At 40.2% G+C, this 144,179-nt stretch overlaps 3 protein-coding genes across 8 annotated transcripts in view; 2 read left to right on the top strand and 1 right to left on the bottom strand.

Moving 5' to 3' along the window:
- Positions 1-6,533, top strand: part of LOC120731621 (CD2-associated protein-like) — a 13,082-nt gene extending 6,549 nt beyond the window's left edge. For both annotated transcript variants that reach the window (XM_040028734.1, XM_040028726.1), the window contains exons 5-6: positions 408-471; positions 2,776-6,533. In XM_040028734.1, coding sequence (XP_039884668.1) covers positions 408-471; positions 2,776-2,817 — 106 coding nt within the window. In that variant the 3' untranslated portion in view covers positions 2,818-6,533. The remainder of the gene's footprint in view (positions 1-407; positions 472-2,775) is intronic.
- A 24,514-nt stretch (positions 6,534-31,047) lies between these two features.
- On the bottom strand, positions 31,048-34,958 carry LOC120731566. Its single transcript, XM_040028646.1, has 4 exons — positions 34,812-34,958; positions 33,152-34,604; positions 31,942-32,160; positions 31,048-31,334 (listed from the first exon to the last, which is right to left on the bottom strand). Exons 2-4 carry the CDS (start codon positions 33,589-33,591, stop codon positions 31,124-31,126), a joined length of 870 nt encoding a protein of 289 aa, XP_039884580.1. The 5' UTR covers positions 33,592-34,604; positions 34,812-34,958; the 3' UTR covers positions 31,048-31,123.
- A 20,132-nt stretch (positions 34,959-55,090) lies between these two features.
- On the top strand, positions 55,091-137,253 carry opn5 (opsin 5). 5 transcript variants are annotated; one of them, XM_040028617.1, is made up of 10 exons: positions 55,091-55,286; positions 55,650-55,667; positions 75,789-75,927; positions 76,011-76,108; positions 79,813-79,959; positions 99,872-99,991; positions 123,970-124,140; positions 126,238-126,572; positions 126,673-126,908; positions 136,533-137,253. In XM_040028617.1, the coding sequence occupies exons 5-10, from the start codon at positions 79,827-79,829 to the stop codon at positions 136,597-136,599; spliced, it is 1,062 nt and encodes a 353-aa protein (XP_039884551.1). In that variant the 5' UTR covers positions 55,091-55,286; positions 55,650-55,667; positions 75,789-75,927; positions 76,011-76,108; positions 79,813-79,826; the 3' UTR covers positions 136,600-137,253. The 5 variants fall into 5 exon arrangements, with proteins under 5 accessions (XP_039884551.1, XP_039884542.1, XP_039884568.1 ...); XM_040028608.1 differs by lacking the exons at positions 55,650-55,667; positions 76,011-76,108; XM_040028634.1 differs by lacking the exons at positions 75,789-75,927; positions 76,011-76,108.
- Positions 137,254-144,179: the final 6,926 nt, after the last annotated feature.

Raw genomic sequence — 144,179 nt, 5'->3', positions numbered from 1 at the left:
CAAGGTTCTGACCTTATAAAATAATAAAACATTATTATTATAAATAAAACATACATAAATATATGATTTACATCAAATTATTACGCCACTGCCAAACCCAATACCACTGAAATGGTAATGCGTACTCCTGTCTCTTTGAATTAGCAATAGCTACCGTTTCTGTCGAGCTGATTTATCGCCTCAAGCATTTTCCAACCATCATTCTCTTTAAAACCATCCTGGCTTTTTATAATAAGTATTATAATATGTGTCTTTTGGATTCTGACGACATTAACTCAAAGTTCATTTGAGGCACTGAAACTGGTTCTGAGGTGTGTTTAAAGGAAGAAAGTGTTTAGATATTTATGATATTCGCTGCTAAGGTAGCCACATGCTAAGGTTGCACATCTCTGTTCGTTTATTTCCAGGAAAGAGATCACTGAGCTTCGAGGAGAGCTGGATGACGAAAGGCAAAAGCGTGTGTCCCTGCAGGTAGTATGGCTCGCAACTGAAACACAGGCTGAGCTGTCCACATTCATTAGACCCATTAGTTTAGACAAATATTGATGCTTTTTGTGCACACGTGAACAGCATCCAGCTCCGTACACTAGTGACTTTCTACTGACTCAGTAATAGAAGTTCTATGTGATCACAGCTGGGACCGTCTAAATGTAACTTATTACATCCACTAAATAATGAGTGAACACATGAATGCATGCAATAATTAGTCATTGTTCATTAATGTCAAGTCCTGCTGACGGCAAAACACCAAAGCACTCCAGTCCGTGCGTCTTCATTAAACTCTCCTCATCTGCTGACATCAGTACCAATTGAATATTTTTGCTCAAAGCACATAATGCTGTTTTTGCACTTTCAACCCTGAGGCAGTGTTTCATTTCGCAGTCTATGCGTTGGCATGTGTTGAGTGTCCTTAGTTTATTACCAGTAGCAGATTATTTCCTCTTCCTTCCTGGTCAACACTCACACATTAATGAAAATCAAAATAATAATAAAAAAAAAAACTGGCTGCATTTACGAGTTTTGAAGATTTCACCCCCACAGCATCATGCACACATGAAGCCTTCTGTTTTTTCCCTTTACACGTGTAAAGAAATGTAACTGTTTAATAACACATTAAGCCCTTAAGGGACACACTGCACCAGCTATACACATAACGGTTACTGTCTGTCCTGAGTTGTCCCATCAGCTCATAAAAGCATGAGTGTTGTGTAATGTGTTTGCTAACTCTAAGCTCAGATTATTCAGAGTTGTGTTTATGATTCTTCTCGGCTCCAGTTTGAGCTTCAGATAATGAAAGTAAAGGAGTTTGGGATGGATCAGCATTATTTGGGCCTTTTTTTTTCTGTGCTAATGACAAAAAGCACCTACAATGGACAATGTTTATCGTTAAAACAGGTCGGTTATTCAGCGAACATGTTTAAGTTGCATCGTAGGAACTGTGGGATCCAGGGTTTTGGAGGTGAAAAGAGAACTGTAGTATAACATCTGTGGTGTTTAATCCCACATATTGTGGAATTAAACACCACAGGAATTCTGGGTTTTTCCCTGATCCTGTCAGGAATTCTGCCTTAAACAGACAGGCTCTCTGAGCATGATGTCTGTGAGAGAGACATTAGTAGAGAGGGTTTTTCTGTTAGCTGGTTTCATTATAAATTTCAGGCTGATGTTTCACCAGGTGAGCAGCTACCTGATGGATCCTTTTTTTTTCTTTCTTAAAAATCAAGTTCCGTGCAGAACGTCAAGAATGAATATTTAAATCATTCACTTAAAATTAAAGAAAGAAAACTGATGACCGAGGATGCGCCTCTAGGCTAACTACACTCCCTGACTGTTGAGAACACATTCAGCGTCCATGTGCTGCTCATGTTAAACTGGGAGATTGAAGGTTGGTCCAGTCTGCCCGGCCGACCTTTCTGTCTTCAACAGGGCACCAATATAAATTGCATCACAGGAGGAGGGGTCCCCCGCAGAGAGCCCCACGCAGGGTCAGACTCGCATACAGAGAAACATAACTGCAGATTAGTTTAAGCTCCCCTGCAGTTAACTTCAGCTTCCACCTCAGTTTCCTCATCCTCGTCAAAGACGTTGGCCGTGCCGCTCAGGTTGTCCTCCGGCTCATGCTTTCATTGTCATTCAATTCTCCTAATCCCCACCAGTGGAAAAGCCCCACAGCAGGATGCCACTGTACCTCACAGCAGGGATAATGACAATGACTGACTCACAAGCTCAATCTACTCTGGCAAATCGAATATGGCTGCAGCGCCTTTTCAGTGTGATACGGGGCAAAACATTATGACCAATCACTTAATTTGAAGTTATTTTGAATACCTGCACTCTGCGTGACCTCTGGAGGTCTCTGGCATCGGCTCATTCGCGGCATGTCATGTAAAGTCCTGCAGAGCATGAGCCATAAAATGGGAGAAATCATTGTGAAAGTTACTCCTTACTGTTAGAGCAGATTTGTGTTCCTGGTAAACGGCTGTGGAATTGAACCATTTTGAAATCAGATGACCCTGCATATAAATCTCTGTGTTTTATAATTTACACTTTCTTTTGAGGATTTTTTTTTTACTGCCTCTTTCTCCAACGGTACAAACATTGTGCTACATTTGTAGCCTTGATAACATGTTTTTGGCCTCCTTGGAGAGCTGTGCACAGTGTTGTTCCATAGTTCCTCTCTCTGCATAGCCAAACAGCTACTTCATTGGACACAGTGTAGCTCCATGCATCCCCACCCTACACCCCAACTGTAAGAAGTTTATTTTTTCTTCACAGATGGAGATCGAGAAGCTAAAGCGAACCATCCACTCGACGTGAAACTCCTTGATCTAATCAACGGCAGTCCTCGGGGTCAGCTGCTGGCCTGCCTGTCGATCAACAGGAGAGCAGGAGGGCAGCGACGTATGGATGGTCAAATGGAGGGAGAGAGGGTGGAGAAATCCACCCACCTCAAGCACAATCCTTGTTCAGTGATCTACAAAAACAAACAAACTCACTCTCCATAGTTGTAAGATTTACATTTTGCACATAAGATTTTTTTCAAGCTAGGTGTAAGTTACAGATGTATATGTTCCTCTCTCTCTCTTTTCTTTCTTTTTTTTTTTTTTAAACTTTTGCCAATACAAAAAGAAAAAAAAAACCCGAGGCCTTACTTCAAGCTACTGCGCTGGACTCACAACTCTGCTGCTCTGGCTCTTTTCCAATCACTCTGGCGTTCCTTGAACTCCTCAGGGATGCTCCCAGTACTACTGACTTTGTGTAAAGCAGAGGGTGCTCGTTTTCCTTGCCTAATTTCTTTTTGTTTTTTATAATGCACAAAAATTTATTTTAAACAGATTTGATTATTTGAGTTTTCATCTTCAGATTAAAATGCGTTTTTCTTTCTTGCATGGCGCCTGTCAGCACAGCACCACCACATGGCTGCAGCACGTCAGAGCAAGCTCTCGCGTTTCTTTTTTTGTTGTCTTTTGATGTTTTCTAGCATTCCTACCCAGAATAACACTACTGTGCCTGTTTCAGAAAAAAACAAACAAAAAACAATCTATTAAATGTTTGTAATGGGATCTGGAATATTTGCAGCATGATATTGTATATCTATATTTTTAAATCTACTGACACGCTTAGTCAAATATTATATAGAGGGCCTCTTCTATGCTGGCTCTTCTATTTTTGTGAGAAAAACACAACAAACTTAGCCAGAGTCATAAAATGCAAGAGAGGCGCGAGGAAGGAGGGACTACAGTCTTCTGAAAAGGCAGCCTCATTACGATCATCTCTGCTACTCGCTTGTCTATTCATAGCTCTCTCCCATCCCTATCATTTCTACCTCCGCCTTCCTTACTCTCATCCATCTTTGTTTCCTGCTAAATCGTCTGGTGTCTTTTTGCTCAGCCGACTACCCCTTCCCTCTTATGTTTAGTCTACAATTCCACATTCCAGACACATGGGTTAAACTAACTGGAAGAACGTGATGAAGCGGCGAAATTCACTCACATCCTTTTTTTTTTTCTTCCCCCTTTTTAATCGTCTGATGATAAAACACCGCTGAAGAATGAGATTATCCTGGTGGAAACTGGTGCGATATGGGTCAGCTAGTGTGTTTTTAGCCATGTTAGCATGGATGATGGGTATAAGTGTCATGCAGCTTGATCCGTAATGTTTCAGCAGACTTAAAGTTACATGCATACATACATCCGCCAGATTTGCACTACCATGATTTGAACTAGTAGTTGGTTTGTCATGTTTGTCAGTGTATAGTTACAGCACACTGCGCTGCCACACCCTAGGCTAAATTTTGTGTTTCCACATTTCCACTTCAAATGCCTGCACAACTTGCCACAGCCATGTTTATCATGCACCAATCAACCATAACATTAAAACCATTTTCCCAATATTGTGTCACTTCTGCCTGTGCCACCAAAGTGACACAGAAGAGCTCAGGAGGAGCTCCAGGAAAGACCTGTGGCATCTGGGAGTTGGCGGTGTTCAACGGGTTTCAGATTGGAGAAGTACTTTGAGCACCTCTCATGTGTTTGGTCTATTACAGTAATGATGCCAGAAATCCAACATTTCTTCATAACATGATGGTCAGTGTCGTTCACTTCACCCAGTAGTGGTTTCAATGCAGTGGCTGATTGCTGTATGAGGCATCAAATGAATCAGTCAATTAACTGACTGATGATTAAATTAAGCTTTATAAAGTGAGCAGGGCTGACCACTAGGAGTCTACAATCTGAAAAATTACACATTAGGGGTTTTAAGATGGAGTTAAATAAAAATTAGAAGTTACTGCTTTTTACTGGACATTGAGCAAACAACTGTCGTTAAATCTCAGGCAGTTTCTATAGCTGGAAGTACTGCTACAGTTAAGAAAGGTAACTGGATTTTTCTCACTTGTCATGATGTTTAGGGGTACAGAAATGTAGAGCATGGTATCACTAACGTAGAAGGCCAAACTCAGTCAGTTCTAACTGGAAGCTGAATATATTTGTTCATAGGAGTATATTTCTGCCATAATTTGGGTCCACTTGTCCCTGTAGGGATCATTATAACAAAACATTTTTGTGGAGTTGGGAGGTGCACCATCCATAGTTTCTATGATTCACTGTATGTTTGAGTACACAAATCATCTGAAACCTTTGCACACAGTGTGAAATGGAAATTAAAAACAAAATGTAGAAGAGCGCAAAAACAGCATCAAATGTTGAAACTGAGAACCTTTTTTAAAAGCACTTTATGTCCATGAGTACTTCTTGTAGTTTTGCCTCTGTACACTATCACAGTGGATTTTAAATCAAACAATGATTTTTTTTAACAAGAGTTTTGGATTATTTGGAATTTCTATGAAGTAAAATTTACATATACAGCTACTAGCAATGCCAGTTCCCATACACTGTGCACTGATCAAAGAAGAAGAGGTAATGCAACCTAGTAACAAACATGGCCCTTTCTCAGCTTATTTAAAATTCATTGCTGGTATCAAATTTAAAAGGAGCTTGTAATTTAAAAAACAAAACAAAAAACAGATTTCTCAGTTTTAACATTTCATGTATTATATTGTTTGAACAGTTTGCAGCTGATTGCAAATTGGCTGGGATAAATATTGGCACCTTCAAAGATGGATGCAATGGTTCTCAGCTGGAAAAGGTGGAGGATGTCCAGCTCCAGTTTGGGAATGAATGTGCCTCTGTAATGTATTCATGAATGGAGATTAATAAATTAGAGTTAGGATGAGGAGCTCAATCATTTGAGAGGGCGCACTGCTCCAAGTAGAAAGGAGGCAGTTGAGGTGTTTTGAGCAGTCGGGCTGATGTCTGTCTTCATACTGCTTACGCTCTAGCTCCATTCTGTAGCCCTGACTTTCACAATGTTCAACAGCTTATCTGAGAAACAGAGAGCAGCACAGTACCAAGTGCATCCACCTCTGGCTTCACTGCAAGTTACAGGGATGTTTAAATTCTGACACTCATAAGTTTTGTTTCCAGGTTAGATGTTCCACATTGTGCTACCACAAGGACAAAAACCTGTTACTGTTGTTTGTATCTTTGTCTTAATGTTGTTGTACATATCTCACAAATGTCTTAAAAAAAAAAACATCTCTTTGTACTTTGAAGTCTTTGCCGGGCCTGATTCTGTGTGCATATGCTCGACTGTAACTGTCCATGATTGTGTTGGAGAAGAATCTAAGCCCCACAGTGGCCACTTTGATGCTTTGTGATCTGACCTGAGTGGTCATGCACTCACACAATACATGAATGCCTGGCTTTGAACAAGTGTGGCTCTTAATGCAGTGTGGCCAGGCAATAGGCTAATGTGGGAAACAAGAGAGGGGACGTTTTAGGTGATGGCTCTTTACGGAACATCTGTAATATGACTTTTGCATATTTTACATTCCAGATTTTGACACCAAGAAAATAAGAAATGTGTGCACATTTATAACATATTTTCAAGTGATTTTGTTTACAAGAGCTGTATCCTTGCATGAGCTGAGATTCTTTGCAAAAATGAATAAACATCATCTTTATTTACTGTCACAGATGCTTCCTTTTTCTTTTTTTGTCTCTGCTTTTGAAATTGTATTTCACTTAAAGGTTTGCATGGACCCACAACAATCCTGAGACCTTTTCATGCTTGAGTTCTTTAAAACATTCAGGGAAATATTGAGTGGAAAATATTGACCGCTCACTGAGAGAGTCAGTGAGTTTTCTGAGGAAATGCAGCTTCCAGTGAACTTATCCTCAGCTGACAGATTCTGTCTATAATAGTACGTCTGCTCGTGAGTATGTGCATTTAAATATGCAGGTGTGAACCTGGTGGGTTTAAATAATAGGATATTGTAGACACAAGTGTGGAGTTTGGAGACACAGGATAAAAATTTACATTTCTAATGTTGCCTCAAGACATAGACATGAACTTGTGCCGGAGTTCAGAGTCTATGTTAGTTTACGGCTGCTGTCCTTTTGCTGTTGCGAAAATCTAGAAATCCAGGTGCACACAAACTGACTGTCTTTAATTTATTAAGGCCAGCTTGATTCAGAAAAGTACCAGAAGCTCAAACATTTCCATTACATTTCTTATCCATCCAATCTGACACCAGTATATCACATTTATCACACAATCATCAGACCAAAAAAACAAAAAGGTTTAATTCAGGCCTAGTTTGGTTTGCATTCTTCACACTTCTCCTATATCAGGGCTTATTTGGCCATATTATCTGAGTGGTGATATCTATCATACAGGAGAACACTGCAGTGGCTTCCTGCACCTTAATGACGGCTATACATACAAGTAACTCTGACAAGGTTGCAGTGGTGAGCAAAGCAACCATTATGGCTGGTATACTGGCACCTTTAGTTCATCGCACCTTACTGCAGTATTGCCCTAGAGGTGTCTAGTGGCTGGAACTTGGAGTATGAGCACTCAGTCAGCACTCCTTTCTGGGTTAATAGAGCAGGTCACCTCCTAATCAGAAGGTTAGTGGTTCAATCCCAGTTTGCATGCAAAATATCTTTGGCCAAGATAATAGCCCGAAGTTGCTCTCTGATGTATCTATTTGAGTATTAAGGTGTGTGAATATTAGATAGAAAGCACTTAGAGCATAGATGAAAGTGGTTATGTTAATTGGAAAATGAGGCAAGTTATGTAAAGCGCTATATAAGAACCAGTCCATTTACCATTCACCGCTGAAACAAGGCTGATGTGAGATTTTCCTCCAAAACCTGGTGTTTAGTGGAGCAAAGCGATTTTACTTCATCCACCCTTGCTAATGGAATACATTGACAACAACTTGCATGCACCCAAGTTTCCCTTTTTGCACTGTCACCACTGTGTGTGCCATTAGAGACACCTGGAATAGGCCGCTCCATTGTTTGGATCTCCCAATGCTTCCTCAGCAGGTTGCTAACCACCAGGCAGTCTCCTGGTTTGAAGTCGTGCAGTGCGTGGTCAGCTGGAGCAGCATGTGCATCCTTCACTTGAACCTTTTGAAAGTGCCCAAAACAGTCAGACTCAATAAGCATTTACATCAAAGCCTCAGCCAAGTTGTGACAAGAAATTTTATAAAACTCAAACTCAGATTCACTGTTTTATTTATTTCTCAAAATAACTTTTTTATATCTATTTTTTGAAAGTAAGGAGTTGGAAATAACCCACCCTTTTGTCAACAAGAAAGGTGATTTTCTGGCCATGCACTGTTAGGTCACATTCAACCATTTTCCAAATGGCATCAGCATGATACGTACCCGCAGTGTATGAATTTATCTTCAAAATAGAAAATCACTATGTGAGCGTAGGCTGTGCACTATTATGTGTACTGTAGGTGTGATACCTTCAACCTCAGCAGTCAGAAGGACCTCTCCTGCAAGGTATTACCCATCACCCAGTTATGTTGTCCTTGTTGGGGTGCTCTCTAGTCCAGCACCCCCTTTGATTGCATGGACTACAAATGTTTGAATTATATTGTCATATTCTGGAGCTACCTCTCCCTCTGCCTGTGTGATTGCATCCTCCGGTGTTTGGGCATCTTCTTCCTGCAGCAAGAACTTGATACATGGTTGCCAGGTGGAATCTATTTGTTGATTTCATTGTTCAGATTCACAGGGCAGTTGGTGCCACTGATTAGTGTTGGGAAGGTTACTTTTAAAATGTATTCCATTACAGAATACAGAATACATGCCCCAAAATGTATTCTGTAACGTATTCCGTTACGTTACTCAATGACAGTAACGTATTCTGAATACTTTGGATTACTTAATATATTATCATGATTTTTACAACAATGTGAATGTACTATTGCTGTGTGATTACTATTACTGAAGGTCCGCGACTCCGAACTGTAGTAAAGGGACCTCTGACTAATACAGCGGGGTCCCTGTCGGCTCGTAGCCGAAAAATAGCTTTACTTTGTTGTGTGGGTCAACTTTTATTGACAGAGAGAGGCGTTGAAAGGCTGCTCCAACGGAACTTATTGTTTTCGGAGGAAAACACGAACACGGTGTACAGTCGAGTCTTAATAGCTTACTTACAGCTGGGCTCGTCAGGCACTCTTCTTGGCTGAAGTGGTTATTATTATATTTAGATGCTTCCAGCTCCCGTTTTTCCTCGATGACAACTCGTACCTTTCCACTCCCCTTTTTCTCCCTCCTCGCGCTCACAGACCCATAACGTGTATGGCAGTCCATTCTCCCTGCAACACGGACTACACTGCCCATGATGCTACATTCTTTAGAGCTATGCTTGTAGCATTCTGCCTGTTAGCTTAGCACAACAACAACAACGAAAAGGCGCTCTCTCACCCAGGAAACACACAGTCGCAGAGAGAGAGAGAGCGTCGCCCTGTAACCATGGCAACCATAACGCTGCCGCCTGGAACAAAAGAACGTAGCTGTCAAACAAAACCCAAACAGTCCTGACCCGCGACAATATGAAACAGGAAAGTACCGCAGTGTAATCCATTTATTTCAACAAAGTAACTGTATTCTGAATACCACCTTTTTAAACGGTAACTGTAACGGAATACAGTTACTCATATTTTGTATTTTAAATACGTAACGGCGGTACATGTATTCCGTTACTCCCCAACACTGCCACTGATGAATATGCCAGTCAAACATTCATAATGTATTTCTGGTTAGACGTATCATCCATGCAGCGTCACTATGTGGAAGAAAAGCCTCCAACTCATTAGGGCCATTATGGTTTCCTTGTATATCTGACTGTTAACATCCTGATCATAATTTTTTTATGAACCTCTGTAGGATATTTCCCAGTAACTTTTGCCATGCTGGTGCTAAAGTTTTACCCCTAATTTTAGCACCAGGCACCCTATTTTTGCCATGACTCTGTGTGGTTCGTTGGAATCCAAAAGCCTTAGAAATGGCTTTGACTGATAGATGTCAGTGACTTTGTTTCTCATCTATTCTTGAATTTCTTTATATTGTAAAGAATATAACAATATAACGTTTGTTATATTCTTAACAAACAATATAACGCTAGAGCGTTATATTGTTACTTTTTTTTGCCAACTGATGTTGTCAGAAGTTTTTATACATTTAATGTATATATTGAAAATATATATATTGTGGTAATTTTTTACACTTTTAATGATTTCTCTGAACATACATATACATATAGTCTCAAACATATACATATATATATACTCCCCCACTAACATTTAGTTAAATGTCCCTAAGCAAATTGCACATCAGCGAGTCGCTTTTGGTAGCTATCATTAAAATTATATTATAATTCTCGCTGCATAGTTGACCTGTTAAATTGGCAGAATTGTTAGAGTTTATTTAAACTGGTTTCCTGGTGTAGAGTCAGTTTAGTCCTAAAATTTTCAATTGGGTTGAAGACAGGGGTTTGGGAAGACTATTCTAGAAGCTTAATGTTAGCCTGCTTTATCTATTCCAGAACAAGTTGTGATTAGGAATCACGGTCCTGTTGGGTCTTGTGTATAACTGTACACAACAATTGTGTATAAGTTGTGTATAATAATCTAGCTGTTGCTTTGAGATTAAATGGAAGAATCTGAAGATTGTCGTCCTGTTTTATTATTCACCACATTTTGTGCAAAGTACCAGCACCCTGGTAGCAAAACAGCCTAGAACATGATGCTACCGCATCCGTGCGTGACAGCTGGACGGTGTTGGGAAGGTTACTTTTGAAATGTATTACACTACAGATTAAAAAATACATGCCCCAAAATATATTTTGTAACGCATTCCGTTATGTTACTCAATGAGAGTAACGTATTTTGAATACTTTGGATTACTTAATATATTGTCATGCTTTTTACAACAACCTGAATGTACTATTGCTGTGTGATTTATTTCTATTACTGAAGGCTATTCGCCATAGCAATACCAACTAGATTTTTAAATCTTAATATAAAATGAGTAACAGTAGGGTGGACATTGAGTAAGGATGCACTTTTTGCAGTGATCTCGTTTAGAAAACTATTCTGCGCGTATATAAAACAGGTCAGTGCCTCCGAACTATAGTAAAGGGACTTACTAGCAACTTTGGTAGTGAGAGACAGAGAAAGGTGTTGAAAGGCTGCTCCAATGGAACTTATTGTTTCGGAGGAAAACGTGAACACAGTGTACAGTCGAGTCTTAATAGCTTACTTACAACTGGGCTCGTCAGGCACTCTTTTCGGCTGCAGTGGTTATTATTATATTTACATGCTTCCATCTCCCGCTTCAGGTCGGTCATGTTTTGAAAAATGATTTTTAAGAAATATTTCTTTACGTCATTATGCGGCTGCAAGTAGAGGTGACATGGGCTGTGAGATTGAGAAACAGGCATTAGGGTGTGTGAATGTGTTGATTTAGGAGTGGGGGCTTAGAAAACCTTCTTAGTTGGCACCTTCTCAGTCCATAGTGATGTAAACCTAACTTCACTGTGGACAGTGAGGCAGGTTACTGCTTAAGTCTTTAGAGGGGATGATAGTGGCAGATTTAAAGCATGATGGTACCTTAGCTTTGATGTTGTAAATGTCTTGGTTTGCTTCCTATGTAACCCACGCATGTGAGTGCGTGCACGACCTTCAAGATAACAACGAACACCCTGGGAGGGCTAAATGGACTGGTTCTTATATAACGGTTTTCTACTCAATCCAAGCACTCAAAAGCGCTTTGTTCATTCACCCAATCACTTTTCTAGGCTTTCAGTTTTACCTAACAAACATTCATGCACATTCACACTCTGATGGATGCATCAGAAAGCAACCTGGGGTTAGTATCTTGCCCAAGGATATTTGGCATGCAGACTAGAGCAGACTGGGATTGAAACAACAACCTTCCGGTTAGTAGGTGACCCGGTTTACTAGCTGAGCTACAGACACCCCGCTCCATGTTTTGTAACCATTTATAGTAATCTGCCTTAGCTAACATAACAACAAATGTTATGAATATTCGTGAGTGTAAACAATAAAAGCAGCTTGCAAAAGGAAGGAACTTGAAGTGGGTTGGAGGCAACTGCTTCCCTTTCGTGAGAGAAAACTTGAGCTCTTAGTGATCTCATTCCTGAGTGAGTTTTTGTTTATCCAGCAGTATCAGAGGTGAAACTCTGACATTGTCCAAGCCTGTGACCTGGTGGGGCATCACTGTCATAAGGGACCTTCTGACATACTTTTATAAGCTTCTCACCTAGTGGTTGGCTGAGTGTGATCCCCAAGAAGTGCCGAAGGCTTCAAAAGGTGTTAAGAGTTAACAGCTGGGCCTTTGGGGAATTTGGTTACCTCTTCTGCTGTGATGGTCTTAATGGCCGCCCGCATGCTCTGAAGTTCAGTGATGGAGAAGTGGCCATTGCCTTTTTTGAGTATAGACAGATTTGTCTTTTTTTTTTTGCTTGCAATGATTTTCTTCTTGTGCCACTGCATCACCAGACCTGGACACATAGACCTGGACTCACAGAAAAGATCTGACCTCTACATTCAACCAAGTCCATGCCCACACTAATACTTTTTCGTTTGAAAATGCATCTTTTTCTCTCTGTTTTGGCCTTCCATCCACATTGGGACAGCATTTTCAGTCAAGGAAAACGCAGCGTTTTGAAAATGCTCTCCAAAGCAGATACATTTGAAAACGCGGTCTTCGCTTCGCAGCGTGGACAGCAAACCCGGAGCCTTTTCGAAAACTATGACACATTTTAGTCATGTGATGCAGTCATGTGACCAATTAAACTAAGATAGCGGAGGGCATTATACAGCAGTCGTTTTGTTTGCTCTCAATTTTGTCAGCCCTATTAAAGATTAATATCAGTTTGTACATGCTTCCAATAGCTTTTCTTCATATTCTTTAATTCTCACTTGCTTATGCAACTTTGTACTTTTGTGTACTCACAACAACTCCACCTCATTATTTGTCCATTTAAAAAACTCAACATTTTGTTGTGACGTTTCAAAGAGCCGGAAAGTAAATGAATGGCAGACAGAAATGAGGTAGGTCAAATCGTCTGGCGTTTCATGCATGCACAGTACTGGAACATAAGCATTTTCAGCCGTTTCAATGTGGATGCACAACTCTGTGAAAACGAGTGAAAACAACAGTGTGGACATGGAGTGTTTTCATACAAAAGCGCTGTTTTCAAATTTATCCGGGCTAGTGTGGACGTAGCCCAAGGTTTACGTCGGGTTTGGACATTGGCTGTTCTGGGAATATCATCCACACACTTAAACTGATAATTTGCTTTCTACATCCACAAATCCACTAGGGTCTGATTTCATCATAACTGGGCATCTGTGTGGCTGTCCAAGGTAGGAAGGGGTATAGCCTTGTAGGTTTTGTGTCTGTTTCAGTACATGTTGTTGAGAACATTTCTAACCTTTGCACGATCATTGCATTTGTCTGCTTCTGTCACTGTTGGCATCCATTCAACCTCTGTCTGCTTTGACCCCCTATGACCTTTGCTCACTCGTAGTCATGTTCCATTTTTTTATTTTATGTAATTTCAAAATAAGTAATGCATTTTGGGTTTTTCCAGTTTAAACCTATAAACAACTTTAGATTATCAAGAACAGTGGAATACCAGGAGTAGTACACTGTGTTTGTTCATAAAAATCTGGACACTTTGTTGACATAAGGTGGCTTTGTCAGGGTTAGTCTTGAGCCAACCGTCATTCCTTTTTATGCTATATTTATAGTTTTCAGGAATCATTCTCCAAGCTCCTTGAATTACCTTCCAAAGCTCTTCTTTGGATGTTGGCTGCCTTTTGTTCTTCTCATTGTAAAGACAATCCCACACCATGACTCAAAGTGTTCCACTGTGTGTAGTTTTATTCAGGTGGGCTTTTACCACAATGGTAGTGTGTTGAGATTATTGACAGCTGATTGACAGATGGCATTGCATGGTGGATCAAATATGATGGTTATCTTTTGATAATAATACCACTGGCTGAAATGCAGCCTCAGAACCTTGACAGATTTTACTGATGGCTGTAGAGTAGACACAACTGTAAATCTCTTCTCACCTTCTCTGTAAATAGTGAAAAAAATACTATTTTGTGCCTGTGAAAGTGTGTTATCTTTGTCATTTTCAGAGACTTAACCAAAAAAAGAAAAAAAAAAAGAAACCCAGGATGAATGATTTCTTTTTGCAACAGCCTCCTACTAACAAAGTAATAATTCAAATTTTGTATAGAGAATTTCAATAAGCATAGGGAGGCTTTACAAAAAAACAAGCAAAAAAGAAAAAAGACAGTCCAGTGATGGGGCTGAGGATCTAGCCACTGTGTACAGAAAGTGCTGCAACAGGTTTTAGCTGTAAGAGGTCTTTTAGCTCAGAAAGTTATATTCATTGCTGTTTTAAAAAGTACTGCACATGATCTGTCTTCATCAATATAGTCTAAGTAATCCTGCAGGGCTAAGTACATTAATCTAAATTCATTCCTTTAGTGGCTATGCCTTCTGCAAATCATAGGTTTTGAGAGGTTTTCAGCTCTGTTGTTATGAGCCACAGAACGGTTAACTCTTCACTGTGAAATTAAGATGTTCCAGTGTCTGTGGATATAAACTAAGGGATTTGTTTATTTTGCTAGATAAATCTATTGTAATGAAATCTATTGTATGATTCTAAAACTAAACAGCAAAGATTATGGTTGAAGTTCAACATCCAAGAGGGGAATAAAAGAGTTTTAACTTTAATGTGGGGTATGTAAATTTATTTTTAGGAGGGTTATTATGTCTTAGTGACCAGTGATTATTATCATTATTATTACATTTTAAATAATTCATCTTCTTGTTTTTTTTGGTGATGTTTAGGTTCCCTGATGTCCCTTTTACTTCCTGTCGATTTTTAGTTTTCCTTAATAATTGTAATAATCTGCTCTACCTTCTTTAGTATAACTCATGGGTTCTTAAGCTTTTTACCTCAGGGTACAACACTTCCACTATAAAGTGACCTGACTAAATGACTAAAACCTTGTCAAATAAACATGATGATGACACGATCCAATTACAAAGATATTAATTTATTATGTGTATGTGAAACTGCACATAAAACAAATGCCAAACAGGTTAACAATTCATGGAACAAATCAAATGGCAAGTAGAAACTTAGGTTAGGCTTAGGCTTAGGTCAGGATTAATAACACAACAGCAATGCACCATTCGTGACATCAGTGGACTCTATTGTTTAGACTCTAGCTGCAAAGAGAAAACTGGACTACTTTTTATTCTTTTCAGAAGCTGATGCTGTATGTCTAAGGCCATGTCCATGATACTTTGGCTCACTGTGTCGTTTGAAAGTGGGATGGTCAGTATCTTCTTTGCAGCAGCCTCTCCGATCATCTCACAGCACATATGTACAACGGCAGGCAAAATCAACTCCTCCACTATAGTGAAAGACTTTTTACTCTTTGCCACAAATCTAGACATGGGGCTTTTAAGTGATGTAACCATCCATTCTAAAATGTCAACTATTGCTGGAAAGAAACCAAGTTCCTTTTTTGTTTTCTTTTAAACATGCTTTTTTGTAACTTCAAAATAACATTTAAAAGTACCCGTCTTCACTCAGCATCTCTCAATCGTTTAGCCACTGAAGTCCCCAAAAATGCTTTTCTATAAAAAGGGGGTTGTCAACTTCATTCCCAACTGTTTGATGTTTAAACCATCTCCCTGAAAAATGCTTGCTGGCAAGCAGAAGAACTGCTGAAAGATGCCTGCCAGAAAAAATGGCATCTGAACCTGCTGGGTTTCCTGGAAGTATCAGCAGGTGATGAGAGGGTACTCAGTGGGAATCTGACCACTGGTCGAAACCAATGTGTTGTTCCCTGGAAAGCTTCTGACATCAGGGTCAGGTGTTTTAATTCTGTGAGGTGAAGTTCGATTCTGTCTGACACACCTGAACAGAGATAGGCTGTAATGGCTTACAAGCTGTGTTACTGCATTACTAAACTATTGAGATTTTGTTTGTGAGAGTTTCTAATGACAATGACGTAACCACTTGCGACGCCCGTGGCAGCAACAGACGTGTGTAGATCAACAATGGATAATATGGAGTGCGGGAGAGTACAACCATGCAGCGTTTCAAGTGTGGACGTACTTACTTTACTTTAAGTTTTAGTCTGTAAAAAGTGACAAAAATATTAGCGTTCGCTGTACAGTACAGTGAAAAATGAAACTGTACTCTAAAGGCACCATGGAAATATCACATTCCTGTGGCGGCTTGCTAGGTGGCTTGATCTCTCCACTGAGATGACCGCTACGGCACCGGGCAAACCTCCACCTGCCCTACTCCTGCTAAACAGGTGACAATAGATTTAAGAGCAACACTACTTAGTGCCTCTGAATCTTTGATTTTATTTATTTTTTGCTGTGTTTTATTTGAATCTATTGGAAAGAGTGAGTGTAAACACAAAACATTATTTTATTATGAATGCTGGAATATGCAGAAAAAAGGTTTAAATATTAAACAATTTTTTTCAAGTCAAAGATAGTTGCATAAAATTAGATTTTTGATTATTGCAATGTGCATAAAATTAAAAGATTAAAACTCATAAAACAATTTATAAAGAGGCTATTCATTTGATTCAATTTTATATGATGGATTATGGATAAAAATAGAATTTTGGTGAAAGGTCTATTGCTTTATTACGCATTCAGGTTGTGTATCATGTTTTTAAAAAGTAACTAAGTAAGTAAGTAACTAATTACTTTTTAAATGTGTAATCAGTAAACTAACAGGATTACTTTTTGGAGAAGTAATCAGTAAATAGTTACTAATTACTTTTTTCAAGTAACTTGACCAACACTGCTCAATAATAGAATAGACTACAATAGAAACAGATGGAAATGAGATGCAAATACAGAGGAGACTGCTGGAGAATAGATGTGGCAGCATGAACACAAGTTATACCAGTGATTCTTTTTTTTTTTTTTTTTTTTTTGTGTCCCGTTTGGATCTTTAGCCATCAGAATTGTTGTCTTAAGGCCAAGAAAGATGCCAAGAGGATTTATTTTACCAAGTGGATCATCATGGCCTTGCCATATTGGTCCATTTGCTTGACCTTTATTATAATTATGAATTTATTTTATTTTCAGTTGCTACAAATGGGACAGACATGACTGGGGTATAGGACAGGGAGAAAGAATGAAAGAAAGAGAGGGAGAGAAAGAAAACCAAAGGGGAGAAGAGACGGTGAGAAGGGGGGGGGGGAGAAGAAAGAAAAAAAAAAAGAAAGAAAGAAAAACAAACAAAACACCTGGATCACCTGTATGGAGAAAAAAAAACAGAAGAGAAAGCAAACAACAAAGAGCAACATAATAAAAAACAAAAAACAAAAAAAAAAACAGCACCATCACAATAAACTAGCTAGCAGTAGATAACAGTAGATACTAAATAATAAACAATATTGTGCCACACGCAAGATAGACAGTATACCAGTGATTCTTAACAATGGGGCCAAGTGGGCCACGGGCCACACCTTGAGGGCTGCAAAAAAAAAAATTTAGTTTTACAACTGTGGGTCGTGAGGGCTGTAGGACATCATAAGTTATTAATTGAAGACACCAGGGACTACTGTTATCCATGAAAATCTACAATACAGCTTCCCACCACTTGGTGGGAGTTGTCAATCAGCCTCAATAAGCAAGCAGAAGAAGATACTCTGCCCACCATTTGCAGTTAGCAAAAGATATAGAGAAGTTCTTAAACTGCCAAAAGGCAACAAAGTATGGGTTTGTGAATGGGTTTGTGAACGGAGGAAACGAGGCGTACTGTTAAGAGATATATTCTAAAACACTTCTTCAGTAGAGAATCAAAGAAGAGAAACACGCAGATTTTCTTGCTAGCAAGGGCAGCCTCCAGAGCTCTCACACACAGAGTGAGGCTCCAAGATTCGCACTGAGGACTGCCCTGGTCTTTATTTATATACTTAGTGGGTGTGGTGTGTGTGTGTGTGTGTGTGTGTGTGTGTGTGTGTGTGTGTGTGTGTGTGTGTGTGTGTGTGTGTGTGTGTGTCAGAGTGTGACCCCATAAACGACTTCCCTTAACCTGCTGGTCTGGAAAGTCCACCAGTTCATCTATATGTAAAAAGGCACTTAGACTAAAACTGACACAGCTACGTTAATCCTACTGTAAAACAATAAGACAAGGTACGACCTTTCCCATGCTCCTAGGATGTGGGGGTGAACGCCAGAACACCCTGGAATGTTACAGACTTCCTAGGATGAGACATTCTTTCAATATGCCACCAACTATATACTTCTAAACACAAATGATTACATGCAGTATTCTACCATATGCAAACTTATATAATTAAAAGATTATACTGACTACTAAGTACAATTTTCCATTGACACGTACCCAAGAGTCCATTGTGTTTAGTGTGGACCAATGCTATAATGCTATCCAACTAAGCACTGAAGCCTTTGATATTAAAATGGCATCTTGAAATCAAAGATCCCGCACTCGCAGGAAAGCCAGTGGAATATTTCAAGAGGAAAGTATAGTTCAACTGAGAAGTTATTGTGAATCCCTACATAAATTGTCAGTCTCTCCACAAAATAATAATGGGAACAGTTTAAACCTGTGTGTTGGTGCTAGTGTAAATGTGTGTGGAAGCAGAGTGGACATTAGAATTAAATGTAGGGACTATGACTGGTAAAGGGAGAGAGCTGGCTGATATGATGGAGAAGAAGGAAGGTAGATGTAGTGTGTGTGCTTAAGACCAGGGCCATCAAGCTATTCTACCGTGGTGCAGATAGGTAGAGAAATGGAGCAGGTGTAATCTAGAAGGAAGAGTTTGTGTATAGTGTTGTGAAGGTGAAAAGAGTGTCAGACAGGATCATGAGTTTGAAGCTGCAAAAGAAATTGGGTGAGTATGTCACACAGGTTTGGAGGTCAGTTGGAGTAAGTGAAATGGAAGTTGAATGTCGTGATAGAGTGTCCTCAGAGGAGATAAAGTGGTGACTGAAGCAGGTTTTTAATGAGTATGTAGATGATGAGGAGGTGGTGGGTGAGTTTGGTGCTAAGGAGAGAAATGCTGATGACGGGATGGGTCCACACAGATGGACTACATCTTACACAGTCAGTGCTATCTGAAAGAGACTGTGTTTAGTGCTCATTGGTACATACACACTGCATGCAGAAAAAAGTGAAAACATTATTAGCAGCTCACTTTATCACAGTGCTGTCTTGGGGTCAGCATTTACTCAGCTTTAATATCACTCTGGGCTATTGGCTAGCTTAGCGTTAGCATGCTGTTTTTGTCCCGAAGCAGTCTCCACTTTACCATTACGCTCTCATCCTTTTGTTCAATAAAAATAAAAGTCATGTCCATGTTTTTTTTACTCAAAGTTAAATGGTGCATGTGGCGGAGGTGTGGTTCCGGGCGCGGCTGCAGGAGAGGAGTGGTGCAGTGAGCTCAACGGGGCGGTGCTGGAGACGCAGGTGAGAACAGCTGATGGCGTTTGGACTGATGATGGTTTCCTTCCCTTTTATAGTGAGACGGAGAGGAGCGGAGAGGGGGCTGGAAATCAGCTGAGACCGGAGCTGTCAGACTGTGGTCGGTCATAACATCTGTAAACTATAAATAAACGTGGCATCTGGCGACAAAACAACTGTGCGTGTGTGTACGTGTGTGAAGTGCATTTCACAAGTGGTGCCCAAACCCAGGATGCCGTGGGGATGTCTGACCCACAGGCTGGGCCGCCCGCCCAGCCTTTGCAGTTTCTGGCGCAAATGCTGGTGGAGATGGCGAAGATGAGCCAAGACCAGGCGGCGGCCCAGCTAGCTCACCTGGCTAAGCTGCAGGAGCAGGCGGACCGGCAGACCCAGGTTCTGGAGCGACTGGTTGGAGCCGCTGCTCCGTCGAAGCCCCCCCCCCCGCTGTTGGTGGCGATGCCCCAGATGGGTGACGGGGACGACCCCCAGGTTTTCCTGGAGACTTTTCGTGCCACGGCAGAGGCCTGCCAGTGGCCGCGGGTGGAGTGGGCTCCGCGTTTACTTCCTCTGCTGTCGGGAGAGGCTCAGGCGGCGGCCCTGAGCCTGCCGCCGACCTCGAGGAGCAGCTTCCAGGACGTGAGCCGGGCGGTGGTGGACAGGATGGGACTCACCCCTGAGGATCATCGCCGGCGGTTCCGGGCCTGTCGGCTGGCCGCGGAGGATCGGCCGTTTGCTTGGGCCCGGAAGCTGCACGATGCGGCGGTGCGCTGGCTGCAGCCGGGATCATCAGAGGGAGAGACGCTGCTGGTGGAGAAGGTGGTGCTGGAGCAGTTCGTGGAGGGGCTGCCTGCGGAGACGGCGAGATGGGTCCGGTGAGTCTGGAGGTCGCGGTAACGTTGGCGGAGGACCACCTTGCCGCTAGAGCGGGGGAGCCCGGGGACGTCGGCCGGAGACCGAGCAAACAAGCCCCAGTGCTGGCACCGAGGCACCGGGTACCTGCGCCAGGGCAGGCGGAGCGGGCGCCGGCGCTGAGCCCCACTAATCCTTTTGCTTCGTTTGTGCCTTCCCAGGGATCAGAAATGAGCAGTGCCGCCCTTGAGCCACGGAGAGCAGCACAGACACTGGGGCAGGAGTGCTGGAAGTGCGGGCAACCGGGACACCTGAGGAGGGACTGTCCTCTGATGGAAGTGGGGCAGGTGTTCCGCGTCGCCGGTGCCCCAGCACCCTCTCCCGGTCCAGGAGGGACATACAGCATTCCGGTAAGGACTCGAGGGGGTATACGCCATGCTTTGGTGGACACGAGCTGTACGCAGACCCTCGTGCACCAAAGCTTGGTTCGCCCCGGGGCATTGCTGGAGGCAGAATGGGTGGAGGTGAAGTGTGTTCATGGTGATGTTCACAGGTATCCCATAGTGCTGCTGTTATTAAAGTATAAGGGCAAAACGCATAGAGTAACGGCTGTGGTTAGCCCACGCCTGTCGCATCCTCTAATTCTGGGTACGAGTTGGCCGGGGTTTCATCATCTGTTAGGGCAGTATTCGGGGATGTGATCACGACCGTTAGTAGCGTGTAGTGTCTGTGCGGCGCTCAGCGGTGACGCGGGGTCGTCCAACACTGACTCCGGGGAGGGGGAGACAGCGGGTCCTTCATGGGAGGCCCCGCCGGCTCCGGAAATTTCCCCCATGGGTGATTTCCCACTGGAGCAGTCTCGTGATGACACCCTACGCTCAGCCTTTGACCAGGTGATTGAGATTGATGGTCACGTGGTGCGCCCTGAAGCTGTGCGGACCTACCCGCGCTTCATTTTATTAAAAGATAGGTTATATCGAGTGAGTCGTGACACTCGCACGGAGGAGACACACACCCAGTTGTTGGTGCCGCAGGGCTGCCGGGAAATAATTTTCCAGGCGGCTCATTATAACCCCATGGCAGGACATATGGGATACGAAAAAACTCTGGAACGAATAACGGCCCGATTTTATTGGCCGGGCATCCGAGCGGATGTGCGCCGCTGGTGCGCGTCCTGCCCGGACTGCCAGCTTGTTAATCAGCCGGCCATACCAAAAGCGCCTTAGAGGTCCCGTTTGAGCGCATTGGCATGGACCTCATCGGGCCGTTTCATCGGCGTGCACGCGGCTACCGCTTTGTATTAGTCCTGGTGGATTATGCAACGCGGTACCCGGAAGCTGTCCCACTGCGCAACATCTCTGCAAAGAGTGTGGCGCAGGCACTGTTTCAGGTCATCTCCCGAGTCGGAATCCCGAAAGAGATACTGACTGACCAGGGCACGTCGTTCATGTCTCGCACACTGCGGGAACTGTACGAATTACTGGGCATTAAATCTATTCGGACCAGCGTCTACCACCCTCAGACGGATGGGCTGGTGGAGCAGCTGAATAAGACTTTAAAGTCCATGATTCGTAAGTTCATTACCGAAGATGAACACAATTGGGATCGCTGGCTAGATCCTCTGTTATTTGCAGTGCGGGAGGTGCCCCAGGCCTCCACGGGATTTTCTCCCTTTGAACTGCTGTTCGGAAGGAAGCCGCGTGGAGTGCTCGACCTGATTAAAGAAAGCTGGGAGGAAGGTCCGAGCCCCGCCAAGAATGAGATTCAGTACGTGTTGGACCTGAGAGCAAAACTCCACACTTTGGGGAGGTTGTCACTGGAGAATTTGCTCCAGGCTCAGCAGCGTCAGCAACGCCTGTATGACAGAGGGGCTAGACTCAGGCAATTTTCACCGGGAGAAAAAGTGCTTGTATTACTCCCTTCTTCTAGCTCAAAGTTGCTCGCCAAGTAGCAAGGACCGTTTGTGGTCACATGGCGAGTTGGGGACGTTGACTATGAGGTCGCTCGGTCGGACAGGGGAGGGGCCACGCAGATTTATCACCTCAATCTCCTTAAAGAGTGGAGAGAGGCTGAAACCGCTTCTCTGGTAAGCCTGGTTAAGGAGAGAGATGAGTTGGGGCCGGAGGTACCAAATTCCATCATCCCCGCCTCCGTCCCTTTTGATGACCATCTCACACAGGCCCAGAGAGCGGACGTTGTCATGTTACAACAGCGTTTTGCTGATGTGTTCTCCCCCCTGCCTGGCCGAACGTCTCTCATTGAGCATCATTTTGAAACTCAGCCTGGCATGACGGTGCGTTCAAGGCCCTACAGGCTTCCTGAGCATAAACGACAAATTGTTCAGAGGGAATTGGCTGAAATGCTGAAAATGGGAGTGATAGAAGAGTCGCACAGCGCCTGGTGTAGCCCCATCTTTCTTGTGGTGAAGAAGGATGGGTCTATATGGTTCTGTGTCGACTATCGCAAGGTGAATGAAGTGTCATGCTTTGATGCTTATCCCATGCCCCGGGTCGACGAGCTCCTGGATCGGTTGGGCACGGCCCGTTTTTTCACGACACTGGATTTAACCAAGGGCTACTGGCAGATTCCCTTATCTGCCGAGTCCAATGAGAAAACGGCCTTCTCCACTCCGTACGATTTGTACCAATTCGTTACGCTTCCGTTTGGCTTGTTCGGAGCCCCTACCACCTTTCAGCGCCTCATGGACCGGGTGCTGCGTCCGCATGCTGCATATGCTGCCGCCTACCTGGATGACGTGATCATCCACAGCGACACCTGGGCGGAGCATGTGCAGCGGGTGGCCGCGGTCCTGGAGTCCCTGAGGAGGGCGGGGCTCACGGCCAACCCGAAGAAGTGTGTGGTTGGACGGAGGGAGGTACAGTATCTGGGGTACCACTTGGGGGGCGGGCAGGTGCGTCCACAGGTGGAGAAGACCGGACGGCTCCCCGGCCTCAGTCGGGCGGTGGGGGTGTGTGGCGGAGGTGTGGTCCCGGGCGCGGCTGCAGGGGAGGAGTGGTGCAGTGAGCTCAACGGGGCGGTGCTCGAGACGCAGGTGAGAACAGCTGATGGCGTTTGGACTGATGATGGTTTCCTTCCCTTTTATAGTGAGACGGAGAGGAGCGGAGAGGGGGCTGGAAATCAGCTGAGACCGGAGCTGTCAGACTGTGGTCGGTCATAACATCTGTAAACTATAAATAAACGTGGCATCTGGCGACAAAACAACTGTGCGTGTGTGTACGTGTGTGAAGTGCATTTCACAGTGCAAGTTGAAGAATTATAGGTAAACATGGAGTTGAGGAATTTTGAGGGTCTGGGTGGATGGTGACTGGGAACATACAGCTGAGGTGGTCAGGGAGGATGCCATGAAGGTCTTCAATGTATCCCCAGAGACAGAGGATGGAGGTAAAGGAGATTTAGTGGTTGAAGTAAAGGAAAGTATTCAAAGAAAGAGGTTAGAAAAAAGTAAATAAGAGTACAGTCAGGAGTATAGCAAAGAAAGAGGTAGCAAAGATAAAAGAGGCTTATAGTGAGCTGCATGTAAGCCATGACAATAAAGAAGGAGAAAATGGTTTATACTGACTGGCTAGGCAGAGAGATTGAGCTAGAAATGATATGGAGCAGGTTAGGGTCAATATATAGATAGAGATATAAGTGTACTAATGAGTTAAGAGACTGTGTTGAGGAGATGGAATGAATACTTTAAGCCATCTGTCCTCTCTGTCCAAAATGTGAACATTGGCATCCTCGAAAGAGTACAGCATAATGCTGCATAATGCTGTACAGTGCAGCGAGGAATGACCAGACCTCTACCAGACAGTCACTTCACAAGTGCATGGCACAACATAGAAGAGTCACCTCCACAGGACAAGACTCAGCAGTCCATCTGCATCTTAAGGATAAAGGACACTCTTTCGAGGATGCCAATGTTCACATTTTGGACAGAGAGGACAGATGGTTTGAAAGAGGAGTGAAAGAAGCCATCTATGTCCACTGTGAGCGACGGTGGTTTACGACACCAACTGTCTGCCATCTATAATCCAGTTTTGAGTTCCCTCCCCAGACGCCTTAATGCCCACTCACATCCTGGGCCATCTGACCTCAGGAATTCGCATGATAAGGTGGGGCCAGGTTTCACAATGAGCTCACCCGAAACCCTGGCTGATTGGGACCCACACCCATTCTCACACCTTGGCTCAGGTGATTAGAGGATCATCAGGGGGTCCTTTTGTCCCTCTGTGGGGGGATACTCCCACTAGGTTTAAATCTGGGACTCCCCACCATTGGACCTTAGAACTAAAGAAGCTTCTCGGATGAGAGGTGAAACGTCTTCAAGCAACTTAAAGAAGTCCAGACGCTTTTCTTTGCAAGCTCCTTTGACTATATTTTAATAACATATTCTGTCATGAGCTAGGGTCGTCAGGGTTTTCTCTCCCTCTTTTGCCATCTCTTTTGCCTCCTTTTCTCCTTTGCTGGTTTCTGACACACCCTGTTCTGACACACCTTTGGAGTTGTCAGATTCGTCAGAGCCTAAATAATTCAATTCAATTTTATTTATATAGCGCCAAATCACAACAAAAGTCGCCTCAAGGCGCTTCATGACTGAAGCTGTCAAATTGGGGAAGATGCATGTAGACATGAGAAGAATGAGGAACAAATCTGAGAGGTTATTTTGAAGACCCTGTCTAAATGAATGGGGAGCTTTAATTTTGATTTTAGTTCTCATAGGTACATAAAGACTGCATGCAGAAAATTATTATTAAGGTGTGGCATCCACTTTTTGTTCTCGTCAAAATAACATTATTAAGATAAGCTCCAGCCCCCCTTTGATCCTGACATAGGTGTTAGAGGATGGATGGATGGATGGATGGATAATGGCAATAGTATCAGCTCTAATGAATAGTCTACTTTCTTCTTTCTGTTGTTTCACTTGTCTTTCTTTTTTGTTTGGCCAGTGCATAGTTTAATGCATCTGATCCCTTTACTTTTTTGTTCTTTATAGTCAAATGTATATTCATCCCACATTTACCTCCCATATACTACGTTATGTTTGTTCACCACCATAGCTTCGATAAAGACCTCTGGCCATATTTTACAAGTAAATTTATAGCTAAATATATGCTTTCCAGTTGGTTCACTTTATCTCATGTGGAACAGTGAAAAAAATATAAAAAATTTGACAGCTCCTATTATATGTGTACTAATTAATCCTGAATATGTTTTATGAGTATGTCCCAGTGCCTCTCCACCTTCACTTGCTGTCTGGTATTTTATCTTGGTACTGCTAGGAATTTAAAAATTAGGAGGGTTTTCTCAGCCTCAGTCTCTGAGTTGACTTGAGAGTGAACCTCTGAGAGACTGAAAGGTGTTGAAACAGGCCAGCGTGACTAAACACTACATAACAGACCTAAGCAGACAAGCATGATACAGTGATACAGGTTTTCTATGAATATAAAACAGAAAAAAATATTTCAGTCAGCTGCTCTGAGCTAAATGCTCCCTCAGGAGATGTGGAAGTGGGACTCATCAATGACAGAAATCATCTTTTTAAAAAGATTAACTGCTGTCAAATGTAAAGCTACCATAAAAAATGGCAACTACATGTAAATGATGGCTGTATTTTGATGTCATCATTTTGGGCTAAACTTGAACATTTTAGCCACTTTAGCATTTTTTTAAGAGTGAGGAGGGGGCGTATTCAGTTAGCACACTGCTTCAACAGCCTGTGTCGCCATACCATGAGCCACTTTGGGTGGGATTAATGTTTAACATGGGAGCCTGCGGGGCTTGGCTTGCTGTTGGAGCAAGCCTCATGTGGCTATAAGAGGAACTTTGCTTTGAGTTCATTGGGGTTGGGGTGGTGGCGCTGTGATTGTCACTGTTTCCTCTCCATTTAATCAAGAATTTAGTCTGTGTTATGCAATCCAATAATTTAAGGACAGTTTTAAACATTTTGCTTATAAACCCTAAGTCATATAAAGTCAGTGAAGTCTTCTATACACTTAACTAAATTGAGTCGCTGATTGTATGACAGTAAAAGTACGTAAAATCTGGGTCACTTCAGAAATTCAGCTGGGAACTGATGATTTATAAATATTCCAGGATCTCTCTCTGGAAAGATTTAAATACTTACGTACAGCATGTAAATTGTTACATTTGTGACCCCTGGTTACACCAGATGGCTAAAAAGGATGTGCCTGTATTTATGTAAAACCATGACCCAAGCTGAGATCACAGGATACAAATCCATTATGCCTTACTTGATGCATCAGTTGATCCTATTTTAGAACAAAGGACAGTGTTCTACTTGTTTGTGCATTCAGTGTAATAAATGAGCAGACAATCACTTGAGGCAGCTCGGCATCTACAAAGAGCTTCTTAGAATAAATGTTCTTTGGACTAGCTTTAATTCTTCAGAGGAAGAAAGGTGGTTGATGATGGTTCGATCACGTGTGATTGATTCCTTGGCAGGAATTGTTGTCCCTTAAACTCAAAAAGAAATCAATTATATCTTTGATATATAAACAACTTATGGAATTAGATGTCCATTGCATTCAGTGGTTAAAATTAGGAGGGTTTGGGAGCGGGAGTTAGGAGTAATCTTTTCAGATCAACAATGGGAGAAAGCAGTATCCAGTGTCCGTTATAGTATGTCCTGTGCTAGGTTACAACTTATCCAGTTCAAGGCATTGTACAGGGTTTAATATTTGAAGTCTCGTCTGTCTGAGATTTACCCACAAGTGGTGGATCAGTGTGAGAGATGTCATGCAACCCCATGTGACCTGAGTCACATGTTTTTTCTTTGACCTAGACTCCGTGGCTTCTGGAGTCAGTATTCAGTTATTCTTTTCAAGGCTCTTGGGACTCAGGTCTGCATGGACCCTTTTTTGGCTATTTTGGGGCTTCCAGTTAATACTGGTCTAACTAACCCTACACACTTCAAAATATTAGCCTTTACATCACTTTTGGCCAGATGTTGTATCTTGTTCCTTTGGAAATCTTCAAAGCCACCTTCAGTTTCTTTTGGGTTTTGAGATGTGATGTCATTTCTTAAATTGAAAAAGATAGGCCTAGCGACAAAGGCCAAATATGGAGAATTTTATCGAATCTGGGGCCCCTTGTAAACCATTGCAAGTCATTAAACGTTTTACCAGCTGATTGATATTATCACCCCCCCCCCCCTTTTTTTAATATTTTTTTTGTTTTGTCTTGTTTTGTTTTGGGTTTTTTGTTTTTTAATTTTATTTAAGTGTGTGTGTGTGTGTGTGTGTGTTTTCCTGATCCTTCTTTTTATTGATTAAACATTCATGATAATATAGATTCAGGTTTAAATGACCTCATTTACATTAAGTTGCACAGGAGGACTGTTATGCAACATTAATAACAACATAGTGCACATTTGCTTTGTAAACCTGGTTTACAGCTACAGAATAAATTGTATGCCATCAGGATTAAAATGCAACTTCCTGAAAAGATGATCCAATCTGCAACCAGAATGATCCATGAGGGATTCCCACCAAGATATATTTTTTTTTACCAAGAAGCCACAAAACACATAGCATTTCAGTTCAAAGTGTCTAGACATTTTAGTTATGCTCTGCCACATGTTTCTATTCACTCTTTAGAAATGAACCGTGAAGTGTAAACACCTGTTGATAGCATGGACAGAAAGAGATCCATTAGTCAGTATTGGTGAACTGTCATTCTGGATCATCAGCACTACGGGTCCTGGCTGAAGAAAAGCAGTCAATCCATGTAGCACTTTTTAGTGCCTCTGTTGTATTTAAAAGTATGGTCTACAAAGATTAGTGCTTACACAGCAAAATCTCCAGTGTTAAATTAACACTGGAGAGTGTCTATATGGGTCCACACCTCTGAGTGTTAAATACAACACTGTTGAGTGTTAAATTAACACCTTTGACAGTGTTGTATGTTTAAAAGTAACCTAGTCAGTTTTGAAGATTAACAATGGCTAACACTGAGCAGTGCTGATTTTCTAACACTGGAATATTTCTAACATTTTGAGTTATTTTCCAGTGTTAGAAAATCAGCACTGCTCAGTGTTAGCCATTGTTAATCTTCAAAACTGACTAGGTTACTTTTAAACATACAACACTGTCAAAGGTGTTAATTTAACACTCAACAGTGTTGTATTTAACACTCAGAGGTGTGGACCCATATAGACACTCTCCAGTGTTAATTTAACACTGGAGATTTTGCTGTGTATAAACATTATTAATTGCATATCAGAGACAATGCCATTCGATTATACCATGAAAATAACATTTTAATTGAGAAACTGGGGGGTTGTATTTACTAGAATACATGTATCAGGTAATAATTATGATAATCCATATAATTATATTGATAGCTACCAGCTGTAGGATGCAAGCCTGATTAGAAGCTGCAGGAGTGAACCAAAACAGTAAATGGTAAAAGCAAGCTTGGAAACATTCCTTTTATATAGGAATACAACCAGTTGGCAACCAGTTGAGCCAAGTCCAGATTGCAGATTGCCTCCCACCAGGTAACATGTGCAACTGGGTTGTGATCAAAAGTGATGTATTTGGTCGCTGAAGGCAACAAATTAAAAAACAGTGGAATCACTGGATAACCAACAATTTTCTATTAATTGCAAGGAGGTTGGCATCTTATTTTTTACTATGTGACTGTGCCATTAGGTTTGGTTAACTATTAAAACCTTAATGAACATGTCTGAAGTGGTTTATTGGTTGGAAAATTAGCACCAGCTGTATATCTTAATGTAAAATCGATCTGCCTTTAAAAGCAGGGTTAGATCGACCCTAACTTTTACAATGCTGCCTTCTTGACATTAAACAGTGGATGTCTTTAAATGTTCTAAAGTTAAATGAAAATAAAACTGAAGTTGTCATTTTCGGCAATGTTGACAACGCTCTGGGCCCCCTATTACGGTGGCCCTGAGAGGCCAAACGGACTGCAACTTCAGAAAACACTTGCAAAAAGAAAAATGCTGCAAAAAGGAAAACGCTGCAAAAAGAAAGACGCTGCACTGCAACTTCAAGAAAAACGATGCACTGCAAAAAGAAAAACGCTACAAAAAGAAAGACGCTGCACTGCAAAAAGAAAAACGCTGCAAAAAGAAAAGCGCTGCAAAAGCACGCAAAGCACAACGGAAATAGGAAAAAAGACAACGGAAATGTTCCTGGGGAGACAATAACCCGATGGACCAGTTGCACGAACCAAAACATGCTAACCAGTACGCTAGGACTGGGACACACTTCAAAGAAGTGGAGGAGAGGTAAATGTGTTGTAATCTCATGATTCTAATAATACTACAGATATGTTTGCAGTGTTTGGGAGTAACGAAATACATGTAACACTGTCACGTATTTAAAATACGAGTAACTGTATTCCATTACAGTTACTGTGTAAATAGGTGGTATTCAGAATACAGTTTTTTTGTTGAAATAAATAGATTACACATCATTATTTTCCTATTTCGTATGTTAGACTATGCCCTCTCTATTTTTTGTTAATTCCACTCTGGTGGAAACCCAAACAAAACAAGCATTAAGAGGCTCTAATGCCTGTGTCTCAGTTTCGCGGCCCATGCCACCTCTACTTGCGGCAGTATAATGACATGACAAAATATTTTCAATAATTATTGTTCAAAAAATTATTTAATATTAAGGCAATAGGCAGAGTATTACAGGCATAGCGATAAAGGATGTGCCCTCATGTAGTCATGTATTTTTCTAAACACTCTGGAACAGCATCCTTCACTCTTCTTCTCATTCATGTGCTACACTGAGACCAGGCTGACAGCTGATCTTCTTGAGAACATCTTCCATGTGCAATTTGGTCCACCTGGCAGCTCTAGGCGTCAAGAGGAGACGAGTACTTTTTCCTGTTTATTATCATTAGAAATAACTTTTATTCTCTTTACATTTTCAGAGAGAAATGGAAGTCTGTCTCTTGAAGACATCCTTATGTTTGCAACTGGACTGAGAGAAATTCCTCCTGCAGCAATTCAGCCAAAGCCACAACTTCTTTTCCAGACCACTTCACGCTTCCCTGTAGTAGATGTCTGTGCAAATACTATCAAAATCCCAGTGCTACACAGTTATGAGGACTTCCAAGAAGCCATAGATTATGGCATCCAGAACTCTCCTGGGTTTGGGCTTCCCTAAGGTCCAAGTCCTTTTGCTTTTAAGCCACATTTATGGTTTTAGCAAACATTTGAAGTTTGTGATTTTAAACTCTGAAAATTTTGTTTCTAATAATTTATAATAATTTCGGTAAATCATATAAAATTTAATGCATCGCAGAAAGTTCAATCAGGTTTTGGAATTTCAAAAGCATAATATCATAGTGGGACAATTGAACAAGTTAGACATATTTCACTGTGTTAAGAAATTGCCAAAGTAACAAAATAAAACATTTCTGAAGTATTCTAATGTACTGAGACATGCTAGTATAACAACACAGGGAAATAAATCTGATAAATTCAGTTAAAAAGCTTTATTTAATCAAACACTTCTGTGTTTGATTACATTTTTTTGTAAGATATGCAAGTTGTTCTTGGAGTTAAAAAAAGAAATAGGAAAAAACCACATAAATACAGCTCTCGCTGAATGCTTTTGTAAACCTTTGTTTGTAAAACAGATCTCCAAATTAATCAACGTGTTTGTTACAACACCTAATTAAAAGGAACAAGTTATTTTGTACAGTATGGTCTTTTGATTTCTTCAGGTCGAAAGCGTACACACTGAAAAGTTGACGGTAGTGAAACTATTTATATAAAAACTATGGTACTATTTTTTTCAATACTCATTAAAGTTGGTTTGTGACAATTAGTGTCAGTGGTAATTGTACCCACATCTAGCAGATGATTTTACATTGACTTCTAAAGTCCAGTCATATTTTTGAGTGTTATATAATTTTCAACTGCAGTAGTCCAGTTGACTGGTCGAGGGAGCTCACTCTGTCTTTCCAAGTTTGTGAAATGAACCTGGAGATTGTCGTCCCCACATAGACTGTACTGAGCAGGTAGAATGTCATCAAACTGGTGCAGGATGTCTTGAGGCACTTGGAATCCACACTCTCTTCCACCATACCTTAGGTCAGTCAGAAAAATGAACAAATTCAGTCACTTCTCCAGGTACTATCCTTCAAGGTTACAGCAAAAGCGAAAAGTCAATCTTATAATTAAAAGTCAGTTCTGGAAATTGTGATTTTAAAGAATCTTAATTATGCATATATCTACATTTGTCATTTTTAGCCAAGATGTGATCCAAAGTTAAAATATGATTGTCTAACTTTTTTTTTTTTGGAAAAAAATATAAAAATAAAACGTATGTGCATGAAGTCAGAGAACAGAACTAATGGCAAAACACAAGTGGCAGCTTTAATTTCTATTCAGCAAAAAGGTGAAAACAACAAAACACACTATTCAATTGCTAAAGTGTGTGTAATACCTGCTGTGAGTAACAGTTAGGGCAAATTGTTAAACCTAAATGACATACTGCTTACTTAACTCAAGTGGTTAGGTCAAGAAAGAAAAGAGTGCACATAAGGGATGGACTGTTCCTGAACCATTTTATAAATGAACAAAAGGTTTAATAACAGCAAGCTGGACAGGTATCCTCCACATACAATACACTATACTGAGGAAGAAAATTTTTAGTAAAACTATGAAATAAAATACATGGACTAAATACATACCTATGAGGCAGGTGATACATGGCTTCTGGTTTACCAGATGGACAACAAGATTGGCGCACAGGTCGGATGGTGTGAGTGTTCCAGAGATCTCTGTACTCGTCAAGCTCTTTTTGCAAGACATTGAGGAAGACATATTGTAGAAGGCATTTATGTTCATGACTGCCGTTGAAAAGATGCCTCTCCCTCAGGTCACTGAAGAGTTCAATCCAGAACTGAGTTCTAATGGTGGAATGACAAGGCATATAAAATTTAATAACACAAGTAATTCAATGTAATTGTCCTCTTTAAAAAAAAAGTCGTAATCTTAAGAATATTGAAATGTGCGCAATTTCGTTCAAAGAAAAGCTTATTCACATGTTTTGAAGTGTTTCATCAATGCACTGCAGGAAAAAAAAAGCAACTTCACACAAATAACAAAATTTAACAAAATGATTAATCCTTCTGTTATTCCTGCATTTGGCGGTTGAACTTAAGAAAAGTTGTAATATACAGGTCTGTCCATATAAATGTACTATTTTGTTTCTACATGAACACTGAAGCTGTTATCACTTGTTAGATACCACACAGAAATCCAAAAGCTAGTGAAAACATCAGTATTTTTTTTTTTGGCACACAAAGTCAAAGAAATGTCTGAAACGAATGACCTCCTCTAACAAATTTCTGTCATGTTGGATCAATGTTCTTATATTACTCATATTACAGTTCTCAAATTTGAAGAAACCCTTGTTCTTTTATTTATATGACTCCCTACAGGTAAACTATTTGATCTAGATGTTAGTTTGGTACTACGTAGGCACACAAATTTGAATAAATTTTACTCAATTTTAAATACATCAATCTTTACTGATGCCATTGCCTCTAGGATTCATAATAATTTATTAAAATGCTGAATGTCAGTTTGTTTGTTGTTTTTTATAGTTCCTTTTTAGGACTTTTGTGGAATGTCTGAGCAGGATTTTCTTTTTGAGTGTGTTGTTTTAATACAAACAAATGTCACTGGTATACCAAACCATTTATTATATTTTTTTAAGCAGTTGTGCATCACATGAGAAAAATGTGTAGGTGACTATGTTTTTCTTTGTTTGTTTGTGACTGTAATTTAATATTTGAGTATAAAACCCCACCCACAAAAAAAAGTATATCGCTGACCACGAAACACCTTCAGAACCATTCAATTTTAGTTTCAGAATATATTTTAAAAGCCATGTACCTTTGCTTTCTGAACGAAGACCACCAACTTTCAATCCGTTGATTTGTAGTTGAGGTACCATACATATGACTGTGGGCTCCTGCAAAAACATCTCCATGGTCTGATCTTAAAGCACAGTGAATGGCTGCCATTGTGCCATTTTCTGTGCCACAGTCTGTACGAAGGCATGCTGGAAGTTGACCAAACCGTGACAAGCACTCCATATAATATTTTGCAATGATACCTGGGTCATTATTTGAGCTGCCACAGCTGAGCCACATAACTTTCCTTGAAAATCCATCGACACATGCACTAATAGCAACACCAAAGGGCTTCAGCTTATCATAACCATCCACATGCCACACTTGATTTGGTCCTTCTGAAAAATATCCTCTTCGAACAAACCTGCGTTTACAGCGACGCTTAACACCATATGGATCTAGTCTTGAGAGTATGTGCATTACATAATTTCTTTTAACTTTCAGATTATACTTTTGTCACAGTGTCTGACACATGGATCTGTAACCCAGAAGCTGACCTGAGCCTCTCAGTTCTTGTGTAACAGTGGAAATGACAATGTCAGTGGGAGTAAAGTCTGTCCTTCTAGTCATTCCAGCATCTTTTAGCCTCCTCTTTAATGTTCTCAGACTCATACAAATATTATGCTTTTTTTCAAGAAAATCCAGGATCACTTTATATCTATGGCCCTCAGAGAAATACTTATTGATGATGTCTGTGACTGAGACTGGGCCTAAGGTTGAAGAGAAAACATGAAAAGATAATTACGACCGCAGGAATCCACAAATGCACTTAATAAGTGTTTTTTAAAAAAATACCACATCTGAAACAACTCTCAATAAACATGACTCAAGTATTTAATCTTCTTGATGTGTGCTTAAATAAAGGCCAGCAAAAGCTCAAAGAACATGGACCAGGATTCAGGACTTATCACTCTCATTAAGACCTCTATGCTGACAACTCAAAATGAGCAAAATTAGAGAAGTTAGAAGAATTTCGTCACTGTGTACATATGCCCTATTAAGTCATAAACTAGTTTTTAAAATTATGCCGTAGAACCGGTGGCAGGCTTAAACCAGAATACAGTTCTTAGTACCTACCAGTTCATGCCTTTGCGTTTTTGGAATTCTGATTTATCTTTGCATACAGAGTCTTTAACAATACAAAAACCTTAGAATAAGCAAATGAATATAGTACTTTGGAATGGCACATCAATAATAACCCCCCCCCCCCCAAAAAAAAAAAAAGTTTAACACGCACTACTGAAGCTACTGTGGTGTATATAAGTCATTATGAAGCAATGAAAAGGTGAGCAATAAATACTAGAACTTAGGAAAGTGAAGTGCTTACCATTCACTATAAAATGTGCTAAAACTTGAATGTTAGTTCCACAGGACCCACAAAAAACTCCAATTTGCCCCACTAGCTGGATTCCACAATATGGACAATATATTGCCTGATGAAGACACAATGCCAAATTAAAACCTGAACACATTAACTGCAATATTCCTTAATGACTTTGACTTATTAGTATTTGTTCTCGAGTTTAAAAAAGCTTCATTTCTAAGGCTACATTAAACATTATCTTTGTTAGAATTATCTTTGAATGTATATTCCAGATATCTGTAGTATTATTAGAATCATGAGATTACAACACATTTACCTCTCCTCCACTTCTTTGAAGTGTCTCCCAGTCCTAGCGCACTGGTTAGCATGTTTTGGTTCGTGCAACTGGTCCGTCGGGTTATTGTCTCCCCAGGAACATTTCCGTTGTCTTTTTTCCTATTTCCGTTGTGCTTTGTGTGCTTTTGCAGCGTTTTTCTTTTTGCAGCGTTTTTCTTTTTGCAGTGCAGCGTTTTTCTTGAAGTTGCAGTGCAGCGTCTTTCTTTTTGTAGCGTTTTTCTTTTTGCAGTGCAGTGTTTTTCTTGAAGTTGCAGTGCAGCGTCTTTCTTTTTGCAGCGTTTTTCTTTTTGCAGTGCAGCATTTTTCTTGAAGTTGCAGTGCAGCGTCTTTCTTTTTGTAGCGTTTTTCTTTTTGCAGTGCAGCGTTTTTCTTGAAGTTGCAGTGCAGCGTCTTTCTTTTTGCAGCATTTTTCTTTTTGCAAGTGTTTTCTGAAGTTGCAGTCCGTTTGGCCTCTCAGGGCCACCGTACCCTATCCTCCTACTGCAAGACACGTAAGAAACCTCGGTATCTACCTTGATGGTTCCTTTAAATTAAGTAGGCAGGTGAGGGCAGTAGTCCAATCCTGCTTTTTTTAGTTAAGACAGCTAGCTAAGGCAAAGCCATACCTCCCGACTAACGTCTTCAAAAGTGTCATTCACCTTTTCCATACTTGCAGATTGGACTACTGCAATTCATTGTATTTTGGTCTTGTTACGAACTTGCATTTTCATGTGTTTGTTCTGTGCAGGTAATGTATCTGTTTATGTTAATTCAGCTGTGCCAGGGCCCTGCTCCGATTGGTGCGTGGATATACAGCCCCGTCGTGACTGGTTCCAGCTGGAGGACCCGCCCATTAAAAGGAGGTTGGAGTGCCATGGCGGGAGAGGTCCTCGCGTTTCTCCTCATGACCCAGCAGTGTACCTGTGACAGCCACTGGCTGCAGTGCTATTTGAAAGTTGTGGAAGTGGAGTGGGTAGGGGTGAGCTGCCATTTCTTTTGACCACCAGTTTTCTCCTGTTTTGAATTAGTTAAGGAGGTCAGACTCTGTCTTTATTTTTGGACTTTGTTTTGGGAAGGTCAGGGGTGCGGGATTTGTGTAGATTTTATTTTTGTTTATTATTTTGGCCTTGGCTCACCCTGAAGTGTTGACACTCCCGTTTTGTTGTTCCTCTCTTTTCCACTTTATAAATAAATCACATTACTAAGAACGGATTTGTTTCCTGTGGCTGCTTGGGTCTTGGGGGGGGGGGGGGAGCGAGTGCCTCACTCATGTTATTGCCTGGCCCTAGACGGGTCGTAACAGTCTCGACCAGGCCTCCATTTATTGTCTTCAGATGGTCCAAAATGCAGCTGCTCATCTGCTAACCAGCACCAAATGGAGAGAGGATATAACCCCAGTTCTATCTTCTCTACACTGGCTTTCTGTTTCCTACAGGATCCAATTCAAACTTTTACTTTTTGTTTTTAAGTCACTCAATGCCCGAGCCCCTTCATACCTGTCTGTGCTCCTATCTGTTTATGCTCCATTCAGGACTCTACAGACTCAATATGTGAAACAGTTGAAATTGTGGATTTCACTTAATTAAAAGTTTTTGTTGTTAAGATCAAGTATTGGTTCAAAAATAGTGACAAAATGAAAGCTGTACCAGAGTTACAGTTTGGATGTCTTTCTTAACTATTGCCAATATATACTTCTTGGACTTTTTCGCAAGGGTTAGTTTGAACAAAAATAACTTTATATTATCTTTTTATCAAAACCACATGGAAAGCCTTAACCTCTTTAAATTTTCTATGAATTATTCCAGGTGATGATCAGTGAGAGCATGCTCTGACTAGCATTCAAATCCTCAAAGACAGTGAAGTTGCTAGGATGAGAATTAGCATCTTCGGGTCTGAGGTTAGAAATGGTTAAGGTTCCCAGTTGGAACAGTTCAAATATTCAGGGGTCTTTTTCATGAGTGAGAGGATAATTTAGCTTGATCACTGCAGGCACTCGACTGCGGCCAGACAAAAACAGTTTGAGTCTCCGGAGGGAAAATCCTTAGTGAAAATCCCAGGCCTGTGTTTTGTTCAGGTCCATCACAGGGACAGCAGTTCGAGTCCACTGTCGGGATAATCATTTCTGCATATAATGCGTGTAATGACGGTATTTTAGCACTTTTCTGCCGGGAAGGGAAGAAGGCAATTGCAGAGGATGCTATGAATGTAAAGGGAAGCTGGATCCGTAGCTGAACCGAATTAGCAGGCTAAAGAGGTGGCTGCGGGCAGGCACTACACTTCGGCCAAATGAGAAACTCCTCATTTGGGTGGGTAAAAGTATGTTGTGAGATGGCAGAGAAGGTAGAATCCCACATAGCAAAATTGGTATGGCCCGGATCTGGCCCACGCATTGTGCATACACATGGCCCACATACTGCAAAGAATGACGGCCCTTTGGTGGCCCAGATCTGGTTTGCCAGATGCGGCCGACACATGGGCTAGCACAAGGCCAGTTGCAGACACACTGGTGGTCCTGTGCTGGCCCATGTGTGGACTACGTCTGGCAAATCTGATCTGGGTCACCAAAGGGCATTCATTCTTTGCGGTATGTTGGCCATGTGTAAGTTGTGTGCAGCCACGGGCCAGTTGTAGACACACTGGCTGGCCCTGTGCTGGCCCAGAACAGTTTCAGCTCTGGCCCCAGATGTCAGCCTAATATGTACCTTAATCAAACCATGTAATAACAACATGTGCCAGAACATGCAAAACAGTGCAAAAGTAACATGATGAAACTCTGTTCAGACAGTGAATGGACTGATTCTTATATAGCACTTTTCTACTCTCCCGGATTACTCAAAGTACTCTATACAACATGCCACATTCACCCAATCACACACTTTATCTAAACTGAGTGCTTCCTAACTACATTCATACACATTCACACTCTTGACATGCAGACTGGAGGAGCCAGGGGTCAAACCACTAACCTTCCGATAAGTAGGTGACCTGCTCTACCTCCTGAGCTACAGCCAACCACTGGCAAAGATGAGTAAACCGTCACTGGGTTTTGGATAAAGTGTACACTCACAAACCTGTCAAACCTGCATTTGAAACACTGGCTATCATAGCAGTATACAGGGAGTGCAGAATTATTAGGCAAGTTGCATTTTTGAGGAATAATTTTATTATTGAACAACAACCATGTTGTTCAATGAACCCAAAAAACTCATTAATATCAAAGCTGAATGTTTTTGGAAGTAGTTTTTAGTTTGTTTTTTAGTTTTAACTATTTTAGGGGGATATCTGTGTGTGCAGGTGACTATTACTGTGCATAATTATTAGGCAACTTAACAAAAAACAAATATATACCCATTTCAATCATTTATTTTTACCAGTGAAACTAATATAACATCTCCACATTCACAAATATACATTTCTGACATTCAAAAACAAAACAAAAACAAATCAGCGACCAATATAGCCACCTTTCTTTGCAAGGACACTCAAAAGCCTGCCATCCATGGATTCTGTCAGTGTTTTGATCTGTTCACCATCAACATTGCGTGCAGCAGCAACCACAGCCTCCCAGACACTGTTCAGAGAGGTGTACTGTTTTCCCTCCTTGTAAATCTCACATTTGATGATGGACCACAGGTTCTCAATGGGGTTCAGATCAGGTGAACAAGGTGGCCATGTCATTAGTTTTTCTTCTTTTATACCCTTTCTTGCCAGCCACGCTGTGGAGTACTTGGACGCGTGTGATGGAGCATTGTCCTGCATGAAAATCATGTTTTTCTTGAAGGATGCAGACTTCTTCCTGTACCACTGCTTGAAGAAGGTGTCTTCCAGAAACTGGCAGTAGGACTGGGAGTTGAGCTTGACTCCATCCTCAACCCGAAAAGGCCCCACAAGCTCATCTTTGATGATACCAGCCCAAACCAGTACTCCACCTCCACCTTGCTGGCGTCTGAGTCGGACTGGAGCTCTCTGCCCTTTACCAATCCAGCCACGGGCCCATCCATCTGGCCCATCAAGACTCACTCTCATTTCATCAGTCCATAAAACCTTAGAAAAACCAGTCTTGAGATATTTCTTGGCCCAGTCTTGACGTTTCAGCTTGTGTGTCTTGTTCAGTGGTGGTCGTCTTTCAGCCTTTCTTACCTTGGCCATGTCTCTGAGTATTGCACACCTTGAGCTTTTGGGCACTCCAGTGATGTTGCAGCTCTGAAATATGGCCAAACTGGTGGCAAGTGGCATCTTGGCAGCTGCACGCTTGACTTTTCTCAGTTCATGGGCAGTTATTTTGCACCCTGGTTTTTCCACACGCTTCTTGCGACCCTGTTGACTATTTTGAATGAAACGCTTGATTGTTCGATGATCACGCTTCAGAAGCTTTGCAATTTTGAGACTGCTGCATCCCTCTGCAAGATATCTCACTATTTTTGACTTTTCTGAGCCTGTCAAGTCCTTCTTTTGACCCATTTTGCCAAAGGAAAGGACGTTGCCTAATAATTATGCACACCTGATATAGGGTGTTGATGTCATTAGACCACACCCCTTCTCATTACAGAGATGCACATCACCTAATATGCTTAATTGGTAGTAGGCTTTCGAGCCTATACAGCTTGGAGTAAGACAACATGCATGAAGAGGATGATGTGGACAAAATACTCATTTGCCTAATAATTCTGCACTCCCTGTAGTATTACAACATGGCATTTGGGTCTTCTAACTAAAATAGGAAAATAGGAACATCAATTCTGCCATCATTGCCAGACCTGGCCCACATCTGGTTGACATACACCCTGCCATGACAGCGGTCAGTCAAAGTGCCAGCTTGATGCCAGATCCGGGCCAGACCTGTTTTCTATGGGCCTGGGCCACATAAAGCAAACCACAATCGAGCCAGATATGGCATGTTATCACACAGACAGTGCCATCAGTGCCAGGCCTGTCCCATATCTAGATGACATACGTCTTATCATGCCAGAAGTCAGCCAGCAGTGTCGGCTTAATACCAGATCCGGGCCAGACCTGCTTGCTATGTGGGATGGTTGTGTGGGAAAGGGTTCACTCAGCATGAATCAGTTGAAAGTTAGATGAGCAGTTGAGGAGAAAGGAAAAGAGATGTTGGAGAAGTGAGTTAACAGTTTGATGTGTGGGTGTAAAAAACTGTAAAAACAATGAAAACAAAGGAAAAAGAAAAGAAAAAAAAGAGGAGACAGTGTGGTGTGTGAGAAGGAAATTGTCTCCAACTAGTGGGAGACCAATGTTCCCTCTAATTTTTCATGTGTCTGAGCGAACACACAAACTCCCTCAGCGATCCCTTGGACCACTGTGAGCGACATCAGACGTGTGCACTGTGGTGATGCCAGCATCGAATCCATCCAAGTTACATGGTTTATTAAAATCAAATCAAATTACAGCAGTTACATTTATGTTAGACTACCTTTAATTAACTACTTTAGCCCACTTACAATGAAAATGTAAAAATTGGAAGTAAAAATAACTTGAACTAAAATTTCGAAAACACAACTTTCTTTCTTTTTTCTTTTTATAAAGCTCTGACTTGTATTATGAGTATGAGTCTGTGGTCTGGGAGAGAGTCCCGTAACTCTCTGTCTGCAAAATACAGTATATAATGACCAATGTTGGGCAATTAATTATATAGTTACTTCTTCAAAAAAGTAATTGAGTTTAGCAAACAACAACGTTTTTTGCAGCTATTTTTTTTTAAATGCAGCCAATGCATTTTTAAATAAACATTTCAAACTATTTACAGAACAATCAGGTGTTCTGCATCAAATTTGATGCCACACAAATTATTTGTGCCACTCCAAAAAATTATTTCTGTCCACTATTAGATAAAGGAAAACAACAGCCTGATACCTGCAGGCCTGACAACAGGAGATGTATCACTGCTGTAACACCTGTAACATTCAGCAGTCGCCTCATTGTTCTGACACACACAACAAAACTATTGACTACACTACACACTAACTACACAAGATTTGCGCTAAACGTCTCAAATCTCTCACATCTCAAAAAACCGCCGTCACTCCTAAAACTTCCCCCCGTTTCTTAACAACTAGATGCCAAGTTGCCATATCATTTTTTGATTGGTCGACATGGTACTTTTTTGGACGAATAGGAAAGGGGCAGCGGGGGAGAAGGGGCGGGGTTGTTTTTGCTCACAGGCGGAGAGAGCCTTGGAGCTTTTTTTCTTATAAAACGCCGTTTTACCGTTTCCTCCCGCAGTAAATATAAACAACGATAGTATTCGCATTTCTTTTTATCACAACTCCGGTTTTACGTGGCCTATCAACACAATCTAAAAACTGTTATAAAGACAACACTTTTCCCGTCAATTGTTCCGTCTGTCCTGCTCACATCTCCAGTGGTTGTACACGTTGTCATTAACGTAGCTTCACTCCACATCAGCCACGCCGCTTTGCCAGCTAAAACACCGGTGTCAGCATATAAGAACGCTGTCATAGCCTGTCAGCGACTTTGATTGGCTGCGTATATACCAATGTGAATCGCATTATTGGCTGGGCTATGGGATAAGGTGGAATCGTTCTAATCCCATACGGAAGCAGCCAGTCACTTACTGACTAACACTGCAAAACAGAATTGTTAAAGTATTAATTTTAATTTCAATTCAGGTTAGATTTTTTTTGTGCGCAACACAGATTTTCTGTGCGCAGAGACCCGGCCAGCAGTGCGCAATTGCGCACGTGCGCAGCTTAGAGGGAACATTGTGGGAGACGGTGATACTGCAGGTCACCAGCTGCCCTTGGTGGACACAAAAGAAACAAAATAGGAGTGTAGTTCATGAAAATAAGCAATAATAATCTAAAATCTCACTCTTTGTTTGTTTTTTTAAGAAAGGAGAATTCAAAACCAAATGTGTTGTTTAAGCAGTGATGATTAAGAAGTGAATTATTAAATGTCTCAGTGTGTCAGTTGCAGGTTGGGGAAGCAGACATGGATCAATCTCCACAAGTGCAGCTGTCAGAGAAAAATAATAGGTTAACATCATTAGAAACACCCTGGCCAAGTTTTGGCTGAATTGTTTACAGCTTCACAAGGTGTGCTCCTCACCCTGAAAAGCAAGCTCCAAGGACACTAATCTCTCCCCGAAGACAAGTAATGCAGTTTTTGGACATCAAGAGTTGACAGCACATCAAGAGACAACAGCAGTATCCTGAGCAGTGAGAAGTCCAATAGCACAAGTATGTGCATCAGCATGGAGAAAACACCATCATCAGGACTGGATGGATTGAGATGCGATTCCAACAAGCTGCAATTTCACTGTGCATGAATGGACCTTTGGACCACACACCTGGTTAGATGGGAAGAAACTCATTATCTAATAGAACAACAGTGTTGTGTGGTGTGTTTGGCTGGTGGATGAGAGTTTTTGGGATTAATTTGGCTGATGCATTTTTTTTGTTGAAAAAAAGTTGAACCTGCCAATTAGTTTTGGTCTGATTTATCTGTGTAAAAAGAAAAGTATGCTTGGACATGTCCTAAACTAGACCTTATTTTTTACTTTTACAGTGCACTGAGAGTTTTGTGTGGTAATCTGTCTCCTTTAAACAGGCCGGCACGATTGGAACTGAAAGCGCTACACAACATTTTGGCCGGAAACGATCGCAAAGTGAGCTTCTCCACATTGCAATGGACTCTGGAGAAAGCCACTTATGTGGGACACAATCAGATAGTAAGTCCCTTCTCTAAAAGGATTCAGCGAGGTAATCCACTCTAAATTCTTCTTTTTCTTTTTTGAAATGACGTCATATTGCTGCCAGCAGAAGCTTAATGCGACACGAGATGTTCCGCTATCAACAATAAACATGAGGGGACTGACTGACAATGGGGACGAAAGCTTGACTGACTTGACACCAATACACAAGACTGCACCTACTCCACCCAGACATGACAAAAGAGTGGATGTATGTATGTTTTTTTTTTACAGGAGCAGGAACATGACAGCAACATCCTAGGTTCGCATGAGCTTGTGGGCCATGTAGATTTAACCTTTTAGTTGTCACCTTCTGTGTGTATTTACAAGCGGTGTGTTATTCTTGATCTTGTATTGTCTTGTATTTTTTGTATTGTTTACAATATAAAGGTCACTGTGAGAAAGTGTGCGAACAGATGCACTGTGCTAACATCTACATCACATTTTTCACAGCAGAGAGTTAATCATATGATTTAATCACGTGATTTACAGCAGGACACACCACTGGTTAATGTGGGGGTTTTTTTTTGTTGTTTTTTTTAACACAGGGTTACAGGCCTGAAGCAGAGCTAGTCCAGTGAAGAAGCCCTGGAATCTTTTAGTAGACAATGTACATCTTTCTTATGCATCTCTAATCGCATTGAATTGATGCATGGCAAGGACCATGTGGCAAAAGAGGGTTTTCCGGGGTAGTTTTCATGACGTTGAGGAAGACAACAAGGGTGTACGACGTGCTCTGCCATTTCAACATACAGCTGCGTTGGAATGGAAACTCAGGGATGAAGAGAGCGTGCCAAGCTCCAATTTAGTGACAGCACAGAGAGAAATCAGCAATGGAATGATTTCATGATTTTTATGAACAGAATTTTTAGACATAACCAAGTGGCAGAAGGCATCCACCTGGGTGGTGTCAGAATCTCATCTCTGCTTTTTGGAGATGATGTGGTTCTGTTGGCTTCATCAGGTGATGGCCTCCAGCTTGCACTGGAACAGTTTGCAGCCAAGTGTGGAGTGGTGGAAATGAGACTCAGCACCTCCAAATCTGAGACCATGGTCCTCAAACAGGAAAAAGGTGGAATGCCCACTCCAGGTGAGGGATGAGTTTCTGCTCCAAGATGAGAAGTTTAGCTTTGGATAGTGACCGAAAGAAAAAGATCACAGATACAAGTGGCAGAAATGAGCTTCCTTTGAAGGGTGGAAGCTTAGAGATAGGGTGAGGAGTTTGGCCATCTGGGAGGGGCTCAGAGTAGAGCTGGTGCTCCTCCACATCAAAAGGAGCCAGTTGAGGTGGTTTGGGCATCCGATAAGGATGCCTCCTGGGTACCTTCTAGGTGAGGCATGTCCAACCGGGACGAGGCCGACCCAGGACACACTGGAGAGATTATATCTCTTGGCTGCTTTCACTGCAACCCAGGCCCAAATAAGCAGAAGAAGATGGATGGATAATTGGATAGCTTGCAGCTAGTCTGCCCTGTTTGAGAAGATCTCACCTACAAATAGGTGCGGTGCATAACACACAGGGTGTTATGCATGTCTCTTTAATGGTACTGGGAAAGTTAATGTGAGTACAAGAAAATAATTATTATAATATGATGTGTTAAATTTGTTTAGATCACAGGAATAAGGAAGGATTGGTCTGTGTTTTAGTTTGGCTTAGCAGTAGCCTGAGAGTGTGTGTAATTGTTTAGAGAGAAAGGAATTTATGGACACTGGGGGTCTGGTGTCATAAAAGGAGTCAGGAAGCTACAGTTGGGGGTTGCTGATGCTCATGCTTGTACCTTTAATAAAAGTTCATAATTGCCATAACTTAGAAGTAGGTTTGCAGGAGACTTTCCACATGCTTATCTGTAAATGTAAAACTACAAGAGGCCAATGGCCCAGTGGATGCAGAGTGGGGGTCTCAGTGTTTGTAATATGTTAACTCTGTTTTCTATGTTGTGTAGAGGAATTTGGTTTAGCTTGGGTGAAGAGATTACTTTTATGACCCATACATATGACGTATACAGAGACACACACAGTGCTTTAACTGTTACGACACACCCACACCTACATGCACACGCACTCACGTAGACTCACTTCTATAAAGCTGGCTGTAACTAACAAAGAGGTGGAAGATCTGCAGAGGGACACCGGCCTGGCACATCTCCCCTTCTAGAAGATGCATGATTAAATGAAGATGAATAAAGATGAAAAAAGGTTTTGTGAAATAACTACTTTTGAGTTCCGGTGCCGTCTCTGGATGCCCAAGGAATAAAAGAACTGGGGTGAAACTGATTTCGCAACATTAACCAAACATGAAACTATAAAAAAAGAAAACCTGTCTTGAAACATGCTTTTGGTAAATGCATTAGTTTTTATATAGCACATTTCTACTCGAGTACTCAAACCACTCTATACAACGTGCCTCATTCAACTAAACACTTCACCCCCCCTATAGCTAAGTACTTCCTATCCAACATTTATATTCTGACCAACAGTTCAATATGTTGCCCAAGGATGCTTTGGAATACAGACTGAAGTAGCCAGGGATCAAACCACCAACCTTCCAATTAGTAGATGACCCATGACCTGTTCTACCTCCTGAGCTACAGCCACCCAGGGGTGGGTTTAAGAGAATCCAAATCAATTTTAATATGAATAATGCGATATTCATTCATTAAATACCGTAATCAATTTTTAAATATAAATGTATTTTGCCAGAATCTTAACTTAAAGCTTACAAAACTATTTCAAGAACAGCCAAACAGCTAAAACAGCAAATGATTGAAGAGCAGTTTGATGATTGCGAAGAGCAGGTTTTCACAAGAAGATTTGGTTTCATCACTCCCCGACCAAAATTCACTGAACCAGCACCAAAAGAATATCAAAACTACGCTTCATGTTTGAAAAAACATTGTCATCAATTCCCTCATACCTTTGCTGTTTTGCTTCCACTACAATAAAATCACTACAATAAAATCACACTTCCTGCACAGCTTCCTGCACAGCTCTCTCTCAATGTACTTCAAGACCACTATTTTCTGCATTATTCGCTTGCACCAGTCCACTGTTGTCTACAGTGTTGTTGGCTGCCAGGTTTTTTTTCTCTAAAAATGACCTTCGACAGCAAATGCTAATACTGAAGAAATTTCAGCTTTTGCAAATTCTGCCAAATTACAAAACACTTGGCTCTGTCTCCAATAAAACCTGCTTCACTTCAGCAGCATCAGGTAATGTTCATATGGTGAGTGATGTTTTTGATCTACTGCAGAATAAGGGGGTTATATGCAATAAAGGACCAGGGCAGGAAAATCTCCTTCATATTTTTCTGTTTTATCATCAGTTACTTTGACACAAAGGCATCTGCTGTGATGCTTTCCCATGTGATGAAGTTTCAGAAGAGTCAGCTTTGTTTTTATACATAGATATAAAAATATGGATATGCACTGACAAATAATTATAATTATAATATTTCTGGCTGTCTGAGTCAAAGTTGAATTGAATCAGTTGTAGTAATTAATGACGATACCCAGCCCTACAACCATCCTATTTGATTTTTGTCGATTACTGAAGTTTATTTTATGTTATTGGTTTCCAAGGATAAAACAAATACATTCTGGATAAGTTTGCAAAAGGTATTTCTTAAACATGATGATCAGTTGGGTTAAGATCTTTGCAGCACCTTCAGAGACCCTCACTGGGTGCTTTTAGGCACATATTTAAAGTCAATGTATTGTTGGAAGAGAGATGACCTGTGACAGAGGAAGAGTATGACACACACAACACAGAGCTGATGCAACTCATCTTTCATTTTATTTAGTCTGTCTAAAGGATATAACACTAAAATTATTTGCTTTGCCAATGTGCGTTTTAGTAAACTCCATGATCCTGAGTCTTCTTTAATGCAGCTCACTTTAAATAAAAAAAGCAAGGTTTTACGTGACTACTTGAGTGGTGGGTAGGCTCAAACTCTTCTGAAGTTTCCTTTTTAAACCCCCCTAACCACAGTTACATCTGGGGCCAGTTTTCTTATTGTGGCCAACTTGGAGATGATGATGTTTGACACTTGTTGTCTTCCCTTCATTGATGGACATTTCTTTTGCGGTCGTTCTCTTGTCCATGATTACTATGATGGGCTTGAGGATATGAAACAATGCTATTCAAATGGAATGGATGCCTGATGGCTCTTTGCACAACATTACAAATAGTCAGGAACACTATAGTCAAATTGATGTAATTTTATATTTGGCAGCATCACTGTTCTGGGACCTCCGAAGAGCAGGAGCAGAATCCAACACAGAACAAACCAGGCATCAGTGACAAGAGATGTGACATAAAATCTACCCAGAATTAAAAGAGAAGTTGGGGTGGAGGAGAGCTTGTAGCAGAAAGCAGCTTGTATAATGCACAACTGCCATGGCAGACTAATGCAGTTTAATGCTCTGAGGTAAATGGTAAATGGACTGGTTCTTATATAGCGCTTTTCTACTTAGGTTTCTGCAAGTCACTCCCAAAGCATAATGAGTGCACATTTGGGTGTACTAGGTCTGTGCTCAGTGATCAGTTGGCAGCTCAGCTCCTCTTTACCAAAGGATCCAAGGCTGCATGCTGTAATGCAACAATGAAACAATTACAAAAATGATCATCAACCTATAACCTAGCGTCACCCTTATGCTTAAATATGGTGTTTGTTATGGAGAAACTATGGTTAGCACAGAAGTCCAACAACATTACTCTTTTGCAGACTGGGCAGGCTGCTCCTCCCAGTTACACCCCTTGAGGTCACAGTCATTGCCCATGTGAGTGTCGATGTCCCCCAAAAGAACAACTGAGCTCCTGGTCGTCTCTGTCAAACACCATGCCGAGTGATTCCAAGAAAGCTTAGTACCCTGAACTATCACTCAGCACATAAGCATAAACAAAGTTGTCACTGCTTCTCAAACTGAAGCACTAACTCCAAATACAAACATCAACTAGAGAGTTACAGATTGCTCTCTAGTGGAAAACTATGCAATATCAATAATCATACTATTTAAAAATTTCATGTATCAGCTGTTATAAATTCCAATACTGAACTATCAGCAAATAGCTAATATGAACTCTAATTACAATAATAACTTATAATAACATAATTGTTATGAGTTATTAGTGAGCAAGTTGTAATGAATTTGGGGACTCTAGTAACTGTGTCTTGAGCAGGAAACCCTTAGATTCAATTTCATTAATGTTTTTTTTCCCCTTTAAAACTCTTTTAATCTGGCCCCTCACCCAGAACCAATTTAGCCTAGGCTACTCTACTAGGGGCAAACTGCTCATGACAGCATGGCTCCAGTGATCACAGAGGCACACACACTCACTCGATATGGTTAATGGAGAGGAACCTGAAAATAATGAATTCCAAGAATCCAGCTCAGAATAATAATAAAAATAATAGAGATATTGCACAGACAGTGTTGGGGAGTAACGGAATGCATGTACCGGCGTTACGTATACAAAGTATAAGTAACTGTATTCCTTTACAGTTACTGTTTAAAAAGGTCATATTCAGAATACAGTTACTTTGTTGAAATAAATGGATTACACTGCGGTCTTTTCTTGTTTCACATGTATGGTTATGCCCTGTCTATTTTTGGTAGTTCCACGCCGGTGGCCAATAGCCTTTTCTCAGTGTCATTTAAATTAATGCCTAAATGGACAAATGTAAAATATTGCGTGGAGCATTGTTTATACATTAAGAAGATAATATAATATAACTATATTTCATATTTCAGCGTCTTTTAACCTCCTAACACCCACCAAGTCAATTGGGGTAAGGTTGCTATCCACTTTTGTAATTTAAGGGCAATAGTTGGGAAATCTTATAACAGAGAGAGTCAACTTGTAAAAGCTAATATCCTCCTCTTGTTTTAAATATGGCAAATTTACAGGAAAAATTATGTAAGTAAGGCACTACTGCTCAAAAGGCAGTGTCCATAAGAACAAAGAAGTGTCCAAAAGTTGATTCTGTTCATCTGGACGTAGCGTTTTCAGTGGGAGAAATGTTTCGTCATTCATCCAAGTGACTTCTTCAGTCTCAGCTGACTGCAGTTTTCCCCAATCTTATAAACAGTTGAGACACATTTTTTCTAAACACCGGGTCTCTGTGGCTTTTAAACCCCAAAACACGCTGCGCCAAAAATTGGTCCACCCCAAGGATCGGGTCCCCTGACACAAACTGAGTAACATAGTGTATGCTGTTAAATGCCAGGAGGATTGCCAGGACTTATACATCGGGGAAACCAAACACCCTTTAGTGAAGGGGATGGCACAACACAGAAGAGCTACCTCGTCAGGCCAGGACTCTGCAGTCTATTCACACCTACAGGCCAGTGGACACTCTTTCAATGATGAGGATGTACACATCCTGGACAGGGAGGAACGCTGGTTTGAGCGCGGTGTCGAGGAGGCCATTTACGTGAAAAGGGAAAGGCCACCTCTGAATAGAGGAGGGCACCTAAGGGTACATCTTTCGCCATCTTACAATGCTGTGATTGCAGCCATTCCCCAACTCTCTGTGAATGGTACTCATGGCCATTTATCAGTGGTCGTGATTAGTGGTTGTTGATCAATGGTCATGAGAATTTACATAATTATGTTGAAGGAACTGACCTTCCAGCCCGTTGTTCCTTCACTGGGCTGGTTTCAGTCATTATGCAATGTACTGTTTATAAGACTGGGGAAACCTGCAGTCAGCTGAGACTGAAGAAGTCACTTGGATGAGTGACGAAATGTTTCTTCCACTGAAAAGGCTACATCCAGATGAACAGAATCTACTTTTGGAGATTTACTTAACTGGATGATTGAGCATGCATCAAGGCGAACAAAGAAGTGGTTAAAAACAGTAGGGGTTGGCATTTGGTTAAAAGTTGGAGTTCAACGTGTTTGTAATTATCCTCATTTGTGTGCAGGGAGGGCAAAGGGTTTCCTTTCTCACTCTCTCAAGGGCTGCAGCTCCTGCACACTTGTAGTTCGATAAACTGTCAAGACAGACACAGAGACTCACAATACACAGGAAACACTACTCCTCTTCAAAATAACATTTTAGTGCCTCTTGAGAAGTGACTGCAATCAATGGTTTTCCTTATTTTTACTATCATAGAACAGTAGTGAAGATGTCAGACTATTAACATATGTGAAATTACATCAAAAAATGAACAAAAACAAAACAAAAATTTAAATTTGAGGAGCAGCTTATTTCATCAAATAGCAATTAAAGACCCTGGTGAACTGTTTAGAGCGGGGGTCGGCAACCCTGGGCACAGTGCAACAGCTGGCATATGAAGGGTTAACTGATGGCACGACCATAGCTGGACTGGCCATCGGGCATACAGGGCATGTACCCAATGGCCGATGGTGATTTTTCGTTTTTATGGGCTGATGATTTTTTTTTCTTTTTAGTAACAGTATAAACAATGACAGCTGGTGGATTTGCCTGGTGCTGGCAGATGTGTAAAAATAACTCTGGCGGTGGCTATGGCGGAGTTTCCACAGAGTGGATGAGGGAAAGGGGAGGCAGGAGGAGGAGAGACCTGAGGCGGTCGTCGGTCCGAGTATCAAGTGAACTGAACTTCAGGTGAGAAGTTATGACCTGCAGTCTATCTGGGTCAGATATAAACCAAGTTTAGGTGGAGTTTATTTTCGTTGTGCTGACTTTTTACAGTCAGTTACAATAACTCATACCGCCTACTAGCTAGCATGACAGAGTTTCTGCTGGGTGGGTGATATGATGTTACTGATAGTGAACTTTATTTTATTCATAAGGTTAGTTAGTAGAGTTGCCGACCGTCCCGTAAAAAACAGAATCATCAGAGAAAATATTACGCGTTTCGTATGAGCTGAAAAGGAACAGTTTGTCCCGTACTTCAGCTACAATGAAAAAAACACAAAGCTGGAGTTATTCTGCATCTTTAACCTGCAGCTGCTTCTTCTTCTCTCATTCTCTCCCTCTCCCGCTCCTTTTTCTACTTCAAATATGAAACTGATCAATGATAAGCTGATCAACTTTTCTGTCGCAAGTCCCGACTCTCTTGTTTATCTCCCACAAGAAGAAACCAGCGGATGTCGCGCTAAACAACAGCAGCACGTTTAAGCTTGATCAGCTGTTGTTAGAATTTATTTAATATTAATTTCTAGTATCAGCTGATGTTTGCTGGAGCCACAGCTGTAGAAGCTGCTGGTCATGATATTGGTTTGGTTATCTGGTGAGAGGGAAACATGAAGATGAAACCAGGAGATGTCCTTACTGAATCATCAGAGCTGAACAGGTGATGGAAAAACAGGTTTACTTTTTAGGTGACATGAATGAGTTGAAGGGAAGTTATCAACTGTTTCTGAGAGACAAATAACACCAGGATCCTTTCCTAAGTAGCTGACAGTTGGTAACTGTGCAGGGGCGGGTCTTCAATTCAATTCAATTCAATTCAATTCAATTTTATTTATATAGCGCCAAATCACAACAAAAGTCGCCTCAAGGCACTTCATAGATACAGAGAAAAACCCAACAATCATATGACCCCCTATGAGCAAGCACTTTGGCGACAGTGGGAAGGAAAAACTCCCTTTTAACAGGAAGAAACCTCCTGCAGAACCAGGCTCAGGGAGGGGCGTCCATCTGCTGCGACCGGTTGGGGTGAGAGAAGGAAGACAGGATAAAAGACATGCTGTGGAAGAGAGACAGAGGTTAATAACAGATATGATTCAATGCACAGAGGTCTATTAACACATAGTGAGTGAGAAAGGTGACTGGAAAGGAAAAACTCAATGCATCATGGGAATCCCCCGGCAGCCTACGTCTATTGCAGCATAACTAAGGGAGGATTCAGGGTCACCTGGTCCAGCCCTAACTATATGCTTTAGCAAAAAGGAAAGTTTTAAGCCTAATCTTAAAAGTAGAGATAGTGTCTGTCTCCCGAATCCAAACTGGAAGCTGGTTCCACAGAAGAGGGGCCTGAAAACTGAAGGCTCTCCCTCCCATTCTACTTTTAAATACTCTAGGAACAATAAGTAGGCCTGCAGAGCGAGAGCGAAGTGCTCTAATAGGGTGATATGATACTACAAGGTTCTTAAGATAAGATGGGGCCTGATTATTTAAGACCTTGTATGTGAGGAGCAGGATTTTGAATTCAATTCTGGATTTAACAGGAAGCAAGTGAAGGGAAGCCAAAACAGGAGAAATATGCTCTCTCTTTCTAGTCCCTGTCAGGACTCTTGCCGCAGCATTTTGGATTAGCTGAAGGCTTTTCAGTGAGTTTTTTGGACATCCTGATAATAATGAATTACAGTAGTCCATCCTGGAAGTAATAAATGCATGAACTAGTTTTTCAGCGTCACTCTGAGACAGGATATTTCTAATTTTAGAGATGTTGCACAAATGGAAGAACGCAGTCTTACATATTTGTTTAATATGTGCGTTGAAGGACATGTCTTAGTCAAAAATGACTCCAAGGTTCCTCACAGCATTACTGGAGGCCAAGGTAACGCCATCCAGAGTAAGAATCTGGTTAGATACCATATTTCTAAACTTTTCAGGGCCGAGTACAATAACCTCAGTTTTATCTGAATTGAGAAGCAGAAAGTTAGCGGCCATCCAGGTCTTTATGTCTTTAAGACATTCCTGCAGTTTAACTAATTGGTGTGTGTTATCTGGCTTCATGGACAGATAGAGCTGGGTGTCATCTGCATAGCAGTGAAAATGTATGCTATGTCTTCTAATGATGCTGCCTAAGGGAAGCATGTATAATGTAAACAGAATTGGTCCTAGCACTGAACCCTGTGGAACTCCATAATTAACCTCAGTGTGTGAAGAGGACTCTCCATTTACATGCACAAATTGGAGTCTATTAGATAGATATGATACAAACCACTGCAGTGCAGTACCTGTAATACCTACAGCATGTTCTAATCGCTCTAATAGGATATTATGGTCGACAGTATCGAACACTGCACTGAGGTCTAGCAGGACAAGCACAGAGATGAGTCCACTGTCAGAGGCCATAAGAAGATCATTTGTAACCTTCACTAAAGCTGTTTCTGTGCTGTGATGAGCTCTGAAACCTGACTGAAACTCTTCAAATAAGCCATTCCTCTGCAGATGATCTGTTAGCTGTTTGACAACTACTCTTTCAAGGATTTTTGATATGAAAGGAATGTTGGAGATTTGCCTATAATTAGCTAAGACTGCTGGGTCTAGAGATGGCTTTTTGAGTAAAGGTTTAACTACAGCCAGCTTGAAGGCCTGTGGTACATAGCCAATTATTAGAGATAGGTTGATCATATTTAAGATCGAAGAATTAATTAATGGCAGGACTTCTTTGAGCAGGTTTGTAGGAATGGGGTCTAAAAGACACGTTGATGGTTTTGGAGGAAGTAATTATTGAAGTTAACTCAGAAAGATCAATTGGAGAAAAAGAGTCTAACTTAACATCAATGGTACTAAGAGTAGCTGTAGATAATATTACATCTGTGGGATGATTATTGGTAATTTTTTCTCTAATGATAAAAATTGTATTTGTGAAGAAGTTCATGAAGTCATTACTAGTTAACGTTAAAGGGATGGTTGGCTTAAAAGAGCTCTGACTTTTTGTCAGCCTGGCTACAGTGCTGAAGAGAAACCTGGGGTTGTTCTTATTTTCTTCAATCAGTGATGAATAGTAAGATGTTCTGGCTTTGCGGAGGGCTTTCTTATAAAGCAGCAAACTATTTCTCCAGGCTAAATGATGATCCTCTAAATTTGTGACACGCCATTTCCTCTCCAGATTACGAGTCATCTGCTTTAGGGTACGTGTTTGAGAATTATACCACGGAGTCAGGTACTTCTGATTAGAGACCTTAGTTTTCACTGGAGCTACAGTATCCAGAGTCGTACGTAGTGAGGAGGTGAAATTATTAACAAGATAATTGACCTCTGTTGGGGTAGCGCTCAGATAGCTGCTCTGCTCTGTGTTGGTACAGGGCATTGAAGATGATAACAGTGGGTGGATTATATTCTTAAACTTAGTTACAGCGCTTTCAGAAAGACATCTACTTTGATAAAGTCTACTCTCCACCGCTGTGTAATCAATTATTGTAAATGTAAATGTTATCAGGAAATGATCAGACAGGAGAGGGTTTTCAGGAAACACTGTTAAATGTTCAGTTTCTATGCCATATGTTAAAACAAGATCTAGAGTGTGATTAAAGTGGTGGGTGGGTTCTTTTACATTTTGAGAGAAACCAATTGAGTCTATTAACAGATTAAATGCCATGTTGAGGCTGTCATTTTTGTCTTGTAAAGTTTTGCCAGGGGGCCAGGTAGGGCATTAACAGGGAAAAGGGGGGCACAAGGAAATACTTTTCTTTCTTATTCTCATTTAAAATGTCTAGCTTTAAATAGATAATTATCTGAATCTTACAGCCAAAGTTTTTATCTGATGTAAAATGTATAGAAATTATACATATACCAACAAGACATGCATTTTCTGTTGTACAGTTCATTTGCTGTTATGGAGTTCTTGTTATGGAAAAAAAAGTGTCTTTTTTTGTTTCAAAATAGCTGATAACTGTTCGCTGATAGCTGCCAACATCTGCGAACAAATATAATTCTATAAAGTTGTTCTATATAGTGTGTAACTGTTGATATAGAGGGTTATTATATTTATTGCTAATGCAATTATATGGCACATTGACTTCTGAGGAAATTTTAGATGGCACTCATCATCAAAAAGGTTGCCTACCCCTGGTTTAGAGTCTACTGCTGAAAATTTAATAATGATTAAATGATGAACACAGCAAGCTCAGATCCCATGACTGTCATCTTTTGATATTTGTTCTTTTCTGCAAAGGCATTTTGCTACTTCTCCTCCTCCTTTTGACTAATAAAGCAGTAGCAGAAAATACAGATGGAAAAAAGTAGACATTTGGTTGATAGTAAGAAGTTCCATTAGTCTAGTCATTCTGTTTCTTGGTTCAAGCAACTCTCTTCCCCTAAGTGTCCTAGAAGAGTCATTGCATGTCTGACAGCTGCCACATCGTCCTACCACTGATATTTGCTCTCCTTTGTGGTCCCAGAAATAGGTGATCCATTTACCCCCAAGAAAATAAAATCAGTATGATTTGCAAAAACCTGACATTTAAGAGTTCAGTGGTACATAAATAAAAGTGAATTCAAGACAATAGCGCTTCCCGATTCCCAGTTCAAAATATTCCTTTTTCAATAGTAGGCTTTAGTACTTCACTAGGCTTTAGTTCATCACTTCATTTACTGTCTAACTCATGTGTTTTTAGCTCCTATCCCACCCTGAGGAGTTTACAGCACTTTCTAGCTGCACAGTCATTCCTTTGTGCCTGGGGATATTAGGCATAACCCTGGTCTATGAAATTATATAGAGTCAGGGCTGACGTTTTTTTTCACATACACTGGAGTCAGGCAGGAGATGGGCTAGTCCATATTAAAAAAAAAGAAAGAAAAAAAGGTGGTGAAAAAACTTCTTGTGTTTTATTTTGAAAGTCGTGAACGGAACTTGAGTTGGTTGAACGCGCTTGTTAAAGCTGGGCTGCTTCCCTGACTTAAGGCTGCTGCTCGGCTGTGGAGCTTCAGAGCGCCTTCGCAGCTCAGGAAAGTAGAAGCAGCTTCACGGGAATTTTTCTGTTTACAGCCCCAGCAGCCGAGCGGTTTCTTTTCTAACACTGAAATTGAAACGTGGAACCGTGGGAAATACACTAACTTCGGAATGACTGATGACTGATGATCAAAGAGTGAGTAAAAAGCCAACCCTTTAACACCGTTTTTCTGTTAAACGCACGTGCTTCATGTAAAGCATGTTTTCTGAAAAGAAGGATTTTTTTTACTTTACTAATTTTTATTTTTCTATCATTCGTTTTAGTCACAGGGAATTCCCAGGATGAAATAAATAAATAAAAATAAAACAAATCTAATATTAATAACAAATGCATAAAGCTTTAAAGTCTCAGTTAAAAATGTTTTAGAACTTAAAAAAAGCATTTTACAAATCATTTTAAATGAATATTCCTGTAATTACAGCAATTCTTTTTCTCATTCATTTAAAAAAATGTTTTATTTATTTATCTTTTTTTTTATTTTTATTTTTTTTATTTTAGGCCTCCACAAATAAGTAGGTAAGTACATATCTGCAATCAGCTGGGTCTATTTTACTATTTTTTTTTCTTGCCTTAGTTTTTACCTTTTAAAACAAGACACCACTAGACACCTTTCTGAATAATTTTGTGATATTTATTTTTTAAATGAACAACAGCTTTTTTGTTAATTGCTTTTGTTTCTTTCTCTTTACTTGCTCATCATTGAGTCTGGGACCACAGGTTCCACCCCCTTAAAGACACAGGTTTTTCTTGTCACTTGGCATGACCACTACAGACAGTGGCGGAGCGGGGAGGGGGGGGCTTACTGGGCTTAAGCCCGGGGTCTTTTGGAGTGTAATTTTTTCATAGTTAGATGCCTGGCTGACAACTGTATAAAGAAAAAAACTACACACAATATTCGAAGCACATAGTGCACACTGTGGGAATTTACGACTGTGCGTAAATCCCCCCTAATATTGGTATGATCCGAGCTCAGGCACTAAGCTGGGCTGCCTACGAGTCCGCTGTTGGAGAAACGGAGCTAGGCAGACAGAGGAGAACTGAAATTTGACCAGGTACCAAAGCAAAGCATTCGTACTGTACAAATAATGTAAATATGACGGTGTATCACGAAAGATTGATATCAAACTGATCACTTGACCCATATTATGTTACTTGCTCTTCAAGTGAATCAACAAATGGCAAAATGAAAAGCCGAACAACAACAATGCTGTTTCTTTAGAGAGTCTCAGCTTACATGTGTGTTTATTTCATATTTTCAGTTGTTACCCTCCACGGCTAAATAAATCGGTTTCAGTAATGTACTGATATACAAAAATGGACATAAGGAGCGTCTTTCAAAGAAAAAACTCTGGTAGTATTTTATATATTATGCTTTGTATGTTGTTCAGTATATTTCTATGCAAAACAAGAGGAACTTCAATACACAGCAGTATATTCACAGTTTAAACCAGTGAATATACTTTATGGAAAACACAAGAACATTTTTTTTACTGTACAACATCAATTTAGAGTAAACTTGTTTTGTTTTGGATAAATAAATATTGAAATATCTTTTGAATTAGTTAAATGTCAGAATAAAGAGAGACAGAGCTGTCTATTTTTATCACTTTCATCAAATTTAGGAGTACATATACACTAAGTTTATTGTTAATTAATAAGAAAACTCCAGATGGTTCCATTCTGAGCTGAAGAAGCTTCTGATAGGTTAGTAGAGTCCATGTGAGTAAATTGGTGGCACAGCTGTGGATGCATATAAGGCAAAACACAGAGCCTGTTTCTTTGACATGGGAAAATCAAGAGATGTCAACCAAAACACCAGAAAAAGAACTGTGGAGCTCCATAAGTGTGGCTCAATTTTGAATACAATTTGGTGCCATTTACAATTAAAAAATACAGATAGTTTCTCGCTTTACTCTTAAAGTTAACAAATATGTTTTTTATATTTATCAATCTAAAAAAATAAACATTTAGTCCAATTTGATGTTAAAATTAAAATTTGATCTGAAGAGTGTGTAAATATCTGGTTTCAACTGTATATTTGATTATTGTCAGCACAAAGAGGGAGAGAGAGGAACAGAGAGGGAGAGAGAGGGAGATGGAGAATGAGGACAGAACAGAGATGGAACAAGAGCAGGTGAGACACACATGTTAGTCAAATGGTTGTTTACCAAAAGTATCACCGTATCATAGGTACTCATGTATCTCGTACCTAGTGTTTCTTTTTAGGTTTGCTATTTTTCAAATTCTACATTTATTAAGTTATGCAGGCTTGTTTGCACAACAAGGCTAAATAATTATATAAACTTTTCTCAATCTAAATAGTGGACTTTGGTAGAATTAAAAAGTGCAGGTCTACGATGATTTTCAGTGCTACTATCATCTAGTTCTAGTTCTGATTCTGTCTTGGTTAAATCCTTAGTAGTCCTGATTTTGAACTGTTGTAGTCCTGTTTTAATTCCGGATCAGTTCTGGGTCTGGTTGAATTGGGGTCTAGTCCTCGTGTCTTGATACAGCCCCGACTTTGTTCTGCCTTGCTGCTTAATTAAAAAACTAGTTTAAGGTGTCCTGCATATGTGATATATTTTTTTCCCTATATGAAGTCATCTTTGAACAAAACTCAAAACAGAGCCTATTAATCTTTCAGTCATTTCTAACCCCCCCCCCCCCCCCCCCCCAAAAAAAAAAAAATTAAAAAAAATCCCACATGCATACTACCCTTTAGGGCTAAGCCCCGGGTGTTTCAAATGTCTGGCTCCGCCTCTGACTACAGACATAGTAAAATGTTCAAAATAAAGTCATCCACAGGCAAAATTAATATAATAATTCCTTAGTGATGTTGGTCAGCTACTGTAGACCCCAGAGAGGTCTGTCTCCTTGTTAAACATAAACAGATGGTCATGCAACTCTAGTAATATTCTCATCTGGGATTTGGTGGAAGTGGTGCAACACAGTCACTGAGCAGATGAAAATCCGTTCACTATAGCTGTGTGTTACAGCTGGGATCATTACATTGCAAAATTAAGTTCTTTCCCCCATAACTTAATTTTTTTAGAATAATAAAATATTAAGTGATTGTATTAAAATGAGCAGAAGTGTGGTTTAAGGTGGGATTTGGCAGGTGTAGGAGATGTGCAGTGGAGCATGGAAAGGGAATCTCTTACAAATGACAGATGTAAAAATGTATGTTTTTAGTTCCAGTAGATTTTTCTTTGTGCGCAGGCTGTGATCAGCTGATCTGTGTCACAAAGAGCCATTATTTCCTTTGATAATAATCTCTTATCTTCCTCTCCCGTCCTCTCATTCTTACATTTTTTTTTTTTCATTTTTGGGTGTCACACTTTAATGTTTTTTTTCCTTTCCCTGATATGTACAGCATTTTTACACAGCAAAATTTCGCTTTTAAGACATCATGTGTAGCATATTGCACAGAACTAGAGATACACTGATTTAATTTCTCTGAAAGTGTGACCCACTGATACGTATTTTTGCTAATTTTCTATCTAACAATTATAACTGACAACCTATAGAAGCACAAATAAACTTATTTTCATAATAACATAAATGATTAAACTACAATACAAAACAAAAACCAGTATGTTACTTGAAAGAAATATAGAAAATTTACTGAAAATTAGTTGCTTGGGCGATATGACCCGAAATTCATATGTCGATATTTTTTAGCTGGATGGCGATATACGATATATATCTCGATTTTTTTTTTTTTTAAGCCATAAGGTAAGAACAAAAAGAGTTCTTAGTCAAAGCTGTGTCCCAGATGTCACACAGGCACTTTTATTAACATACAGCGTAGATGTACATGAAGAAATTACTCAAAAATAAATTATCAGCATTTATTAAATAATAATGCTCCATAAATAAAAGAAAACAATGTTGTCTTTGTGCATAACAAAAAGCTCGCAATTGTGCAGTCAAAATGTAAACTAAAAGACGCTGAATGTAAACAAAGACAGATTTCACAGCTGCTCTATTCCCAAGTTCTACTGCGTGACTGACAGCCTGGAGTTTGAAATCTGCTTCATAACCGTGTCTCTTAACAGGTGCCATTTATGGTCCTTGTACACACACAATACGGTAATATTACGTTGAAGCACAGTACGTATTACTCTGCGAGGCTCCTGACTATGGTAGCCATAATGCTTCGACAATGCATTAAGCAGTGCGACTTCGTAGCTTACCAAAGTTGAACTAAAACATTTATTGACAGATTGCTGAGCGCTGTGTACCACATAAAATCGGTTCGCGGTCAGTAAGCACAACCAGAATTCATACATAAGGCGCACTGTCGATTTTTGAGAAAATGAAAGGATTTTAGGCCATGCATGTCGTTAGCGCGGTTAGCTCGCTAACACGTCGACGCTGAACAGCCCCACGCACGGGGCAGTCCGTGGTAACTCGTTAACGGAGATTTGCTGTGTCCATCTTGTCGCTGCCTGCAGGTGAAGCGATGGGGGAGGGGGAGTTGTGTTCAGTGAAGGAGAGGCAAGGCCCAGTAACGTTGCATAGTGACAAAAGTGGACGAAAGAGAGGCAAACTTGTGGCTCCACAAGTATAATTATAACGTAACATAGACTATATCGATATAAACGATATTGTCACATCTTATATCTCGTATGAAAATATATCGATATTTTTAAAAAACTCGATATATCGCCCAGTCCTACTTTACCCCCATATGACATATTTTACCTCGCTAAACTTAAGCAGGTGCAGGAGATTTCTATAACAAAACAAGTATCAGTTACATCATTTTTCAGTATGTTTATAACTTCACCAGATAAGAGGATTTGTCTCTATGTCTCCATAATTGTTCTCATAACTGCTTTGAACATTTGCTTATACCAAGGCTGTTGGCTTGTAGCTTGCTTGCTGATTTTGGATAGCTTTACCTTTAGCTACTTTCCTTTTTTTTTAGCTTCTTTAAAATGTCAATGTTCATGTGGGTGAGGTCAATTTAAGAGTCTGGTTAGATTTGTTGTTATGAATACTTTTGTGGCATTCCCCATATGGTTTAATTAGGAAAAGTTTGTATTTTCTCACAGTAACGGTGTGTGCACACCGAACGCGATTGACGCGAACAAAAACGCGCCAGACGCCCCTAATTTGACGCGTGCACATTCGCACCTCAATGCGTGTCCAACACAAATCAATCGCGCGTGAACTGGAAATGTCGGAGGAATGTGGGAGGAAGTTGTGCCACCGAGTAAAAAGTTATCAGTGCTTACTGTACATACCTGTGGGTGCAGCAGCAGGAGCTCAGGGAGCCAGGAGAAGCAACAGGGGATGGCTCTGCTGCAGAATAAGTTGCTTCTATCAAGAAAATATTAAATGTTAACAGGTTGAATACAATAATCATAGAGAAAGTATATACAGTGGTCCCTCATTTATTGCAGCAGGGGTTCTCAGAATAACTAGTCCCTCGCCACACACTTTATACACTGTTTTCCCCACACACATAAACATTAGTCACAGTTCTCACAAGTTGTTTGTCAAAGTACAAACCTTTGTAGATTGCAAAATGTAAAAGTATTATTATGTCGCGTTTTGTCTTCATCAGCCTGCCACTTTCGTGCGCCTTTTCCCGTCAGGTGTGCAGGTGTCTATTTCCGAATGAGGGTCATAGTTATGGGTGTTTTTGTGCTGTTTTTTCTGTTGGACGTGATGGTTATCAAAACCAAACATGATAAATTTGGCAAGCACAGGAGACACGACATGAAGGAGATTTGTCAGTCAGGCTGCAGAATGCAATGCTGTACTGTGCAATAAAAAATCAGCGAAAAAAACGAAGCAGTGACGGATGAACAGCGGGACCATGGTGTGCTGTTTATTAATAAACAATAAAATTGGTGTGAACACACTGTTAGGAGTTTCCACACTATGGACATGCTAGTGTGTGGCTGTGTGTATGCATGACTATTTCCCTGTGCTGGTGTACACGTGTTGCACATGCATGAAATGGACTTGCTTAAAATTGGTCTTACTTGAGGTGTATAAAAGGCCCCAAAGTTCATAGAATAGTTTTACTGGTGTTTATAAGTTTATATAAGTTCATGTAATGTTCAGTCTTCTGTCAGTTTGGGCCAGCCCACCTTCTAGTGACATCATCCGGTTAGTAAGGTGGGCAGTTTAATGTCGGATGAGCAGTGTTGGTCCGGAGGGGGTGCACTGATTCATCAGGCAGGACCAATAACCCTGGAGATGGAGATCAGTGCATCTCTACAGAGAATAGCTGGATTTTGCTGATATTTGTTGATCTGTTTGAAAAGTTGTATTTTAAATTATCTGCCAAATATTATTCTATTCATGATCACTCGTCTTTTGTAGTGCTAGCTGATGCTGAAGCACCGCAAATGCAACTTTGACTGCATCATTTAAGCATCACAGGAATGAGAAAAAGTAGTCTTGAGGGTATAAACAGGCTGTTGGATGTCATTTTTTTATTATTGAGGAAGTATCTCCATGGATCACATCAACTGGACCACATGTAACAGTAGAGCAGGGCGATATGGCCAAAAATATTTATCACGATATATATTTGAAAATTTGCGATAACGATATAACTGACGATATAATTGATGCGAGACAAAATACAACTCCACAACATTACTAGCGCAAAAAGACAACCTTCCATTTATTTTCACTTAAACAAGAAGCTGGTTTTTATGTACATTAAAGCTTTATAAAAATGTAACAGTGCAAATGCAAATTCCTTGCTGAAAGTTTAACCAAAAAGGCATTTCCAGTAGAAATGGGCTGACATATCCTGAGCATAACCATGTATGATATTCACTGAAGTTAAAAAGAGGTGCTTTGCAACATTAAACTGCAGTGTGCAGTAAGTGTTTTTCGGACCATAAGGTGCATGGGATTATAAGGCACATTAAGCGAAACAAAGCAGTCAGATAAATCAAACTTTATTAAACTCATTCTTCTTGCTTCCTCCACTTCTGTACCATTGATTCATTAATGTTGAATTCTCTGGCAGCTGCTCTATTCCCATGTTGTTGCAGTATATTAATGACTAACCTTGTATTGTGGATGGATTATCTCAGTTATTCTCCTGACTGAAGTTTGGTCCGTTTACAGCATCCTGCCATGTGATTGCATTTGTCTCTAACCATCAGGAACGTTAACTTTTATAAGTGGAAAAGTGTTAGTGTTCGTCCTCCAGCTTCACTGTTTATGTTATGCTAACATAGCTGTGTCGCTAGCGATCACGTAGCACATCATTATATACCAGCTAGCCCAACTTCAGTAACCCTACAAACGTCACTGCTGTTTAGTTTCCTGTCTTCATTTATGTTGGAAGTGATAGCAGAGCTGTACGTTTGATTTTTTTCAGAAATCTCTCAGTCAGAACATGCAATATCATGCTTAGGTAACTAGCGAAACTAGCGAGCTAAGTTCCGCTAGTTTCCTGCTAACTTCTAACTCCGTTAAATGTAATAAATTTTGTTTTCATGGATGCCTGGAAGTTAAACTTCATAGTTACACCTGGTAAAGCAGCAATGCTGATCGTTTTATTAAAGATGAAAGAATTTAGACAGTTTTTAACTCTCAGTGATGCTGCAGTGTTGTTTCACCTGAAGTATACGGAGTTTAGGACCCAGATTACTCCCAGATTTAGAGCATCTTAGTCGGACAAATACGACAATAACGACGGCCGCTTGCATGTTCTGCAAAAAAATGTGCTTTGTCGTGTATCTGACGGACAAACACCAAACCAGTTCCACATCACTGAAGTTTCAGCATTTTTACAAACCAATTCTGGTTCATCTGTTTCACTCAACAATCGGCCATGTGCGTATGAAAACAAAGGCACTGCGCATGCGCGTTTTGCTCATATTCTATCGCGATATTTCATTTTCCTATCGTTGCCTAACATTATACCGGTATTACCGTGAACGGTATAATATGGCCCAGCCCTATGTAACAGTATTACATATTAACTTCCCTGTCAGATTTTGAATTTGAATTACTCATTTATTGAAGGTGTTACTCTAACTCGCAGCTGAAATACTTTATGTAATACTTTGTAGTGGAAAATCATATAAATGTACAGTGGGGCAAAAAAGTATTTAGTCAGCCACCGATTGTGCAAGTTCCCCCACCTAAAATGATGACAGAGGTCAGTAATTTGCACCAGAGGTACACTTCAACTGTGAGAGACAGAATGTGAAAAAAAAAAATCCATGAATCCACATGGTAGGATTTGTAAAGAATTTATTCGTAAATTAGGGTGGAAAATAAGTATTTGGTCAATAACAAAAATACAACTCAATACTTTGTAACATAACCTTTGTTGGCAATAACAGAGGTCAAACGTTTACTATAGGTCTTTACCAGGTTTGCACACACAGTAGCTGGTATTTTGGCCCATTCCTCCATGCAGATCTTCTCGAGAGCAGTGATGTTTTGGGGCTGTCGCTGAGCAACACGGACTTTCAACTCCCGCCACAGATTTTCTATGGGGTTGAGGTCTGGAGACTGGCTAGGCCACTCCAGGACTTTCAAATGCTTCTTACGGAGCCACTCCTTTGTTGCCCGGGCGGTGTGTTTTGGATCATTGTCATGTTGGAAGACCCAGCCTCGTTTCATCTTCAAAGTTCTCACTGATGGAAGGAGGTTTTGGCTCTAAATCTCACGATACATGGCCCCATTCATTCTGTCCTTAACACGGATCAGTCGTCCTGTCCCCTTGGCAGAAAAACAGCCCCATAGCATGATGTTTCCACCCCCATGCTTCACAGTAGGTATGGTGTTCTTGGGATGCAACTCAGTATTCTTCTTCCTCCAAACACGACGAGTTGAGTTTATACCAAAAAGTTCTACTTTGGTTTCATCTGACCACATGACATTCTCCCAATCCTCTGCTGTATCATCCATGTGCTCTCTGGCAAACTTCAGACGGGCCTGGACATGCACTGGCTTCAGCAGCGGAACACGTCTGGCACTGCGGGATTTGATTCCCTGCCGTTGTAGTGTGTTACTGATGGTGACCTTTGTTACTTTGGTCCCAGCTCTCTGCAGGTCATTCACCAGGTCCCCCCGTGTGGTTCTGGGATCTTTGCTCACCGTTCTCATGATCATTTTGACCCCACGGGATGAGATCTTGCGTGGAGCCCCAGATCGAGGGAGATTATCAGTGGTCTTTTATGTCTTCCATTTTCTGATGATTGCTCCCACAGTTGATTTTTTCACACCAAGCTGCTTGCCTATTGTAGATTCACTCTTCCCAGTCTGGTGCAGGTCTACAATACTTTTCCTGGTGTCCTTCAAAAGCTCTTTGGTCTTGGCCATGGCGGAGTTTGGAGTCTGACTGTTTGAGGCTGTGGACAGGTGTCTTTTATACAGATGATGAGTTCAAACAGGTGCCATTCATACAGGTAACGAGTGGGGGACAGAAAAGCTTCTTACAGAAGACGTTACAGGTCTGTGAGAGCCAGAGATTTTCCTTGTTTGAGGTGACCAAATACTTATTTTCCACCCTAATTTACGAATAAATTCTTTACAAATCCTACCATGTGAATTCATGGATTTTTTTTTTCACATTCTGTCTCTCACAGTTGAAGTGTACCTCTGGTGCAAATTACTGACCTCTGTCATCATTTTAAGTGGGGGAACTTGCACAATCGGTGGCTGACTAAATACTATTTTGCCCCACTGTAAATACCGCCTTATTTCAAATTTATTCCTGGATTATGGAAAATACAGTGACTGCACGTACGTAAATTTCAACCTGTATTTCTTTCAGTGATTTCAAAATTAGTGTTTTTTTCGATGAAATGATCACCAAATTCATTGCGACTTGCTCACAAAATTCATAATAATGTTGTTTATTTATAATAACAATTCTGTTATAAGTTAATATTGTAATTAGAGTTGATATCAGCTATTTGCTAATAGGTCAGTATTGGACTGTATAACAGCCGAAATATGAAAATTTAAAACAGTAGTGTTCTGAGTTTTGAGCTTTTCCACTAGAGAGCAGTGTGCAACTTTCCAGTTGACAACACTTATTCGGAATTACCAAATACAGAACAGCTAGCTAATCTGATTCGAATCGTGCAGAGTGTAAGCAAGTAATCTATGAACTGTTCTGACAATCAAACAAGATTATTTTTAAATTGAATTGTGTTAGTAAAGACTCATAAATAACTACATGTAACAAATGTTGGGGAAATCTGTTTATGGTGCGTGTGTGTGTAAAAGAAAAAAAAATTGCCCGACATATTGGATTTTTGATATCACCAAGTATCAGTGTTGGGATTGGTTTTAAATCTCATACATCAGTCATGTTCTAATCGGTATTAAGTCTAGTCCATTCCCAGTGATCACGAGAGGAAACACGAGACTGAGAATATTTGGGAAATTAATTTATCTAATTTGTCAGAAAATAAATTCTCTATCTATCTAAATGTCTATATTACAAGTTACACTGAAATGCTTTTTGAAATAGAAGAACTAAGAGCAAGGAAAATGTAATTATTTTTACATTTTTTGCTTTAGAAAGACTCATCTGTAGACAGTGCTGCACCAGAAGGAAGAAGAATTGAACTTTGTTTTAGAAAGTACTTGAAAAGAGGGAGCATGCAATGGACACGTGATGAACTATTTTTTTTTTTATCTCATAAGAAGCCTGTTTGTGTGCTCTGCAGTTGATTTTATTTTAGGCAAAGATTTTGCAAACAAATGTCAGTTAAATGTAATAACTGGGTAGTGTAAGTTGCACAAACCCCTAGTACTCAGTTACAGTAAATGTAGTTCGCAGCTGTGTTTAAATACATAAGTACTTGTGTAAATATATTGTAGTTAGTTACAAGTAGTTGTTTACCTTTTCAAACGTATGTATGGAAACTTGAATTGTTGTTGCTAGCCTCCTGAACTCATCTAAAGTGTACTGGTCTAAAATTAAGTGTGAGGCATGAGTTCTTTGGTACTTTTTTCACTGGAAATGACCCTAAATATCAGTTTTCTGAGAAAAGGAGTCTTTCAAAGAATTTCAGAGAAGAATTGATGTCACACATGAAGTGCTACTGAAGTTACTGTCGCCGATGAAAATTATGATGCCATTATGATCAGTTGGGCATTCACAAAGATTCCTTGTATGAAGAATTGCTCCTAGAGCTGAAATTCTTAGAAATTCTTGGAGTTATAAGATTTTCTAAGAATTTGACCTTAAAGCTGAGACTGTTTCTTGTAGCAGAAATTATTTGCAAACCATCTTAGCCCTTGGGAAAAACCGTTTGGTGAGAAAATGATGACTTGTTGGAGGCTTAGGATTTTGTTTTAAACATTTTAGAGGACTTTTTTTTTTTTTTTGCTTGTTTGTTAAGCCACTTAACACTGACCTATGAATTATTCAGGTGTAAAAAAGCTATCAAACTCAAGGGATCAACTAGTTTTGTGTCTACACAAAACAAAACGTAGTAGAGATTTTTATTTTAAATTGTATTTTTAGACACGTTGTTACTAGCAGCCTGTCTTGAGAGCATTTCTTTAGTTAAATCTACAAAAAATGCCCTCAAAGTAACACCGTTTGACAGGCATAAAATATTATTTTTGTACCAGCAAGGTGATTCCCAAACATGGCATATGTCAGCATGGTGTGCAGTGTAAAATGGAAAAATTGAAAAATCCTAACAAAATCATGACATGGGACCTGGGAGATGTATCTTGCCCTTCAGTTGAGGCTGTAGTTTTAGAAATGGTCTCAATGGGAGGTTTGCTGCCAAGAAGCCAATCTGAGGTAATCTGAGGCCAAATTACTCACTAACTGGACTTGAAATCAATGGTAACAGCTTTTATGGGGTTATGAATCCAAATTTGGAATTTTTCGTTCAAGTCGTCATTATGTATGGAAGATGTCAGGAGAGAGGTACAACATTTAGTATCTACGCCCATCTGTAAAACATGGGTGTAGCAGCTAGAACCCTATATCACACAAGAATGACACAATGTTCCTCTCCCAAAAGTCAAACTTTTTCTCAGTTTAAACATTTGATATGTTTTCTATGTTCTATTTTGAATGAAAAATGGCTTTATGAGATTTGCAAATCATGGCATTCGGTTTTGTTTTTACATGTTACACAGCGTCTCAACGTTTTCCAAATTGGGTTTGTAGATAGCTAATGACGTTAACATTAAGTTGTTTAACAGTTGTGACTTGTGTCTAAAAAAAACATCCTAAAAATACATCATGTGCAGATGTTTTGACCCAGCGGGGGTCATTTTAGGTCAGGAATAATTTAATAATAATAATTCAACTCTGCTGCAGAGAGAGGGATTTATACTCTGAGCTGTATTAGGAAATACTTGAGATTTTAGTAAGGAGACACTGACTAAATAGATTGTGCAGAAGCCTTAAGGAAAAACAGTAGTCTTAATTATGCCATCAGGTACCTGCACTGTGTGAAGCTTTTTTTTTTTTTTTTTTAACTTATATGCCCCACTGTGAATAGTAGTTGATATGCTCCCTTCCAAATGTCTGCTCTCTTTGCTGCAATTCAGTCTATTTCTAGACTTTTGTTTTTTTAGATTTGCTAATTTCTTCTAATCTAATGCATCTAACAAATCTAATCTACCACATCATGTTTTGTCATTATACTCCTATAGATACAGTGGGGCAAAAAAGTATTTAGTCAGCCACCGATTGTGCAAGTTCCCCCACCTAAAATGATGACAGAGGTCAGTAATTTGCACCAGAGGTACACTTCAACTGTGAGAGACAGAATGTGAAAAAAAAAATATCCATGAATCCACATGATAGGATTTGTAAAGAATTTATTCGTAAATTAGGGTGGAAAATAAGTATTTGGTCAATAACAAAAATACAACTCAATACTTTGTAACGTAACCTTTGTTGGCAATAACAGAGGTCAAACGTTTACTATAGGTCTTTACCAGGTTTGCACACACAGTAGCTGGTATTTTGGCCCATTCCTCCATGCAGATCTTCTCGAGAGCAGTGATGTTTTGGGGCTGTCGCCGAGCAACACAGACTTTCAACTCCCGCCACAGATTTTCTATGGGGTTGAGGTCTGGAGACTGGCTAGGCCACTCCAGGACTTTCAGATGCTTCTTACGGAGCCACTCCTTTGTTGCCCGGGCGGTGTGTTTTGGATCATTGTCATGTTGGAAGACCCAGCCTCGTTTCATCTTCAAAGTTCTCACTGATGGAAGGAGGTTTGGGCTCAAAATCTCATGATACATGGCCCCATTCATTCTGTCCTTAACACGGATCAGTCGTCCTGTCCCCTTGGCAGAAAAACAGCCTCATAGCATGATGTTTCCACCCCCATGCTTCACAGTAGGTATGGTGCTCTTGGGATGCAACTCAGTATTCTTCTTCCTCCAAACACGACGAGTTGAGTTTATACCAAAAAGTTCTACTTTGATTTCATCTGACCACATGACATTCTCCCAATCCTCTGCTGTATCATCCATGTGCTCTCTGGCAAACTTCAGACGGGCCTGGACATGCACTGGCTTCAGCAGCGGAACACGTCTGGCACTGCGGGATTTGATTCCCTGCCGTTGTAGTGTGTTACTGATGGTGACCTTTGTTACTTTGGTCCCAGCTCTCTGCAGGTCATTCACCAGGTCCCCCCGTGTGGTTCTGGGATCTTTGCTCACTGTTCTCATGATCATTTTGACCCCATGGGATGAGATCTTGCGTGGAGCCCCAGATCGAGGGAGATTATCAGTGGTCTTGTATGTCTTCCATTTTCTGATGATTGCTCCCACAGTTGATTTTTTCACACCAAGCTGCTTGCCTATTGTAGATTCACTCTTCCCAGTCTGGTGCAGGTCTACAATACTTTTTCTGGTGTCCTTCAAAAGCTCTTTGGTCTTGGCCATGGCGGAGTTTGGAGTCTGACTGTTTGTGGCTGTGGACAGGTGTCTTTTATACAGATGATGAGTTCAAACAGGTGCCATTCATACAGGTAACGAGTGGGGGACAGAAAAGCTTCTTACAGAAGATGTTACAGGTCTGTGAGAGCCAGAGATTTTCCTTGTTTGAGGTGACCAAATACTTATTTTCCACCCTAATTTACGAATAAATTCTTTACAAATCCTACCATGTGAATTCATGGATTTTTTTTTTCACATTCTGTCTCTCACAGTTGAAGTGTACCTCTGGTGCAAATTACTGACCTCTGTCATCATTTTAAGTGGGGGAACTTGCACAATCGGTGGCTGACTAAATACTTTTTTGCCCCACTGTATATGGAGGGTCGATTAATCTTTATTCCCAGTTCAGGTAGAAGATCAAATACCCAAACTGGCAGTGGAAAATTAAAAAGGAGTTAAACCTTATTAAATTTGGGCTTAATTATCTGGAAAGCTATTTCAGCAGTATTTCCGTATTTCAGCAGCTAGCATGCACCAAACAAAGGATGTGGGTTTTAAGAAAGTATTATTTTCTAAGTGACAGAAAAATGCTAACATTCTAACAGCTCAAAGAACACATAAGCTGTTATTGTGTAGTTTCCCTTGGAGAGAAAACTTCTTCACTAAGAGATGGAAAAAAGACATAATGTAAAGTAACAAAAGGACTGACCAACTGTAAATTTAATGCTTAAATGTAAGGTCCTTGTTCATTTTAACATCTTGCAGTACAAGTTGAAGTATAAGAATATTTTGTTGTTCACATGTTCACTGAAAGAAATTTGGTGAAATTTGCAATGAAGCCCTGTGTTTGACTGGAGCAGAGCAGCTGTGATGTTCATGATCAATATTAGGGTATAAATGTAAGGTAATGAAGCTGTATAGAAAGTAGACCTACTTTTTAGATTCCCTTTGGTTTTTCTGGTTTTTGTAACAGATATTTAAGCATTATTATGGCATAATATGAGGTTCAGTTAGCTTGACAAAAAAATTACCTGGTATAAATGTCCTCCAAAGACCTACTTTTTATTTTTATATTCATCATTTATCTTTTACTTCAGCATTTACCAGAAAATGTTTTAACATTAGTATCTATACTTAGGATTAAGTGACTAATGTGTATACTTATGCTTACTTTTCTTTGGTTATAATGTGAAACAGTGAAACAAAGAACAGTTCTGACTGCTCTGCTTGTGTTTTGCCAGTTTGATTTTGTCAGAAAAAAATAACCCTAGGCTTTTCTCAGCATTATTATGTAAAACATTCTTAACATAGAAGCCATATCCCAACATTTGAGACTGGAAAAAAACAAAGCAGATGCACCACAAAAGACAAATACTCTCACATTAAAAGACCCTTTAGAGCCTTGACCTTAACTGTGTATCCTGTGTTTTATTTGTTTTCCTTTGACACCTCATCTCAAGCCACATGAATGAGAAAAGTTTGCACAAACAGTGCAGAGATATGTCTTCTCATTCTTCTTCTTCTTTTGAAACCTTACCTGTCTGACAGCTTTTGCAATCAGAATTATGATCTGAATGAAACACATTTTGCTTTTCCAAGGTCAGCTCTATAAATTCTCTATAGGCTCATCTTGTTAAGGGTTTATCTGTTTATTTCTTCCTTTCTGTTCGTATTATTTAAAGTTATATGTGGTATACAGTGTGACAATGTCTAAGGCAGGACAGGCAGGAAAAAAAGGGGTGGCCGTAGGGGGGTAGGGAAAGATGTGATAAAAGGACATTACAAATAAAAATGTATGTATGTATAAAACATACAGGTACGCAACAATGTTCTTGAGGGGTGTGTGTGTGAGTGTGGGAGAGAGAAGGAGAGAGTGTCGAGTATTAGTGTGTCTTTGTCATAAAATGAAAATGAGTGTGGGAAGCCGCAATAATGGCCCCTAAGAGTCAGAGACAGACATAGGAGAACCAGGACTCTTCGGTACTCTTATATAGCCATATATATATATATATATATATATATATATATATATATTAGGGGTGCAACGATATTCGTATCGATATTGAACCGTTCGATACAGTGCTTTCGGTTCGGTACGCATATGTATCGAACAATACAACATTTGTAATTTATTTTATCAATTTTCCTTCTGACGATGCTGTCTGTGTTGAGCGCTCAGTGAATCTGTGTTCGACTACTCCGCCTAGGCTGCACTGTCGAGCGCAGATCCACTGAGCGCTCAACACAGACAGCATAGTCAGAAGGAAGAGCGCAGGGCAAGCTAGCGAGACAGAAGTTAAGCTCTACTTGCAACAGGCAAATTGAACCTCATTCAGATCTGGCGTTTGGAATTATTTTGGTTTTCATGTGACGTATGACCCTGAAGGTAAGCGAGTCATGGACTAAAGTAAAACAGTATGTTGGATGTGCCACGCAATGCTCAATTACATTGGTGTGAACTAGTGTGTTAGCGCAGTTAGCTCGTTAACGTGTTTGCCGTCTAGCCCCATGCACAGAGCGATCGGCGGTAGCTCGTTAACGGAGATTTGCCGTGTTATGGCGTTAAGGTCATTTCAACGAGATTAACCTGAAAGCACTAGTGGGAACACAACGAATATGACTGCACATTTACGCTGACATCATCCTAGTGCAAAGACAAGTGGAAGCAGACAAAAAAAAACCAAGCATGCTACTAACTTTAGCCAAGCCATTTAGACAGCTGTTAGCACATGATTCTCCTTATGCTGCTGAGAATATAGCCCAGAAGAAGCGGATAGTATAGCTTTTATTTTGGAAAGAGCCATTTCTCTGTAATAAACTCTCTTTTCCAAAGATGAGTGATTCCTCAATCAGATACAGGGCTTGCAATATCGCTAGCCCGACGTCCCGGAGCTAGCGATTTTTTCAGTCGGGCTACCAAAATCTATCTCTTCCCTGCCCGTCGGGCTATTGTAGGAAAAATATATGTCAATGCTTTTGCATTCTTTCAGAAATGTAGCTGGGTAATTATGTCATTGGCATCGGTGAGCCACTGTCAATATGTGACATATTGAAGTCGCGTTTGAATTTGCGCTTGTTTTTTTGCTTTCACTTTGCAATCGTGCGAACTGTGTATAGAGAGCGACAGCACTGATCTGTGAGTGATGATAATTTGTGCACCAATTCCTCTGACATCGTCTTATTAATCGTTAGCTTACTATGCAAACATGACAAGTGAAATCTCCCGCAGCAAGCTTAAACATGTGAGAGGTTGATCGCGCAGAGAATCGCTGAGCTTATGTGAGTGAGCGTGTAAAAGCATTTCAGTTCTGCTGAGCCAAATAAGACAGGTCAGGGTGAAGAAGTGACAGTCAAAGAAAAGCTTACCACAAAACGGAGAAGTTATGACAAATCAGACTATAAGGCAAAAAGAAAGTGCAGCTTTATGGTTTCATGGACAAAAGAATTTCTGTGGCTGCAATATGATGAGCTAAATAACCAGGGCTGCACATAAGTGGTCCGCAGGTGTGCATTCGCTGTCAAAATAAAAAACACGCACAAGGGTTAGGGTTAAATTTAAAAACTGTACTTTTGAGTTAAAATATATATTTATAATTTTAATAAATGACAAATTAAAAATGCATGAACATTTTTTTTGTATCGAAAAAATATCGAACCGTGACACCAAAGTATCGAACCGAACCGAACCGTGAATTTTGTGTATCGTTGCACCCCTAATATATATATATAACTATATATATGGCTCACTGTTTCATTCATACTGGCTGTATGTTGAGATGTTGATTAGTGGTTGATTAGTGATTTTACAGTGAGAATGTACTGAAAGCCAAGGTATGTCCATCTTTTAAAGGGGCAAAGGTCACTGCAGACAGTGCTTTATTAGAAAGAGACAGAGCAGATTAAGTCACTGAAAGTGGTTTGGAGCTTGAGTGTCACCTGATTAGGGAGGCCACCTGAAATTGTTAGAGAAAATCACTGAAAGAAAAATCTTTATTCCAATGGCAAATATCAATGACTTTCTGCATGATAGACAAAGAGGATGGATTGACTTCATTATAAAGGTCACTGGGTTTTGGAGCTTGGCCAACATTTGATATGCAGTTTTACTGTGATCACTCTTACTTCTAAAGACATGAACCGAAATGGGAAATGCAGTGAAGGAAGGATGTGTGCTGGTCTTGTGATCTCTTCATTTAGTTCAGGATGCACAAGATTTCACGGTTCATGCTTAATGGTTGAGCAAGAAGCTTTGAATTCAAGCGAGAAGGACAGTGCTAAATAGATGAACAGCCTTCTCCATTAATATTTGCCTACCGTATGAGTTTGTTAATTAAACTAAATCTGATCAAATTAATAAAATGTACATGAATCAGTATAATTAGTCATTATTAAAGCTACACTATTCGTTGAAAATGAAGCCATGTAGAAACAAATCATTACCATAAATTTTTAGACCACACAAAGTACACCAAGTCTTCATGTAAATCAGTCAACTGAAGCAAAGTGTGATATACAGTGCTTAATAAATGTATTAGGGTTAGGGTTACCCACTGTGGTTTATGCCACAGATGCCCTGAATTAACAGCAATGGTATCTACCAAAATCATTTTTATATGTCTGTAATGGGTTAATTTATTAGTATATTTAAGCTCTTTAAGCAAAATAATATTTAACTGCTTAAATGTAATTGTTGTCATAAAAATAGAAGAAAATAGCAGAGCACATTATTATTTTTTGATGAAGATGAACCATTATTTACTTGCATTCCAGAACAGAAACATTTAGAGGTTGAATGTTATGCTTGAGTCGTTTCTGATTCACAGAGAAGACCCATGTATCTGCTGAAATTTGGGTATAAAAACATTAATTAATTATGTTATTTGCCTAATAAATAACAATACATTTTTTGTTTTAAACAAGTTTTACATTTCTATTATTATATTTCTATTGTTTCCTCTATGTTCTTATGGTAGGTGCTGTAAAAAAAATTGTTAAGCACTGTACAGTACTTGTATGTAACACATAAAACTTAACATTTTTCATTTCATTTAGCTGACAAATACTTATGACACTTATGCATTTTTCTGATGACTGTCCTCCTATAGATGATTGAACAGTATCTAAAGCTCATAGAGGCCCCCAAAACGCACTTAATTAATTTCAGTCATGCTTCATACAGCAACAGGTTACACTAAAAAGCGTAACACTTTTAGCTTCAGCTTTTGAATTAATACTGCACATAACAGTTTGAGTCAGAGCTTGGTCACCTGGAGATGGTCAGAAACAGCCAAAGTCAGGCTGTATAGATAATGAAACTGGACTGAGTAAAAACATAACCAAGAGATTAAAAGAAGTTTGCAATTTTAGCATAGTAGTATTTGTTCACAGTGTTTTTTTTTTTTAAACACTGTGTTTTAAGGCAAATGCATTTTATAATAGTGTTGTTTGAATGAAATAAAACTGGGTCTTGATTCAGATCAGTTCAAATTAATTTGGTGCTATATAACAAAACTTGAACTGTATTATAGCCCTAATATGTGTATCTATGAAGCTTTGTGCTTATAACAACATGACTTTCAGGTTGGCATATATTTTTTTAAGGCAACAAAAACTATGACCTCCAGTCAAGATTTTTCCATCAGTGGCATTGTCTAAAATGCTTCCTTTTATTACATCTCTCATGGTATTGTCATTGTACTTGAATGGCCGTTAGACTTTTGACTGACAAACATGCTAATATCTTTGGCTACGTTCACACTGCATCAAATCCGATTTTTTTTGACCCTATGCGACTCATATCCGATCATGGTATGACAGTGTGAACGGCACAAATCCAATATTTTCAAATCCGATCTGGGTCACTTTCGTATGTGGTACTGAATCCGATACATATCCGATGTTTTAGAAAGTGACTGCTGTTTGAACGGTCGTGTCGCATTAAATCCGTCTTTTACGTCACTGACACAAGACAGACACCAATTATCAGCGCCAGAGAAGCGCCCGAGAAGACAAACGCTTCCTGGCCATCCCGTGTAGATGTCAGTAAAACTGTTGGGAAGACAACGTTGGAGAAACGTGAACATTTTATTTGTACTGTATAATCTGCAGATTCTGACAGAAATCTGCAACTATCCTTTGAAGCGCCGCTCCTCTCTAAAACAGCAAGAAGGATAATTATTAGGTTATCTACATTATTATGTAAATAACAAAATAACTTAAAGCAAAAATTGGGAAACGTAAAGTTGAAGTCTTTATATTAAGGGCCATCAGTCAAACAATATTGTTTGCTCTGAGTCTAAACAGAGCGTGTTGTGTGTGACATCTTCTTTTGCGCATGCGGGCCGCTTTGAGCGTTCACACTAGAGAGCGTTTGCTGGTCGCATTTTATTTGTAGTGTGAACGAGCAGACAAGAAAATCGGATTTGATCAAAAAATCTGAATTAAGCATTAACACCTGCAGTGTGAACGTAGCCTAAGTAGACGTTCATGAGACATGAAAGCCTCGGCATTCCCATGTCATGGTCTGTGGGGGTACCTGGAGGGTGTCTCCTTCTGTGGCTGCTGTACCATCCCTTTGGGGCGGGGACTTCGGTGCTTCAACTGAGCCTCAGCTGCGAGCAATCAGCTGGAGACCTACTTCAGCTGTCTCAACCGGCTCCTCCGTGCCAGTTTGTTCTACCCGTCTCGGTGGTAAATGACGTTTCCTTTGTGGTTTTCCTTGTGTGACTTAGCTCTCGGAGTAATTTCTGTCTTCCCTTCGTACAGCGGAGTTCCTATCCTGGTTTTCACCTTACGGGGACAGTCCCCGCCTCCCAGCCAACCCCCACGCTTCTGCTTGGGACCCTCCAGACGCTTTCCAAGGACCTCTCCCCTCCCCTCAGTGATTCCAACCCGGACTGGCACAGTAAGGCGAACAATTCTCCAGTTCCTAGTTATCTATGCTCCAGTTTTCCCTTCAGATTATAACTACCTCCTCCTCTGTTACAGAATATTTCCGCGGCTTACTGACCTCCTCCCCGTCCCTGCAACTAGCCTGATTGGCCCCCCCTTGTCACGTTAGGTCGCTTTTTCGATCAAAATTCACTGTAAGCATTCCTCGCCCGTGTTTGTTGGTCAGAGGGCCCGGTGGCGCCAGTGTCCGGCAGCCTCGCCTCTGTCAGTGCGCCCCAGGGTGGCTGTGGCTACAATGCAGCTGCCATCACCAGTGTGTGAATGTGTGTGTGAATGGGTGGATGACTGGATATGTAAAGCGCTTTGGGGTCCTTAGGGACTAGTAAAGCGCTATATAAATACAGGCCATTTACAGGCCATTTGTCTGCATTTTTGGGTCCACTTTCCTGATCGAACCTGTTGGTTCATGACATCCCACTTAATCTCAGAAGCTTATTGGCTACCCACACATACTGAACATTATTGGCTGATTTAAGAAAGAGGTTTTTTTGAACCATCTGTTGTACCAAGGTCGATGTTGTTATTTGCTAAGACAGCATACCATTTTTCATTTTTACATTATAGCTGTAATGAATATTTGACAGTAAGGTATTAAATTTTACAAATTCAAGTTTTCAAGTAGTGCCTACACAACCTATTCTACCTCCAAAAGTGCAAGTGTATAATCTAATGTAACTTTTGGAATTAAGTGAGCTATTTTGCATGTCGTTTTGCCATTTGGTTTATTGGTTTCCCACCTGCTATAGTAGTTTTGGCTTACTTGGCTGCTTCCCATTGCCATTGGTTAACAACATTAAGGGAGTTCTTCTCTGTAACTGCTATATTTCATTTTTGGATTGCTGATATCATGTCTTACTTCGGGATAAATAGAATGGGCTTCCATGAAGGTTGTGCCAGCCATAAGCATATGACGGGAAAGCCTAATTAATTTAAATTTTTTGTCAGCTGATTATATTTTTCAATTCTTTTTTTTTTTTTTTTTTTTTTTTAACTTTTGTTAAAAAAAAAAAAAAAAAAGAATTTTGCTATCAAGCTTCCTCGCAGAATGGCTTTCATTGAATCCCAAAGAATTAGAGGGTTCACTTCTCCGTTGTCATTCTCTTTAATGAATGTATCTATTTCTTGTTTAATATGTTCATTTGTAATAGATTCATTCAGATTTGGTTTATGTTATTTTTCATGCAGCCGCACGATGAGGTTCCGTGCAGGTCATGTTCATGTCTGTTTTCGTCACGCCATTTGGTTCACAGTTTCCATGCATCTGCACAGCATTCTGTTCATAGTTATTCCTTTCAGTCAGGTTAGTGTTTTTCCAGTTTAGGTTTTTGGTTAGTTGCAGTCTCTGTCCCTGTTATGTTTTGTCTACTCCCTTTTGCATCAGCCCAAATAAAGGCTCACTTTCAGTTTAAGTTCACTCACGTCTCCTCGCCTGTGTTCGCGCCTGGGTCCACCACACACACTCTCCACATGCTGGCCGTGACAGAAGCCCTACATTAAGGCGCCAAACCGTTTTCCTTGGAAGTGAGTCCAACTGAATTGTCAGAAAAATCGTGTTATGATCTGAGACATCCGCTACCCCAATTCTACAGTCTAACACTCTATGACATTCTTCCTTTTGCATTCTTGTTTAATTTTTGCTAATACTCTGGCTCTTTTGATTGGATTTCCCAGGCCGTTAAGCAACATCAATTCCAGACACTGTGACATAGTATACTGTTGTGGAAATAAAATGATCCTCCACCACTGACCTCAAAAACAAACAAAACCTAAACCAAAACATGGTAGAACAAATAGATGAACAATTAAAGAGAACTGTAGAATTCAAAACTCGAACAACATTGTAATATGACTCCCAATATGAGGTAAATGACACACCCCCACACAATGATGAGAGGGAGAGCCTCACCGGAAGTGAGGGCGCTCTCTTAGAATCAGTGAGAACCCCGATCTGAGTCACACTCGTCCTATCTTAAGTTGTTGGCTACCTCAAGGTAGAGCAATTATACACAACTTGAACCATGAAGAACATATTAATTATTCAAGAGAGCCAGATACATATTTGGAGTGATTACGTTATCTGCCCCCACACTGAAATAGTTTCTATAAAGTCAAACCCTTCTCTGTTCCCTTGTAGTTTGTCGCGCACTCTCTGAATGGCTCCGTTGTTGCTTCTCCGGGTCGCGGGTTGCCATGGTGACGCTTGCTCCAGTTGCTCCAGTAGAGACGTAGGGTCAAATCCTCCTCTTTCGTGTGGCTCCCCCACCGTAAATCCTCTCCGCTGCATCTCTCGTACCGCCTCCGCCGGACTGTGGTACACCTGAGGGCCTGTGTCCCAGTGGTTCCAGAGTTTTGTAAATGGAGATTGGAATCATATGCCCTTTTGTTTAAGTGCGCTTTTCACTTCTCTATGTGCACGGCGCTGTTGTACTACCGTAGCAGTAAAGTCATGGTCGAAACCAATGGGTTTGTCTTTGACAAGGATCTTCTTCTGCCATGCGTTTCTGAGGACAGTTTCCTTTGTTTTGAACTGAAGAAAACAGACGACAATGGAACGGGGAGCAGCATCAGCACCTGGCTTAGGACCGAGGGATCGGTGAGCCTGTTGTATTTGTGGGTCAGTGCCATCAGCCATTAGCCTCTTTCTTCTGATCACATTTTCAACAAAGCTTATTACCGAGCTGCCCTCTTCTCCTTCGGGGACTCTGTAGATTCGCAGGTTATTTCTTCTCGATCTAGACTAAAGGTTTTCTAGCCTTTCGGTTAGTTTCCTCTGCTCCATTAGCAATTGTCTCAGCGCGTCGTAGGCCACCGCTGACCAGCTTTCAAGCCCCGCCACTCGTGTTTCAGCTGCCTCAAGCTTCTCGTCGTATTCTTGGACCGCTAGCTTATCAGCCGTTAGCTGTTGGTTCATATCTTCTTTGAATTTCTTCAGGTTGTCTTTCAACTCACGCCTGAAGACTTCTTTGAATGCGTTGAAGTCAGCTTTCATCTCCGTCCGGAGGTCAAAGATTTGTTGGCTAATATTTTATATAACCTCTTGCAAAGAATCGAGATTGGCCCCCTCGCCATTTTCTTCATCGGAGTTAGCCATATCAGCGTGCGTGTCCTCTTGTTCTTCTGGAAAATACTGTTCAGTTGGTTCATGTATCTTCTTGTTCTTTTTCTTTGCCTCCCCCCGGCATTGTTCTAAACATAGAAGTAGTCAGAAAACTTGAAATTAAGGGAGAATTCGCTCGACCCTGAGGAGCTCAGAAATTACGCCGCCATTCTGCTCGCTGCCAGCCGGAAGTCCCCTATTTTTATTACTTTGAATTATCCAAATTAATCAGGGAGTGGACTGTGGACAATTTTCATGTTGGCAACTACAGCAAACACCAGAGCACTCAAAAACCAAAAACTCTGAATTTTCAGCATGTTGTCACAATGCTTTATCAAGGTTCTTGCCCTGTTTGTAACCCATGCGAGCACACTACAACTGTTATAGATTTTTCCCCTATTTTTTTTAAATTTGATTTCTTTTGGTAGGCACTAGAACTGATTTAATGGAAGTTGATATTTTCCTCTTCTTTGTGGGAGAGTTTTAATTTTGTTCTTTCTCTGGCAGTCAGGAAAAATGTGCAGTGAGTTTTCCTTGACTGCTACATTAATGTCGAACAGAAATGTTGACACTTGTGACATGTGCAGCTGACTTAGGCGCATATGGAGCATTCAGGTTTGCATAATGCAGTACGGAAATGTAGATTATGTGTCCTTACCTGATGTCTACATGTTTGTTTGTGAACAATTTTCAACTTAAGGAAACAGCTCCATTGTTTTAGCCTTTTCCTCTATTTCACAGGACATTCTCTGCTGATGGCAGTGATGGAGAACGCAACGTGGCCACATCCCTCATACCTCCCACATTATCTCCTCCGTGGTGACCCTTTCGCCTCAAGACTCTCCAGGGAGGCGGACGTTGTTGCAGCCCTTTACGTCTGTATCATAGGTGAGTCTTTTGTTAAGAAGAATCATCATGTTTGCATAAATGTCTGATTTTCTACCATTCTGCTCTATGTCCTACTTCTATTGGACGAGAAAACAGACTCAAGTTTGCTTTAACTAACTTTAACAAACGTAAAAAGATGCAACATACAGTTTGATTTTCTTGTCCTGTACAACAAAATGTGGTCCAAAAGGTTAGGGTTTACTTTAACTGACTCAGATGGAGGTGTACAATGGTCCCGTAGGGAAAATGGGAAATTCCATAACACTTGGACATGGTGTCAGTGTGACGTATATGATGAAAAATATTATGCTCTGCTGAACATAGTGTTGTAACTGAGATTACACAATGAAAACAATAAATAAAAACTCTGAGGTCTGAGGCATGATCGTGATGCCCTAAATCCTAACCCTAACTCAAACCCTCTACCTAAAAATCAGTAGTTTTTGGTTTTATGAAACTGGTCAAAATTATTGTTCTACCTGAGACACATAAAAAACTGTAGCATGAGGGTAGGGTTAGGGTGATGCATCATACTTCATGGAGATTTCAATTACTGATGGAAACCATTATTCAGCAGGAATAAACTCGGGGCAGATATCTATTTATAATTAAAACTGAATTACATTTACTGGGGGTACGGCATTATCAGAAGGAGCACGTGATTGGTGCATTAGGATGTCTCTAAGTTGTAAACACTGCTCTTACAGTTTGGCTTTTCACTTCAGGTTTCCTCATTTCAGTCACATTTATACACATACAGGGAGTACAAAAGCCTTTGAGTGTCTCTACTTAAACCTACGGATGCTCCTTTTTGAGTTTGTTAGATTGCATGAGTCATTATTGTAATGAAATGGTTGCCTCTGTGTCTATAAATTTGTGTCATGTGAGTGGACCATTGGCACAACTATCCACTCTTATATGTGCTTGATTGCAGTATAACGATGAGTCGTCCCAGCTAGTAAATCTGCACTGTGTATTTTCTCCAGGTACACATATGAGAAATGAGTAGCCCAGCAATTGGAAAGTATGCAGACTGTAAATTGTATCATTTGCGTGTAATGTTAAAGGCTGTTCTCCTGGTCTTTTTTTCCCAAAGAATGTTTTCTTAATGTGAAGATGAGTGACTGCAATTTCTTAAGCCCAACAGAATATCAGATTCCTGACTTTTTTCTGAGAAAATCAAAGACCTTCTGGAGACGCTTCAAGCAGGCAGAAGTACAAAAAGTCATTGTTAAGATCACACTTGGTCACAGTAAAAGCTGTGAACTGACATACTGTTTGTCCCTTCGTTTTTTTAATTATGTAACCATGTTTTCGCAGAAGTACAAATTCAGGTTTGTAATGGAGGCCATTTGTGCTAAATAGGGTTCATTGTAAGCAGCAAACTAAAAGAATACATTTCAGACTTTGAGGTAAATGACGCAAGCAAATGAATTTTCTGAGAAAGCTGCTGCCCTTTGATTACCTTCAACATGTGATCCATTACCATGGAATCCTAACTTTTGAGTTATCTTCTCTTTTCTTTCCTATTTCCATCCTTATGGACTGGTGTAGACAGTATGAAAAAAATACGTAACATTTCACGGGGTGATCGTGGGTCAAGAGTTGGGAGTTCGCCTTGTAATCGGAAGGTTGCCGGTTCGAGCCCCGGCTCGGACAGTCTCGGTCGTTGTGTCCTTGGGCAAGACACTTCACCTACCGCCTACTGGTGTTGGCCAGAAGGGCCGATGGCGCGATATGCCAGCCTCGCTTCTGTCAGTCTGCCCCAGGGCAGCTGTGGCTACAACTGTAGCTCGCTTCCACCAGTGTGTGAATGGGTGGATGACTGGATGTGTAAAGCGCTTTGGGGTCCCTAGGGGGGACTTTTTCAAATCTCTGCTATAATTTTTGCTGCAGTATTCCCTAAATAAGAATTGGTATGTTTCAATTAGTTTTCTAGAAACTACAATACATAACATAGGTCAGATCTTCCCAGTTACAAGGAAAGTGTAAGGTAGGAAGACTTTAGGACTAACGTGTGGCCCTGATGCTTAGTACTTTGCATTTGTTAAATGACCCATGTGTAGCTATTATGTTATTACCTTTTTACTGCTTTTTTAAAAAAAAAAACTTGCTCAGCTTCTACTAGAGGCCTGAGAGTTTGAGAGTTCTGTGCAGTATCCTAGCTGTTCGAAGCACTGTTTTGGAGAACTTTGCTTTGCAGGGGGGCTTGCTGGTCACACAAAATGAGTTTAGTTGAAAATAACAAGAACACTACAACACTATTGTTTGTAGTGAAAACCATTTCACTAAAATTCACATTTTGAGTGAAATGAATGTTGTTGTAATGTCAAATTTTGCAATGGGAGTAAATTGGATATGATCTAATTAACAGGCCACCAAATTAAAATGTCAGCAGAAGACTAGTTTAGTTGCTGATACACATTTTACACAATCTTAAATATCACACACACTGACTCATTTAATGACATGTCATTAAGTCACAGGTCTGACAAAAAAAAATGTAGTCAGCTTATTAGTGTGTGTTAAAATGGGTTGTCTGTAAACCTGAATATCACTGACAGACAGGGTCTGCTCTCTGTGAAAAATATATACGGCAGGCATCCATGAAAGGGTCTCCAGCATGAAGGATTGGGCAGCACCAGGCCCCGACACGGCTGCTGGTTGAAGACGCTAACTGCATCCCATGAGCGTCTGGCAGCACAAACGAACCTACCAGCCAATAACCTGGCTCAGTACCGCATGGAAGCTCAGAGCAGCTAAGATGAACAGGCACATGGCTCAATACATGAGCTCCTGATACCACATGGAGGGTTTCACCCCAAGTCAAGCACCCAGATGCTGTATGCTAAGCGGAAGGAAGGGGGCATGGACTAGTGAGTGTCAGAACCATGGTCCAGGATGAGACACAGGATGAGAAACGAATATTGATGAGTACATCAGGAAAATAGCTCCATCCGACCTCGTGCTCAGTGAATACCTCAGGCAGCAGAAACCCAAGAAAGAAGAGCGAGAGGAGGAACTATCATGGAAGGATAGGCCCCTGCACGGTATGTACCACTGGGAGATAGAGGAAGTGGCTGACATCCAGAAATCCTGCCAGTGGCTGGACAGAGTACTAACAAACTTCTATCGATGCACCATTGAGAGTATTCTTACTGGCTGCATCACCACCTGGTATGGCAGCTGTAATGCTCTGGACCGCAAAGCTCTAGAGAGGATGGTGAGATCTGCCAGCCGTGCAGGATCTCTATAGACGGTGCTGCATGAGGAAGACGCAGCGGATCCTCTCTGATTCCAGCCACAGACTTTTCACACTCCTGCTGTCAGGCAGGTGGTTCAGGAGTATTCAGACCCGCACTAGCAGACACAGAGACATTTTTTACCCACAAGCCATCAGGCTTTTGAACTGCTGACATTCTATACACACGATTACACACTCACTACAATTACAGGACTACACACTATCACTTAAACAAATGCCAATTAAATGCTCATTGCACAAGTTATGCACAACCTGTAAATACTCTTGCACAAACTGTAAATACCAACTTGTCTTAAATTCTCTAAATATTTAATAATTTTTCTTCTCTCTTTTTCTCTTTTATCATTGTTATTATTATTACTGCTATTTTCAGTTATTTTCTTCTTAATATAACTGCACACTTTCTATATGCTTATGTAAAGCTGAGGAGCACGAGCCAAAGAATTTCATTATGGGTAAATGTGGCTACACTGTTTATCTGTACATGACAATGAAACTTGAAACTTGAAACAATGATGCAACATGTGAAACAACACAAGAAAGTGTTTTCTGTGGCACCCTGTCGATGAAGCAAGCAGCTGTTATATGTGATATTGTGATCTGGTACCTGGAAGTTTTGAAACAGTCTTGCTTTGCATTATTATTTTTATTTTCTTGCTACATATTCCAAATATTAGTAATAACAACTCATATTTTATTTTTGCTTTGAGATTGACTCATCTCACTTCAACATGTAACATGTGGTAGGTTTTGTGAAAGGGATTATTTGTACATTAGAAAAGTCCTTTTCTTAATCTGTCATGTACTACTCATTAGTGTAGTGGATATAAAAAGTACTGCAGACTTGTTCTTGTTTCTACTTTTTCTTGTTGTACTGTACCATACATTTTTGTTCAGTGTCTAGTGGGATGGGCAGGCACTTTATATTAGACATATTAGAAGTACATGTTTGGGGGATGTTTTTGAACCATATTATGGGTGGTATGATTACACTTCAAGTGTTTGTTTGGTTTTTTTTCTTATCAGATTTCACTGGCAATTCTACATTGCACTGATCATTAGATTTGAATTTGTAGCTCTCTCCTGATTGATGTAGATTGGGGGGATTCAAAGTAACCACCCAGATTTGTTACGAGGTCACGAGGCATGCTTCTAGAAGTCTTTGCCTAAATCTAGCCAAACAGCAAGGGAAATTCGTAAGTGAAACTCGGCCTGACAACTACAGAACAAACCACAGTCTCCTCAGTAAAATTCCTGTCATCGTCTACATGCTGTGAGTGCATATTGTCACCCGGGGGAAAGTGTCAAAAAAATGTTAAAGAAATAGAACATTGGCAACTGTTGTTGCTCTTTTAGCTTAATCCCTACTTTGGAAAATGCAGACATTAGAGACATTTGAGCCGCATAATGAAGATGCACAGTCTATTAAGTATTAATGGGCATATCAACAGCACTAATAGCTGTAATTAAATTCTTGTACTACACATAATTGCTTCTTTCTTTAACGTTACATTTTTATTATATGAAAAAAAATGTTTTAATTGCAGGTATTAAATGAAAGAACTGGAATAAAATGGAACAAATAGGAATTGAAGAACAAAAGTATGCCCTAGAAGTTTTTGCCTAAACAGTCTAGCCAAGCAGCAAGTGAGAGTAACAGTAAGGTTGTAATTAGTCCCCAGAGGGTTAAACACAAAATTGTCAGACTAAAGTGTATGAGACTTAATTAGAAATTTAACATCTTCTAGTTTTGATGGAAAAATGCCTATTTAGCATGTGGCTTAAAGTCCAGCTCTAACTTGAGATGTTAAAGAGAAAACATGGGACTACAGAATATAAGTGAAATAAACTTCTCACTGTCTGTTTTCTTTCTCATCCCCCACTGTGTATTTAGAGATGCACAATTAGTCCATCTGTGGTTTCCTATTAGCAATATAATTACTTGAGTGTGAATTTAAATCTTTCAGCCACCCACATCTTCCCTGTCCTGTTCTAAGCTACAAGGGTTAATGAGGAAGAAACCTTGTATTTGTCATTAACAGAGACAAATCTCATAATTCGGATAACATGTTAACAATGCTTCAAAGACCAATTTATAGTCAAAGAAGTTTTAATACACAGAAAAGAGTTGTCCTTGCTTTGCAGCAGTGACAGCAGCTCAAACTGATGATTTCTTCAAACAATGACAGACTTACACACATGCTGCCCTATAACAAGGATGGGAAACTAATTTTCCAAAGAGGCCATATTAGAAACTAGGACTGGGGATGTTGTGGAGGGCTGCACGAGGAAGCTCGCAATTCACTTCATCTTATGCCGTGGCCCTCCACAACAGTCCCAGTTTCTCATGTGGCCCCTTGGGAAAATTAACTGCTTGCTCTTGTTCTTGTGAGATTTTCATTGTTTACAAGCTGAAAATAGCAAAAGGGTAATGTGCACAGAAGCAGTTTGCACAGCCAGTGCCTGGAACTCCCCACAAAAGCAAAATGTGTTCTGATAACATCAGCTGGAAGTCACATGAGACCTTCAGGCTCACATATTTTCAATCACACCAGTGTCTGTAGATTTCACTGTACTCTTAATCTGCAAAAGACATGCACATGATAAAAACATCTTCACCAAATTGACAACACACGTGTAGGATTTTAAAGGACATGGAAAGATGGAAAACAACCAAGCACAGAATGCCCTAATACATAGTGGAAACAAATAATGACATCAGTGCCAGCACAGAACACAGTTGCTACCACAACCCAAATCTAAAACACATGGCAAATATAGCCTGTTATCGGACAAAGTGAAGATAAAAACAGAGTGTAATAAGTTAATGTCTGTTTGCTCTCCCTTTGGCTCATTTCCATGAAGTAGGAGATTTGATTTCCCCAAACCATTTACAGAGGTAAATCTGTCTGCCTGAATCCAACAGTAAATTCAGAACTGTAAGACCAAAATATATGTGTGAAACCTTAACTGAAAAGTAACCACTTGTAGTTTCTAAAAATGTTCCTGTTGAGCCTGTGGCTGAAACACAGCCAGACTCTGATGTTTCTGTAATTAATTTCAGGTTGCTATGCTCTTTGATTTCAGGAATGTGCAGTTTTTTTCTGTATTTTGTTGTTTTTACACTTTTCAGCTTATGTGTTGCCAGCTTGATGGTTTTCCCCCATCTTTATCTATTTAGAGGTATTTTCTTAAGTTGGACTCTGTTGAACTGTTAGGGTTCAGGTACTGCTGTCAGCTTGTCATGACATGATTTCGTTAAGGAAAAAGTAAAAAAAAAAAAAAAAAACAGCTGCAAAGTGAAACCAAATGAGTAACGCATGTTTAGATACATTTTTGGAAATATAAACATTTCTTGTTCTTTATATGTCAGGCCCATGCTGATAGTGTTCACTTTGAGTTCTGCAGTGTTTGTAATTATACGTTGATGACATTAACATACATTACCCGAGTTTGTGGCTGTCTGTGGCTGTTAATTTTTTTAATTGCTAGCTAATTTCTCTTGACAGCCTCTGTCATTAAATGATAACAACTCACACAAACATAACTCCTCGTGAATAGAAGGAGCATTAAGCACAAGGATGGTAACTAATAACAGAATTAAAGTTTATGTTGGCATTTATGTACTCCAAGTGACTTGAGGACCAAAGAGGTCTGGAGACTCTCTGACAGATTCTTCCAGGTATGTAACTTCAGCACCTTTAAAGGCTTTCTCAAACTGCATGTGCATGTGCACTTGTTACAGTTTGGAGGACTCAAGCGCAGGACTCCGGTTCTGATGCTCACAAGAAGGGTTTATTTACAAGTCACCAGGTGTATATACAAGAATGTGCGGGGGGGGGGGGTGTTATATACAGCTGAGTGGGGGGAGAAGGGGTCTCCAGGGAAGTCCAAGGGAAAGCACGCGTTCTTCAGAATATCCACTCACACGATCACAGGCTCACACTCCGACACTGCCACACGGGAATCACACGGGGAAAAATCCAGGAAGCTCTGTAGACAGGGAGACAGGGTTAAGAACGACGCACAGAGGAAAACACTCTTAACTAAACTTGCTGTAGCTTGACTTCACTAACGCGTGGTAGACAACGATCCAGCGACGAACAGCAGTCACCTCCTGGCTTAAATGCTGCTCCCCTTAATGAGACCCAGGTGTCTCATCTCCCGAGGGCGTGGGCCGAGGGCGTGAACCCACAGTGAGTTCCGCCCCGGCGAGAGAGAAGAGGAAGAGAGAGAGAGAAACAGAGAGGGCTGATCAGCGTGCAGCTGATCTGCCTGGCCGTGACAGCACTGCCATTGCCAGTAGAAATACAATTAGCAAACTGGCTGCAACAAGAAGGAGGAAATTGTTATTGGAGCTGTGTGATTGTTGTGTGTTACTGTTTTTTATAATGACAGAGTAGCAAGAAATGTTGTTTACCCTCTGAGGTCTAAGTCATCATCAGTGATGACCCCAACCCTTAGCTCTGAACCCTAACTTCTTGTTAAGTAGATTTCTTTTTAATGTAAATAGGTTTTTCACATTACTGTGAAGGCCCTGGAAAATAATGTAAAAACGGTAATCAGAATGGGAGGAGGAAGATCGGGTTGCGTGTAGAACACTTGATGGACACTGGAGCTGTGTTGGAGCAGCTCTTTGCACTCACAGTCAGAGTGAACTTGTACTTTCTTGCAACCCTATTTCTGTTTATTCTTTTTCTATTAATTCTTTGCTCTGTGTTAATGCCTCAATAGCAGTTTGAAATAGTGCAGTGAAAATGTTGCTGTATTTCTTCAATAACATAATCAAGTCTGAATGTCACTGTTGCTCCATTAACTTGCTTAGACACCAACATCCACACTGATCTAGATCAGTCACTGTACAATTAAGTCACTCAGAAGTTCCTCTTACAGTGGAGGTAGTACTACAGTAGTACTACAAATTACCCAAAGACTGGTTTTAAAACCTTTGATATTCCATAGTTCAGTGCTAAAACACAAAATAAGGAGAAAATCCCTCCTTACAGGAATTTATAGGGTTATAGAAGCTGTGAGTTTGATATGTCGTCAGTAGTAATATACCTATAGCTTTTTTTGCCCCTCGTGGTTGTGTTTCCTTGTTCATTGTTCCCACAGTCTACTGATATTCTGAGTCCCTGCCCTGTGTATAATCTGGTTTTCCTGTATTTTTGTGAATGATGGCACTTAAACTGATATTTTGAGTCATACCGGTTTCCCAAGTGGTGCATTTGGGTCCACGACCTGCCTGTCACACAGCCAACACTTGACATGCCACATTAAAGGCAAATTTAAAACCAATGGAAAATTATATTTCCTGAATATGGTACATGGACGACAGTAGTAATATACCTATAGCTTATTTTGCCCCCCCCACCCCGAGGGCATCCCCCACCCCCCCACACCCCCCACCCCCGAGGGCATTTTCCCCCCTCCCCTATCCCCCGCCGCGTCCATGTGCGTGTGCACGTGCGCGAGAACGGACTTTTTGCACGTGCGTGTGTGTCCAGGGGTCATATGAGTTCACATGTGTTTAATAGCGTATTATTTAATGAAACCATTATGTGTTTTAATTAAACTCTTTTTAAAGGATTGTATAGGTCTCAGAGTTCTGTTATTTAGACATAGATGATTTAATTGAACTACTTTAGGGGTATTTTAACTAGTTAGGAGCCTTTTGCATTTTCTTCAGTGCTATTTAGGAGCAAATAGTTTTCAAACAGAGGGCCGCAAATAACAGGTATCCCTTTAGAAATAAACAGTGATACTTCTAAAAACCGTGTATTCCCACACAGCATTTAATTTAGCTAGTTTAGGAAGATTTCACTTTTCTAATAGTTTCACAGGCTAGTAGTTTTTTTTAAATAGAGCACCACAAACAACATGTATCCCTTTAGAAATAAACTGTGATACTTCTAAAAGTACATATTCACACTAGAGCTGTATCAACCTCAATGTGGCTTTAATGCAACTAGTCTTATAATTATCTACTAGTCTGCAACAGTTAGACTCGCTGATTACACATAGATGATTTAACTACTTTAGGGGCATTTCACTTTTCTAAAAGTTTCACAGGCCAATAGTTTTAAATAGAGCACCGCAAACAACATGTATTCTTTTAGAAATAAGCTGTGATACTTCTAAAAAACACATATTCCCACACTCTGTAACAGTTAGACAGAGGGGGTGCAGTTAGGCTCCCAACAGTCTGTAAAAAGGTATGAAGCAACAAAAGAGAGGAGACCTTATCAAGAGCATCCCAGCCCAAAGGTGTTTCTTCACAAATAGTTAATTCCCACACTCTGCAACAGTTAGACTCGATGATTACACATAGATGATCAGAGGGGGTGCAGTTAGGTGCCCAACAGTCTGCAAAAGAAGTCATGAAGCAAACAAAAGATGCTCCTTATCAAGAGCGTCTCAGCCCAAAGGTGTTTCTTCACAAACAGTTAATGGCTTTAATGCAACTAGTCTTATCATGTCAGAGGCCAACAGAAACCATGTCCAACAGAGTCTCCAAAGGCCTGCCACCTTTCTTCCTTTCATCATGCTCTTTTATCTCTACATCTCAGAGGTCAACTGAAAGTAGCCCCACCTATATAAAAACACCCCATCAGACACACAGTATTTTCCTCAGCACTTCACAACTGCCGCAAGGTATAGCGTTTTAACTTGTTATTTTTTCACCTGAATGTGCGTTGGAGCCGACTTTGCTATTGTCTAAGCGCTGCTTATACAATAGAGAAAAGCAACAATACAGAGTGTTTCTCTGCTCCAAGAAATCCGAGGGCCTTTCACAAGGTAAGCATGTCTGTTATACCCAGGGCATAAATGTCTGTATGTCAGTGCTGATTATTCAAACCCTGTTTAAAATGTGAGACATATGTTGTCCGAAAACAATTCCTCTAAATTTGCAAAGTTACTGATTTAAAAAATATATATTTTCGAATTTTTAGTTGCATGTCAAACATATGATAGACTCTTGAGCATATTCGTATAGCTAAATTCACAATGGTATAACTGTGCTAAATAAAAGAGGCCCAAGCACCAATGCACTCTAATCCACTCCGCTAAACTGTATGTTGATAAGTACATGAAGCGTACCTCTACCTCTACAGCTGAAAACAGTTTGTATCTGCACTCTGAGGGTCTGCTGAATTGTTTTAATGGCACTTTTTGACGAACAGCAGATGATGAAATCCTATTTATTGTAGAAACTGTCCCTAAGCTATTGTTGCTCATACTTACTGAGGTCCCTAGCTACTTCCTTACTATGTCAGTAAACTTTTTTGAAAAGGAAGCTGTTGTAGATTTAAAGAAACATCTTAATTGAAGCAAAGGCAAAAAAAAAAACTGGAATGAATTTCATGTGACTGTTCATATTAAAGCCAACAACAAGTGAAAATCCAAAAACGGCTCCAATCCTTTGTATTAATGATCTCCCCCCTCTCTCTCTCTCTCTGTGTGTGTGTGTGTGTGTGCGTGAGTGTGTGTGTGTGCCCTCACAGAAGGAAGGTCACAGCAGGAGCTTTTCTCAAACGCATTACCAAACAGTTTTTTACGAGAAGTGTAGCTCATACAATGGTATAAATGTATTCTTTGCGATACTTTATAAATATGAAGCTAAAGATTTTGAGTTCGTGCACATTGTGAAGCAAGAATCTAAATATCTGTGTCACAATGATTTCTATAAAAGCGTGTTGTTTATGGGGATAATGCAACAAATCTTTTGTGCGTCCTATTAATGATCAATGGTAATTGAAGAGGAACCCTGACTCAGGACATTTTCATGACAAGTGACAGCGCCGACAACTACTAATGAGAGAACATGTTTTATCATCATAAAGACTGTGATATGAAGCATCGTTAAAGTGTCACTTCAGTAATGTTGACTCATGTTTTTAATAATGACTTTAAAACACTAAACTCTAATTTCTGTGGTTTATTTTAAGTTTACAGAATATAACATGTGGTAAGACGACGAGTTTTACTTCTCACTGACCGTGTTATGTGTATCTATTTATCATGTATGCTACTTTGCTCTGTGGACTGTAAAATGTTTCAAATCAACATATGTCTCACATTTTAAACAGGGTTTGAATAATCAGCACTGACATACAGACATTTATGCCCTGGGTATAACAGACATGCTTACCTTGTGAAAGGCCCTCGGATTTCTTGGAGCAGAGAAACACGCTGTATTGTTGCTTTTCTCTATTGTATAAGCAGCGCCCGACTGTCAGAAACGCTCTGTGCTGGTAGCAAAGTCGGCTCCAACCTAACTGCACCCCCTCTGATCATCTATGTGTAATCATTGAGTCTAACTGTTGCAGAGTGTGGGAATTAACTATTTGTGAAGAAACACCTTTGGGCTGGGATGCTCTTGATAAGGTCTCCTCTTTTGTTGCTTCATACCTTTTTACAGACTGTTGGGAGCCTAACTGCACCCCCTCTGTCTAACTGTTACAGAGTGTGGGAATATGTGTTTTTTAGAAGTATCACAGCTTATTTCTAAAAGAATACATGTTGTTTGCGGTGCTCTATTTAAACTTTTGGCCTGTGAAACTTTTAGAAAAGTGAATGCCCCTAAAGTAGTTAAATCATCTATGTGTAATCAGCGAGTCTAACTGTTGCAGACTAGTAGATAATTATAAGACTAGTGCATTAAGCCACATTGAGGTTGATACAGCTCTAGTGTGAATATGTACTTTTAGAAGTATCACAGTTTATTCTAAAGGGATACATGTGTTGTGGTGCTCTATTTAAAAAACTACTAGCCTGTGAACTAGAAAGTGTCTCCTAAACAGCTAAATATGGTGGGAATACACGGTTTTTGAGTAAACTGTTTGCTCCAGCCTAGATAATTATATCACCTAATGTCTAAATAACAGAACTCTGAGACCTATACAATCCTTTAAAAAGAGTGTGAAATGCCACATAAGTAGGTTAAATCAGCTATGTGTAATCTAGCAGTCTAACTGTGCATACTAGTATGATAATTATAGACTAGTTGCATTAAGTCACATGAGGGTTGATACAGCTCTAGTGATGAATATGTACTTTTTAGAGTATCACAGTTTTATTTCTAAAGGGATACATGTTGTTTGTGTGCTCTATTCTAAAAAAAAACTACTAGCCTGTGAAACTATTAGAAAGTGAAATCTTCTAAAAAACTAGCTAAATTAAATGCTGTTGTGGGAATACACGGTTTTTAGAAGTATCACTGTTTATTTCCTAAATGGATACCTGTTATTTGCTCCTAAATAGCACTGAAGAAAATGCAAAAGGCTCCTAACTAGTTAAAATACCCCTAAAGTAGTTAAATTAAATCACCTATGTCTAAATAACAGAACTCTGAGACCTATACAATCCTTTAAAAAGAGTGTGAAATGCCACTAAAGTAGTTAAATCAGCTATGTGTAATCAGCAAGTCTAACTGTTGCATACTAGTAGATAATTATAAGACTAGTTGCATTAAAGTCACATTGAGGTTGATACAGCTCTAGTGTGAATATGTACTTTTAGAAGTATCACAGTTTATTTCTAAAGGGATACATGTTGTTTGTGGTACTCTATTTAAAAAAAAAAACTACTAGCCTGTGAAACTATTAGAAAAGTGAAATCTTCCTAAACTAGCTAAATTAAATGCTGTGTGGGAATACACGGTTTTTAGAAGTATCACTGTTTATTTCTAAAGGGATACCTGTTATTTGCGGCCCTCTGTTTGAAAACGATTTGCTCCTAAATAGCACTGAAGAAAATGCAAAAGGCTCCTAACTAGTTAAAATACCCCTAAAGTAGTTCAATTAAATCATCTATGTCTAAATAACAGAACTCTGAGACCTATACAATCCTTTAAAAAGAGTTTAATTAAAACACATAATGGTTTCATTAAATAATACGCTATTAAACACATGTGAACTCATATGACCCCTGGACACACACGCACGTGCAAAAAGTCCGTTCTCGCGCACGTGCACACACACATGGACGCGGCGGGGGATAGGGGAGGGGGGAAAATGCCCTCGGGGGTGGGGGGGTGTGGGGGGTGTGGGGGGAGAGTGGTGGGGGGGTGGGGGATGCCCTCGGGGTGGGGGGGGCAAAATAAGCTATAGGTATATTACTACTGTCGTCCATGTACCATATTCAGGAAATATAATTTTCCATTGGTTTTAAATTTGCCTTTAATGTGGCATGTCAAGTGTTGGCTGTGTGACAGGCAGGTCGTGGACCCAAATGCACCACTTGGGAAACTGGTATGACTCAAAATATCAGTTTAAGTGCCATCATTCACAAAAATACAGGAAAACCAGATTATACACAGGGCAGGGACTCAGAATATCAGTAGACTGTGGGAACAATGAACAAGGAAACACAACCACGAGGGATGACATGACAAAAGACAATAGTATCAATACTATCAATAGTAATTATGAATGGAAGAAAGGAGGAAGTGAGAACTAGAAAGACAGTCTGGGGTCAACAAAATATTTGACTTAACAAGTAGGGTCCCCGTTTAACCAATGATAATTAGATAACCTTAACCACATGATTATTATTAAAACTTTGAAGACGAAGGTCCTCTTTTCATACACATATTTCTTCTCACAGATGCTGTCTGCCTTATCTTTGTATTCTGCAGCTTATAATAGTAGATACTCATTTGTTTTTGTAGACTTTAATCTAGTTTGTGTAATAGACACGGCCACTACTTCATCTTGGAGATAAATTTTTTAAACACGAGAAGTAGATAATCTTTTTTACCTGGCACTGATGAGTTACTGTATATGCTTGTAAATTCAGTAAGACAGGTGGCCTAATTTGATTTTCATCTATCTTACAATGTGACTGAGATACCGGAGAATAGAGCGGCTTAATGTATGATGACAGAAACAGATGTACAGAGCAAAAGGCAGCATGGGGGATTCATGTTCTGTTTGTTGTGGTTTTCCATTGTTCCTTTTATTCTTGTGGGAATGCTCTTACAGCCCCTTCTTGGCACTCTGTCTTTGCTATTATATTTTTTCCTGGTGCTGTGCATCATATGAGTACATGGAAATATGGACATGTACACTCTCCTCATTGTGCTATTAGTTAAATTATTTTTCCTTCAAGTGCCCTTATAAATAAACCCTCATAAATGAATCTGGTTTATTCAGCAGTGAACAGAATGTGTGTGCAAAACAAACATGCTGAATAGGAAGCAGCTGACGGGGTGGCCGCTTTATCCCACACAATCTCTGCCATTTCAGTGGGGAGATGGAGTGTTACTAAACTGTGGTTTCTGCATGTCTTTGACACTTCTTCTGATTCACTATTTTCATTAATTATAAAATTAATGAAAATAGTGAGTTAATGTTTGTGAATCTTTTTCATTTGATTAAAATGGTGGAGCTTTTAAGTGGAGGAGTAGATTTGCATTATCACATTGTATTCAGGCCTGGTTAATATTAAGAAAATGACAGTTTTCTTCTTCTTTTTTTTCTTTTTTTTTTTACTTTTTTTTTTTAAATTAGATTTTCATAAATAAAACACACACACGCACACACGCACACACACACCAAGAACTGGCAAAAAGAAAAAAACAGAATGAGGTCATGGAGGAGGTTCCCAAACATTTTTTCATAAAAGAAAAAAAGTTTCAACACCATTTTCCCCACCTTTTTTCTCCCATTTTTAACAATTTTAATAAACTAGGTGCTTATCCGGTTGTTCAGTCTGATGTCACTAGCCGTGTCTGGACCTAAACTCCGCTGCAGGTCCATATATCAAACGATCACTATGACATTACTGAGAGTTGAAAAACTGTCTAAAGTCCTTCATCTTTAATAAAATGATCAGCGTTCTGCTCTACCAGGTGTAACAATTGAGTTTAACATCCAGGCATCCATGAAAACGGAATTTATGACATTTAACGGAGTTAGAAGTTAGCAGGGAGTTAGCTCGCTAGCTTCAATCTAAATACAATATAGCATGTCCTGATTGCGGGGTTTTGGAAACAAATTCAAACGTACAGCTCTGTTATCACTTCCAACATAAATGAAGACAGAAAACTAAACAGCAGTGACATTTGTAGGGTTACTGAAGTTTGGCTAGCTGGTATATAATTATGTGCTATATGACCGCTAGCGACACAGCTATGTTAGCATAATATAAACAAGCTAACTTTTTTTCCACTCGATAAAAGTTAACGTGAGTGTTCTCGGTGGTCAGGAACAAATGCAATCGCATGGCAGGATGCTGTAAAAGGACCAAACTTCAGCCAGGAGAACAACTGAGATAATCCATCCACAATACGAGGTTAGTCATTCATATACTACTGCATGGGCTGGGCTGTAGTTACATCCTAAGGGTTTAAAAACTGAGCTTAAATAAATGATTAGCGGTAATAAAAGCTGAGGGAGGTCAACAGTGTTCACTGACTGTTTTAGGAGCTTTTTGAGATTAAATAGAAGAAAATACAAAACATTAAACATGTTAACAACACAAAAGCCATATTAAACGCAGACTACTTTAGGCCCGGAAGTAGGATTCGTCGCGTCATCACTGAACAACCGGATTGGTTAGTCTTTTTGGAACTAGACCTTAGTGATGAATTTTTGTGCTGAGTGCCAGCAGGATCTTTAAAAGGTATTTGTCCGTGGGACAAATTCATCTGGAAAGTATCCAGTTATCCAAATTCACAAATTCATATCTTGAAAGTTAACTTGTTAATTTTCAACCAGTTCACCCCAATTATACTTAACAAATTAAGTGTTTAAGATTAAATTGAGAGGTTGTATTTATTTACAAATCATTTAGATTATTTCATTGCTTTAAAGTACAGCCGTGGTGTCTGTTGTTGTGTGTTAGCTGGAGAAGGCAAAGATGCGTTGAGTTATCAGTTTTAACTTCTGAGTATCAATTTTTTTGACAACTGTAATTGATGTTTGTTTCCAAAGAAGTTTACTGGAGATGCAAATCCAGAATTTGTGACTATGATCTTCCAGCATTTTACAGCTTACATTACAGACCTGGATTTTGATACAAAATGCTTGCTTTTGTTTTTGTAATACAGAGTAGGCTCAGGTTATCACATAATGAAGATAATTATGTATTTACGATAAAATAAGGGTCTATGTCATGGTTTATTCTTTCAAAACCAAGCCTGTTTGTGCTGAGGTCAGTGCAGAGTTATTGGCAGAATAAGTATGTCTTGTAGTGAACTTTAAATGATTGGTATAATTAACTGGGATCCAGCTTTCTACCAATTATTCTATAGCTAAAAAATCCTGATGATTTTATTAAAATGAAATATGACACAGGATGCACATTATCCAGAGAGCAGTGGATTAGCTGTTTTGGATTTACAGCCATTTTTATACACAAACCCCCATTTTTTTAGGGTCTGAAAAGTAAATGTTGACTGACAAACTGTTCCATAACCAGATGATACACGTTCCCTTTTCATTCCATGACAACTTAAGAAGATAAAAGCCCTGGAATTGAATCCAGGTGTTATGTACATTCCTATTTACAGTAGCTTTTCTAAGAAGGAACAAAAACCTCTGGGTCAAAATAATCCTCGTAAAACATATTTTCTCTTGTTAAAGTTTTCTTTGATATTCGTTTTTATGTATTTCATATTTATTGTTACAATTTCCAGAATAGTTGAACAGCCTGCACAAATAAGATTTTGTGGTGATGAATAGAGTACATAGAGTTAATGACTGCCTCTAGGCTAATGACACCATGAGCCTTCTTTAATAGTTAAACAATATTCGAAAGACTTTTGGATTTGATTGTTCTGTCAGATTTCTATGACAACCCAGGCAATCATATTAGCGTTTATTGATAAGTTAAAGTGACTTTTTTCTAGCAGACTATAATACAGTAGAAGCTCAGTTGGATACATGGTTAGAGTTGATTGAGATATTAGGTGCAGTTTCCACATGTCTGCATTTGAATGAATCAAAGACACCCTATGCAGTTTTGAAATACAGAGAAAAACTATTTTGGATATGTATGAAAGAAAAAATTTTTAGTATCAGCCACTATTTACAAAGCAAACAAAGATGATTTTTGTGATAGTGTCACATGGGGCATTAAACTTTAGCAGTTTTGACGGGGTTGTGACACTGATTCCCAAATCATAAAACAGCATGTTCGTATTTGTATTCGTGTTCTTACTTTAAAAAACAAAACAAAACAAAAAATAATGGTTGTCTGTCCCTATGTGTTAGCACTGCGACAGACTGGCGACCTGTCCAGGTTGTACCCCGCCTTTCGCCCTATGACAGCTGGGATAGGCTCCAGCGCCCCCCGCGACCCTGAAAAGGATAAGCGGAAGCGAATGGATGGATGGATGGAAAACAAAAAATAGTTAACAGTAATTTAAATACATCCACTGTAGATTGAGCCATTGTACCCCTTTGCAATTTACTACAAATTTGAAGGCACATTTAATGTTAATTTTTAAATAGGGAGAGAAGGATTGTCCTGAAACTGGTGTTGTCCTGAAACTGGTGTTAATTTTGAAACTTTTTTTTATCATTTTCTTATAAAATTGTCATGGCTAATGTGTTAGCTTTACAGGACTTGCTTGTTAAATTTTTAGCTTTAAGGTTTCATTTTATTTTTTCTACATCTTCATGGGTCACTGTTTGGTTTGCTTGTCTGACGTCTTTAACTGTTATGTTTTAGCTTCACACACTTTATAAAGTTGGGATATGTTCGGTTTGTAGCATAGTGATATGTAGTGCAATTTTTGTGCAATGTTTGGTTATGCATTAGCCACTGGCCAGAAGCTTGTTCATTCATAGCCGATTATGATTACCGGAATATAGCTACCGTTTTATAGATATGCATGTGTTGGTAAAACATGTGTGGAAGAAGAAAAATGTTTTCCTCTTATCACTCGCCACTTGACAAACTGAATTAGGGCAGAATTTGAGAGGATTTTGGAAAATCCAAAGCATGAGAGATCAAAAACAAGTCAATTTCTTTATTTTCAAGGTTTGAAAGGAAGGAAGAAAACTGCCTTTTGGGAATCTGTTATCTGCTGCAACCATTAAAGTAATTCTTCTGGAGTTATTTACACAAATCATCAGAACTGACATTCTGACTATACGCTGATTATAAAAATCTCCCTCACACACACACACACACACACACACACACACACACACACACACACATACACACACACATACACACACACACACACACACACACACACAACCTCACACACACACACACACCTTCACACAAACAAACCCATAAATCTTCTTGCTATCAGATTCTATGTAACATACTGAACTGCATTCCCTCTCAGGAGAGATCTCGCTATGTCTCCATCAATACATAGGCATTCCAGAGAGTGAATAAAGCTGCATTTGGCTTATCTTATTTAACCTTATCTACATGTTCCTGTTTCATCTTGTGATATCATCCATATCATTGGATATGTCAAAGTGTGTCTCTGTCAAAGACAGAGAGTGTGAGAGAGTAATGTGTTCTGAGTTCCCAACTCATTTCCTGTAGCTGTATCATCCACTGGTCAATTTGACACACAGCAGATTGAAATGACCCTCAGACCACTGGGAAATACCCCAGTGCCTTTGAGACGCTGTTTTATTTTTAAATAAACCTGCATGCAAATAACCTATGCATGCAAACTGCTTCTACAAACATTTGTGAAAGAATCGGTGGCTCTCAGGAGCTCAGTGAATTCCAGCGCAGTACCGTAATAGGATGGCACCTAAAAATTTCTTTGCTGCTAAAAATTGAAAATTCAGCTGTTGGTTCTATAACTCTAAGCTTCATGTGGCCTTCAGATTAACTCAAGGACAGTGTGCTTATGGCTGAGTTTACTGCTGTAGTATTTCACCATTGTCTGAGATCAGTTGTAATGCTGTTATTTCAGGGGGAATTGAATGTTACATTGTGACATAGTTTGTGAGGAATAAAAAATGGGTTATTATGCCTTCTATTAATAGACAAACATATGTCTTTACGCTTGGCATCCAAACCCATGAATAAAATGGAACTGAAATTATGTAACATTATATAAAATATTTGATATTAACCATAAAGAGTGTTGGTGGTGCCGGATCCAATTTTAAAGCACATGTCAGTGTAGATATGTTTAGTAGATGCATTTAAGTCTAAATAAATGAGTCCATAATTCTTCAATATTTAAATCCAAACAGTGAGCCACCTTTTTGGACTTTTTCAGTTTCATATTAAAGAAAATCCAAAATTTAAGCAAGAGGGAATAACATTTCTCAGGAGAGAACTTAGCCTGTCCTGCTGCTCTGAACATGTTGAAATAATGAACATGAACACTCTGTTTTAGGTCTAATTTTGGGCTCTAAAACTAGGAACAACAAACTCATTGTTTGAGTCTCAGTGTTCCTGTTGAAAATCATACTCACAAACTAACTTGTGGGGTAACTAACACGCTAGATTAGTTAGCCGTTTTTGTGAAACACAGAGGCTCTGTCAAGATTTGGGCCTGCAGTTTAAATAGTGGTATTGAGCATCTGGTCAAAACTGATGGAAAGTACTAAAAAATACTGTCTTGATTTTGATCTACCATGAAGAATGATGGGAAAGAATCTGAACTAATGGATAATTGGTATGATCGCAGTCTTTTTTTCTCTTTTTCAGGAATCATGTCTGCAACAGGGAATGGATATGTCATTTATATGACCATGAAACGGAAGACCAAGTTAAAGCCTCCTGAGCTCATGACTGTTAACCTAGCCATCTTTGATTTTGGCATATCAGGTACTACATCTCTCAACGCAGCTATATTTGTCTACAGGAGATATAGACTGTGTGGTAGCTATTAGTATCACATATTATTTTTCAACTAGGAGAACTACTGTTCATTACTTGATTATAAACTGTTTTGCATCAAGTCAACTCATGTGTCTTTACTCCTTAATTTGTACTTATTGTCATATACAGTGCATGTAATTTCATTGAGTAATAAATACAATTATTATATTGCTTTCATGTAACAGTACTACAAAAACCGTGATTGTGCTTGACACTGTTTAGGAATTTAAAATCTTCAGTATTAATTATGCAATATCATTTGCTACTTACCTTTTTGCTTTGGACTCAAATTATAACTTGTATTTAATACAAGCATTAAAAGCAGCATCTAAACTTGGTGAAACATATAAGTCACTGCTCTCTCATCTACACAGATCGTACAGTGGTTGATTGATTAGGAGCTGCTGTGTTCCTGTGTCTTTAAGGTGGCAGATATTTTACACTTTAAATTGCAATTGCTCTAGAAAGTTGCTTTAACCTGTGTTAATGCACTTAAAATGAAAAGAAAACTATATTTTTTAACAATATGCAGTATTCCAGTTACGTTTTGTCCTACATGTTTTTAGTGTCTACTGCAAGTTATATTGTAGTTCCACTGAGTGAGCCAGATCAGTCTGGAGATAAGCAGTAGTGTGTCTTGTGACTTATTACATTTTGACATGTGTTTCCAAACAGACATGTTTCGTACTTAAAGAGTTTTGATAGCTTTGAAACGTGTCCTATCATTTCAGGCTTACCTCGTGCCTAACTAAGTTGACTGTCAGGTCAGTGTTGCACTGCAGTTCATTCATGGCTACCATCATCAGGCGAAAGGCTCTGCAAGAGACCTGAAGGCAGAAATGAGATTCAAGTCCTACTCCCCACTTGTTACATGCTGTAATTCTATTTGTTAAAAAAAGACTAAAAGAGAAGAGCTGAATAAATCAAAGCATAAACATGATAGAATAAGAATCTTATATCTAAAATGATTACAGACACCACATTCAGCTGCCAAAAGAGTAAGGAAAAACACCAATAGATATGATAAAATGCCTTTAGCTGACAACATTTAGTATTTTTTCATATACAGATTAGTCCAGTAGAGTCTAACATGACTTTTTCAATGTCCATTTCACACATAATGAGACTGTAGTCAAAAGTGCTCCGCTGTTAACCCTTTTAAACGTGATGAAGAGGGTGGTGGATGTACTGAATGCAGTTCCTTGTTTTGCAGGAACCTTGTATGCTGAGGCTTTTCGTAGTGAGCAGCATTGTTCCTAATCTCAGTTTTATGATGAACGCTTTTACACTCTTAAATGCCACATTGACTTGTTTGTTTGAACCCCGCATGTTCTAAATGAACATGTCACACCTCTGTATAGTGTCAACTAAAAAAAGATTTTGACCCACTTTGATTCAGTGAGTTGTGAAACATGTGTCCTCCTACATGAAAGCTTTGATTTCCTCTCTCAAGCGCTGCCCCTGCTCAGCCAGCTCAGTGAAGAACAGGACATCCCTTTATGCTGCTTCAATTTCCTGACAAGAGGGCAGGAAAAAAACAACACTTCATGACTCCTGACCTGATGTCGCACATCCATTTCACTGTCTGCTAGGGCTATAGTTGGTGTATTCTTGTCCGAATCAGTGGATGAGTTTGTAAACATATAGCTTTTCCCTGTGGTTGGGTTTGTTTTCATGCTGCCAAATTGTATTTGTGGTGTTAATTTCTTTATTAGAGTTATTTTTACTCTACAGTTAAAGGTTTAATTAATTAAAAAGAGAAGATATAAAAACTCCATCTCCCTGATGAAGTCAATGGAACCACATCATCTGCAAAAAGCAGAGATGAGATCCTGAGACCACTTAAGCCTTCAGCCACTTGCCACTAGAGATGGCACTATACCACTTTTTTATGTCCGATACCGATACCGATATCATAAATTTGGATATCTGCCGATACCGATATGAATCCGATATAGTGTTTTTTAATCAACAAAACTGTTTTTTTTAAATATCTTGCTGCATTTTGTATAAGTTCATACTCAAGTTTAAAACAACAACTACACTAAAGCTATTCTGTTATACCTGTATGCAAAAAAAAAATTTCATAGTTCAGCAATACTGATCAATCTAATAAACTTAAACCTACACCATCTTCCCTATTCTGGTATTTTAAAGAGTACTTAGCGTAAATATTAAGCAACCTAACTAATAGGGTTCCAACTCCCAGCAACAACAAAAATAAATAAATAAAAAATAGGGAACCACCCCTCACGCTCCACCTCATGATGCTTACTCGACGTAATCAACCTTAATTTGATGCAGTGTGAAAAAAAAATGCACAGAAATCAATTATTTTTCAAGAAATATTAAATAGATTCAACATCTTTCTTCAACAAAATTGCAGACTGCACAGATGGTACCTTCCCAAAGGAAAAAGTACTATAGCTTACTAGGGTTTAAATATTAGACTTAATAGTCACTATATACAGTAATTGACTTCTATTCATTTTACATCAAATTAAAACTTTGGGTGTAAGATTCGGATAATTATTTATTAAAAGCTAGACATTTTAAATGAGAATAAGAAAGAAAAGTATGTCTTTGTGCCCCCTTTTCCCTGTTAATGCCCTATCGGCCCCCCTGGCTAAACTTTGCTAGATCCGCCCCTGCACAGTTACCAGCCGTCAGCTACGTAGAAAAAGATCCTCGAGTAGAAAGTAATATTAAATAAATTATAACCACAGCTTATCAAGCTTAAACGTGCTGCTGTTGTTCAGCCGCTGGTTTCCTCTTTCTGGTGCAAAGTGGGCCAAAAACAAACCAGAGAGATGGACTCGCGACAGAAAAGCCGATCAGCTGATCATTAAGCAGTTTCATGATTGAAGTAGCAGCAAGAAGAGGCAGTCGCTTGTTAAGCTTAACGCAGGAATGCTTTACAAACATTCAGAGATGGACTTACACACTTGCTTTACTTCTCTCGGGGATAACTTTGTCGGAGATGAAATGCCGGGTTGCTAGCGAAGCTCCAAATGCTATCCAGACCACCGACAGGTCCCGCATGCCACAGCTGCTCTATCACGTGATGCATACTGCTCCGACGTGCTAACGTTCTGAGGTGAGTTACGGCGTGTTGCAAGTTTTGTTAGGTGCTTTCGTGATATTTAATGGATCGGATTACATTTTTTTTATTTTTCTCCGATATCCGATCCAGTAATTTAGGTCAGTATCGGACCGATACGTAATATCGGATCGGTCCATCTCTACTTGCCACCAAAATATCCTGTCCATAAACATTATGAAGACAACTGATAACAAAGGGTGGCAAGCCAAATTTTTTGTCAGCAGTGCGATTCCCCCCCCACTTCTTTAAGTTGGCAAAATACATAATACTAAATACAAATAGACTGGTTGGGCAAAGTCCCACACATACTCAGATATCCTGGAGAGAAAAAGGAGGCGGACCAACGTTCCACGAGTGGAATGAAAACCACATTATTCCTCTTAAATCCGACATTTGACTAACAGACTCTGTTCTGGAATTTCTTCTCCAGTACTGTGATGAAGAACTTTCCAGTCACTGGGATTGAAATTCTTGATCCTTCCTTCCACAACCCGAATATATCCTCAGTTGAAGCCAGCAGCACCACAAAACCACTATAAAGTGTGAGCAGGACAGTGTTTACACCCCTGAGTTGCCAGATAAAAGGGTGATGGAAAGTCTTGTTCCATAGTTAAAAAAATATAAAGCAATATTGAAGTATCAGATACGCACAGTAGATTTCAGACTTAACTATTCGAGGGAAAAAATGACAGCATGTTACTGTGAAAATGTTAGGAAATGTTGAGAACTGGTTATAACTAACTGATGAGAACTAACAAACAACAAGCAACCTTGAAAACCATTAGAAAGTCAATCACCTATCTTCAGTGGAAAGGAAGGTGATCCTAGTGTGTTACAAAATGTAACTGGTCCTTCATGTCAATGTATTTCTCATGCTCCTCCTCTCTACAACATTCCTTGTAATTTGGGCTGGCCAGAGTAATGATATTAAATATTAGGTGTGGACGTGTATCTAATGTCCAACAACCCCTTAAGCAAGAAGTAAGGTGGAATTTTTATCGTGTTTCTTACTGCTTCCCTAACCCGATCTGAATATACCCATATGGAAAAGATATATATAAATCTTATAAAGTTTGTATCTGTCTTGTGTGAAACTTGTATGAAAAGCATATAAGTGTGAAAACAGATATAAGATCCCTTGAAAAATTATATAATGAAACTTGTATGTTTTGGATACTTACTAAAACAATGTATGAAAGTAATGAGAAAGTGGCCACTTTCATGAGTAAATCATGTAAGCCTTATACGATTTACTCATGAAAGTGGCCACTTTCATGAGTAATCACATATAAGTTTTTACTATTTCTTTTCCGTATGGGTAAATTGCCTAGCATCAGTCAGCTCCTTTCCCCACCTCACTCAGGCCACCTTCACTAAAGCTGTATTAGCTCACCCTTAGCATTTTCATTGATTCATTTATTCACAGACACAGGATAAATTAAATAATTTCCATCCCATTAGCTCTTTCCTCTCCTGGTGAGATTGGGCTGTCTGTCTGTTTCCTGGCTTTACATTTCATTTTAAGATTTTAGGCCTTTTTGTTGCACTGCATCCCATATGTTGTTGTCCAGACTGAAATTGTCTCAGATCAGGTTTAGTTTAAATCCCTTCAGAACATTTAGGAACTAGTGTTTTTTCTTTCCAGATGAGTGACTTGTTTTCCAATGAAAACTGATGTGAGATGCCAGACGAATATGTCTGACATTTAGAATTTTATTAGGGGTCTTCTAAACATTGGGGACCGTCACATTATGTTGCAGATTAACACTTGTTGGGCTGGTAGAAGGTGATGGAAAGGTCATGTGTCTTGAGGAATACTTGTCAGAATTTGAAAACAATTGGGAGCGGAGTGGGGGGGGGGGGCATCGTTAAACTCATCTTATCGCTTTCCCTGCCAGATGCCAGTCACTGGCAGCATTTTTAATGATATTCTCTAAAGTTTCGATACTGCCTATTTTGTCAGAAGACAGAGAATAACTTCTACTTTCAAAAACATTTTATTCTATATTCATTCTTTCATTTCTTTTCTTTCTTTTGAATCATTTTCATTTTTTCATTTTTAATGAAAAAAAGATTCTGGACCAAAACGTAATTAATTTGAACATAAAACTAAAGCTAAAACATATTTACATGTTTGTTTGTTTGTTTTGTCTAGTTTCCATAGAGTAATTTCAGTCGTCTAGCAAACAACCCTAAACAAATAATAATAATAATAATACTAGCAGTACAGGGTGCGCCATTTATATGGATACACCGTAATAACATGGGAATGGTTGGTGATATTAAAGTCCTGTTTGTGGCACATTAGTATATGTGAGGGGGCAAACTCCTCAAGATGGGTGGTGACCATGGTGGCCATTTAGAAGTCGGCCATCTTGGATACAACTTTTGTTTTTTCAATAGGAAGAGGGCCATGTGACACATCAAACTTATTGGTAATGTCACAAGAAAAACAATGGTGCGCTTGCTTTCAATGTAACTTTATTCTTTCATGAGTTATTTACAAGTTTCTCTTTGTTCACAGCCATTGACATGTTGAAGAGTTTAACACGTGAGGAGCGGATCGAAATTGTGTTGATATCTGGTGAACGCAGTAACGGGGTCATTGCAGCAGATTTCAATGCAAGACACCCTACAAGACCACCCATCTCCCATGCTACAGTTCAGTGTTGAATTTGCCAAAATGTGGACGCAAGAAAACTGTCACTAATGAAGAAACATCAGTGGCTGTCCTAGCTTCATTCAGCAAGAGCCCACAGCGTAGCACTCGCCGCATGTCACTGGAGAGTGGCATTAGTCAAACATCCCTTTGGCGGATATTAGCTACTCACAAATGGCACCCTTACAAACTCCAGCTACTGCAGCATCTCAACGAGGATGACCCAGATCGGTGCACAGAATTTGCAGAATAGGCAAAACAAAAATTGGAACAGGGCTGTCAGTTCACGAAGAAGATCTTGTTCAGCGATGAGGCAAACTTTTATGTGAATGGTGAAGTTAACAAACAAAACCACCGCTATTGGTCTGACACTAACCCACATCACTTTTGTTGTTCCAACAGTCTTGGAGGGATCTCCAAGACTGTTGGAACAACAAAAGTGATGGTTTGGTGTGGTATATGGGGTACAACGATAGTGGGTCCATTCTTCATCAATGGAAACCTCAAGGCCACTGGATATTTGAAATTGCTACATGGTGATGTGTTTCCCTCTTTATGCACTGAAGCTGGCACGTTCCCTGAGTTTCTCCAGCAAGATGGTGCACCACCACATTATGGGTGCCAGGTCCAGCATTCCTAGATGAACAGTTTCCTGGAAAGTGGATTGGTCGTCGTGGGCCAGTTGAATGGCCCCCAAGGTCTCCCGATCTGACCCCCTTAGACTTTTATCTTTGGGGTCATCTGAAGGCAATTGTCTATGGTGTGAAGATACGAGATGTGCAGCACCTGAAACTACGGATACTGGATGCCTGTGCTGGCATTTCTCCTGCGGTGTTGCTATCAGTGTGTGAAGAGTGGGAGAAGAGGGTTGCATTGACAATCCAACACAATGGGCAGCACATTGAACACATTTTATAAGTGGTCAGAAACTTGTAAATAACTCATGAAAGAATAAAGTTACGTTGAAACCAAACACATCATTGATTTTCTTGTGTCATTAGCAATAAGTTTGATGTGTCACATTGTATCCAAGATGGCCGACTTCTAAATGGCCACCATGGTCACCACCCATCTTGAGGAGTTTGCCCCCTCACATATACTAATGTGCCACAAATAGGACTTTAATATCACCAACCATTCCCATGTTATTACGGTGTATCCATATAAATGGCCCACCCTGTAGTTTTGTACAGTAAAAATGTAAAATGTTATGGGAAACCCCAGCCTTTAGAACACTAAAACAATTGCCTTCTTGCAAACTTTACTTATAGCTGTATGTTTATATATTGTTTTGCTTGTTTGGAGTTAGAGGGATCTATACATTGAGATTTCAAGCTATTCTCTTTAGTTCAAACACTTAAAAATTTGTCATTTTGAATGAAAACTTGAGATAAGTGCATTTTTGATTTTTATCTTCACACATGATTTCTTCAACAACTAGACGTAGACTGTATAAACTGCAACGAATAAATAAAAGAACAAAACAAAAAAGTTATATCTTTGAGTGGTGCATTGGGTAGCATTCCCCAAAATGCAAGGGGACACTAGAAGCTTTACAGTAGTAAGATGTTTCTTTCTATACCCTCTTTCTAGCACAAACCATCCATCTGCAGCTTGGGTCTTGCTTTTTGGGTGTTAGCAGGATTGGCGTAAGTGCTACAAAATTTGCATCGAGGTTGGTAGACTGATTTGCCCAGCTACTCCAGCTTGCATGCCAAATTATCCTTGGACAATATACTGAACCCTGACATGCTCCGCACGCGCGCGCGTGTGTGTTTGTGTGTGTGAATATTGCACAAGTGCATCAAAGGTGCTTAGAAAGAAGCTCTTGTATGAATGTGCGTGAAACTGGATGAATGATTCTTGTAGTCAAAAGCTTATTGAGTGCTTATTTAGAGTAGAAGAGCACTATATAAGTACCAGCCCATTACCATCCAGTTGTGATTGTAGAATGCCTGTAAAGTACTGACATTGATGAAATGGCATACACCTTCAGTGTGCTTTTTATATGATGAATTTTGATCATCATCTGCCTGCTGTGCATGGATTCTGTTTGCACATATTAGCGTGGGATGCTGACCTGTGTCTGCCCCACGCTGTGCAGACAGTCTGTAGTTAAACCAAAAAAGACCATGTGCACACTGAAAGTGAACAGAGCCAGCTTATCAACCCATGTGTTTCCCCTCTAGCTACTTGTGCAGTTGTCCTGCCTCACAGTAAGTGTTTTTCAAACCATCCTGCTGTCCTCTGCTGCCTTGTGATATGAATGATGACATCGCTCTATTGAGAAAAACTTAAGACTTTTATTCAAAATTGGGTCAGTTGAGTACTCGCTTAAAGGTCAGAATGTCTTGCTACACTTATGAACCATATCAGCCAAGAATTCTGAATCATGCTGCAGTGATTCGCAGTGTTTTGGAAGACTTAATTATACATCTTTATTAGGTGTACATTTAATTAAATTTGATTATTCCTGAAAGTGTGTTTGCCAAAAGCCACAACACTGGGGACTAAAAGAATGAAGTCAAATTCACCTGTTATTTTACTGACTGGTTGAGGCTAGCTTCTCTTTGACTAAGAGGGCAATATGAAGCTTTATTCCATTATAGAAATGTAATTGATAGCTGTCTGCAAGGCCTCAACTCCACTAACTGGACCTCTCAACTGTGTTTGTGCTGTTGTTGCCTTTAGAAGATTTCAGTGGAGATACCTGACAAATAAGCTGCTTTGTAAATGGTAAATGGAGTAGTTCTTATATAGCGCTTCCCTACTTTATCTGAGCACTCAAGGCGCTTTACACATCTTGCCACATTTGCCAAAGCACTCTGTTCTAACATTCACACGCCAATGGATGCATCGCTAGTATCTTGGATATTTGGCATGCAGACTATAGCAGACAGGGATCAAATAAAAACCACCGGCCTTCTAGTTAGTAGGTGACATCCTCTATCACCCAACTTAGCCCCAGTGAGGACTGATCTCACAACCCCTGGTTTAGAAAACTAGTGTTCTAACCACTGAGCTATGGACGTTTTTCAGTTCAGTCTATAAGTTTAGTACTTAGAAGTGTGTCTATGTACTGCAGCTTTTATGAAGTAAGGTAGCTGGCATTAGCCAATAGCATCACAGTCTAGTTCAAATATCTATATCCAAAAAGCTAACACAGTTTTCAAAGTACTAACTCTGAAGAGTTCAGAAATCAATGGCTGGTGCCACGGTGGTTAAAACATCAATTTAAAAATATGTATATTTTTTGTAGGTATTAATTTTTGAAAGGAATATCATACACCACATTAAACTATGGTCAATTTAAAGGCCACTATTTTTACTGCTGCAACTACTACAAGGATATGTGCTTTGCAGATCAGGGTTGTGTCCCTCACCTCAGGCATCGATTATTATGATATCTTGCTAATTGAGATAATATTATGCATATATTATATAGTATATAGTTTCACTGCATCTTTGTAGATAGCTAAGATGTAAGTGTGTGTTTATGGTGATCAGTTTTTTTCTTTTTGCAGCGACTGAAGTTAATCTCAAGTTGTTGTTTAATCGTGTGTGTGTGTGTGTGTGTGTGTGTGTGTGTGTGTGTGTGTGTGTGTGTGTGTGTGAGAAAGTGTGTATAGTGGAGGGCATGCTCAAGAGTGGAGAAGAGACTTATGAAAACAGCCTTAACTAGCTTATTAGTTGAACTATAGGTCCACAAAAAAGAACCAGGCAGATTTTATGACATTATAAAGTTTAGCTGTTAAGACCTGTCACCGTATGGTCACTACTTAAATTTGTTCATTGCTGTAGGTGCACGCTAACCCTACTTTCGAACATACTTAATTGCAGCTATATTGGCTAATCTAACAATCTAACAGCAAGTTGATAGGTGGTGTCCAAAACAGTACAGGTGGATGTTCAGTTCAATTCATTTTTATTTCAAACATATACATTCACCAACATTCCATAATATCATTCCATTCAGTTGTTTGAAAAGGAGTAGGCAGAAGTATCTACTTTGTTTACCCCCTTATTTCTTTTTTGAGTTTTATTTTAAACTGGTTTAAACTGTTTATGCTTCTGCCGTTAAGAATATCCATTAAAAAGTCAATCTATAATATGAAGTCTTATTTTTGCCACTGTCAATTGAGCTGTCACAGTGGTTGATAACCAATAAGTACCTAAACCGTTACACATGAATGGGAACAAAATGGGGGTCTTTGGGAACTTCTCAACTGATTTTGATTCTAATTCCAATATGTCTGTTCAAAACCATCTATTCATTGATGCAGTAAATAGAAAGGGGCTTGGGTTTGCTTTGAGAGTCTCTCGCACCAGTGAAATGCTAAATGAAGCGTTATTTATAGATTTAATTTTGAGGGTGACTTCAGATTGATTCCAGAAAGACCTGAAAATAAACAATAAGAAATCCTTTAGATGCAAGGGAAGTGTTAGGGCAGTATGACAAGACAAAATATGTGTAACTGAGTGTGGACATTAATTCAACTTAGTTAACCCTAACTGAACAATGGTTTTACAGTTTAGAAAAGACAGGCATCCTTGACGTGACCCAAACAGTGAAGGTTGCCTCATACGACACGAGTGCATACGCCCTGAGCGGCTTTTCCACGGTGTGACTCCTGGACCTTTTGCTTCATGTCAGTCCCCAACTCTTTTTCTGTGCTTCTCGTGATTCTTTCAATTTTGAGTCAGATGTCAAGATTCAAGATCCTTTTATTTGTCACGTACATGTCAATATTTTAAATTATGATTTTAGTCTCAAGCCACATTCTTAAGTATTTTTGTAACAAAGAAATATGGCAAAATGGAAACTTTAATAGCAGGATGGTTGGGTGAGTGAGAATTGCATAGTTTAAAAGTGATTAGAAGGAAACCTGGGGCCAAAAAAATAACTTGTTCAGCTTTATTTCTGCCACCAGCAGCTGTTATCATTGAATCAGCTCTGATAAACTTACTGTAATGTTACTACATATGTATTGGATCTGGGAAAGAATGCTAAATATTGGTACCACAATGCATCAGTGAAAATTAACAACATTTAGTATTTAGATGGAACAGTTTAGATCATCGCTAAGATAACATGGATAGCTGTGTTAATTGTTGGGGTTTTTGGTCTACAACTGCAACTATATCTTTTCTTATTTCAGAAGCTGCTTTTATTTCGTTTTGCTTGTGGAATCATTCAGTTGATTGCAGTGAGGTGCCTTTTATAAAAAGCCCCTTTTATTCAGTAGTGAGTTCACGATGTTTGTTGGTCTGAGGGTGTCTTTTTAATGTAATTGATGAAAATTGTCTCAGAAAAGGCACAGAATACATTTTCACTAGACAAGATCTACATTTTTGTTTGTAAAACACTCCCCTATCGAGGCAATTTTACTTGAATCACTGAAAAAATGGTCATTAATATGTGTAAGTGTAGAGATAGAGTTTTAGACTCAAGATTGATAGTGTTAGTTTAGTCAGGCCAGAAAGTCAGGCTTGGATGTAGTCACAGCAGGTCATCATCATCAGCTGATAGCTTAACTAATCGCCTGCTACACATTTTGTTGACTGCTACATATAGTGCATCTTAAATCAGCTACTTTAGCTTGCCTACAATTCCTGCACAGCTGCAAGCCACTTTGCAACCCACCTCTATCTCAGCTGTAAGCTCATGAGACATTATAATGTTTAAATTTACACTGTGCAAATTTCAGTGTTATGCATAAATTTAATCTAATTTGTTCATCAGTATTTATTTTTTCCTGATAGTTATCAAGTGATTTTTGTACTGTTACCTAAGATAGGGTGACCATATTTTGATTTCCAAAAAAGAGGACACTTGGCCCAGTCATGAAGAACTTTAATAATACTGTTTGCCTAAAGAAAATTTTAACATATTTAAACGATGCCTTCTCTGTGCAGTTAATGAATGGTGAAATAAAAAAATGTGATATAGGCTTTTACAAGTCAACAAGGGCAAAAAAAATAACTTAAAAACTTCTGGAATTAAATAATGGTACAGAAATAAGGCCTCATCTCTATAAGAGAAATTACCAGTACCGGGACGGTACAAGGGAAATGTTTTTTGCAGTTCATCTGAAAAGCTGCAGTTGTGCTTTGACATCTTTTAAACATCACTAGGCGCTGCTGCACGCTGTCTGTCCCGTCTGTGAGCGCAGAACAACCACTCACAAAGCAGCTGCTCGGAGATGACGTCACACATATGGGTCCTCTGTAGGAAAATCTGGACATTTTCATTAATCTCGAAAATCCCCCCGGACGCCCTGGACAGAACGTGAAAAGTGGACATGTCCGGGGAAAAGAGGACGGTTGGTCACCCTACCTAAGAATGTAAATAAAAAACTGACAAAGCTTCTGGGTCTGCTAGTGACAACAATGCTTAAGTGTCTTAAACCTATTCTGTCTAATGGCCATTAGGGGGAGACTCTTCTGGTTGCAAGAACACGCACAATTCTATAAAAGTCTATGAAAAATGGCCTTTAAATTCAATATAATATTGATTTTCTAAATTATGGTAAAAAAAAAAAATGATATGAAAGTTGTGCCTTAGGGTGGGCCTACTATTTCATTAACAAATCAGTACTGTAGGGCTGGGCCATATCATACCGTTCACGGTAATACTGGTATAATGTTGGGCAACGATAAGAAAAGGAAATATCGCAATAGAATATGGGTAAAACGCGCATGCGCAGTGCCTTTGTTTTCATACGCACATGGCGGAAAAAGCACGGAACGACGGAGAATGAGAAGGGCGAAAGCGGATCGTTGAATGAAACAGATGAACCAGAATTGGTTTGTAAGAATGCTGCAACTTCAGTGGTATTCAACTGGTTTGGCTTTCGTCCGTCAGATACACAACAAAACACTATTTTTGGTAGAGCATGCTAGCGAGCCGTCGTTATTACCATGTTTTTTGGAAAATACAGCGCACTTAAAATCAATCCATTGATTTTTCTAAAAATTGACAGTGCCCCTTATAATCCCGTGTGCCTTATGTATGAATTCTGGTTGTGTTTACTGACCTCGAAACGATTTTATGTGGTACACGGTGCTCGAAAATCTGTCAAATGTTTTAGTACGACTTTGCTAAGCTACAAACCCGCACCACTTGATGGATTGTCGGAGCATTACGGCTATCGTAGGCAGGAGCCTTGCGGAGTGATACGTACTGTGCTTCAACATAATATTACTGTATTGTGTGTGTATAACCTCTTTTTAAGTTTTGTGGATATTATACATGGTTATGCTGAGGATATGTCGACCAATTTCCACTAGAAATGCCTTTTGGTTAAACTGTCAGCAAGGAATTTGCATTTGCATTGTTAAATTTTTATATAACTTTAATGCACATAAAAAACAGCTGGTTGTTTAAGTGAAAATACATTGATTTTTTTTTTTTTGCACTAATAAAGTTGTGGAGTTGTAAAGTATTTTGTCTAGTGTCAATTATATCGTCAGTTATATCGTTATCGCAAATTTTCAAATGTATATCGTGATAAATATTTTTGGTCATATCGCCCTGCTCTACAGTACTGTATAAGCAGGAAGGTCTCTCACTCATCACATCCAGTTTCCAAACATCATGACAGTGCAACTACTCAGCTTAAAACCTCACAACTAGGGCTGTTCGATATAACCATATATATCTGATGACAATCTGCAAACGTCTATTGTTTCATATTACGCTATCGTTTGTTTCGCGGTTTCGCAAAATAAACGACAATATTTTTTCATCATTTTTATGGTCACTGTAGTATTAATTTCTAAAAGTTCTCTCTTTCTCGTATATTTAATATAACTACACTACGGACGGACAAGTGACTGCTTTTATGCCTTATCATTAGCAACAACGACGGTAAAACCATCGCATGGCTCCGTCGTCCGCTTGTTTATTTTCCACATAAACCTTTCACAATAAAGCTGAAGATCCTGTTGAGATTTTTCAAAATAAACTGAATCACGTGAAAGAGTGTGCAGAGTGTTTACAGATCAGAAGCAAAAAAGAGCCGTCAGGTGCTAAAAAAATAAACCTTAGACTCAAACGCCAATGTCCGTTCTCTGGCAAACAAAATGGATGAGATACGGCTCTCCATCACTAACAACAGACGGATTATGGACTCAAATGTCATGTTTTTCACCGAAACATGGCTGAACAACAGCTGCCCGGACAATGCTATCGAGTTAGCAGGACGCCACACACACCGAGCCGACAGGCTAGCAGATGACTCCGGCAAGACCAGAGGTGGAGGTTTGTGCATTTATATTAACAATGCTTGGTGCATGAACTCCACTACTACTGAGAGTCACTGCTCACCTAATGCGGAGTTTTTAATGGTCAAATGCAGACCTTATTATCTCCCCAGAGAACTCACTTCTATCATACTCACTGCCGTGTATATACCCCCCGACGCTAATGCTAGGTTGGCCATGAAAGAACTTTCTGCAGCCATTAACAAACACCAGAATAAACACCCCGAGGCTGCTTTTATTGTTGCTGGCGACTTCAACCACACCAACTTAAAGACAGTCCTCCCCAGATTCCACCAACATGTCTCCTGCCACACCAGAGGAGACAAGACTTTAGACCATGTGTATTCCAACCTGGCTGGAGCCTACAAAGCCACACCCCTCCCCCACATTGGACAATCGGACCATCTCTCCCTGTTCCTCACACCTCGGTATTCACCACTCATCCAACGTGTGAAACCTGCTGTGAGGACAATTAAAGTGTGGCCAGAGGGGACAGACGCAGTGCTCCAGGACAGATTTAAAAACACAGACTGGAATATGTTCACCCACACAGACCTGGACCAGTACGCCTCATCTGTACTGGATTATATCTCCAAAACCACAGACAGTGTCACCACCCAGAAACGGATCACCATGTACCCCAACCAGAAGCCTTGGATGAACCGGGATGTTTGTCTCCTCCTGAAGGCCCGCAACACTGCCTTTAGGTCAGGAGATGCACACGCCTACAGTACAGCCAGGGCTAATCTAAAGAAGGGCATCAAAAAAGCCAAACACCATTACAAAAAGAAGGTAGAAGAACACTTCTCCAACTCCAACCCCCGACGCATGTGGCAAGGACTCCAGACCATCACAGACTACAGGACCACCAAACCCTCCCCCGCATCCTCTGATGTCTCCTTCCTCAACGAGCTCAACAACTTTTATGCTCGTTTTGAGCGAGGGAACCCCACAACCAAAGCAGACATGACGCCAGACCACCAACCTCTGACTCTCTCCCCCACCGATGTAGGAGCGGTGCTGAGCAGGATCAATGTCCACAAGGCTGCAGGCCCTGATGGCATCCCCGGGCGTGTTCTCAGAGCGTGTTCTGGGGAGCTTGCAGGAGTGCTCACAGACATATTCAATCTGTCCTTGGCCCACGCTGTGGTACCGGCCTGCTTCAAATCCACCTCCATCGTCCCGATACCCAAACACTCCAACCCATCTTGCCTCAATGATTACCGCCCAGTAGCACTCACCCCCATCATCACTAAGTGCTTAGAGCGACTGGTCCTATCACACTTCAAATCCTGTCTCCCCCCCACCCTGGACCCCCACCAATTCGCATACCGCCAGAACAGGAGCACAGAGGATGCAGTCTCCATCGCAATGCACTCTGTCCTCTCACACCTGGACAACAACAACACCTACGCCAGAATGCTGTTTATAGACTTCAGTTCAGCATTCAATACAATCCACCCCTCACAACTCATCAGGAAACTGACAGACCTGGGCATCAGTTCCCTCATCTGCAAATGGTTACTGGACTTCCTGACCAACCGCCCCCAACATGTCTGGCTGGATAACCACTGCTCATCTACCATCACAATGAACACCGGTGTACCACAAGGCTGTGTGATGAGCCCTTTCCTCTACTCCCTCTTCACCCACGACTGCAGACCTGCTGATGGTTCCAACACCATCATTAAGTTTGCAGATGACACCACGGTGATTGGCCTCATCAGTGACAACGATGAGGCCGCCTACAGGGAAGAGGTGGATCGTCTGGCTGAGTGGTGCGACACAAACAACCTGCTGCTTAACACCGAGAAGACCAAGGAGCTCATCGTGGACTACAGGAGGAATGCTGACCCACATCCACCCATCCACATTAAGGGGACGGCTGTGGAGCGTGTGAGCAGCTTCAAGTTCCTGGGAGTCCACATCTCCGAGGATCTCACCTGGACGACCAACTGCTCCAAGCTGGTCAAGAAGGCTCACCAGCGCCTCTTCTTCTTGAGGACTCTGAGGAAGAACCACCTGTCCTCAGACATCCTGGTGAACTTCTATCGCTGCACCATCGAGAGCATCCTGACCAACTGTATAACAGTCTGGTACGGGAACTGCTCTGCCTCGGACCGGAAGGCGTTGCAGAGGGTCGTGAAAACTGCCCAGCGCATCGCCGGAGCACCACTTCCTGCCATAAAAGACATCTACAGGAAGCGGTGTCTGAAAAGGGCTGGGAAAATCATCAAAGACCCCAGTCACCCATCACATGGACTCTTCACCCTCCTGCCCTCTGGGAGGCGCCACAGGAGCTTCCGGACTAAGACCACCAGGTACCGGAACAGCTTCTTCCCCACAGCTGTCAGACTCCTGAACTCTGCCTCCTGACATCTGACCCACGTTAAACTCATGGACTGAACATACACACACCCACAACCACCTACACACACACACAATGGACAACTGTACCCTCAAACACACAATAATAACATGGACTGAACCACCACTCACAACCACTAGCACTAGCACCTCTGTAGAAACTATCTACACCCTCACTTATCTTAACTGCACTACTGTATAGCTCTGTGTAAATAATCATTCTGTACATTCGATAATCTTTAATCCTACAACTGTTTACAACTTGCATAGTTCCCATTTCTATATAGCTGTATATCTCAGATTCTGTAAAGTTATTTATTTCATATTCTGTATAGTTTTTCATATTTATATCCTGTTCATATCCTGTACATAGCTTGTACTCACTACAGCCTGTACATACTTATAGTTATAGAATATTCACAACATACTTCATACCGTGTACATTATAACATACCATAATAGACCCATTTCTGTAATATACTCACATATCTATATTATTGCTAATATATATTGTAATATATCTATATCACTAAAGCACTTCTGGATGGATGCAAACTGCATTTCGTTGCCCTGTACCTGTGCATGTGCAATGACAATAAAGTTGAATTCTATTCTATTCTATTCTAAACGTTAGAACAGGCTTTTTCCCGCAGCACGCCATGTAATACATACTCACAAAGAAAATGGCGGGCGTTTCAACTGTCTAAAAATGTATAGCTTTGTGCATCAGTCAAAACACTTGACTCCAGGTACATGATGCCCAGCTGAAAACACTTCACACAAATCAAGTTGCCCGAGATTCACAGAAGTTACAGAAAATGTAAAATTTTTGTGACATATATCATTGTCGGGACGATAAATGTCTTATATCGGGATATGAGATTTTGGTCATATTGCACAGCCCTACTCATAACTATTGTGCAAAGTCACTGTGGCTAAGTATATACTTTAGCATATACAGTATATGTACAACCAAAATGCAGAAGCCCTTTTGTTCTAAACTAATTAACTATTACCTCCCAATATATGCCCCGCTCCTTTGTGCATTTTTAACTCATCTTAAAAGGAACTTTCTGTCAGTATATATACTATTTAAATATACTATCAGCAGAAGACCTCAGTGCCCTCAGAGTGTTTTTTGTTTTTGATTTGACTGTTGGCTTTTAATTACTTTCCTGTCAGCTTACACAACTATGGATCAATACATGCATAATTATTAAAATTTGGAAAAATGAGAAAAAAAAATCTCCTGGATCACCTGTTGAGAGAAGAAGAATAGAAAACAAGCAAAAAAAAAAAAACCAAAGCAACATACTAAACACAACACCATCGCATTAATCTAGCTAAGTGTAAACAGCAGTAAATACTAAATATTCAATGTTGTTGTGCAGCACACAGGACAGACAGCGCACAATGTGCTTTGAAGTAGCAGCCAAGAAAGGTGTAATTTAAGTCTACGAGCAGTGAACATCCGTGTGCATACCTGTGTGGATCAGCGCGCTTGTATTCAAATGGTTTCCACATGTAATGGTCTGCAAGAGGATGTAGCGAGCCATAGCCCCGTCCCCCAGGGCATGAAGCAGGCACGGAGGAGATCCAGGCCCCAGACATCAAGAGGCCTCAGGGTGCGAGAGCCCAAGGAGGACCACCGGCGGGGCATCCGTGCCACCCTCATGGGAAGGGCTGAGGATCCCCAGACGAGGCTTCACCCAGGAGCCACTGAGCAGAAGCTAGAGGGGGCTGCACCGGCGTGCCCGCCGGCTCTGCCGGCAGCCAGCTGTGCCAGAGTGAACCGAGCCGCAGGCCCAGAGGCCGGAGGCCCGAGGGCCCCCCGCACCCCGGAGGAGGCCTGACCGAGCAACAGGTGCCAGGCCCCGCCAGGTAGCCACCGGGAGTGAGCCGGTACATACCTGAGTGCCCAGCCCCGGACACCAAGAACCACCAATGCACCGACCCCTGAGGGCATCAGTCACCGGCAGGGAGTGTGGTGAGGGGAGATAGGCCTTGGAGGGCCTGGGAGTTCCCAGAGAGGTGGAGTCTAAGACCCGACCTGACATATAGACACAGACAAACAGGCACACACAGACACAAACATGCATTCCCACCCTCATGCACACATATACAAACACTCAGCACTCACCCAACGTAAGGATTGACATAAATGGACATGTACACACAATCACACTCCCCAAACATACTCTATACCCCGGGTCCAGGTACCCTCGCCCCCAGAGGGGGAAACAGAACCCAGACCCAAGAGATGTTACACTTCCCCCCGGGGTGGAGGCAAGCAGACCGTCCCAAGCTCCGCAGCAGCAGGGAGGCCAATCGGACAGCTAACATCTCCTCCCAGCCCCCCCGCCCCAATGGCTAGCAGAGAACGGGGGTGTGTGAAGACCCCATACCTCTCTCCTCCCGCTCATGTGTAGTGTTGCTGCGTGTTGTTCTAAAGTGCATTTAAAACAAGGGAGAGCATGGTGCTGCTGCCAGAGAGCAGCAGGTGTTAGCACGGCCCCTCCCGAGAACCCTCAATGTCTACATGGATTTAAAATTGAAAGGTGGGCACCAGCGCCAGAGGTAGGTTTGAGTACACAGACCGTCCACTGGACGCCGTTAACGTGCCCACCCTCAAGGCCCTATATATGTGTGTGTGTTATGAGAGTGTAAGTAATGTGGATGTCTAAGTTGTGAGATAAAATTGAGGCACAGGTGGCCAGAAGGGGACAGAGGGGGGGGAATGTCTCCCCTGCACCCTTGTGACACACCCGCACCCCAAGGCCCTACCTGTGTGGGTGAGTGTGGTGGAGCGGGAAGAGGGAGGTAGCCGGGGATGGGGAGGAAAAGGAGGGAGGGGAGGATGCCCCTCCCTAGGGCCAGCTCCCCCGCTGACCCCAGTAGGCACCCCCGTCCTCTGGTACCCACCAAGGCAAGGGAGCCCAGGTCCATCCAGACCGGGGCCTACGGTAGCACTGCCAAGCCCCACAGGACCCGGGGCAGCCCACCCTACCCCACAGCAGAGGAAACTGTACCCACCCCAACATTCAATCGTCTCCCAGACTACACAAGACAACAGACACCCAGGTTAAGTTTATTCTCCACCTCTCCTATGTCTCTCCCCCACCTGCAGAGTGGACTCCTGCAAGGATGGAACAACCTCCCCGCCAGTCGAAGAGCCCCCCAATTAGGCCGATGCACAAGAGGCCCCCTGCGCCAGGGCTGAGCCCCCGTGCACCCACCCGCTCACAACCTCGGTGACACACCGACGAGGACCGAAGCCCCCAAGGCCCAGCCAGAGCCCCAGCACGGAGGCGAAGCACCCCCGAACCCCAAACCCCCACGCCTGCCCCGGATCCACTCAGGGGCAGCCAGGCCACCAGGCCAGTAACCTACGTCCACCAGTACAGACCATCCTCCAGCCCCGCTGCACGCAGCCACGAGGAGAACAACCTCTAAGAGCAACCAGAGCCACTAACCAGGTTATGAACACAATCCCCGGGTTAAGCCCTCCAGGGATAATGTCTCTAGGGGTCCTCCAGGCGCCCTAAACCCGTCCCAACTCCATATCAACCACAGTAGCTAAGGCGGGACCAAACCTCGACCCCCTACCCCCGCTAGGTGATGGAGCCAATCAAAGGAGCCCAGAGGGATTGATCTAATGTGGTGGCAGAGGCTATATCGAGACTAATGTGATCTATTAGAAGGTTTCTATATTGGCTAGAATTAAGATTATTTTTATTTTTCCAGTTCATGAGGACCGTTTTCTTGGCGATGCATAGGGCAGTAAAAAGCATGTGGACTGTATTAGTTTCTGTAGTGACCTCATCCAGTTTTCCCAACAAGCATACTAAAGGGGAGGTTGGAATTTTACATTTCAGACACTTTGATAAGTCTTCACATATCTCGTGCCAAAACTTCTGCACTGGTGGGCAGAACCAAAGAGCGTGAATGTAATTGTCTGGTGTATTGCCTTGACAGTGTAAGCAGTTGTTGGAAGATATAAAGCCCATCTTGAACATCCGATGACCTATATAGTGCACTCTATGTAGTATTTTGTATTGTATTAATTGCAGACTGGGATTTTTAATCAATTTAAAGGTTTTTAAGCATACCTGAGACCAGAAGTTTTGGTCTAAGCTGACTGATAAATCTGCTTCCCACTTTGCAATAGGAAGGGATATTGATTCATCTAATTTAGAAAGTGTTCTGTATATTTTAGATAATAATTTGGGGGATTTAAGAGTAAGGAAATGTGCCGCACTTGGTGGTGTTTGTAATTCAACTTGACTGAGGTTAAATTTCTTTTTTACTATGGATTTAATTTGTTGATATTCTAAAAATCTTTTCTTGTTGATCCCATATTGTGCAACTAGTCTGTCAAATGGAATAAATTCTGTTCCCTCTAATATATGTTCTAAGTATTTAATTCCTTTACAACTCCATTCTGGGAAATTAATCATATTATTGTTTTGTCATATGTCAGGGTTATTCCAGATAGGTGTACGTTTGCATGGGATTAATGAAGACTCCATTATTTTTATAAACTCCCACCATGCTGTCAGAGAAAAGCTGATGTTGATACTTTTAAAGCATTCATGTCTTTTGATGTTTGAGCTAATAAATGGTAGGTCTGAAATCTCTAGATCCTTGCATAGTGCCTGTTCAACATCTAGCCAGGGCTCATCTAAGAAGGTATGTTTTAACCATTCTGAGATGAACTGAAGCCTGTTGGCTAAGAAGTATTGGTGAAAATTAGGCAGATCTAATCCTCCTCTATCCTTGGTTCTTTGTAGCGTTTTTAAGCTGATACGCGGGGGTTTATCTTTCCAAAGGAATTTGGAAATATATGAATCCAGAGATCTGAACCAATCTTGTGATGGTTTGTTAGGGATCATCAAAAATAAGTAATTTATTTTTGGCAAGATCATCCTTTTTATAGTGGCGACCCTTCCCATGAGTGATATGGGTAAAGATTTCCATCTAGTCAGATCGCCTTCTACTTTCTTTCTACTAAATTAAACCACATGGTTTAACTAAACTAAATTAAACCAGATGGTTTAATTTAGTTAAGTCTGAAAGCTTAGGAGAAACATTAATACCTAAATATTTAATATTTCCAGATTGTAGTGGGGCAGAGGAAGAATTATGGAAGGAGCAGTTAATGGGAAGAACTGTAGATTTTGGCCAGTTAATTGAATAATCTGAAACTCTTGAAAACCAATTTATTAGAGTAATTACCTCAGAGAGGTTGGTTTGTGTGTTTTGCAGAAAAAGCAACACATCATCTGCATAGAGACTGATTTTATGTTCTATGTTCTTACATTTTATGCCCTTAATTGTTGTAGCCTGTCTAAATGCTGCTGCTAGAGGTTCGATAAAAATTGCAAAAAGTGAAGGGGAGAGTGGGCATCCCTGTCTGGTGCCCCTCAGGAGACAGAAGCTGGAGGATGTCTGGTCATTTGTTCTGATACGAGCTGTTGGGGAATTGTATAATATTCTTATCCAGTTTATGAAAGAGTTTCCAAAACCAAATTTGTGTAAAGTTGCGAATAAAAATTTCCAGTTAACTCTGTCAAATGCTTTTTCTGCATCTAGAGATAATATTATGGTTTCGATGTTTTTATTGTATGAGTAGTCTGTTAAATTAAGTAATCTACGAGTGTTTGTTGAGGAGTGCCGACCTTTTATGAAACCAGTTTGGTCAGGATGAATTAAGAGGGGGGTTATTTTCTCTAATCTCTTTGAGAGAGCTTTGCAGATTATTTTAAGGTCTACATTTAAAAGAGAAATTGGACGATAGCTTGAGGGAAATAAAGGGTCTTTGCCTGGTTTTAGCAGGAGACTAATGTTGGCAGAATTCATATTTGGTGGTAGTCTGCCATTTTCCTCGATGTCTTGCAACATTCCGTGGAATACTGGTGCCAAAATTGTCCAGAATTCTTTGTAGAATTCTGCATGGAAGCCGTCTGGACCTGGAGCCTTATTATTGGGCATACTTATCAGGGCTTCCTGGAGTTCACCTGGCGTCAGTGGCGAATCCAGTGCCATTGCTTGACTGTCTAGTAATTTTGGAAGAGTTACGTTGTCAAGAAACAAATCAATTTCATTTTTAGATGGGTTTATTTGTGGTGAATATAAAGTTTCATAGAAATCCCTAAAAATGTTGTTTATTCTTCCAGGGTCATATATTGTGTTCCCCGATAAATCTTTAGCAGCACATATAGTTGTTTTTCCTTTATTTATTTTTAACTGGTTAGCTAGAAATCGACCTGATTTGTTACTGTGTTCAAAATTCTGCAAGCGAAGTCTTTGTATAAGGAATTGTGTTTTTTTATTAATAATTTCATTTAATTCTAGTTTTGTTTTGCGTATTTTGTTCAATGTTTCCTGATCTTGGTCGCACACGTAGGCTTCTTCTAGTGATTTGATGGTTTTTTTCTAATTCCTGAATATTTTTGTTTTCTTCTTTCTTTTTGTGTGATGAGAAAGAAATTATTTTACCTCTCATCACAGCTTTCCCTGCTTCCCATAGAACAGAAGCAGATATTCCGGGAGTGTCATTAAAGTCTAAATATGAAGTCCATTCCTTTTTAAAATATTTAATAAAGTCTTCATCTTTAAGCAGTGATGTATTAAATCTCCAGTTTTTACTTGGCGTAGTATTATTCTTGTGCATTAGTGTTAAAGATACAGGAGCATGATCGCTGACAGCTATAGGATGAATCTCAGTGTCTGAAATGTCACTCAGCAGTGAGCTGCTGACCAAAAAATAATCCAGCAATCCAGCGTGGAATTACCAAAAATTCCACGCCTAACATATGAAACAGGAAAAACTGCCATGTAATCCATTTATTTCAACAAAGTACTGTATTCTGAATAACACCTTTTTAAACGGTAACGGAATACAGTTACTCATATTTTGTATTTTAAATATGTAACGCCGGTACATTTATTCCGTTACTCCCTAACACTGACCGTGACTGTATCTTAATGGTAAGGCTCTGTTAAAAAAAGATTACAAAGACAGTTACAATTATTAAATTATGTAAATAAAGAATAACATTTTGAATTTTAGGTTTAGGAATTGAGTCATTTAACTTTTGAGCATTTAAGCATTGCAGAAGGAATAGAGTGTCGAACATAAAGGGTTTGCCAACCTTTAGCTACAGTTCAACACCAACAAACACAGCAATGTTAAATGCATTACTTGCATTTAACATTGCTTCAAGCAATCTTCTATCTTTTGCTCTCCTACATCCAGTCATGTTTCTGATCTGCAGCTATTTAACTCTGTTGTGATATGTTCCACAAGGTTTTCTCCCTGAACAAAATAGAATGTATGTTTCAATATGCTACATGTTGTCTGTTTACCATTTTCAACCAAATATTTCTCTTTGTCCCATCCCACTCCAACACTACCTTCTTTTATGATCTTTGTCTTCATCCTTTTTCTCTGCCCACACACTCTCTTTTTCTGTTCCATTTCCCTTTCACTTCTCCTTCTACTCTGTCTCCTATTTTTTTTCCTCACAGTGACAGGAAAGCCCTTTTTCATTGTGTCTAGTTTATCCCACCGCTGGCTGTTTGGCTGGGAGGGATGTCGATTCTATGGCTGGGCAGGCTTCTTCTTTGGATGTGGGAGCCTCATCACAATGACTGTGGTCAGCCTGGACCGGTATCTCAAGATTTGCCATCTCCGATATGGTGCGTAACTAACAACTCAGCAAATTTTCATAAACATCAGATGTTCACGTACACTTACATACTTTAAAGGGAACCAAAGTATTTTGACAGTATCTCAGAATTAAAAATACTCTGACTGGGAGAGCAACATGGGGTTAGTATCTTGCCCAAGGATATTTGGCATGCAGACTAGGGGTAAGCCAGGAATCGAACCACCAAGCTTCTGAGCAGTGGGTGACCTGCTCTGCCGCCTGAGCTACAGCCACCCCTGTAAACATACAAAAAGACATACAAAAAAAAAAAAAAAAGAACAGAAAATGAGTGGCTGTTGCTTGAATCTTATTCGACAGATTTTACCTAACCAAACAAAAGCAGATGCAACCACCAGGTACTTACTTAATTTTCCAGTATGCTTATAAATTCACCAGTATGCTTATAAATTCACCAGTATGCTTATAAATTCACCACATAACAAGACATCCATCCTTTTTTCTCCGTTTTATCTCTGTAATTTTTTTTTATAATTGCTTTGATCTTTTGCTCATACTGAGGCTGCTGGCTTGTGACTAGCTCTGAGCTTTGGGAAGCTTTAGCTTTACCAACTTTTCCTTTAGCCTCTTAAAAATGTAAATTTTTAGATGGTTGAGGTAATATAAGTTTCTGATTAGGTTTATTGTTGAATGTTTTTATGATGGACCCCCCGCAAATAACTGTAATAAACGCTTTCAGTCACAGTTACAATGCTAATTCCATTTAACATGTACAGATGTTGCAAACCTGGAATATGTACAGTGGTCCCTCGCTATAACACGGTTCACCTTTCGCGGCCTCGTTGTTTCGCGGATTTTTTTTGTGCAATTATGCATGTTGTTTTTGTTTGTTTGTTTTACAGCGCATGGTGTTCTGGGTACTGATTGGCTGTAGACCATTGTCAATCAATCTCGTGCTGTGTCTCCTGTACAGTACAGAATGTGTTCAGCTTGTCAAATTTACATAAATATTTGATTGCTAGCAGTGTGTTTCTGAAGTGCTGTACTGTATGTTTGTAAGTTTTATGTCCAACAAACACAACGTCAACGAAACGTTTTTCACCGTCAAAGGCACCTGGGGTGAAAAGTGTGAACATTTCCATGCCTGTCTGAGAAAAGTGTATAAAGTGTGTAGTGAGGAATTTTACAGCCTTAAAACATCTATAATAATTGTAAAAAAATGGCTCTACTTCGCGAATTTCACTTGTCGCGGGTTATTTTTTAGAACGTAACTCCCGCGATAAACAAGGGACCACTGAATTTGTTGACTTTCATGTAAAAAAGATATGAATAGGTCTGCAGTCTAGATCCAAACCTGTGACTATAACTACGTATTTAAATTATCACAATTTAATAAAAGGAGTTATTCCTGAAACACTGGCCATTTCTCGACAAGGTTTAGATTTACCTTCACATGAGTTATAGGCCATAAATGATGCTCTAACAAAACATCTGTAAGCCTGTATTGCACAAATATCTAGGTTCATGATCTACTGTAAGTGCTCCTGTTACTTTTTATTTTCCATTCAGTTCCCACACCATTATAGTGTACATTACTATAATGGTGTGGGAACCCCCCATCATAAACATGAGATTAAGGGGGGCTCCCCATCATCTGATCCCTGCAGTGTTTTGTGAAACAAAACAGTGCAGCACTGCACTGCACTGTTTTGTGAAGGGATGGGGCTTTTAGCCTCCGGAGTATAGTATTTGTTATTAGCCTATAACCACAGCTAAGCCGCTATAACACTGTATTGTAATTCTTTTAAATTAAATTCCTTTTCAGTCATTCATAGTCAAACACAATAGTACAAACGTGTAAGATCCCAGAATTAAAATATTCCACTACAGTAGTTTAATACTTTTTTTTTTGTGTACTGATGTCAACAACATACCTTTTGATGTGAAGAGTCATTGACTACAGATGATTATTTTTTTAATACTCAGTATTTTTCTAGGAATTTTTGTAAGTCTCTTACTAAATCTAATGCTCTGAATCCTTTTCATTTGTGGCATAGAAAATTAGTCTGGCAGTCAAAATGTACCATTTAACCAACATTAGTCTTGGGGTTTCTTTCTCCAATCCTAGGTGCATGGCTAAAACGCCACCACGCGTTCCTGTGCCTGGCCTTTGTATGGGTGTATGCAGCCTTCTGGGCCACAATGCCCCTGGTGGGCTGGGGAAATTACGCTCCGGAGCCCTTTGGGACCTCTTGTACCCTGGACTGGTGGTTGGCTCAAGCCTCAGTGTCTGGCCAGAGCTTCGTCATGGCCATTTTGTTCTTCTGTCTTATACTCCCTGCAGGGATCATTGTCTTCTCTTATGTTATGATCATCTTCAAGGTCAAGTCATCTGCTAAGGAAATTTCACATTATGATGCACGCATCAAAAACAGCCACACCCTTGAGATGAAACTCACAAAGGTAGGTCCAACATTAGTGATCATGGAAGTGCAACAAAGAGCAAAGATTTTTGAGTGCTACTCAGTCCAAATTTATGATCAGAATATTATTTTGTGTCCAGGTGGCAATGGTGATCTGCACAGGCTTCTTGATAGCCTGGATCCCTTATGCAGTGGTGTCAGTGGTGTCAGCATTTGGTGAGCCAGACTCAGTGCCCATCCCTGTGTCTGTTGTTCCTACGTTGCTGGCCAAATCCTCCGCAATGTACAATCCCATTATCTACCAGCTTGTGGACCTGAAAATCTCAGCCTCCTGTTTTAAGGTTATGAAGAAACAAAGGCATTTTAGAAAGTCAAGGTAAAACTAGCCTTTATACATACATAAAGACATTTTCTGAAATGTTTTAGCAGTGGGAAAAATTTTCCTTGATGCTTTCTGCTAGAAAACAATCTTTAGCCCAGAACAGATCATGGTTATAGGATTTCACCCTTTCAAAAACCTCTTATGGAGTCGAACAAAGCCTTGGCAATCAGGATTCAAAGAAAATAATCTGTGCTCAAAACTATTTCCAGAAAAGTGTTTAGCACAAAATATAGGATTAATGCTGAGGCCTTGAGATTAGTCAGCAACCCTCTGGCAACCTCCGGTCACTGGGAGAAAATGTGTATTCATTGACTAATTGGCAAGTGGTTAGAGTTTGCTAGCTGTTACTGGGAGAAATCCCAGATCCCAAATCAAAGAGTATGGTGCACCAGAAATCTCCTTGCAATTGCTTTGGTGACTAGCGGATTGCTGTCAATGATAGTTTGCATGGCACATACCAGCCTGTCTGCCATGCCATGCCAGCCTGTCTGTAAAACTTAGTAACTAATCAGCAAGCAGCAGCAAGAAACTTGGAAATATGTGATGAAAACTGGAAACAAAAGACCATGAAGACCATTTACCATGAAAGTCAATGTTGGACCTTATGAAATTTGTTGGTTACAGCGGTAAGGGTACAAGCAACTATGGGCAACCTCAGCAACCTACTACTAGTGACCAAAACAATCACAGGGAGATTTTTGCAACGTATTCTGTTTGTGACCAGTTTCACGTAGTGACAGTATGGAACTGCCCCCAGCCACCTGCCAGCTGGCCACATCTGGAACATTCGATTTTTCCCTAGTAATCAGTGCTTATTAGAGGGCCAGTGACTGGTTTCTAGGCCTGAGTGACTAGGTCATAGCAATCTATTTCACAGCACTACACAGAAAAGCAACCTTTAGCAACGACTTACAGTTGGTCAGGGAATACTCATTTTTCTCTTGTGACCTGTGGTTTCTCGGTGGTCTGGTTGCCCACTGACCTCTAGGTTTGTGTGACTGGGGCCTTAGGTTTTGGAGCAACCTCTATAAGGTTAGGAAAGAGTTTTATTTTAGCCACATGCTAAATAGGTACATTTCATAAAGTAGAGACACAAGGCTTTAGGGGTTGCGTCAGGAAGGGCATCTGGTGTAAAAAAATCAGATCATATACAGGGAGTGCAGAATTATTAGGCAAGTTGTATTTTTGAGGAATAATTTTATTATTGAACAACAACCATGTTCTCAATGAACCCAAAAAACTCATTAATATCAAAGCTGAATGTTTTTGGAAGTAGTTTTTAGTTTGTTTTTAGTTTTAGCTATTTTAGGGGGATATCTGTGTGTGCAGGTGACTATTACTGTGCATAATTATTAGGCAACTTAACAAAAAACAAATATATACCCATTTCAATTATTTATTTTTACCAGTGAAACCAATATAACATCTCCACATTCACAAATATACATTTCTGACATTCAGAAACAAAACAAAAACAAATCAGCGACCAATATAGCCACATTTCTTTGCAAGGACACTCAAAAGCCTGCCATCCATGGATTCTGTCAGTGTTTTGATCTGTTCACCATCAACATTGCGTGCAGCAGCAACCACAGCCTCCCAGACACTGTTCAGAGAGGTGTACTGTTTTCCCTCCTTGTAAATCTCACATTTGATGATGGACCACAGGTTCTCAATGGGGTTCAGATCAGGTGAACAAGGTGGCTATGTCATTAGTTTTTCTTCTTTTATACCCTTTCTTGCCAGCCACGCTGTGGAGTACTTGGACGCGTGTGATGGAGCATTGTCCTGCATGAAAATCATGTTTTTCTTGAAGGATGCAGACTTCTTCCTGTACCACTGCTTGAAGAAGGTGTCTTCCAGAAACTGGCAGTAGGACTGGGAGTTGAGCTTGACTCCATCCTCAACCCGAAAAGGCCCCACAAGCTCATCTTTGATGATACCAGCCCAAACCAGTACTCCACCTCCACCTTGCTGGCGCCTGAGTCGGACTGGAGCTCTCTGCCCTTTACCAATCCAGCCACGGGCCCATCCATCTGGCCCATCAAGATTCACTCTCATTTCATCAGTCCATAAAACCTTAGAAAAATCAGTCTTGAGATATTTCTTGGCCCAGTCTTGACGTTTCAGCTTGAGTGTCTTGTTCAGTGGTGGTCGTCTTTCAGCCTTTCTTACCTTGGCCATGTCTCTGAGTATTGCACACCTTGTGCTTTTGGGCACTCCAGTGATGTTGCAGCTCTGAAATATGGCCAAACTGGTGGCAAGTGGCATCTTGGCAGCTGCACGCTTGACTTTTCTCAGTTCATGGGCAGTTATTTTGCGCCTTGGTTTTTCCACACGCTTCTTGCGACTCTGTTGACTATTTTGAATGAAACGCTTGATTGTTCGATGATCACACTTCAGAAGCTTTGCAATTTTGAGACTGCTGCATCCCTCTGCAAGATATCTCACTATTTTTGACTTTTCTGAGCCTGTCAAGTCCTTCTTTTGACCCATTTTGCCAAAGGAAAGGACGTTGCCTAATAATTATGCACACCTGATATAGGGTGTTGATGTCATTAGACCACACCCCTTCTCATTACAGAGATGCTCATCACCTAATATGCTTCAAATCAAATCAAATCAAATCACTTTTATTGTCACATCACATGTGCAGGTACATTGGTACAGCACATTTGAGTGAAATTCTTGTGTGCAAAATACAATAATGTAAACAAGCAAAATACAAGAATGGCTACATCTGAAACTAATAAATATATGTACAATATATAATAGTATATGCATTTCTGGATGTGTATACTAAATATTTTTCTACGTGTGTGTGTGTGTGTGTGTGTACACATATTTTACAAATTAAATAGAGTAAACAATAAATAAAATATATAAAATAAATAAAATAAAATATACAGAGTGAGACATGTGCAAAACAGTGGCATTACTGTACAGTATGGAGTGCATAATGTTAAAGTTCCAGTAGTGAAGCTGAGGTGTCTATGACGTGTTCAGCAGTCTGATGGCCTGATGGAAAAAGCTGTCTCTCAGTCTGCTGGTACGGGACCGGATGCAGCAGAACCTCCTTCCTGATGGAAGCAGTCTGAACAGTTTATGGCTGGGGTGACTGGAGTCCTTGATGATCCTCCCCGCTTTCCTCAGGCACCGCTTCCTGCAGATGTCTTGGAGGGAGGGAAGCTCACCTCCAATTATCCGTTCAGAGCACCGCACTACTCGCTGGAGAGCTTTGCAGTTGTAGGCGGTGCTGTTGCCATACCAGGTGGTGATGCATCCAGTGAGGATGCTCTCAATGGCACAGTGATAGAAGGTCCTGAGGATGCGGGGGCTCATGCCGAATCTTTTCAGTCTCCTGAGAAAGAAGAGGCGCTGCTGCACCTTCTTCACTGTTTTGTTTGTGTGTACTGACCACGTAAGATCCTCAGCCAGGTGTACGCCAAGGAACCGGAAGCTGCTCACTCTCTCCACAGCAGCGCCGCTGATGGTGATGGGGGTGTGTACTTCTCTGCACCTCCGGAAGTCCACTATCAACTCCTTTGTCTTTGCGACGTTGAGGGTGAGATGGTTGTCTTGACACCAGTGGGTCAGGGGGCTGACCTCCTCCCTGTAAGCCGTCTCATCACCATTGGTGATAAGACCCACCACTGTTATGGAGTGCCAGGACTGCCATAATGCATTAATTAAATACACCATTAAATAATTAATTTAATGTGGCAATAATTAATTAAAATTGGAATTAATTAATTAAATAAATAGTTATGACACATGTAATTAATTAATTATTGACACATTTAATTAATTATTTATGTATTTCACATTTTAATTAATTATTGACACATTTAATTAATTAATTATTGACACATTTAATTAATTATTTATGTATTTCACATTTTAATTAATTATTGACACATTTAAATAATTATTGACACATTTAATTAATTATTTAATGATATATTTATTTATTTCATTTTGGCAGTCATGGCGCCTGGCTCTCATCATGAAATAATTTTATCTGTCAGCCTCACCCATCAAACTCAGGGGGCGGGGTTAACGCTGATCGAGTCAAAACCATTGCTTTGGCCTGGTGGCCATTGTTTCTAGCACACAACAACCGGCATGTGGAAGCTAACAGAACTGAACTTTGAAAAACCCTGTTTGTGTGTCACCAAATACTGTTTTAATATTTTTTTTAGCCGAGAATGTAGTGGTTTAATCTTCATGTGTCTGGTCGGTTTGTCAAGATACAGCCTCTTTGCAAAAGTGCTTCGATGATTTCAGAGATGTCTGCCCAGTCTCACGGCAAAGCGTGGGATAGACCCGCTCGCCTCGCAAGCAATCCCACCGACAAAGCGCAGGCCCCGGTACACAGCTGTAGTAACCCCCGCTGACTTCTTTTACTGAGGTTATATTTATCGGGGTTTTATTTCCTGATGTTCGTATGTGTCCTACGTGTTTCAGTATAATTCTGAATTATAACTAACATTAAAAACATGTTTAAGGAGGAGAGAGAGCAAATAAATCTGTTTAACATCTGATCTTTGGGTTTTTGTTCAGTAATCAGCGTGACCTGTGTATAAACGCATAAAAGAGATAACGTTGGTGTTTCTGTCATGTAGTAACTGCTGGCTTTAACTGTACAAAGGTTGTTCGACACTATGAAACACATACAGACTTCATGATGTTCGGCTAATATTTTTATAGTGAATATTAATCATGAGGGTAAACGGCCCTGTACACCACGGAGCGAGGTCAGCATATCCACGATATCCACGATATCCTCAGCTCCATGAGTTAACACAAAGTTTCCCAGCTGACTATCTAACTGCCAACTATTCCAGAGACGTGAAAATATACAGCATAAAGAAAAGTGTAAGAGACTCGGCAGCAGATTAGAATAACAGTTATACATTTAATAAATCACCAAATGAATCCAAGAAACGAGCAAACCTGTTCCGACAATTTGAGTTTGTATTCCCTCAGCCGCAGACTCGCTGCTGTTTAAATGTTTGAAAAGGAAGATTAGATATAAAAAACGTCAAACATAGACTCAGTCTGCCTTCACATTTGATATGAGGCCAGCACGTATAGTGGCTGTGTCCTGTTTTAAGATCATACATGTAAAATTGTTGTCTGACCTCCGTCGATCCAGCCGCTCAGAGTCCGTGGTTACCATGGTTACTGCATAAGCAGCTATAATGTTAACAGCTGGTTAACAGCAGCATGGGTGTTTATATTTTTCATTGCAAAACAACTGTCTGAATGGTTAACTGAAGTTAACTTGGATAAATTATAGTTAAGGAGTATCACAGATAACGCCTACGTGAGCGACTGTTCACCTGAAATCAGCAGGCTATTACTGAAATACACGTGCTATATCATAAACTATGATATAAATAGGGAGGTCCTATTAACATGTTTAGTTTTAAAGGACACCTTCCTGCCTTAATTAGTCTCCTTCATGAGCAGTATTAGTTTTCTTCTAACATCCAGAAGTCTGCACCATGTGTTTCATAGTTTGTAACAAGCCTTTGACAGGTAAACATAACATGACCGAAAAAGAAAAAAAAAAAAAAAAAAAAGAGAGAGAGAGAGTGTTGACATAAGAAGAGAAAATGCTCTCAATTATGGAGACAGGCAAATGGTTCATTTATGTTTGATGTGTGTTTATTCCTCCCTAAATATCGTCGGTGAAGTTTGCCATGCACGTCAGATTTTCCTGCGCATTTTTTATACCTCTGCCAACAGAGAGAGAAAAAAATCACATTCTAACAGACAGCTGGTGCTTAGAATACAGTTGAATAACTATTAAAAAACAGATGATATTTAGATGATAGTTCAGTCTAACACATGTGCCAGTGAACTATTAAACGTCTGTGAAACTATGCAGTTATGAAACGTAACTTTAACCTCAGCCAAACCGATTTGCTCAGTTGTAAATAAAACAGCGAAGTAAACGTGACCCGACAGACAGAACCTGAGTGAATGAAGTCCAGCGTTTAACCACTGAGAGCTAAAACTCAGCTGAGGTTTCAAAGCTGTGTGCCGGTGATTGGACATCAGCCGCTGATGAAGCTGCTTCGCCTATAAAGTGCTCTGTAAGGAAACAAGCTCCAGCAGCTCTGCGCTCGGGGAAAACACTATATTTACTTATCTTGTGCAGAAAAATGCGCTGACATTGCTTTATATCAAGTACCGGCTGCCCGGTTAAACTGTGACTATCACCAGGTAACGTAGGCGTGTTTCTTGAATTAGCAGCAGGTGTTAAACAGCTGACAGATGAGGAGGAGGGTGCATGCAGGTAAACTGAGGGTCTGTTGAGCTGATCGCTGGTTTCGTGAGAAAAATGTCAGCTCGTTATTTATGTTACAGAAGCACAGAGACACAAGACCAGGCGGAAAGAGACGATCGTTCGGTGAAAATGAGAATCTGCGAATGCAACATGTGGAACACGGAGAGTGGAATATGTAAACAAACCGGTTAACGTAACCCCCTGGGTGCACTCTGCATGCTGACTGTTAGCAGAGCTAGTGAAATCTCTGAAAACATCTGAGCACTTTTGCAAACATGTTCTATGTTGACAACCTGACCAGACATGCGTCGCGACATTTGCGGCTAAAACACTGTTAAAAGTGTAGCTGGTGACAGAAAAATGGGGTATTTTAAAACTACACCACCACCATTGCTGCCTGTGATTTGATCTGCATTCTGGGATACCTGGCTGCCCCAAGTCTACACAAGCAATCGATTATCTAGGATCGACCTGTTTTGACTTACTTTGCACGGCAACCAATCAAATGTTAGAGAAGCTGCATGGGCAGCGTTAACCCCGCCCCCTGAGTTTGATGGGTGAGGCTGACAGATAAAATTATTTCATGATGAGAGCCAGGCGCCATGACTGCCAAAATGAAATAAATAAATATATCATTAAATAATTAATTAAATGTGTCAATAATTAATTAAAATGTGAAATACATAAATAATTAATTAAATGTGTCAATAATTAATTAATTAAATGTGTCAATAATTAATTAAAATGTGAAATACATAAATAATTAATTAAATGTGTCAATAATTAATTAATTACATGTGTCATAACTATTTATTTAATTAATTAATTCCAATTTTAATTAATTATTGCCACATTAAATTAATTATTTAATGGTGTATTTAATTAATGCATTATGGCAGTCCTGGCACTCCATACACTGTAGTGTCGTCCGCAAACTTCACAATGATGTTGGAGTTGTTAGTGGCCGTGCAGTCGTAGGTGTAGAGTGAGTATAGGAGAGGGCTCAGTACACACCCCTGTGGAGCACCAGTGTTCAGTGTGACGGGGGATGAGGTGATGCTGCCCAGTCTGACCACCTGGCGTCTGTCAGACAGGAAGCTAAGGATCCAGCTGCAGAGGGAGCTGCTCAGTCCTAGATCCTGCAGTTTCCTGTCCAGCTTCGAGGGAACGATGGTATTGAATGCTGAGCTGTAATCTACAAACAGCATTCTCACATACGTGTCTCTCTTCTCCAGGTGTGACAGGGCAGTGTGTAGTGTCAGGGCTATGGCATCATCAGTGGACCTGTTGTGGCGGTATGCGAACTGTAGAGGGTCCAGTGAGTCGGGTAGTGCAGAGCAGATGAAGTCCCTGACCAGCTTCTCGAAGCATTTGCTTACGATGGGGGTCAGGGCTACAGGTCGCCAGTCGTTCAATGAGGAGATGGTGGAGGATTTGGGTACAGGGACGATGGTGGCCATTTTGAAGCAGGCTGGGACTACAGACAGAGAGAGGGAAAGGTTGAAGATGTGCGTGAACACTCCAGTCAGCTGAGCCGCGCATGACTTGAGGACGCGGCCGGGAATCCCGTCTGGACCAGTAGCTTTGCGTGCGTTCACCTTCCTGAAGCACTTCCGCACATCCTCCTCAGACACAGTGTGCGCACTGACGTCATCCGCGGTGCGCACACTGTCCGGTCTCATGGTGTTCGCTGTGTCGAATCTAGCGTAGAATACGTTTAGATCCTCACACAGAGAGGCCGTGGTCTGCGGTGTGCTGGTTTTCCCTCTAAAGTCTGTGATCGTGTTTAGTCCCTGCCACATACTCCGAGGGTTGTCAAACTGTTGCTCCACCCTGTCCCTGTACTCACGTTTGGCTGCTTTGATCGTCTTCCGGAGTTGGTAATGTGCGTGTTTGTAGTCCGAATATGTTCGCGGAGGCAAAGGCGGTGCTCCGTGCCCCGCGAACATCTCCGTTAATCCAGGGTTTTTGATTTGGGAAGGATTTAACTGTTCTGGATGGGACGACATCTTCCACGCATTTCCTGATAAATCCGCAGACTGAGTCTGTGTATTCATCAATGTCCCTAGCAGCCACGTGAAACATTTCCCAGTCCGCATGATCAAAACAGTCCCGCAGCGCAGACTCCGATTGGTCCGTCCAACAGTGCACCGACCTCCGGGTTGGAGCTTCCTGTTTCAGCTTCTGCCTGTAGGCGGGCAGGAGCAGGATGGAGCGGTGATCTGATTGGCCGAATGGGGCGCGGGGGAGGGCTTTGTACGCATCCCGGAAAGAGGTGTAGCAGTGGTCGAGTAGCCGATCTCCACGCGTGTTAAAATGGATGTGTTGGTGGAGTTTGGGTGAGACTTTCTTCAGGTTTCCCTTATTAAAGTCTCCGGTTGTGATAAACGCTGCCTCTGGGTGTGCGGTTTCCTCGCTGCTGATCGCGCTGTACATTTCCCTGAGTGCTCGGTCAGTGTCGGCTTGTGGGGGAATGTAAACAGCCGTAATAATCACTGCTGTAAATTCCCTCGGTAGCCAGAATGGCCAGCACTTAATCATCAGGTACTCCAGGTCCGGTGAGCAGAAGGATTTGACCGGGTGCACGTTCGCATAATCACACCAGCTGTTGTTGATCATGAAACACACACCACCGCCTCTGCTTTTCCCAGTAAGATCCTGTGACCTGTCCGCGCGATGCACGGAGAACCCCGGTAGTTGTATTGCGGAGTCCGGTACCTTGTCCGATAGCCAGGTTTCTGTGAGGCAGATCACGCAGCAGTCCCGGATCTCTCGCTGGAATGAGATCCGTGCCCGAAGCTCGCACAGCTTGTTCTCCAGAGACTGCACATTAGCCAGTAATAAACTGGGTAACGGTGGTCTGTTAGTGCGCCGTCTCAGTCGAACCAGTCGAACCTGCTTAATTGGTAGTAGGCTTTCGAGCCTATACAGCTTGGAGTAAGACAACATGCATGAAGAGGATGATGTGGACAAAATACTCATTTGCCTAATAATTCTGCACTCCCTGTATGTGGAACTACCTGTTTTGACTACCCCTTATGTACTTGGGGGCAGCTAAAAGAAGCTAGTTAAACTTTCAGATAATATCCCAAATCTTTTGATTATAGTTTTTATTGTTGAAACCGTTTGCATTTGGGTGTTTCACATTGACAGAAAAGTGGACATTAACCAAACCCAAGCCAACCCTACTGGTAAACAATGACCTTAGATAGTTTAAAAGTTTTATACTTAAAGGTTTGCTTCACAATTTTTATTTTTTGCTTGTATATTGGTGAGCTTTTTTGGTCTGACTATTCTATCATATGTTCACATCTCTGCAGGTTCTATGCCATCTCTGGCTCATTAAAAGAAACACCACCAGCCAAAGAAGTCCACATTGAGGTGTGAGACAAATGTGAAGCTACATGACTTCTTTTTACCGCTTCTATTTTGGACAGTTGGACTTGTTCCCTGTCCTATGTGCTCTACCAATCACTCTTGACATTTTCTGTGACATTATGGACTGCATACATTTGTTCCCAAGTATCACAGCTTGGTTTTGCACCCACACTGGATATCCATGTAACCCTCAGCTCCCAACTTCTTACTTGGAAAACATCTTTCCTATGTGGTGTTCTTCCCATGTGGTCACTTGAATGGTGTTGTTTTACATTGGCAGTGTGCATGTGATAAACCTACTCTTTCAGTTTTTCCCCCCCTCATTATTACAGACACATTGTTTGTCAGTGTTATTAGCAAACAATGCACATCTTACTGACTTACCAGCATTTTTGCTACCAGCTCTTCGCCACTGTCAACCGAAAACTTAAGATATACCTTTTTTGGTGGAAAAAAAAAAAGTAAAACTATTACAAATATTTCAAAGGTTTAATTTAAGCATATTTCAAATGCTCAACTGCAATTTAACACTGCAACAACCTTAGCACATGTAAGTCATGTGCCAGTATGGCCTCAAGCTCAAAGTATCTTTACTGTTGTCCTTCGTACTCGTACACGTGTGGCTTCTATACTGTAAATATATATCAAAAGCAAAAGGTACTGGATCACCTTAGTTTCTATGTTTTCTTCAGCTTTTTACTACACAAAATCAGTTATGTCACTTTGATTCATAAAAGTAGTTAAAAAAAGGTGATAAATTATTGTTTCTTGGGCAGTTGTGTACTAAAACCAATTGTAACATTTGTTAAAGATGTAGTTTGAGATTTCAGTTAGTCAGCTTTTGATTTCTCTGTAGACTAGATTTTCAACTTTTAGACTTTTCATCTAGCCTTTTCTCCTTGACTGCATTTTTTGTACATTTGTGTTAAGCTAATTTTGTTTCTCAATTGTAGCTTCATACTTATAGATAAACGAGAGTGACATCGCTCAGTTGACTGAGAAGACGTCTAATTTAAGCATCGTGTGAGACAGTGCTATTGCTGGCAGTTAATTGGCTAGCTAGCAATTGCTTGCTTGCCATTGCTACTTACATGCTAATGGAATTGCATCCAAGCATTGGGAGGTCATTTATATCTAACTCTGTGAGTTCTAAGTCATTATCAGTGATGACCTTAGTCATGTTTGTGTATTCCTTCCCTTAGCATAGCCAAATACCTACCCAAAGAGATATAAACATGGTACCATGAATCTCCCATTAGGCCCCAGAGGGTGAAAAACTGTATGTGTTTTTCAAAAATTATGACTAGAAGCAAGTTGCTATCAGCAATCTTCTCAACTTGGGTGTATTTGGTTTATTATTTTATGTTTCTGCACATACTTGAGGTCTCTCATTTATGAAAATGTTTATGGAATTTATGTTTAAAGGTCACATGTATGTTTCAGGATGGAATATAACCAATGGTTAGAAATGTGCTTTACTTGTTTTCGCATTAATAGCTTACACAGCTTAACTCCACAATAGCTACTTTGTTATGGGTGAAGGAATGAGACTGAAATGGTTGATTCTCCACTGGCAAACACAGGATCTCTTTGATGCTCTGAACATTCAACGGCAGAGTCACCTGGAAATGAAATAGATCGAGTGGGTGGAATCAGATCTGCTTGCATCATTAGAGTAAATCAAATTTCACTGTGCTGGCAAACAAAGATGGAGACAAAGTGGTTGATCAATTGATAATGTGAGTCTTACACCTGATGAAAGAATTATCTTTTGAGATGGGCTGAGGTATCATTTCTGATTAAATAAATCTAATAATTATGATAAATAGATTACTAATTCGCAGATTGTTGCTAAAGTCTTGCATGAGAGTCAGGCATACTTGAAGTCTGTATCTTCATATTTTAACATATTTTAACATTTGTTAATTTTTTAGAATGAAGATTATGGTTATGGCTAATGACCTTTACATTTTTTGCGTTAAAAAAGTACTATAGCAGTTAGGGCTGGGCCATATTATACCGTTCACGGTAATACCGGTACAATGTTAGGCAACGATAAGAAAATAAAATATCGCGATAGAATATGGGTAAAAGGCGCATGCGCAGTGCCTTTGTTTTCATACACATGGCTTAAAAAGCATGGCGGCAACGGGGAATGAGAAGGGAGAAAGCGGATCGTTGAGTGAAACGGATGAATCAGAATTGGTTTGTAAAAATGGTGCAACTTCAGTGGTGTGGAACTGGTTTGGTGTTTGTCCGTCAGATACACACCTAAGCACTTTTTTTTTGTAGAACATGCAAGCGGGCAGTCGTTATTGCCGTATTTGTCGGACTAAGGTGCTCGTAAATCTGGGAGTAATCTGGGTCCTAAACTCCGTCAAACGAACACTGCAGCATCACTGAGAGTTAAAAACTGTCTAAATTCTTTCATCTTTAATAAAACGATCAGCATTGCTGCTTTACCAGGCGTAACTATGAAGTTTAACATCCAGGCATCCATGAAAACAGAATTTATTACATTTAACAGAGTTAGAAGTTAGCAGGAAGTTAGCGGAAGTTAGCTCGCTAGTTTTGCTAGTTACCTAAGCATGATATAGCATGTTCTGACTGAGAGATTTCTGAAAAAATTCAAACGTACAGCTCTGCTATCATTTCCAACATAAATGAAGACAGGAAACTAAACAGCAGTGACGTTTGTAAGGTTACTGAAGTTGGGCTAGCTGGTATATAATGATGTGCTACGTGATCGCTAGCGACACAGCTATGTTAGCATAACATAAACAGTGAAGCTGGAGGATGAACGCTCGCTTTTCCACTCGATAAAAGTTAACGTGAAGGTTCCTGATGGTTAGAGACAAATGCAATCGCATGGCAGGATGCTGTAAACGGACCAAACTTCAGTCAGGAATCAATGGTACAGAAGTGGAGGAAGCAAGAAGAATGAGTTGAATTAAGTTTGATTTATCTGACTGCTTTGTTCCGCTTAATGTGTCTTATAATCCTGTGCACTTTATGGTCCGAAAAATATGTATTTGACTTTTTTATTTGGCACACTGCAGTTTAATGTTGCAAAGCACCTGTTTTTAACTTCAGTGGATATTATACATGGTTATGCTCAGGATATGTCAGCCCATTTCTACTGGAAATGTTTTTTGGTTAAACTTTCAGCAAAGAATTTGCATTTGCACTGTTAAATTTTTATATAGGTTTAATGCACATAAAAAACAGCTGCTTGTTTAAATGAAAATAAATGGATGGGCTTTTTTTTTGCGCTCGTAACGTTGTGGAGTTGTATTTTGTCTCGCATCAATTATATTGTCAGTTATATCGTTATCGCAAATTTTCAAATCTATATCGTGATAAATATTTTTGGCCATATCGCCCTGCTCTACTTGCAGTTTTGAAAAGGACTTGTCTTGGCTTATTTATATTGACATGTTACAAAATGGCATTTACTATTTTGTTGTTTTTACCTTTAATGTATGACTTTAAGAACTAATTATGTATGTCTCTTATCATGGTTAATGTAGCAGATTCCTGAGCAAAATAGCAACAAAAAAAAAAGTTATAGATCAGTTGCTGGATTCTGGAACCTCGTTTTGACTTATAGGTACCTTTTAGTTTTTAGGGCTTTAATTTAACAGATCACCAAAAGTTGGATTGTGGTAAAAAAAATAAAAAAAAAAAGTTTATTAAAGCAAAAATGTCTTACATCAAAAATAAAGGGATGCGGGTGGTATGGGACACCATGCAGAGACTCAGCAGCCACTTTCTCTTCCAGTCTAGAATTAAATGCACATAGTGTTTTTAACGCTGGTTTCTTGCTTTGAGAAACTTACATTCTTGGATTCATTTTCTGTGTTTCCTCTTTAGCCACATAAATGTTATTTACCTTACATTACAAGATGTAATGTGGAGTTTTCCTTTATAGAACAGCTTTATCTTTAAAGGTACTGATTCTAAATGTATGTATTTTAATAAGGTTTTAAAATTTACTAAAGAGATTTTAAAGAATTTTATTTTTACTCAATAGAATTTGAAGAAATAAGCTGCTCTGACTTAATGTTCGAAACATCTGTGTATTCTATCAACGCAATAGTCAGTCATCTGAAGTTGAACTAGAGCTGGGCCATATTTCAGTGTAAAAGCCAATTTTACCACAAGATTTTGCAGTTTGTGAGGTGAGTCAAAGCAAGTTGTTAAGACATATTATTTAGAATGGGCTAGGAAAAGTCAAAGCCCCTCGATGAACTGGGAGAAGAATTAAAAAGAAACATGCAAAGTTAAAAGAACAGCAGCACACGTCCGTTGGTGGTAAACATTTTTGTCAGAATTTGCAGATGATGGTTACAAAAATGACCTTTAAAGGTGGTTAGTTTCACCCATAACCAATATGCTGGTCACGTTTAGGAGCTGGCTAAAAAAAAGACCACAAGTTCACTTAACCTTTGGTCAAATTGTGTCACTTCAGCAAAGGAAAAAAAAATCAATTTTAACATGGATTTATAAATGTTAAAATGCAGTTTTATAAAATATGTAAAACTGAGCCGGTTTGTTTTTTACCAGGCAGAGATGACTTTGACTGTATAAGAAACTTCTGAAAGCACTGGGTTTTTTATGTGTGTGTACGTGTTTACTGTTGTTCAAGTGACATATTTGTCCCTTTTGTTTCACAATATTCAGTCCAATGTTGTGCTCAACAAAAACACGCCAGTGTCAATCACAGTTAGCTTCTCTACAAGTCATCTAAACATGGCACATGTAGAGCTAGAAAGCTGAAAGCCAATAAATGAGGTTTACCACTCAGAGAATGTACCTATTTTATTACTTATTTTCTTTTTATCAAGTCTTTATAACTAGACCATTTTTAAGTTCAGAACACAGAGAAAACTAGTATAATTAAGCCAGTCGGCAACAATTTTACAGTTTGATCAACCCAATCCGGTCAAATCCAATCAAGGCGTTCTTTTATACGATTAGATGTAGGGGACTGCATTGTATTTTTGTATTTTAATGTATTTTTATATTGTGCATAACCAGCTGCACTTTACAATATATATTCTTGATAAAATCTTTTACAGAGGTATTCAAAACGTGGTGTTTATTGCAGGCTGTTGTATTAGATTACCTTTGGTTCTCCTTTGTTCTCAGTTTCCTTGGTATGTTTTTAGCTCCCTGCTTGCATCTATAAATGCTTGTTGACGTATTTATGAATTATTTGACTTATAGTGTACATATTACATTGGCTTAAATTTATTTAAATACTTTTGAGAGAACTGTTTTATTTCTTCATTCCTCTTTTTGTTTTTGAAAAGATGTTGTGATTTCAGTTGTGTCTGCATGGGTGAGTTTTCTTTAAGAGTCAGGAATGATCCAGCTGATGATTATGCACAGAGAAAAATTCGAACACAGGTTGTCATCTGGTTGCCCCTCAGTTCATGTGTAAAATCTTTCGCATCCATTACGAAGTTTACAAATGAATTATTTGAAATCCTGAATGCTGGGAATGGAGCCTGGCCTGTCGGATAATGGTGACTGTATTGGTGTCTTGTTTGGCTTAGAGATAAATCTCAGGTATTGGCTGTTAGTTGTTTTAGTGTTTTGCTAGACTTTTCAGAATGGGGTCAAAATGTGTAAATTGTATTGCAGAAAGAACAGGGAATTTGAAACGTTTGAATGTTTGTAAGGCAGTTTATTGGCACACAGTAAAATATAGATGTAATGTGGTTTTGAGCAAGTAACAGAACTAAAACTACATTAAAAAGTCAAAACAACATTAAATCAATTGATAAAGATGAAAAACGGTTATCAGTATTACTACTACTACTAATAATGATAATACCAGAGCAAAATGTTTAGAAATTGAGATATTTTTGGCAGTAATGAGACACCATACATAAGGCACATGTGGTTATTTTGTTTGCGTGGTTTGACTACCTTCAAAACTCTACAGTGGGAAAGATTACCTTTATCTTATGCCAATGTCAGTAGAATTTGTAGGTTTACTATATTCATTTTTAGTCTAACTTAAATTTAAAAGCCCAACTTAAATTATTTTTATTTCTTTTATTTTTCTGTCTCAAATTGCGATTCTAATGATTCATTTCGAAAGCTCTTTAAAGGTGTCAGTCACACAGACCTACAGTATAGATCATTTGGCAACCATATGGCAACCTGGGGTTCAGATGTAGATTTCACAGTGACAGTAAGCAACCTCTTGCAACTGGTTGGCAAATACTAATTTTTCTCTTTTGCAGTTTCCAACTGGTCTCTAGGTCTGTTAGTCTAATACAAACACTGTATGCACATGACACTGTGTCCTCCAAAGAAAATCAAACGTGATATAAAATGTTGCTTTTATATACATTTCTATGTCTTGTCGAAAGGCTCACATATAGTGCCCAAAAAGTTGATTTTATTGATCTGAACATAGCATTTTCAGTGGAAGAAATGTTTCAGTCATTGTGCAAATGTACTGTTTATAAGGTTGGGAAAACCTGCAGTCAGCTGAGACTGAAGAAGTCACTGAGTGACGAAACGTTTCTCCCACTGTAAACGATGTCCAGATGAACAGAATCAACTTTTGGAAATTTCCGTACCTGGATGATTGAGCATGCATCAAGACTAGGGATGGGTACCGGTATCCAGTGCCATTATGGCACCGGTTCTGACATAAACGGTAGTAACCAGACCGAAAAGCAGTGAACATTTCGGTGCTTTATTTCGGTGTTTTTTTTCCTGAGATGTCACACACTTTAGATTCTAGCCAATCATTTTACCTTTGTCAGCGTAGTAGGCGGGCCCAGGTACGTACGTTCTTTTAGAGCAGAGCTACAGATTAAAAATGCCCAAAGCGAAGCGGTCAAAAGTCTGGCTGTACTTCACAGCAAAAGATGCAAACTCAGCAGCCTGCAACAAGTGCTTTAAGGTGATACTGTGCAAAGGAGGTAACACCTCAAATCTGATGAAACACCTGGCGACGTATAGCATTTTGTTAAAAGCCGAGAAATGCGCCATATTTGATAGCTTGCTGCGAGACCGAGCACCGAGCACATCTACTGCGGGTCGGTTGCCTGTTATCGACCCGGAGTTAGCAACATCCCCCAAAAACCTGAAGATTAGAGTCCTGGCCCCTAGCCTGCCCTGGATGATGATGGCATGGCAGGTTTTTGGACAAAGTTGGTGTTTTTTTCCATTGTTTAAGCACTGCTTCCAGCCAAGAGTGATGCCATAAATCCCCTATAGCTGCTAACATTGTTATCTTTTTACAAAAAACAGCTGAACATGAGAGGTTTTTGGACCAATTTTGTGTTCTCCATTCTTTAAGCACCAGTTCGAGCACCGTTTAAGCACCGGCACCGTGTCAAAAGTACCAGTTTGGTACTGGTATCGGATAAAACCTAAACGATACCCATCCCTAATCAAGACTCACGTGTAGTGATGAGACTGTATAACAAATGTGTGTCGATAGTTCTGTGCCATTCCAGTGAGTAACAATTGTGTGTTTCAAGTGTATTGCACACTGAGTACCTTGTTTTGATCACCTGTTATATATTGCAATCATGCAGTAACTTGCAACTCTCTTGTGT

Source organism: Simochromis diagramma, unplaced genomic scaffold (assembly GCF_900408965.1).
Source record: "Simochromis diagramma unplaced genomic scaffold, fSimDia1.1 OVJJ01000746.1, whole genome shotgun sequence".
Taxonomy (NCBI): Eukaryota; Metazoa; Chordata; class Actinopteri; order Cichliformes; family Cichlidae; genus Simochromis; species Simochromis diagramma.
Note: the sequence above shows the minus strand (reverse complement) of the source record. Positions and strands in the feature narration are given on the sequence as shown.

What these genes read in the sequence shown, in the direction of transcription:
- LOC120731566 (XM_040028646.1), bottom strand. Translation starts at nt 33,591, where the DNA reads ATGCACATACTCTCAAGACTAGATCCATATGGTGTTAAGCGTCGCTGT. An exon ending in TCTTCGTTCAGAAAGCAAAG is followed by an intron (nt 32,161 to 33,151) that starts GTACATGGCTTT and finishes TTCCACCATTAG; the next exon opens with AACTCAGTTCTGGATTGAAC. An exon ending in ATGTATCACCTGCCTCATAG is followed by an intron (nt 31,335 to 31,941) that starts GTATGTATTTAG and finishes GACTGACCTAAG; the next exon opens with GTATGGTGGAAGAGAGTGTG.
- opn5 (XM_040028598.1), top strand. Translation starts at nt 75,510, where the DNA reads ATGAGACATGAAAGCCTCGGCATTCCCATGTCATGGTCTGTGGGGGTA. An exon ending in TTGTTCTACCCGTCTCGGTG is followed by an intron (nt 75,714 to 75,788) that starts GTAAATGACGTT and finishes CCCTTCGTACAG; the next exon opens with CGGAGTTCCTATCCTGGTTT. An exon ending in CCTTTACGTCTGTATCATAG is followed by an intron (nt 79,960 to 99,871) that starts GTGAGTCTTTTG and finishes TCTCTTTTTCAG; the next exon opens with GAATCATGTCTGCAACAGGG.